Source organism: Lissotriton vulgaris, unplaced genomic scaffold, assembly GCF_964263255.1.
Source record: "Lissotriton vulgaris unplaced genomic scaffold, aLisVul1.2 SCAFFOLD_749, whole genome shotgun sequence".
Lineage (NCBI taxonomy): Eukaryota > Metazoa > Chordata > Amphibia > Caudata > Salamandridae > Lissotriton > Lissotriton vulgaris.
The window spans coordinates 212,654-354,411 of NW_028245947.1; the positions used below are offsets into that span (position 1 = coordinate 212,654).

The following is a 141,758-nucleotide window of genomic DNA, read 5'->3' on the forward strand; positions in this document are numbered from 1 at the left end:
AATAGCTTACACTTTCCTAATGCGAGTCCTATTGGCTATGGGAATGCTTGTTGTTAGCCAGCAAGGACAGTGCTGTTGTGGTGCTGAGTGATGCTGTTATGGTGCTCAGTGATGTGGTGGTGTATTAAAGTGATGTGGTGGTGTCCGTGAGTGATGAGGTGGTGTCCGTGAGTGATGAGGTGGTGTCCGTGAGTGATGAGGTGGTGTCCCAAAGTGGTGTGGTGGTGTCCCTGAGTGGTGTGGTGGTATCCCTGATTGATTTTGTGGTGTACATCAGTGATGTGGTGGTGTCCCAGAGTGATGTGGTGGTGTCCCAGAGTGATGTGGTGGTGTCCCAGAGTGATGTGGTGGTGTCCCCGAGTGGTGTGGTGGTGTCCCCGAGTGGTGTGGTGGTGTCCCCGAGTGGTGTGGTGGTGTCCCCGAGTGGTGTGGTGGTGTCCCTGAGTGGTGTGGTGGTGTCCCTGAGTGGTGCGGTGGTGTCCCTGAGTAGTGTGGTGGTGTCCCTGAGACACACAGGTGGGGGAAGGGCAGCCGATCCGGGCTGACTCACCGGCGGACTAAATTTACACTAAATATTAGTGTATTGGGAAGAAAACTGTTTTTATTAATGATTTGTCAAATAAGATAGCATCGTTATTAGGAGCACCGCCAGTGCGGGAGGAACATTCTATTTACAATGAATCGGCTCTACGGCAGGTGTAGTATTGGCAATGAAACGTAGTGTTCCTTGATGCGCGGAGGGGGGTTTTAAGATACTGCAGGAGTCTGCAGGGGGGGCGCCGTGAGCTGGAGGTCTTGCGGGGGTGAGCGAGGGCTGAGGGGAAGGGTTATGACTGAGTCTGGGTAGTTAGAGGGGGAGCTGGGTAGTTTCCTCGGGTTATAGTGCGATGGCATCTGGTGTTTTGAAGGGCCCATGAAGAAACAGCGGAGTTCTGTGGTGGTCGGGATGAGGGGATGTGGCGGACAGTAAGGGGTTCTGCAAGGACCGAAGGAGAGGGCGAGCAGCCCGGGACGAGAGAGCTGCAACGCGAGGATGTGGATGCCGGGGGGGGGGGTTGGTGGGAGTCTGCGATGATCAGGAGCGGGGGAGGGGGTCCTGGGGGCTTTGATGTGAGAGATAAATTAGGGGCGGGGTGGACTCTGGCAGGGGAGGGAACATGGCCTGGAGAGAGGCCGAAGGGAAGCCGGATGGGGGCGGGAGTGCAATTAACATGGTGTAAACGGTCCGAATTCAACGTAATGTGGGGGCTCTGTGGTCTCTGTTCCTCACAGAGTCTGGGTAGTTAGAGGGGGAGCTGGGTAGTTTCCTAGGGTTATAGTGCGATGGCATCTGGTGTTTTGAAGGGTCCATGAAGAAACGGCGGAGTTCTGTGGTGGGCGGGATGAGGGGATGTGGCGGACAGTAAGGGGGTCTGCAAGGACCGAAGGAGAGGGCGAGCAGCCCGGGACGAGAGAGCTGCAACCCGAGGATGTGGATGACGGGGGGGGGGGGGTTGGTGGGAGTCTGCGATGATCAGGAGCGGGGGAGGGGGTGAGGCTGTGGGGAAAAAGCCATAATTGAATGTTCTGTGAACGTGCATGGGTGAGAAAGTGAGATCTGCCCTCTGTGACTGAAGCCTGCTGTTTGGAGGTAGGGAGGGAGGGCGCGCGGGGAGGCTGAGAGATACCGGAAGAACAAATACATGATTGGAGAAAAGGAGGGAGGAGAGCACGACGAAGAAAACAACAGACATCACGAGAGAAGAAAAAGTGGGGAAGACTGAGGAAAAATTGAACCAGGGACGGACCGCCACAAGCTGCGAGGTCTCCGGCTCTGTCACTGCCCTTCTGCTACGACGAATGTTGCCATACCATGCTCTCAGGGCGGAACTGAAGTGCATGGCTGTGGTTTTAAGATACTGCAGGAGTCTGCAGGGGGGGCGCCGTGAGCTGGAGGTCTTGCGGGGGTGAGCGAGGGCTGAGGGGAAGGGTTATGACTGAGTCTGGGTAGTTAGAGGGGGAGCTGGGTAGTTTCCTAGGGTTATAGTGCGATGGCATCTGGTGTTTTGAAGGGTCCATGAAGAAACGGCGGAGTTCTGTGGTGGTCGGGATGAGGGGATGTGGCGGACAGTAAGGGGGTCTGCAAGGACCGAAGGAGAGGGCGAGCAGCCCGGGACGAGAGAGCTGCAACGCGAGGATGTGGATGCGGGGGGGGGGGGGTTGGTGGGAGTCTGCGATGATCAGGAGCGGGGGAGGGGGTCCTGGGGGCTTTGATGTGAGAGATAAATTAGGGGCGGGGTGGACTCTGGCAGGGGAGGGAACATGGCCTGGAGAGAGGCCGAAGGGAAGCCGGATGGGGGCGGGAGTGCAATTAACATGGTGTAAACGGTCCGAATTCAACGTAATGTGGGGGCTCTGTGGTCTCTGTTCCTCACAGAGTCTGGGTAGTTAGAGGGGGAGCTGGGTAGTTTCCTAGGGTTATAGTGCGATGGCATCTGGTGTTTTGAAGGGTCCATGAAGAAACGGCGGAGTTCTGTGGTGGGCGGGATGAGGGGATGTGGCGGACAGTAAGGGGGTCTGCAAGGACCGAAGGAGAGGGCGAGCAGCCCGGGACGAGAGAGCTGCAACGCGAGGATGTGGATGACGGGGGGGGGGGGGGGGTTGGTGGGAGTCTGCGATGATCAGGAGCGGGGGAGGGGGTGAGGCTGTGGGGAAAAAGCCATAATTGAATGTTCTGTGAACGTGCATGGGTGAGAAAGTGAGATCTGCCCTCTGTGACTGAAGCCTGCTGTTTGGAGGTAGGGAGGGAGGGCGCGCGGGGAGGCTGAGAGATACCGGAAGAACAAATACATGATTGGAGAAAAGGAGGGAGGAGAGCACGACGAAGAAAACAACAGACATCACGAGAGAAGAAAAAGTGGGGAAGACTGAGGAAAAATTGAACCAGGGACGGACCGCCACAAGCTGCGAGGTCTCCGGCTCTGTCACTGCCCTTCTGCTACGACGAATGTTGCCATACCATGCTCTCAGGGCGGAACTGAAGTGCATGGCTGTGATTGCGTGGAGAGAGAGGAGAGGTGCTGGTGTGGGAGGGGGAGGCGGAACTGAAGTGCATGCCTGTGATTGCGTGGAGAGAGAGGGGAGGTGTGGGAGGGGCTTGCATGCGGATTGGGAGAGAAGCCTGATGGGGGCGGGAGAGCCTGGTGGGTGGGCGTGAATGAGGGGAGGACTGGGCTGGGCTTGCATGCGGATTGGGAGAGGAGAGAAGCCTGATGGGGGCGGGAGAGCCTGGTGGGTGGGCGTGAATGAGGGGAGGACTGGGCTGGGCTTGCATGCGGATTGGGAGAGAAGCCTGATGGGGGCGGGAGAGCCTGGTGGGTGGGCGTGAATGAGGGGAGGACTGGGCTGGGCTTGCATGCGATGCGCGTGCATGTTGACGGGCACTGCATGAAAACCGCGGGCTGAAAGCCCTTTGGTTTGAAGAGAAAATAGCCGACTTGAATTCTCCCCATTTCCCATTCCTGCGGAATGGTAAAGGCTCGACCTAAAAAGGTTGAGAGATTTTTTTAAAAGGCTTTTTGAAAAGTGAAAAAAACTCTCCCCTCCCATCTTCCCTCTCTCCTCAACCTCCCCTCCCCCCTCTCTTCTCACTCCCCCCTCATTCTCTCCCCTTTCTGCCCTCGCCTCTCCCCTCTCACCACTCTCCCCTCCCTCTCTCAAATCCCACTCTCTCCTCACTCAATCCTCTCTCCCCTCTCCTCACTCACCCCTCTCCTCACCCACCCCTCTCCCCATCTCCCCTCTCACCACTCACCACTACACTCCCTCTCCAATCCCTCTCTCTCTCCTCACTCACCCCTCTCTCGCCTCTCTCCCCTCTCCTCACTCACCCCTCTCCTCACTCTCTCCAGGCCTGACTCTCTCCTCCCCTCTCACCACTCTCCCCCTTCACCACCACTCTCCCCTCTCAACACCACTCCCCTCACCACTCTCCCCACCACTCTCCCCTCTCACCACCACTCTCCCCTCTCACCACCACTCGCCCCTCTCCTCATCACTCTCCCCTCTCCTCACCACTCTCCCCTCTCCTCACCACTCTGCCCTCTCACCACTCTACCCTCTCACCACTCTGCCCTCTCTCCCGTCTGCCCTCTCTCCCCTCTCACCACTCTACCCTCTCACCACTCTCTCCTCTCACCACTCTCCCCTCACCACTCTCCCCTATAACAACTATCTTCTCTCATCCCACCTCACCAGTATGCACTCTCACCACTCTCCCCTCTCACCATCACTCTCCCCTCCCTTCTCGTTTTCCCCTCACTCCTCACTCTCCCATCACTTTCCCCTCCTCCTCTATCCCCACTCTACCCTCCCTCTCACCACTCTCCTCCCTCTCACCACTCTCCACCCTCTCACCACTCTCCCCTCTCACAACTCTCCTCTCTCCTGTCTCCTCTCTCTTCTCTCTCTCTCCCCCCTCTCCTCACTCTCCCCTCCCCTCTACCATCTCCCATCTCTCTCCACACTCTTCCTTCTCTCTTCTCTACCCTCTCTCCTCTCTCTCCACACTCTCCTCCCTTTCTCCCCTCTTTCCTCACTCTCCCTTCTCTCCCCTCCCCTCTCCCATCTCTCCTCAAGGTACACACGATTGTCAATGAGCACTAATGAATGAATGAATGAATGTTGGATTTATAGAGCGCGTGGTTACCCTGCAGCGTCCCAGCGCTGTACCACTGGGGAACCCGTCCTGGCTTTCCCTGTGAGATGGTCCCTTTACTGGGCATCCCCAAGGTGCAGCCAGGCATGGGGCCGGAGTGTAGACTAAGCAAGCTATTGCCCAGAGTTGCAGCGTGGGACCCCATGGTTAGAGTGGCACCGAGGTGAGATTTATCGGGCCCGCTGACATTGGTCCTGCCCCCGGCCGCATTGGGAATTGAACCCTGGTACCGGGCCGACCTCTGCCTCTGGGTCTGCCGCCTCTAACCGTTGAGTCACACTTCTCTAACACAGCATCATTTATACCATTTCGGCATTAGTCAACACCACTAGTTTTTCCCTGTTGTTCTCATCTTCATCTCCCCCATGGTTACTCCTTTCCCAGGTCTAACTCCATTGCTCTGCCTTCCACCTCTCATGCCTCTCTCCCAAACTCATCTTCTCCCTTTCTATACTCAACTCTCTCCCTTTCTATAATCTCAGACTCCCTCTCCTGCTTCTCTCTGCTGCTTCGCTCTTTGGCTACCTGTCCGTACTTCTCGCCCCTGATACACTCTGTCTCCCTCTCCATGCTTCTGTCCCCTGCTGCACTCTCAGGCTCCCTGTCCGTGCATCTCACCCTTGCTTCACTCTTGGGCTCCCTCTCCGTGCTTCTCTTCCTTGCTGCACTCTCTGCTCCCTCTCTGTGCTTCTCTCCCCTGCTGCACTCTCGTGCTCTCTAGAGATGTGGCCTAACGACCAGAGCTGCCATCTAAGTCACGTAAATACAAAACATGTTGCATTCCAAATGCTATAGGTGTCACATTAGCGAAAGTTATAACTATCGGCATTGTAAATGACAAAGCTATCCATTTAGCTATTTTAAAAACCAACACATAAATAAAATATTTGTCATTTACAAGACCAATAGCTCCAACTTTTCTAATGCGAGACCTATTGCATTTCCAATGCTTGTTTTTTATTTGCATTGGCAGCGCGTTCTGTGGTAAAACATGGAGTTAGTTTGCGCCCACTTCACTTAATCTCCCCGTGCGGAGCCGTCCCCACACCACCACCTCCTACCCGTCGCTTTTGTTTGCTTGTTTACATAGCTCTTATTCTCGACTGGATCGCTATTACTTAACGAGTTTGAATCATTGAACATGCCCGTCTTGCACCTTGACATCTTTCTATTATTTGCATCACTCTCCGTAGCAATGATTGGGACTTAGTTTTATTAAGTTTAATTATTGTGAACATAATTTTAGAATATTTCATTGACTTCAAACATAGCGAGGATGATGGTTGGTTTGCATATAAAAGAGAGTGGTTTTTACTCTTTCAAAATGGCTGGCACTTTTGACCTAATGGAGAACGTGCAGTTTGATGTAATGTTGGTTTGTTTTCTGTTTCATTTCTGTGAAACTTGAGGTTGTGTGATGTGAATTCCTCATGATAGGTGGCACAATGCAATGTTATGAGGTGAAACAAGGGGCGGCTCAGAATAGCAGGGTTTTTATGCTGAAAATAGGTTGGTAAAAATTTGCGAACTTAATTTCTGCTCATAGGTTTGTATACACTTGAACGTTCGGTTTTTCACTTGTGTACCCCAACACATTTTAACTTGTGAGCCACAGATGCCAAGTTCTGAGATTGCTTATATGCAACATTTCCATGTTTAATGGTGCTTAGGTGTGACGTTTAGATTCCTGTTCAGTACTCTAGTGTAAATAAGTGTTTCTTGAGGCATGCATGGACTCCTGGATCAAACTGCATGACCAGAGCTTCACAGCAGCCACTTTTATTTTTATTTGCATCAACAGCACGTTCATTTTTGTGGTGCAAAGATGAGTTTGTTTGTATCTGTTCGTAGAAGAGGCATCCACATCTTGTTTTTTACTGGACTTACTGAGTGCTTTCACCGGATTGACCTTGTCCACGTCCACCTCGTCCTCCACCACTACCACCACCACCACGTCCTCCACCACGTCCATCACCACCATGTCCACAACCACCATGTCCACCACCACCATGTCCACCACCACCATGTCTGCCACCACCATGTCCACCACCACCACCACCACCATGTCCTCCACCACGTCCACAACTACCATGTCCACCACCACCACATCCACCACCACGTCCACCACCATGTCCACTACCACCACATCCACCACCACCACGTCCACCACCACATCCACCACCACGTCCACCACCACCACATCCACCACCACCACGTCAACCACCACCACGTCCACCAAAACCACGTCCACCACTACCACGTCCACCACTACCACGCCCGCCACCACCACATCCACCACCACCACGTCCACCACCAACACCACGTCCACCACCAACACCACGTCCACCACCACCATGTCCTCCACCAAGTCCACAACTAGCATGTCCACCACCACCACATCCACCACCACCCCCACCACCACATCCACGTCCACCACCACATCCACGTCCACCACCACATCCACCACCACGTCCACCACCACCACCACGTCCACCACCACTACCTCCACCACCACCACGTCCACCACTACCACGTCCACCACTACCACGCCCACCACCACCATGTCCACCACCACCACCAGGTCCACCACCATGTCCACCACCACCACCACGTCCACCACCACCACCATGTCCACCACCACCACGTCCACCACCACCACCACGTCCACCACAATCATGTCCACCACCACCATGTCGACCAGCATGTCCACCACCAACACCACCACATCCACCACCACGTCCACTAAGCATGGGCGGAAAATCCGTTACGCTCGCGGATTTTGCGGATTTTCGGTAAATTCGCAATCCGCGAGATTCGCGAATTTCCCGCAAAATCCGCAAATCCGCGAGCAGCGGATTTTATGGCTTGCTCGCACTGTTCGCGTGAGTTCGCGGCTTCCCAGTTCAACTTCGCGCCCCGCGAATAAGCGCTAAATTGCAGAAATACGATCTTAGCAAAACTGAAACTACTTACCAGGTTCAAAAGTTCAAGCTCATCATTAGTAGCCATTTCCTGTAGTGCTTCCTGAGGGGCCCCTCCAGAGTTCAGTTGCCTACTTGCAACTATTATGTGACCCTGCTCTAACCCTCTGAATAGTTACACAAAGGTCCTGAATTACAGCTAAGGCAGACAAGCAGGAGCCAGGCTGGAAGTTCAAATCCAGTGACACATTAATCAGCCCCTAATTCATTATTGTCAGTTGGGGCAGGGCAGGTGTTGTAACTAATTTTGCAACAATGAAAGCACTTAGCAAGTGCAAAAGATCACTAATCAGGAAGCACTAAGGAAGCAGGTGCCAGCTAAAAAAATATTCTGTGACACATTAATCAGCCCCAAATTAATTCAGGTCACTTGAGGCAGGGAAGGTGTGCTTTGCTTTGCCACAATAATGTACACCAGAGGGTGCTGTGATGAAACAGAGGGTGGCATGGGTGGGCCAGAGGGTGGCATGAGTAGTCAGAGAGTGGCAGTGGTGACAGAGAGTGGCAGTGATGAAGAAGAGTGTCCCAAACAGGCTGGACACGTAGAAACAACAAGTTCGCAAAACTTGCGACCCGACAGGTAAGTTCGCGTTTGCGACATTGTACAAAACCCTCGCGAACTGACAGAAACCCGCGCGAACACAAAAAAAAATCCGCAAATTCACGAGAATTCGCGGATTTTGCGGATTGCGAGTTCGCAAATCCGCAAAATTCGCGAACGCGAGATTCGCAAAATTCGCCCATGCTTAACGTCCACCACCACCACGTCCACCACCATCATGTCCACCACCAGCACATCCACCACCACATCCACCACGTCCACCACCACCACGTCCACTACCACCACATTCACCACCAGCATGTCCACCACCAGTACGTCAACCTCCACTATGTACACCAAGTCCACCACCACCACATCCACCAACACCATGTCCACCTCCACCACCACACCCACCTCCACCACCACCACCATGTCCACCACATCCACCACCACGTCCACCACCACCATGTCCACCACCACCACCATGAGGCCACTACCACGTCCACCATCACATCTACCTCCACCACCACCACATCCACCACCAAGTCCACCACCACATCCACCACCACCATGTCCACCACCACCACCACGTCCACCACCACCACCACGTCCACCACTAACACGTCCACCACCACCACGTCCACCACCACCACGTCCACCTTCACGTCTACCACCACCACATCCACCACCACGTCCACCAACACCACGTCCACCAACACCATGTCCACCACCACCACCAAGTCCACCACCACCACATTCACCACCAGTATGTCCACCACCAGTACGTCCACCACCACTATGTTCCCCAACACCATTTCCACCACCATCACATCCACCAACACCATGTCCACCACCACGAGGTCACTACCACCACATCCACCACCACATCTACCTCCACTACCACCACCACGTCCACCACCATGTCCACCACCAAGACCAACACCACATCCACCACCACCATGTCCACCACCACGTCCACCACCACCACCACATCCACCACTACCACGTCCACCACCACCACCACGTCCACCTTCACGTCCACCACCACGTCCACCTTCACAACCACCACCACCACTTCCACCACCACCACGTCCACTACCACCACGTCCACCACCATGTCCACCACCACCACATCCACCACCATCACGTCCACCACCACCATGTCCACCTTCACGTCCATCACCACCACCACGTCCACCACCACCACGTCCACCACCATGTCCACCACCACCACATCCACCGCCACATCCACCATGTCCACCACTTCCACCACCACCACGTCCACCACCAACCCATTCACCACCACCACCCTCTATCTATCTATCGCCCTCACTCTATCTATCGCCCTCACTCTATCTATCTGTCTGTCTATCTATCTATCACCCTCACTCATTTTATCTGTCTATCTATCGCCCTCAGTCTATATGTCTATCTTTCGCCCTCACTCTATCTATCGCCATCACACTCTCTATCTATCTATCTATCACCCTCACTCTATCTGTCTATCTATCTATCTATCGCCCTCACTCTATCTATCTATCACCCTCATTCTATCTATCTATCTATCTATCTATCTATCTATCTATCTATCTATCTATCTATCTATCTATCTATCTATCTATCTATCTATCTATCTATCTATCTATCTATCTATCTATCGCCCTCCCTCACTCTATCTATCTATCTATCTATCTATCGCCCTCCCTCTATCTATCACCCTCCCTCTATCTATCGCCCTCCCTCTATCTATCGCCATCCCTCTATCTATCGCCCTCCCTCTATCTATCGCCTTCACTCTATCTATCGCCCTCACTCTATCTATAGCACCCACTCTATCTAACGCACTCACTCTATCTGTCTATCTATCTATCGCCCTCACTCTATCTATCAATCTATCGCACATCTATCTATCTATCTATCTATCTATCTATCTATCTATCTATCTATCTATCTATCTATCTATCTATCTCCCTCAATCTATCTGTCTATCTATCGCCTTCCCTCTATCTATCTATCACCCTCCCTCTATCTATCTATCACCCTCCCTCTATCTATGGCCCTCCCTTTATCTATCGCCCTCACTCTATCTATCGCCCTCACTCTATCTATCGCACTCACTCTATCTATCGCACTCACTCTATCTGGCTATCTATCTATCACCCTCACTCTATCTATCTATCTATCTATCTATCTATCTATCTATCTATCTATCTATCTATCTATCTATCTATCTATCTATCTATCTATCTATCTATCGTCCTCACTCTATCTATCTATCTACCTATCTATCTATCTATCTATCTATCTATCTATCTATCTATCTTCCCTCCCTCACTCTATCTATCTATCGCCCTCCCTCTATTTATCGCCCTCCCTCTATCTATCTATCACCCTCCCTCTATCTTTCTATCACCCTCCCTCACTCTATTTGTCTATCTATCTATCGCCCTCACTCTATCTATCTATCTATCTATCTATCTATCTATCTATCTATCTATCTATCTATCTATCTATCTATCTATCTATCTATCTATCTATCTATCTATCTATCTATCTATCTATCTATCTATCTATCTATCTCCCTCCCTCACTCTATCTGCCTATCTATCGCCCTCCCTCTATCTATCTATCACCCTCCCTCTATCTATCTATCACCCTCCCTCTATCAATGGCCCTCCCTCTATCTATCGCACTCACTCTATCTATCGCACTCACTCTATCTGGCTATCTATCTATCGCCCTCTATCTATCTATCTATCTATCTATCTATCTATCTATCTATCTATCTATCTATCTATCTATCTATCTATCTATCTATCTATCTATCTATCTATCTATCTATCTATCTATCTATCTATCTATCTATCTATCTATCTATCTATCTATCTATCTATCTATCTATCTATCTATCTATCTATCGCCCTCACTCTATCTATCTATCGCCCTCCCTCTATCTATCTATCACCCTCCCTCTATCTATCACCCTCCCTCTATCTATCGCCCTCCCTCTATCTATCGCCCTCACTCTATCGCCCCCACTCTATCTATTGCACACACTCTATCTATCGCACTCACTCTATCTATCGCACACACTCTATCTATCGCACACACTCTATCTATCTATCGCACTCACTCTATCTATCACACTCTATCTATCTATCGCATCACCACAGCATCACTCAGCACCACCACAGCATCACTCAAGGGCACCACAACATCACTATGCGCTACCACAGCATCACTGAACGCCACAGCATTACTCATCGCCACCAAAACATCACTCAGCGCCACCACAGCATCAATCTGTGCAACCATTCAACAACAACTTGTTCAAATACGTTCTCTCAATGTTTCAAGCTTTATTACAAATGTCACAAAAAGATGTTAATATTTCACTTCTGTTCTTGGATTTTCGTCACAATAAAATACACTGAACATAATCTTCACAAAAGTTATTTACAAAAGTTTAAACTATTGCCATTATAAATTACAATAACTTTTATTTAAGTATTAATTATTAAAAAAGCCATTGTTATTTGTAATATCAATACATCTAAGTCACGTAAGTACAACACATATTACATTACAAATGCTATAGGTGTCACATTTGCAAAAGTTATAACGATTGGCATTGTAATGACAAAGCTATTAATTTTGCTATTTTCAAAACCAACACATAAATAAAAAAAATGGTCATTTACAATACCAATAGCTCAAACTTTCCTAATGCAAGACCTATTGCATTGCAAATGCTTGTTGCATTTGTCACCCCGAGTGGGACAGTTATGCTCAGACGTGAGTCCCGTGTTCTCCATGCCACTAAAATCAAGCTATCCTGGCTGAAGAGGGGTGAAACCCCGAAACCGGTCCTAGGATGCTTGTTTCCAGTCCAGGGAGGACCTGGTCTGCCAGTTCGGGCTGGACTGTCCCTATTGGGCGCAGGGTCAGGACTGATTCGCATATGGCTGGGCCCAAACTGGAATGGCATGGTGAGAAAAAAAACGATGGATTTAGGCCCAGATCTCTGTACTGGGGTGAATGTATGACATTGTTCTGCATTCTGTCCGTCATTAGTTGTTTTTGCATTTGTCACCCTGAGTGGGACGGGTATGTTCAGATGTGAGTCCCGTGTTCTCCATGCCACTGAAATCAAGCTATCCTGGCTGAAGAGGGGTGAAACCCCGAAACCGGTCCTAGGATGCTTGTTTCCAGTCCAGGGAGGACCTGGCTTGCCAGTTCCGGCAGGACTGTTCCCATTGGGCGCAGGGTCAGGACCGATTCACATATGGCTGGGTCCAAACTAGAATGGCATGGTGAGCAAAAAAACAATGGATTTAGGCCCAGATCTCTGTACTGGGGTGAATGTGTGACATTGGTCTGCATTCTGTCCATCAATAGTTCTTTTTAGGTCGAGCTGGTGTTGGAGCGCGAAGCGCTCCCGCCAGCGCAAGTTCTATAGTCACTGTGCTAACTGGCAAGGGAGATAGAGCTGTGAACGAGCGGCTACTGGCCTGTGCACGAGCCGATTATGCTCTGTGAACTCGCACGTCTCCAGAAGACGACGTGCTGCGCCAGAGCCGCCTCCAGCTTGTTTTAGATGCACTGAGTCATTAAAGAAGTGTTGCCGTTTTGGAAACATGTCATCTAAGGTTTCTTTTTTATTATACTTTATTTACAGAAGTAAATCGTTTGTGCTTTTATTTTATGATTACTGGGACTGTCTTAATTATACAGCTTGCTTTAATCCTTGTTACTACTGAGTTCTGAAGTGGGGAAGTCTTCGATGAGCCGAGGCCTCTGGGTCATGGGCGGTAGAATCGTAAAGGTGATAGTGTGGCTTACTCGAACCAAAAAAAGTGTCTGAAAAGAAGTTGTGGATAATAAGATCGGCAAGGTACCAGGGCCTATCGTCTATGGGTCTTTGAATAAACTGAGCCCATGTTTTTTGGATTCTTTGCAGTGCTTCCACTGTTATAATTATTTGTTCAAGGGCGGTGTGCTTGTCTTTGTACCACGTGCAGCTTTGTGTTGGTGCAGGTCGAGGTTTTGTGAGACTGCAGTAAGATGTTTACACAGTGACTCTCGCCTCTTACATTATACCAGGAGATACCGGAAAAATGAAACTTTTTATTGCGAGAACATTATTGTTAGAGTTTTGTAACCTCTATTCTTCATTAATGGTGTCGACCTACTTGTGTACAAATACCGTGTCTGTTTCTACCGTTACTTTATAATACTTGCATTGTTAGGCAGTTGTTTCGTCGTCTTCCTCCTACCGCCATGCCTTTGAATATCGAGTCGGGAATAGTTACTCTGCCGACGGAACACCTGCTCATGGCTTGGAGATGCTGTCCACCTTTTAGGAGCAATCGACGTTAGTGGCTGCATTGTTATCTTATTGGTTGTATCCTGTTTGAGTCCTCGGACTGTTCTCCTGTAATGGGACCGAAAAGGCTGTACTGTACAGTAATTAGCCTTTTAGATAGTGCTGCATCCCAATCGGATGTTTCTTTTCTGCATATCTCGGTAATTTGTGCCATATTCTTTCCAGCCCCCGACCTAAGTTTACTTGAGTTCCCAGTTTGTTTTGTCGTTTTCTTTACCTGTCTGCTGGTAAAATGTCTTGTAAGCTGCTTGACAATTCTCTCTCTCTTTCTCTCTCATATATCTAATATATATCTCTCCTCGCCGGCTTGACCCCACCACCATCCTTCTTGACATTAGGCCAGAAGGTCACCACCCACTTTGACTCCTATATCTGGTGTGTGTGTGCATGATTTCGGCAGGCTTATATGGGAGTGAAACCCCTGTGACATGTGCCAATCTCTGTTCTTTTCTGGTTCTCATGCCTCGTATATGGCAACGCTGTTGCCACTTTTCCAAACTAATTGTACAGAACATTAGGGCCTGCGGTGAGCTAACCAGCTTCGAGAGACTGCTAAAGAAATGGTTGTTTTAGATGTGCACGCCCACATAATTACACAGCACTCTAATGCAACATACACTCCAAATACCACTCAGTGCCACATAAGTTATATGCAACATAATTACACTGCACTCAATGCAACATACACTCCAAATACCACTCAGTGCCACATAATTACACTCTACGCAGTGCAACACACACTCCACACAATACCACTCAGTGCCACATAATTATATGCTACATATTTACACTGCGCTCAACGCAACATACACTCCAAATACCACTCAGTGCCACATAATTACACACCACATAATTACACTGCACTCAATGCAAAATACACTCCAAATACCACTCAGTGCCACATAATTACACTGCACTCAATGCAACATAAACTCCAAATACCACTTAGTGCCACATAATTACACTCCACATAATTACACTGCACTCAATGCACCATACACTCCAAATACCACTCAGTGTCACATAATTACTACACTCCAAATCCCACTCAGTGCCACATAATTACACGCCACATAATTACACTGCACTCAATGCAACATACACTCCAAATCCCACTCAGTGCCACATAATTACACAGCACTCAATGCAACATACACTCAATATACCACTCAGTGCCACATAATTACACACCACATAATTACACTGCACTCAATGTCACATACACTACAAATACCACTCAATGCCACATAATTACACACCACATCACTGCACTCAATGCAACAATCACTCCAAATACCACTCAATGCCACATAATTACACAGCACTCAATGCAACATACACTCCATATACCACTCAGTGCCACATAATTACACACCACATAATTTACCTGCACTCAATGTCACATACACTCCAAATACCACTCAATGCCACATAATTACACACCACATCACTGCACTCAATGCAACATACACTCCAAAAACCACTCAGTGCCACATAGTTATATGCAACATAATTACACTGCACACAATGCAACATACACGCCAAATAACTCAGTACCACATAATTACACACCACATAATTACACTCTACTGAATGCAACACACTCCACACAATACCACATAATCATATGCTACATAATTACACTGCGCTCAACGCAACATACACTCCAAATACCACTCAGTGCCACATAATTACACACCACATAATTACACTGCACGCAATGCAACATACACTCCAAATCCCACTCAGTGCCACATAATTACACGCCACATAAGTACACACACTGCAATCAATGCAACATACATTCCAAATACCACTCAGTGCCACATAATTACATGCCACATAATTATACTGCGCTCAATGCAACATACATTCCAAATACCACTCAGTGCCACATAATTACACGCTACATAATTACACTGCACTCAATGCAACATACATTCCAAATACCACTCCGTGCCACATAATTACACTCCACATAATTACACACACTGCAATCAATGCAACATACATTCCAAATACCACTCCGTGCCACATAATTACACGCCACATAATTACACTACACTCAATGCAACATACACTCCAAATATCACTCAGTGCCACATAATTACACGCCACATAATTACACTGTACTCAGTGCAACATACACTCCAAATCCCACTTAGTTCCACATAATTGCACGCCACATAATTACACAGCACTGAATGCAACATACATTCCAAATATCACTCAGTGCCACATAGTTATATACAACATAATTACACTGCACTCAATGCAACATACACTCCAAATACCACTCAGTGCCACATAATTAAACACCACATAATTACACTCTACTGAATACAACACACACTCCACACAATAACACTCAGTGCCACATAATTATATGCTACATAATTTCACAGCACTCAATGCAACATACACTCCATATACCACTCAGTGCCACATAATTACACACCACATAATTACACTGCACTCAATGCCACATACACTCCAAATACCACTCCATGCCACATAATTACACACCACATCACTGCACTCAATGCAACAATCACTCCAAATACCACTCAGTGCCACATAATTACTCGCCACATAATTACACTGCACTCAATGCAACATACACTCCAAATACCACTCAGTGCCACATAATTACACACCACATAATTACACTGCACGCAATGCAACATACACTCCAAATACCACTCAGTGCCACATAGTTACACGCCACATAATTACACTGCACTCAATGCAACATACACTCCAAATCCCACTCAGTGCCACATAATTACACGCCACATAAGTACACACACTGCAATCAATGCAACATACACTCCAAATATCACTCAGTACCACATAGTTATATACAACATAATTACACTGCACTCAATGCAACATACACTCCAAATACCACTCAGTGCCACATAATTAAACACCACATAATTACACTCTACTGAATGCAACACACACTCCACACAATAACACTCAGTGCCACATAATTATATGCTACATAATTTCACTGCACTGAATGCAACATACACTCCAAACAATACCACTCAGTGCCACATAATTACATGCCATACAATTACACTCTACTGAATACAACATAACCTCCCCATAATGCCACTCAGTGCCACATAATTATATGCAACATATTACACTGCACTCAACAGACACTCCAAATACTACTCAGTGCAAGATAATTACACACCACATAATTACACTCTGCTGAATGCAACACACACTTTACACAATACCACTCAGTGCCACATAATTATATGCTACATAATTACACTGCACTCAATGCAACATACACTCCAAACAATACCACTCAGTGCCACATAATTATATGCTACATAATTACACTGCACTCAATGCAACATACACTCCAAATACCACTCAGTGCCACATAATTACACGCCACAAAATTACACTCTACTGAATACAACATACACTTTCCATATTACCACTCAGTGCCACATAATTACAAGCCTCATAATTGCACTCTTCTCAATGCAACATAAATACACTCCACATAATACCACTCAGTGCCATATAATTATACACCTCATATTTACTCTACTCAATGCAACATAAATACACTTTATCTATCTGTCTATCTATCGCCCTCAATCTATCGATCGCCCTCACTCTATCTATCACACTCACTCTATCTTTCGCACCACCACTGCATCACTGACACCACTACAGCATCACTCAGGGGCACCACAACATCACTATGCAATACCACAGCATCACTGAACTCCACAGCATCACTCATCGCCACCATAACATCACTCAGAGCCACCACAGCATCAATCTGTGCAACCATTCAACAACAACTAGTTCAAATATGTTCTCTCAATGTTTCAAGCTTTATTACAAATGTCACAAAAATATGTTAATAGTTCACTTCTGTTCTTGGATTTTCGTCACAAAATACAATGAACATAATCTTCACAAAAGTTATTTACAAAAGCTATTGCCATTATAAATTACAATAACTTTTATTTAAGTATTAAAAAAAACATTTTTATTTGTAATATCAATACATCTAAGTCATGTAAATACAACACATATTGCATTACAAATGCTATGGGTGTCACATTTGCGAAAGTTAAAACTATTGCCATTGTAAATGACAAAGCTATTAATTTCACTATTTTCCAAACCAACACATAAATAAAAAATGTGTCATTTACAGTACCAATAGCTCAAACTTTCCTAATGCGAGACCTTTTGCATTGCAAATGCTTGTTGCATTTGTCACCCCGAGTGGGACGGCTATGCTCAGACGTTCGAGCTGGACTGTTCCCATTGGGCGCAGTGTCAGGACTGATTTGCATATGGCTGGGTCCAAACTGGAATGGTATGGTGAGCAAAAAAACGATAGACTTAGGCCCAGATCTTTACAGTGGTAAATGTATGACATTGTTCTGCATTCTGTCCATCAATAGTTCTTTTTGCATTCTCCACTGTAGCTTCGGCAGATGTGGGGAGTGCGTGCAAGGGCGTGGGAGGCGGAGCTCAGGTGTCTGGAGGGTTCGTCAAAGTACAGGTGTACTAATGCACTAAAGACTAATGCAGGCCATTGGCATGGAGGGCCTTGTAAGCGTGTATCAGTATCTTAAATTGCCATCTTTTCTGGATAAGGAGCCAGTGGAGGTTCCTGAGGTGGGTCCATTTGGGGAAGTCAAGGATGAGTCTGGCAGCAGAGTTCGATATCGTCCGGAATCTCTTCAAGAGTTGGGTTGTGATTTCTGCGTAGAGTGCTTTGCTGTAGTCCAACCGGCTAGTGACTAGGGCTTGAGTGAAGGTTTTCCTGGTGTTGACGGGAGACATCTTAAGACCTTTCAGAGCATGTGGAGAGTATGGAAGCTGGCGGGGGAGACCACGTTGATCTGGTGTTTCATGGTGAGTTTGCTATCAAGGATGATGGCAAGATTGCGCTGCATGGTCCATGCAACCAATAAATCCATCAGGATTTATAAAGCGTTGCAAATCACCTGTGATGGTCTCAAGGCACTGGAGCCTCTAGCTCATTTGTGGTGCTCTGTTCATTTGTATAGCCAGGTCTTGAGTCCTTTCTTGTATTCCTGAAGCGAAATGGCGGTTCTGAGGTATAGGGGAAGCCCGTTTCACGCTTTATCCATTAGGCGAGAGAAGGAGCGTCCTCCGCTGTTATTTTGGTGGATCTGGGGGGATGTTTGCGAGGAAGAGGGAGGAGGATCATAGGTGTTTGGTAGGTTGGTGAAAGGTCATGCATTTTTTTATGTATGCTGGTCCTTCGTTGTGCAGGGCTTTGTAAGCGCGGCTCAGTATCTTGAACTGGCATCTTTTCTAGATTGGTAGCCAGTGTTGCTTCTCGAGCTGCGGTGTGATGTGAGTCCATTTGGGGAGGTCGTGGATGAGTCTTGCTGCAGAGTTTTGTATTGTCTGTAGTCTCTTCAGAAGGTATGCGGTGATTCCTATGTAGAGTATGTTTCCGTAGTCCAGCCTACTAGTGACAAGGGCCTGCATGACGGTTTTTCTGGTGTTGACTGGGAGCCACCTGAAGATCTTGCAGAGCATACATAGGGCATGGAACCAGGCAGATGAGACTGGGTTTACCTGTTTCTTCATGGATAGCTTGCTGTCAAAGATTATGCTGAGGTTGAAGGCGTGGGGGGATGGGTTGAGTTCAGCTGGCCACCATGCGTCGTTACATTTTGACGTGTCGTTCCCAAAGATGAGGACTTCCACCTTTTCTGAGTTGAGCTTGAGACAGCTGTCCGTCAAAAAGTCCTTCATCCAGTCAGTGACGTTCATTATACATCTGTGGAAGTTGGTTCTTGTGGTAGAGGGGTGGTCTAAAAGCAAGTGGATGAGCTGGGTGCAGTCGGCATAGGTGATGATGTTGAGTCCGTGTGACCTAACGGTGTTTGCTAAGGCCGTCATGTACACGTTAAAGAGTGTGGGGCTGAGGGAGGAACCTTGAGGGACACCACATATGATCTTCTAGGGTTCTGAGGCGAATGGTGGGAAATGGATTCTTTGGGTTCTTGGTGAGGTATGAGGCAATCCATTTCAGGGCATCTGCCTGAATTCGGAGGTGGTGGAGTCTGTTTATCAGGATGTGATGGGAGACAGTGTTGAAGGCAACTGACAGGTCCAGGAAGATGAGGGCTGTCATTTTGCCAGGATCCAGGAGGGCACGGATGTATTCAGTGGCTGCAATCAGGGCAGTATTGGTGCTGTTGTTTGCTCAGAATCTGTATTGAGATGGGTCCATGAGGTTGCTGTTTTTCAGGTGTTCAGTAAGTTGCTAGTGGATGGCCTACTTAAGAAAATTCACTGGAAAGGGGAGCAGGGAGATGGGCCAGTAGTTCTTAGGTGGATGGTTTCTTCACAAGAGGCCACGCTTTGCATGTTTTTCAGTCCTCAGAGAAGGAGGCCGAGGTGATAGAGGTAGACTTCAAAATTTGCAAACATTCGTGACAAGAATTTTCAATTCTATTAAGGACTAGGAGGCGAGGATTATGCTTTCTCATTTCTTTAATGAAATGCTCAGCAGCCAATAAAAAACAACCAAAAAACTACATTTCCCATGAACACCAGGGAATAACCATAGAGGGTAGTGTATAAAAGGTCCCAACATTAGTCTGTCTTCCTCTTTCTTTGTGGAAACATGTCCAAGTTAAAGTAAAATCCCAAATACAACAGGAACAACAATTCCAAACAAGCCGCCGTCATCCACAGAATCCTGAAGTAGGCAGCCGATGAGCCATGGGTCCAGAAGCCAGGAGGAGAACCAGATCCCGATAAGGAAGAAACAACATCACTTCTGGTCTGAACCTGAAAAAAAGATACAGAGCCATAATATCTAAAGTAATAATACTGTCAAGAGTCATCCAGGGAGGGAACAAGGAGAGAAATATTTGCAAATGCATGTATACAGTCATAATACATTAGCATACAAATATGAAACCTGGGTGGGATAATCCTCGCCTCCTAGTCCTTAATAGAACTGAAAATTCTTGTCACGAATGTTTGCAAATTTTGAATTCTATGTCAGGACAGGAGGCTCCGATTATGCTTTTTTAAAGCTGATCCACCACTACAGAAGCAACACAATCAATCGGTTTGTAATAAAACGTTTTAAAGACAGAATCAGATGACCAATCTGCAGCTTTCATTATATCAAACAAAGTAACACCCATGGAATAGGCTTTGGATGCCATAGCCCCACGTGCAGAATGTGCGCCAAACACAGAAACATCAATACCTGCTTCAAACATAAGCCACCGCACCCAGCGCGCCAAAGTAGCTGGAGTGACGGGGCGAAAAGGCTTTTGTAAAGCAATCAGCAGTTGACCCTGCATGTCAGATCGCAAAGAAGCGGTACTCACCTCGTAATCCTTTAGACATTGCACAACGCAAAGGTTGGGACGAGAAGGAAAAGAAGGGTAAGATATAGAAGGCGTATTAGATTTTGTACGCCTGGAAAGACGAAAAGAAACCCCCTCAGGAGTAAAACTGCGACCCGCAAGATCCAAAGCGTGGACATCTGACACGCGCTTACACGAAACTAAACAGAGCAACATCGTTAATTTCGCAGACAACTGCTTGCGGGAAAGCAAGGAATTCGAAGGCCAAGCCTCCAAGAATCGGAGAACAACCGAAACGTCCCATAATGTAACATACTTTGGATTGGGAGGTTTCGCAAAACGAATCCCCTTAAGGACCCTGGAAACAAAAGGATGTTCACCCGCAGGTTTTCCATCTATGTGGGCATGACCTGCTGAAATAGCCGAGCGGAAGCCATTGATAGTCGAGTAAGCTAGCCCAGAGGTGGCTAAAGAGGCCAAGAAGTTAACAATTAAACTGACATCTGCTGAAACGGGATGAACTTGTTGTTGATCACACCAATCGCACCATCGCTTCCAAGACCCCTTATATCGTTTGTGAGTATTGGGAGCCCATGCCTCACGAAGGAATTTGGAAGCGTCGCTCGAAATGCCTGGGATCGCCCAACGATCCCCGAGATCTTCCACGCGAGCAGATGCAGGGAGCCTGAGAGGATCAGGGGATGAGGATCTCCGAGAGGATCCAACAAGAGATTCCACAATGGGGGAAGGAGAAACGGCGGAGCGGAACACATTTCCAGAAGCACCGGAAACCATGCTTGAGCCCTCCAGAGAGGGGCAATCAGAATCAGATCCGTCTGAAACCGTTTGGAGTAAGCCAATACCCTGGGAATCATTAGAAACGGAGGAAAAGCATAACAAAGGGTCGATGGCCACTGCTGGAGAAAAGCATCCGTGGCCAGAGCCTGAGGGTCCGGCCTCCAACTGTAAAAGCACGGAAGTTGCGCATTGAGGCGAGAGGCAAACAGATCTAGCTGACAAGGACCCCAACGCCGTTGGAGAGCACGGAAGACTCGAGGGTGAAGCCTCCAATCGCTGTAATCCCGGAGATGCCTGGAGTGCCAGTCCGCTACCTGATTGTGGCATCCCGGAAGATACTCCGCAATAACAGTGATCTTCCTCTGCAGACAAAAGTGCCAGAAATCTTTGGCGATCTCCGCCAACACTTTGGACCTGGTCCCGCCCAGTTTGTTCACATAGCGGACTGCTGAAACATTGTCCATCCGGAGAAGGACACAACAACTCGGTTGTAGGGGGGAGAAACACTTGATCGCAAAGGAACCCGCCAGGAGTTCCAGACAGTTGATATGCAGAGTCAACTCCTGAGGAGACCAACGACCCCCGGTCGAGACAGACCCGCAACGGGCTCCCCAACCCCACCGGCTGGCATCGGATTCTATCACTAGATCCGGGGACGCCCCGAAGAGGGCTCGACCATTCCAGGCCTCCATGTGGTCCAACCACCACTGCATTTCCCAACGGACCTCCTCCGTAAGAGGGATCTGGTCGGAGTATCCGAGGCCTTTCCGGAGATGCAGAATTGTCAGGCGTTGCATTGCCCTGTAATGCAGAGGACCTGGAAATATCGCTTGAATGGATGACGCCAGTAGACCCACTACACGCGCCAACGACCTCAACGACACAGTCGGTCTGGAAATAACAGACGTCAACTCTCTTTTGATGTAACGCATCTTTTGCTTGGGCAAGAGAAGTTGACAAGCCACCGAATCTATCTGGAAACCCAGGAAGTCTATAGACTGGGAAGGAACCAAAACCGACTTCTGAACATTGATCAGAAAGCCTAGAGACTGTAACAGATCGATGGACCATTCCAGATGGCGCAGAAGTTGAAGAGGACAATCCGCCATAAGGAGAATATCGTCCAGATAAATAATCAACCGTACACCCCGAGAACGAAGATGTTCCACAACTGGTCTCAACAGTTTCGTGAAGCACCATAGTGCCGACGATAGACCGAATGGGAGAACTTGATACTCGTACCAAACTCCCTGCCAGAGAAACTGGAGAAAACGGCGATGAGGTTTGAAAATTGGAATCGAGAGGTACGCATCCTTGAGATCCAGACGGACCATCCAGTCCCCCTCTCGTAAGAGATCCCTCAACAGATGGATGCCCTCCATCTTGAAATGACGATAGACTACCACCCCGATGAAGTCTTTCAGATTGAGAACAAGGCGAGAGCCGCCTCCTTTCTTCTCGACCAGAAAGACTGAACTGGCAAACCCCAAGGGATGACGAGTCGTGGGAACAATCGCCCCTTTCTTAAGGAGGGTGGCTATTTCCTCGGAGAGACAAGCCTGGTCTTTTAGAGGAAAATGCAAACAAGGGGGAGGACGGGTTTGATGCACTGGATGATAAAACTCTATTCTGAACCCTTGAACAGTTTGCAGAACCCATGCATCGCTTGAGATCATGCGCCAATTGTGCAGGAAAAATTGAATGCGACCCCCCAACATTACATCGCATGCATGAATTAGGCTCACCTGTAGAGGAGGCATCATGGTACTGTCCTTGCTGGCCACCAGATCGGCCCTTTCCGTACTAGCCTTTTCCCTTCCTCGAAGGGTAGAAGTTGGCTCGGGTGGAATAGCCGGAATCATAGGAACCTCTCTGCTGAGAGGAATTGCCCCTCTGGGACTGGTTCGCAGAGCCTCGGCCGAACGAGCGTCCCCTACCTCGTCCGGCCTTAGCAAAAACCGGGCACATGGCCCGTCTCAAGGAGGCCTGCGCCTTGTCAATCCCGCTGAACGTAGAGACAAAGCGAGTGAGTTCCTTCAGGAACGGCTGACCGAATAATAGTCCTTGAGCCTCAGGGCCAGATTCAGAAGTTGCTAACTCCGAAAGCTTCGGATCCAATTTTAAGAGGATGGACCTGCGACGTTCAGTCGACATCGCGCAATTAGCATTGCCCAGATAACAAATCGCCCGTTGGGCCCATTCGATCAATTCCTTCGGATTCACTAGAGCAGAAGCCTCGTCAGCCTTGTAACCAAGGTCCAAGAGTTTGGTGAGAGGAGCCAGTAAGTCGAGCATCTTGTCTTGACAGGACCGCCAAGATCTGTCTAGGCCTTTTTTAGGGTCTTTTGCGTACTTTTTTAAGTACGTGACCATCATGGGGTCAACCTCCGGAGTGTCGGCTAATTGGTCCGCCAAGTCCGGTCTCGGGCACTCGGAGCGCAACCGTGCCCGAACTGAGGCCTCAAAAGGTTGTCGAATATGAGACTCTATATATGCCGCCACTGCAGGAGAAGGCGTCCACGATGAAGAGTTCGGGTGGACAATATCCGCCGGCTCGAAATTAAGTACTGTAGGACGCTCAGGGGCGTCTACAAAATGTTCTTTACAGACCCTCTTCCGAGGAGGCGGTGAAGCATGATCTGAAGACGCGGAAGAGTGGGCATTATCCGACTCCGACTCATGAGGAGCTGAAGAAGCGGAAGGAGCTGCCGCCAAACTCTTTGCCAGGCGTTGAAAGTCTGCCTTATGAGGATTAACCGGCGACTTAGCCGATTTCTTGGCAGCAGGTAGCCAACCCTGCTGTTGGGCGTAAAGATTCAGGTGACGCTTCAAGGGGTTAATAGCACGCACCAGTGCCTTGTTAACCGATTGTTGGACCCCTCTATCCAACTGCTCCACCAAATTCTGTTCCAAGGAGTCCTCCTCCTCGACATCATAGCAGTAGTCGTCATCAGCGTCATAATATTCAGCCATTCTACCAGGTAGAAAAGTAAATGCCCACAAGACGACTAGAATTCAGAGTGTCAAAACACCAGTCAAGGGGGAGTGTGTAGACCCCAAAGCAGGCTTTGAATGAAGTAGGACCGGGTCCGGACTTCAATAAAAGTATTCAAGCGTGGAGGGAGCTAAAGCCTGCACAGCACCAAACACTCTAGGCAGAGCCTATGCCACAATGTTGCAACCGAAGTCCTCAAGAAACCTCGGTGTCTGACGGGGTTAAAGTTTGGAGACAGGTCGTGGGCAGAACGCCAAGAATGTCGTCACTCAACCAGTTCTGAGGAGAAACCCTGAGACCGGAAATAGGACAGTGCGCATGCGCGACTGTCACCTGTCACCAAACACCGTCTCGAGAGCGCTCGCGCTCCCCTAAGGAAAATGGAAACCCCTGCTCCCACTCCACAAGAGTACACGAGCGCGAGATAGCGCACGGAACAAACGGAGGTGGCCACACGCTCCAAACAGAAGGAAAAAGCCGAACAACAGCTGAGAAAAAACACGTAAGTAGTACGGAGACAAAGCCCCAAACACGTGAACCTCAAATGCGCAAAGCACAACAGGTAAGAAAAGCAACAAAGTCAACAGAGTAACAATATGCTTAGAAGAGAAAATATATGCACTTAACTGGCTGCGGAGCAGCAAAGAAAGAGGAAGACAGACTAATGTTGGGACCTTTTATACACTACCCTCTATGGTTATTCCCTGGTGTTCATGGGAAATGTAGTTTTTTGGTTGTTTTTTATTGGCTGCTGAGCATTTCATTAAAGAAATGAGAAAGCATAATCGGAGCCTCCTGTCCTGACATAGAATTTCTTGAGCTCCTCGCCATTCTTCTTGCTTTTGAGCTTGAAGATGTGGTGGGGACAGGTGTTCATGGGTGCTCCAAAGTGCACAGAGTTCATGATGGAGATTGTGGCTTTAGTTGTGAGAGGGTCCTGATGGGTGAGAAGGTGTTCGGGGGTGTGAGCAGGCTGATGCTGTCGGCGGTGGAGGGTTGGGGTTTGAAGTTTTTGAAGATGACTGAGATCTTGTCATGGAAGAAGTCTGCCAGGGTGTCACACAGTCCTTGGGAGGGGGTGATGTTGTTCTTGGGGGCTGCGGAGTTAGAGAACTCCTTCAAAATGACAAAAAGCTCCTTGCTGTAGTTTGTGCTGGCTTCTATGTGGTCTGCTAGGGCGTTCTTCTTTGTTTCTTTCATTAGGCGGTGGTACATGTTGAGTGCGGTCTTGAAGTTGGTATGGTCTTCTGTTTCTTTCCTGGGATGCCACTTCCTTTCAAATTGCCAGCAGTTGCATTTGGTGGATCTCAGCTCCATGGTGAACCAAGTGGCTCTTCTGGCAAGTCCTTTGATTTAGAGGACATGGCAGGGGCAATAGTGTTGGTACATTCTGTGATCAACCAGGAGAAGTTTTTCGCAGCCTGTTCTAGGTTGGTCATTGTTTCTGGGCAGTAGGAGCTGAGAGCATTGTTCCACTGGTCTTCTGATATCTTTTAGTAGTTTCAGCACGTGGAGCTGGGGGGCGTGGTTCCAGGGTTGGTAGGTCCTGAGATGGTGAAGTAGATGCTGTGTGGGCAGGCCAGCTGAGCTGTGAGATGTGGTTGTACTTGTCGCTGGATGTGAAAATGGGGTCACGGGTGTGTCCTGCAATGTGGGTAGGGTCGGTGACAAGTTGCTTGAGGCCGATGTTCCTAAAGTTTTCCAGGAGGTCGGTTGTGTTGGTGTTGCTGGGGTCATCAAGTTGGAAGTTGAGATACATCTTGGAAGATGTAGTGCTTGAAGTGGATGGCGATCGGGCGATGAGGTTCGGGATGGTTGCCGAAGCTGGGAAGCGGGCCTGGCGGTCTGTAGGCAAGGGTGCCTTTGATGGTGCTCCTTCCGTCTAGGGGTGGGTCCGAGTTTGGCCGGCCACCAGGTGTTAATCCATGGTCTGATGGGGACAAGGTTGTGGGTGGTTCAATACCCTCGCCCTTCCCCTCTGCCCACACATCATGAGACGTGTTTTTCTTTTCTTTGCAGGCTACCTGGAACACCTGTCCCTTTAATATTGCGGTGACTACATAACAGCCCTACGACAAGAAGTGGCAAACTCGATAACGGCAGCAAAGGATGGATATACAGATGGATGCAAGGTGGTCTTTTCCAGCAAAATTCCTGCAAGCAGAAAGTCTGCAAAGTAGACCGGAGAATGTAGGAGGCCACCACTACTGCGAGCAGCCCCACCACGTTCCTCGAGGGCATGGCTAGCCGAGATACGTGGGTGTATTCTGGTGAAAGGTAGGGTTTGGGAAATGGCGCAGGGCAAGAGTTTTAGGGCTGTAGATATAGAGTAGTCAACTGTATAAAACCCTTTGTGCTTTCATTTGAAAGAGTAACAATTACCACAGAAAGCTAGGAGTTATAAAAGTGATTGCATGTACATGATTTCAATTTGAGCTTCTTTTCCCCGCTTCAGTTATCTAACTTTACTGAGATATTGTGTGTTTTGTCTGAACCTAGTGGGCATAACTAGGTTAAGTAAACGGTATTACAAGAAGATTAAAACACACATGGTGGTGGGACAGGACCACTAAATATCAGGTGTTATTTTTCCTCACAAGCCCATTCATCTTATACTGAGACCTAAACTAGAAACAAACACTTACCTGTGGCTTTCCTCTTCCATCTGCGGGGCGTGCTTCATCCATGGGAAAAGAAGAAGAGAAAAAGCGATATTTCAGCTTTCATTTTTGTGGACATATCCACAAAAAAAAACACAATACATTAGAAGTTTATGATTTCCAGCCTGTTTATTTAAGCAAACCAGGCGTAAAGAGGAGGAAGGTACCCCTATGATTTACACAGGGACGGGGTATATATGTAGACCAAAAAGATTTTAAACCCTGTAGTGTGGTGTCTAAAGAAAGGGGGAATCCCTTCTTAAACACAACTACTAATGCAGTGTTCTCTCTTGTTGCAATGTCAGCTACCCTGACACTATCCATCTTAAAAACACATATATCTTGCCACCATATCTAGTATCAAGTTTAACTTGACTTGTATAGTTTTTATATCCATATGATTAGATTGTAACCCAATAGGGAGGATTATGAATAAGGATATGCATATAAATACATATTGTGGTTTTAGTAAATACATGTATCTTTTTTACATACCTGCAACTGTAGAGGAGAATTTTTGAGAAACTGTATGCTGTACTGTGATACTAGATATGGTGGCAAGATAGATGTGTTTTTAAGATAGATAGTGTCAGGGTAGCTGACATTGCAACAAGAGAGAATACTGCATTAGTAGTTGTGTTTAAGAAGCGATCCCCCTTTCTTTAGACACCACACTACACACACTACAGGGTTTTAAGTATTTTTGGTTTATTTAAGCAAACCTACAGTCACACATGGTGAGATGTTGTTCCTGAAAACCAGTACTTTCGTCTTGTTCGTGGTGAGTTTCAGACAGTTAGTCTTCATCCAGTCGGTGACACTGATCATGAAGTTATAGAAGTTTCTCTTAGTGGTGGTGAGGTTTTCTGAAAGTGAGAGGCTGAGCTGGGTGTTGTTTGCATACAATATGATGTTGAGACCTTGGGTTCTGACGAAGCTGGGCAGGAGCGTCATGTAAGTATTGAACAGGGTGGGGCTGAGGGATGAACCTTGAGGGACGCCGCAGATGATGCTCTTCTGCTCTGAGGTGAAGGGTGGTAGGTGGATTCTCTGGGTACGTCCTCTGAGGAAGGAAGCGATCCATCTGAGGGCATCTCCCTGGATCCCGATGTGGTGGAGTATATTGATGAGGGTGTTTTGAGATACGGTATTGAACGCTGTTAAGAACGCTAAGAGATCGAAGAGGATCAGGGCTGCTGTGTCTACCCAGTCGAGGAGAGTTCTGATGTCGTCGGTGGCAGCAATCAGGATTGTCTCAATGCTGTGGTTGGTGTGGAAGCCAGATTGAGAGGGGTCCATCCGGTTGTTCCTGTCCCGCTGTTCAGAGAGTTGGGTGTTGCCCTTCTCAATAACTTTGGCGGGGAAGGGGAGCAGAGAGATGGGCAGTAGTTTTTGAGTTTGCTGGGTTCAGTGGAGGGTTTCTTTGGGAGGTGGTCTGACCTCTCTGCATGTTTCCATGCGTCGGGGAAGGCAGCTGTGTTCATGAACATTTTGAGAATGGAGGAGAGTATGCTGCTGATTTCCTTGCTCCTGATGTTGAAGAAATGGTGGGGGCAGGGGTCCGTGGGTACTCCAAAGTGGATGCTCATGATGGCTGTAGTGCTCTGTGGTGAGCTGTTCTCATGTGGTAGGCTGGTGGTTGTGGGTGGCGTCTGTTGGTGAGAGGGGGTTGAGGAGGTCGGTGGGTTGGAGTTTGAAGTTTCTATAGATTATGAATATCTTGCTGTGGAAATGGTCCACCAGGGTTGCAGAGTCCCTGGGAAGGGGAGAACATGCTCTTGGTGTCTGACGAGCAGGGGAACTCTCTGACGATGCTGAAGAGTTCCTTACTGTGGTTGGAGTTGGCATTGATGCAGTCTGCCAGGGTTCCTCTTTTTGTGTCCTTAAGGTGTTGGTGGTATTTGTTAAGGTTAGCCTGGAAGGTGGCTCGGTCTATGGGATCATGTGCCATCTTCTCTTTAGCTATTTGAAGTTACGCCCTATTGTACTGAGTGCTGGTGTATACCAATGGGCTTGTTTGGTGGATCTGCTGGGCTTGGTGGGCTCGATAGGGGCGACTGTGTTGGCACAGTTGGTGATCCAGGTGTAGACATTTTTTATGGACTGTTCAAGGTTGGTTGCCGGGTTGAGATGGGGGCTTTTGAGGGCTTCCACCCATTGAGTCTCTGTCACTTTGTTCCAGGTACAGTGGGAGGAGCTAGGAAGCTTGGTTGGTGAGAGAGAGAAACTCTGTTTATTTAGACCGTGGTCTTTAAACAATGAGATCGAAATGCATCACATCAATATCAAAACCATACAAAATTTATAAAATCAGGCTGTTACTCTCCATGCCGCTATACAAAATTTAAAAAGAAAAGGCATTCTATGGGTAGCACAGACATAAAAAATGTTAAGAGGAATTTTAAAACACATGCTATACATAATAAAACTGGAAGATATTACATTAAAAATAGGCAATTTCGATATGTTTCTCATTACAGTACTATCCGATATCTTATAGGCTTGCAATCCCTCGTAACTTAGCTTTTACTTGTGTCTATCGATATAGGTTCCTCAATTTGATTTATTTTGTTGTTCCTGTGCTATGCGATTCACCTTTTTCAGAAAGTTACCAAGTGCAATTGCTATTTCCAGATTTTCCATTCCTATCAATAAGTTTGTCGCTTGTACTCGTTGTCTTATGCCATATTTTATAAATAAAGGTCGTAAGAACCGTTTTCTCACTTCTAGACATGTCAAGCAGTCAAGTAGTATGTGCAGCATTTCACACTTGGCCCCCAGGCCACATTTACATGTACCATCTGGATATAACATTTCTGCCTTAACTCTCCCTTCCATTAGCCAAGGGATGGTGCCAATTCGGATTTTCAATATCTCCCACCTAAATGCATAATTTGGCAGGGTTTCTAAGTATGGGTACCCAGTCTCATTTTCCCATGATTCTATCATATTTACCACTGATTTTTTGTTTCTTAGATATCCTATATCCTGCCTTCTGGAGTACTCCCTTCCTTGTACTCTGAGTGCACTCTTCGTGAACTCTACATCTAGAGAATTTTGGTTTACTCCCACTTTTAGATTCCCGATTATTTCCTTTATTTTTCTTTTTGCGTCTAGTGCCCACCTTAGGTTACTGTGGCGGATTTCTTCACTACACCAATGTGAGACCTTTTCCCCTACCCCCTGGGATTGGCGATTCCAGAATCTTACCATCGCCATTTTGGCCTGAGTAGTCCATCCAATCATATCTGTTTCCAGTCTAATTGCCTGTATCATAGATGACTTAGGTAGTGACAATAATGTTTTCAGGGCCTTACCTTCCTCCCAATCCCAGCCTCCCTTTCCGCTTAGAAGGAGTACTTCTGCACCATACAGTACTTGGGGCGGAATCATGGACTCGTATGCATTTAATAACGGTTTGTGTGACATATCCCCATAGTTTTTATTGAATTTTTTCAGGCCACAAATGGAGGCAGATGCTTTTGCGTTTTGGTGTGCCAAATGTATGTCCCATTTTAAGGAGGGTTCAAACCAAAGACCAAGATATTTATATTCTTTTACCGTTTCTAATTTTATTTTATCTAGGTACCAGCTAAAATTCTTGGTCCCTTTACAGAAGCACATGATCTTTGTTTTTTCCATGTTCACTGTCAGCAATTTATCCTTACAGTAATCATGGAATACATTTAGTTTTCTTTGTAGCCCGAGCTCTGTCTGGTCAGTAATCACAAGATCGTCTGCATACAGCAAGCAAGAGACCTTTCTACTATTCATTCTCGGGCTCACGCTTCTTCCACCTCTAGTGCTGCTGGGAGATCCGCTAGAAATATTGAAAAAAGGAGCGGAGCTAGGGCGCAGCCCTGTCTCAGTCCATTCCCTATTTCAATTTTCTTTGTCAGCGCCCCTTGTATATCTTTAATGACTTGGGCCCAGTTCCCTCTGTGTAATTCTTTCAAGATTTCAAGTAAGCACACAGGGATTTCATATTTAATCAGGCACTCCCATAGTTTCCCCCGGTCCACTGAATCAAAGGCTGCCCGGAAGTCGACGAAACAGCAGAACAGGTTCCCCTTTTGTTCTATCGACTTCCGGGCAAGGGCCCACAGGGCATAACAGTGATCCACGGTGGAGTGCCCTTCTTTAAAGCCTCCCTGTTCCACCGGGATAATTGAGTTCTCTTCCACCCAGTCCTTTAATTTGCCAAGAACTATTTTTGCAAATATTTTCTCCCCGATGTCCAGTAGATTAATTAATCTATAATTTTTCGGGTTGTTCATCTCCCCTTTCTTATGTATTGGCCTTATTATGGCCCCATTCCAGTTATCAGGGAGTTTGCTAGTATCTAAGATGACTTCAAACATATTTGCAAAAAATTCCGCCCACCAATCTACTTGAGTTTTGATTATTTGAGCCGGGAGGTTATCTGGGCCTGCTGCTCTTGTGAGATTCAAACCTTTTATCGTCTTTTTAACCTCTGGGGCGGAAAAACCGGGTTTTATTTCTGCTACCAGACCGCTCCAGTCTGTGTACAGACTTTCTTCCCGGTCTTTCCCTGGGCTGTACAGATCGTGTAAATACTCCTCCCATGCGGACTCTTCTACAATGCAGTTCATTTTCCCTGGTTGGTGATCTGCTGCTGAGTGGACTAACTTCCAGAAGTTTCGTAAGTTCTTAGTTTCAATTGCCTCGAGTAATTTTTGCCAGCATCCCTCTTTAAATTCCCTTTTTGTCCTTCTGATAAGCATGTTATATTCTCTTTTTAGGCCCACTAGGGTGTTTACATTAGCTTGGTCACTCTTTTGCTGAATGCGGCGGGTCATTCTCCTAACTTCCCTTTTTTTCTCCAGGCATTCTCTAGTAAACCAGCCGGTAAGTTTCTCTATCTTCTCACTTTTCGCTTTATTTTTGTTTTTGCCTCTATTTATATTTTTTAGACCTATACTAAGAGTTTGAACCTTGCTTGGTTGGTGGTGCATGGGGATCCTGCAGTGCTGAAGTGGATGATGGTGTGGTCAGACCAGGTGAGTTCGGTGACATGGCTGTACTTGATTCTGTCGCTGGCAGTGAAGATCAGGTCGAACGTGTGTCCTGCGGTGTGTGTGGTTGGTGATCAGTTGGGTGAGGCCAATGTTGCTCATGCTTTCTATGTTGGCAGTGTTTGTGTCTTTGGGGTTGTGGAAGTTGAGATCACCAAGGAATACGTAGTGCTTGGATTTAATGACGAGTTGTGCTATGAAATCAAGGATGGCATTGCACAATCTGGGGCGTGGTCCAGGGGGTCTGTAGGCGAGGGTGTTGTTGAGGGGTCTGTAGGTGAGGGTGAAGGTTGTTCTTCCGTCTGTTTGAGCTAGTAGTTGAGGTTGTTGCTCGAATACAAGTTTACTTTCAATACATAAATAAATGAAAAGACAAGAGACCTATGCAGGAGTGTGGGGGCTACGAAAGATGGGCATAACTAGCTGGATGGCAGTTACCGGCAAAGACCACTTGCGGTTTATGGACCCTTTATTTATATAATCGGGCCGTGGCCGGCCGGAAAGTGCACTAAATCCGGGTAGACAGGGTATTTGCAGCCGGGTGTCTCACTACGGACCCCAAAAACAATTTTAGGTAGGTTGAAGTGTTTTCTGTACATTAATATTTACTAAAAGTAAAAATGTTGAGTTCATTTTTTTCTCATTTTGAAACTTTTTTCAGACCGAAGGCTTGTAGTAGTCTGTTTTACTGCTACAGTGACCTACAATGTATGCTTGCAGCTTTAAATGTACTAATATTCCTTAGATTGAAAAAGAGTGACGTTCAAAACGAAATCCAACATTAACGTCAAAGCATGGAATAAAACTAATATCAAGTCATATTGACTGTCAGTCCTGTGCGCACACAATCAGCCAATCCTATACCCTCCTTTCCACGAGTTATTTGCTGTAATCAACCAACAGATGAAAACCTGCAACCTTTGGTGCAGGGAAACAAGGGAACAAGCAAACAAGGAAGGACCAGCCGCCACGTACGAATCGCGTCCATCTTGAAATGCATCGAAATATAGCAAGGAAACTGTTGCAGGGGACGAGTGAGCAAGAATAAAATCCCCCAAAATATGATTTTAATACATTGCGGCTTATTTAGTAGTGAAACTTTAACGACGTTTATGTTTACCTTATTATTAGCAGTTGTCCTGGGTGAACATTTTACCTCTGAACGTACTATTAATTAGTTGGTAATCTACACTTCTAATGAACTGAAATAGCTTTGCTTCAGATGAATACAGCCAGCACATTTTAGAAACAAATGACTACAAACAAGATGCGCTTTGTGGTTAGCCTCGTTGTTTATTGCGTCGGATATTTTAGTCTTTCTTCGCTATCTCTTCTCACCGCTCTCGGCTCCGTGACAGGGTTTGCGGCTGGGGAACAAGATGGCGGCCTCCATGGGTAGCAGGGGTTGCTGGTTACCCCTTGCCCTGCGACTTTCCAGAGGAATCGAGCAGGTGCGATTTTGGAGCGGTCTGGGCAATTATGAACTGCTATAAGGATGTAGAGTAAAGGAGAGAAGATAGGGGTTTCCGGGGAGAGGAGACATGTGAATGTGGAAAGAGAGTGTGTAGGTTTGTGGCAAACGAGGAGACTGATGGAAAAGATCTAGGATATACAGAGAATTAACTTGTCTGCAAAACAAAATTGTCTGAGGATAGAGCGGGCGTCATGTGGGGTGAGGGTCTGTTACTCCGCCTTAATATTTGGGAAGATGATGAAAGTGTGAGGGACGGTGGTCCTTCATAACTTACCGGATATGGCTCATACAAGAGGGAAATAAGACACGGTAGTTTTCGCCGATCATAGCTGGCACGTTTTCAGATTGCTCATGTGTGACAACTCTATTTGATACTTTATCATAGGTACACATAGGCAGTTATGTCCAGGTTATGAAACATATTTCAGTGTTTAACCCCTTTTGTGCAGTGTGATGCCCCTGAAATGGCTGCAAGCATATATAGAGCTTGTGTGTGTTGCAAAACATGCAGCTTATTTACAACACGCAGCTTATTTACATCCTGCACTGCATTGTAAGGACAAAATGCATATACCCAATTTGAAGTGTGATACTTCATTCTCATATACTCTCTGCAAAAGCAAAATAGGAGGTCGCTCTTCCTCCTACAACGCACCCAAGGTATGGCACTACCTGCCTCAACACTTCAGACCCTCCTCCTCACTGAAGACCTGGCTCTTTGTATAAGCACATTGGGACTACAAACCTACATACCTTGCCCAAGCGTCTGGCAATCTGCTCAGGTGATTAGTGTTTTATACAAATCAACATAACATACTTTCAGCCATTACTGGCTATTGTAAGTTGTATCAATTGCATAGTGGTATTTGTTGTTGCCATTTGTATGGGATGTTGGTTACAAAGCCAGAACTACTAGAAAGGTGTTGCAGGCCAGTAGCCTCTTTACATCGGTTGCTCAATCAGGATGAGGCGAGGGTAGAGCATACAACATCTTTTTGAGTTTTTGGAGAATTAGAGCGATTTTAAAGTAAAACACCTGCTTTCTAATGTGGGAATACCAAGGTTACTGGTTTGGCAATAGATTTTGCAGCTGTTACTGTAGACAGTTCTGTGTGGCCTGTATCGGAGGCTTTTAAAACACAGACTTTTCTATATAGGCACACATAACGATCTGCCCTAATCCAAACTGTTATCTTTTTTCACATACTTAAGCAGCTGGCACAAACACTTTACGTTGTTGGTTTTGCCTCCCATGTAGTACAGATTCATTTCTTCCAGTATATGTTTCAAAATAAACATCTCTAGTTTGTTCCCGCTGTTAAAAAGTGATACACATTTTTCATCAATATTAACTCTGAATTAAAGATTTTATAGTTAAAATGTGGTTCTGTGGCAAGCTTTTTTTTAATAATCTGCATTTTTGGGAAGGTGTTCTGTAGGCTTGCTTCCTCTGCTTGGCATATTTAGTTTGAGGTAACTCATTCTTAAGAACAGTTACTGCATCCTTCAGTATAGCAAGTTCAACTTCCTGAAATGTGTGCCAGTGCACTGCTGCAGCTACGATCTGCTGACCTGGAGGAGCTAGACAATAGACAAAATTCTCTAGCTCTCTTCCAAGGGTGCTCCCATGCACATACTTCTCCCTCGACTGATTCAATGGACTGGTTTCAGTCTGGTGGCTGGATCCCACTGGCAAGATGCAACGTGTACATGTGGGCACAGCCTCTCATTTACCCAAGAGGAAAACAGGAAACTGAGGGGGAAGGTGCAATGCTTAATTTGAGCCAGTGGTTTCCGGTACTTGGCACCAGCACTTATTTGGCAGTACCAGCACTTATGACAGTCTGTCACATGGGCGCTGGTTGTCTGATTTAGCGTGAGCACGACAACAGTTGTTTACTGAATCAATTTAGGTTAAAAAATTACAATTAGCTGTCCCCCATGATAATCTTATAGCTTTGGGGGCTTGGAATAATTCGAATTGTCACACTTGTAGGAGTGTGATGGTTAGTAGCTGGTTTGGTACTGTCATTGGCAGCGCTGGCAGCGGTGATGGGTGGTGTAGGCTGCAGTGGCCTCATGATGAGGGCCATTGGCACTTAATGTTTTACAAATTAAGCACTGGCAAGTAGAATTCTGGTATTTGGGCCACTCAGTGTCGACCTCTGATAACCTAAATAACACGCTAAAAAGAAACATTTAACTCTGGAAAGGTCTAGTTTGGAAAAGCACTCGTTCTGCACAGCCCAATACACTGCGAGATTAAGCACGCTGTTAGCTCTATTGCGTGAAAATCTGAGTCCCTTGCACTAATTATTATTGTTTTTGATTTTTTTTTTAAACAGACTTTGAGTTTTAAACAGACATTCAATTAGGCATCTCAATATTATATATTTTGTACATTCAGGTGTACTCTCCATGAACTTCAGTTACATATCAAGGTGGTCTAGAGTGCACTGCCAGTGGACTAGGGCCTCTACCCCCGCTACCCATTTAATAAAGATATTACAGTTAACATCACATTTAGTCCATCAGGGTCCCTGCTGTTAGTTCTTAGTGTCACTGTTCAACATTGTAAGCCACACCCAACGGTACCCTCCCTCCCTGCCTACCCCCCAGGCGTGTCAAATGCAACCATTCACTTATCGGTCTGATCTGGGGTTGTCCTGCTCTTTGCTCTGCTAGCTGCCTTTATGGGTCTGTACCACAAACCTAACGGTGGAGGAGCAACTGCCACTGCATATCTGCTCTGGTGTTCAGCGTACAACAAGGTCTAAAGTTTAGGGTTCAACCTTCGTCGCCAGGGACCCCTCCTGCTGGGTCCTTGTCCCTCTCATCTTTCAGGTTTTTTAGCGATTCCACTAACGCTGCCCATGCCCTAGCTGTTTTCAATGACTTTTCGCTCCCTGTTTTTTTAGCTATTTGCAACCTGACTGCCCCCTTGCATTCTGCCCAATTTACAAATTATTTTTCCCATCTGTGTATGTTAGGGCCTCCCCTCAATTTCCAATGGCTGGTGATGTCCCTTTCAGCTAAGACCAGTCCCAAATCCAGGAACTTACTTGTCACCTTATTTTTTTGCCGTGTGGGGGAACCAGTGTAGCAGGCAATACCCAGGCGTTACTGCTATCTCCCTTTCGGTCACATCCTCCAATATTGTGGTTACCTCCTCCCAGAAATCCCCCAGGCTCGGGCAGCTCCAGAACATGTACAGGAATTCTTCTTCCTTCCATGTTGCAGCATGGGCAAGTGGCTGTTTGCGTGTCAAAATATTTGTTAATCTTGCCCGGAGTGACGTAAACTCTCTGCAATACATAGAAATGTACCAATTGGAAACTAGCATTCGAGTGCTCTTCCATGCCCTTTCCCCCAGCTCCCCCATACTTTCTCAGCTATAGGTTCTCCTAGATCAACTTCCCATTTGTGATGCAACTCACTCAGGGGGCGGGGGAGTATCTCCTATGTAAGATGCCTGTAGAGGCATGTGGCCGCTGTTACCACATATTGGCATCCTTATAATGTCTGCTGTTCTGTGAGTCCCTCCCTCCAGTGGTTCCTTATTGCTGCCACGAGGGCTCTGTGCAACAAGAAATCTCTCCCCCTCCCCTCGCCACCCCCCAGGTATGTCATATCTCTCCCAAAGGTTGTTGAATGCGATCCGGGTACCCTCTTCATATAGGCCCCCTATTGCGGATATTCCCAGGTCTCCAGTCTGTGCCAGTGTCCCCCCCTTAAGGCAGCGCCTCACATATAACCAATGGGATCTATGGAGTATAGGTGCATTTAATCTTAGATCGCTGTAAGCTCCTATTCCAGCATTTGCGTGCTGTTTTCAGTTCAGTGGGGATGTTACGGTCCTGAATAGGAAGCCTCCGTATAACTCGCGATAGCAGTCGCAGGCTTGGGGCTGTATCTCCCTGGTCCTCTGTCCCTCTTAGTCTACCTGCCACCCACTTCGTTAGCCACTGCAACTGCGCCGCGAGGTAATAGCACTAGGTCTCATAAGGGTGGCGAGTGCTACTCCCCGTCTGCAGGTTTCCCAAATGAACGCTGACACCCATTTAAATTTTTAATTGGGTAAACAGTTGCGCTGGTATCTAAACTGGCAGTGTTCTGAAGTAATATAAAAGCCTTCGTAATGTCACCATCTTCAGGAGGGCAACCTGACCAGCCACCGAGAGTGGAAGGGTCCCCCAGAAGTCAAAACTACTTTTGGTTCCCCTCAAGACTCTCCCTACATTACCGTCCAATAGATCCCCTTGAAAGTGGTATATCTCGGTGCCCAGTTATGTCGAGCAACGACATACCTGGGCATGTGGGAGAATATTTTAACCTGTGATGCGTGGCTCTTGACATGGATGGTTGCTCTACTGACTCTTCTAAGCACCTTGATCTGGTTTCTGTTTCAGTGATTTATGCATTACTAGGTGCATTTGAACATTGGACTAGTGATGTCTTTCTAGTTATCCTCTCTGCGATGAACATTTAACTGCTTTAGTAAAAGAAAATATAGTCTTTTAGTAATGCGCACCCATCAACATAAAAAAAATGACAGACATCTTTGTATAGGTCAATTTTATTTTCACTTTAGACAACACAATCAAACAACTGTACATAGTTGATTAACAGTAATCCAAGAACTATACGACACAGATGCCTGTATCAAGAATGCGCCATGGTGCCCATGCTAATGGTAGACGACACAACTTGAGTAAACTATGTTTTGTGAGTGTATGGTTTTGGGATATGTCTTGTTGTGTGGAACCGAATAAGCAAGCCTTTATTAACACCATGTACTGTTCACTTTCTCAAAGACATAAGAAAAATGTCAGTACCCACTCATATAATTTCCATTTTGATATAAAGGGTGCTGAACCTATTCAAGCCTATAAACAAAGGTTAAACTTTTAGACAGTCCGCATCATTATTGACATGTTTGTAAAATAAAACTGCATTTTGTTCTAGACCTGTCACATGTCTAAGAATTAAAATATCTTTCTGTTTGAGTTATTTCATTAATTTTTTTCCCAGATGATCTGTCTTCAAAATGTTCTACTTAGCTAGCAAATTTTAGTTACGTTTACAACATCCTTACTCATTGACGATCTTGTGATAACAGAGTATGTCAGGTAGTCACCTGTTAGAGCACAGTTCATTAAAGGGAATATCCGAAAAATGTCAGCCTGTGTGCTCTCTTCCCGATTGAGGTTGGAAGAGTTTCTACATTTGGGAGTGTCCGACTCGTGAGGCGCTCGGTTTCTTAATGTTCTGATTCTGCTAGAAAAGATACGTTTTTTTAAAATAAATATTCAGGTTTGTACGCGTGGAGCACCCTATAAGTGAGTCTTGCAGACTTTTATACCAAGCAACGGTCCATGGAAAGCCAACCCTCTATAGAAAAAGAAGGGTGTGATGCGATGAAATCATTCTGTATTAAGGTCAGACTGCCTACCAAATACAGTACTGCTTTGAGTAGAGTTGGGTGGAATATGGACCGACCAGTCAGTAACAGATTTCTTATCAGAGCTTGGACAGCCAGCTCTGGGAAGATAGAATTGGGGCCACAGGTAGATTTTATTTGGAATCTGGCAGTCTTGGCCATCTTTTCGACGTGGAGATCAAAGTGTTGAATTTTCGAGTTTGAAGACAAGATTTAATGTAGTGATTGGTTTTAGCATGAGTCCAATGTCCTTCAGTTTATATGACCACTCAATGAGAAACTTCTGTGATTTATATTGTGAGAGAAGAAGTGTAGCCATCTAAGGGTTCTACTTTAGTTTCCTGTTTGTAATCCGCTCCTTAAGGGAGGTGTTAAGGGCCCTGATAAGGTTGCAGCAATTAATATTAACATATAGCATTTTACAATGTAGGCCACACTGTTTTCTTAAACACTTTCCACAGTGATACGCTTTTAGAGCACCTCATTAAATTATAGGGGTTTCACTCCTGCAATTTCTTTACCAATAAATCTAATGTGAGGAGTTCTATAGGGCGTAACATTAGCAGTTCTTGGATTTTATTTTCTCTAAACACAAATGTCTTCAGCCCCTGTAAACACGAGAACCCATAAAGATTGTTTCCAAAAAAGTGTACAAGAAAGCCGAACAGAAGCAGCTGGAAGTAAAAGTAGCTGTATCTGCTTCATGTGGGAATATAAGCTGCATTGTGCGTTTCACCATAGTGTATGGTGTTTAAAAACTAAGAAAATTATAATTATAGGTCCAATACACTGCAAATAATATCAAATATTACTATTGTATTCACTTTCCAACTGTTTTTGAAGAATGGAAAACTGAGCTGGTCACGTTAGGATTCAAATGTGATCTTCAGACTAGACACATATCTTAGCTGCAGGTAATCAACTCTACTGAGTTATCCTACCATCTAGCCCATGTTTTTAATAATATTAATGCACAGCAATCTTGTGCTGCATACCGACCACATAAACCCACCAAGGAAGCATATGTTTTTAGGAGTTTTCTACTGGCACTTGCCCTTTTAAGCAGAGACTGAATGAATCAATGTAAGATTACCCCTGAGCACTCCACAGAGCTTGATTCCAAGGTTAGAAGAGAAGTTTTCTTAGTATTATAGTCCTAAATAGTTGGGCATCTTGAACTTGTTGATATTTATTTCTTCACATAAATCAAACATTTAGTCCTTGATGTACAGGACATTTAGTCCTGTATGTACAGGTTATTTCACATTACTAGCCAACACGTATTCATTCCGTCACTAAACAAATCTTTTCCAACCGATTTCCTCAGGGCAAGAAGAGGTAACATTGTATTTAGAATATCCAGATATAATACAATCATGGACCATCGCCCAAAAGTGCTATAAACTAGAAAATACAAATGTATTTAAACGAGGAACTGTAAACAATTTTATTCTTGTGAAGTAGAGTATCTATCTGTTATAATATCATATATAGTCACCGAATTCTCTAATCTCCTATGTGACACACCAGAGCGAATGACACCCTTAAACTGTGACAGAACAAATGTGTAAAGGCCCAGATAAAGAACAAAGTGCACCATGTGTCTAACCTTTTCGATAAAGGGAAAACCAAGTTGCTACTCTTAAAAAATTATTATGACAAATTCTTTTATGCTGGAAGACAATATCACAAGCAGGTAAAGTAAACAGCAAATATAAATGTCCAGGCAAATACCCTGCACATCAGCCCTCCAAACAGAACCAAATTTCCAAATCCTAAAGTCGCTCTGTGTTACAAAGTTAACAAGCATTTGCAATGAAATCGGTCTCGCATTTACGCGCGTTTGAGCTATTGGAATAGTAAATGACGATGCCTTTTATTTATGTTTTAGTTTTTAAAGCATAAATAAAAGGCATTGTTATTTACAATGCCAATAGCTTAAAGTCGCATAAATGAGAGACCTACTGAATTGCAAACGCTTTTCCTATTGCATTTATTGGCGACGTGACGATAAAATACCGATTTAAATTTAGACACCTCAGATATTTCAAAAGATGCAGTTTGCCACATTTTGCATGACACACAGATACAGGCACACGCTTACTTCCTTAAAGTGCAAAGAATTTCAAGTAACTGAAATAGAAGGCTGTGTTAACTAAGTTAAGGGGTCTGGTGAAAATTAAACGTGTCTCCTTAAAACAAAAAAAACCCCATAACAATTTGTAGTTTCTAAGAAGATGTCGCTGGAGTTCTTGCGAAAGCAGGGCAAGTGCTTGCAGCTTTCAAACGAAATATTCTGTGCCCCACTCAGTAAGGAAGAGCACATTTCTATCTTTGGCTGAAAGGCCTTTTATCCATCATAAGTCGAAATTAAAATGAATATTAAAAAAAATGAATCTGTTACTTCTGTGCAAAAACACTTTTTTGTGGCATGCAGCGTATAAATAATAGCTGGTTATAGTGCAGCTTGAAGTTAACTTTTGAAGTTAGCTGACAATTGAATATGTGATCAGACATTTTTATTTAATTCATAAAATGTATGATGTAAATCTAAGGCACACTTGCAGTGAAGTCATTTGAAAGCTACCATTGCTTTATTGTGCCGATTTTTTTTTTAGTTGTCATTGTTTTTCCGGTTCTAGATTTCGAGTATTTCACGAATAAACAGCATCCGCAGGGCCAGGTGGCGGCCTGGGAACGAGTAAGACAATCGGGCATAGAGGAAAGGGGTTTTTTATCAAAGGACCCAGGATCATAAAAGGAATGGAGGGAGGTGTTGAGCTGGGAACAGGATGGGGCAGGCAGGCAGGCAGGCAGGCAGGCAGGCAGGCAGGCAGGCAGGCAGGCAGGCATATTTTAAAATGGCTGCCGCTTACGCGCATGAATGGGCTCAAAAGGGAAACAAGATGGTGCCGATAATGTTGACACTGCAGTGTAGGTTTTAACAGTCCTCCCTTTTCAACATATCTAGCCAGCTTGTCTACTCAATGTCTATCTGCATTAGATTCCTAACCTCGACATCATACAGTGCTCCCATGCGTTCCTTTCCAAAGTCCACAGTCTTAGGGCAGATACAATTCGCACATAATGAACACAGAGGCGGCAGGCATTGAATTCCTAAGCAGAACCCACATATTACAACCACAGGAATCTGGATAATGGTAAACAGTCTCCAGCCCCAGTTCTTAACAGTACTCCAAAACCATCCACCAAGCGACCATTCTTCCTGCTCCTGGTGAACTTCTGAGGAGAGTCTGTGGAGGTGTTCGATGGCCTTGTACACTGAGGGTGAATTGTCCGGAATATATGTACAGCAGCTGGACCCAATAATGCGGCATGCTCCACCACGATCCGCTAGAACCACATCTAGAACAAGGCGGTTCTGGAGAGCCACCAGGCGGACCGCTTGAAGCTCGGCTGTGTTGTTTGCAAGGATACCAGCTGTGATGTTCATTGTTGTCTCGACTGCCTGAGTCAAATGTCGGATGGCACGGCTGTTTGCCGTCGGGCCCCAGAGTGGAACAAGTCCCTTCATTGCATCGAGGAACTGTGCTCCTGTAGAGTCGGCTTGTTCAATGTCCTTGGCTCGTTTTTGTCTATGGTGGTTCGCCGGAGCCACATAGGTCGGAGGAAGGATGAAGGAGATAAAACAAGTGCCCCCCCAGCCTTTGGGGAGCCAGGTGTAAGCTTTTGTGCCGCAAACAAAGTACATGTTTGGAGAGGATACAAAGGAAGGTGGATCGGTGGAATCCAAAGTTCTGGTGATGCGGCAAGCACTGCGGCCCACCAGCTGTGTCCCAAGCCCTTCTATGCACATAAGGCCTGTGACGTTGATGACAGATAGGGCCACAGTCAGGGTGGCGGCTGTTCGGTTCCGAAGGTAGGAGAAGGTGGGTCTGGTCGGATTGTTGAACACCTGCATTTCAATTCGTTCTTTGGCAGGGACGTCCATGTGGATAGAGTCGTTGGAGGTCTGCGGGCAGAAATGTGTCTTCGTTTTATTTCGCCAGACCTCATGAAAGAAATGCGTCATGGTTTTGCTGGAGGTGGCATTGTCTCTATAGCTCTCTTGCAGGAGCATCAGCCAAGCAAGGCAGGAGCCGTGAATTGAGAAGGGTGAAGGGATGAAGGGTATCGAATGTCCAGTGGCGTGGGGTAGCAACCCATAGATCCAGCAGTTGGTGGCATTGGTGGCAAGATTGTGCTGGTGCAGCAGTTGCACAAAGGAGTTGTTCCAAAACTCCTTTCGCCTTTCTCTGAGTTGGGGAGAGAGAGAAATCAAATAATGTTCCTTCATGGTGGTAGGCTGTGCAGTGGTCAGGAATGTCTCATGAACGGGTGCGTTTTCTTCCACAATCCAGAGTGTGGTCATGAGGAGAAGGCAGAAGAGGATCGTGATAAAAAGTGCAATTGTCTTTGAACTGTGGATTCTGTCTGTCTTTGGGTTTCTGTAGCGAATTTTCGGATGTCCGGTTGCTTCCATCATCTTCTTATCGGGCGCTTCCATCACCTTTTTATCGGGCGCTTCTATCATTTTCAAGGGAGCTCGGTAGCGGGCAGAACCAAAAACCTTGTCTGGCTTTCTCTCCTGACAGCCTTTGTAGTGTTAGGCCACCGATCTGAGAATTATGACTTCGTCAATGGTCTGCTTAGCCGAAACTCCCTCCTTTCGTCGCAGGTTATACCCTTCTTTGGATGGCACGGTGGGGTCAGGAATCTTTGCTAGTTCGAGTGTCTCTGTGTCTGGATAGCAGTTCAGTGATGGTCGGTCTTTGTTCAGGAGCTCTTCCTGGACGGTCACGTCTTCTGTCGTCGTCAGAGTCGGGGGGATCCGTTTGCAGTGGTGCGCATGCACCCAGGTCCGCTTTCCTACCACTCGAAGAGCTGTTCGGGTGGTGAGTAGGACTTGCCAGGGGCCCGTCCACCGGGGTTCCAGACTCTTGGCGCGCTGGAAATTCTTTATCAATACGAAATCCCCGGGTTGCAGGTTGTGTCCGGGACCCCTGGAAGCGTCAGGGATGGCATGCAGCACCTGTTGGTGAATGACAGACAGAGTTTCAGTCAATTTATACAAGTAATCAGACATTAGGACGTCCGGGATGTCATGAATAGAAGTCGGTTTTGGTGCAGACCAGACGCTCATGGGTCGGCCGAAAACTACCTCGTAAGGTGTCAAGTGGTGTTTGGTGGGGGTGGAACGCATCGATAGCAATGCCAGTGGGAGAGCGTCTGGCCATTTCAGTCCTGTGGTAGCCACTATCTTGGCTAGTTTTAGTTTTAGTGTGGCATTGTGTCGCTCAACAAGTCCAGCAGACTGGGGGTGGAAGACTGCGTGGAACTTCTGTTTTACACCCAGCCCTTTTAAGATGAGCTGGATAACTTCGGCTACGAAGTGGGGGCCATTGTCGCTCCATAAAATTCGACAAAGGCCGTAGCGAGGGAAAAATTCTTTTAATAGTACCTTTGCAGTGGCAATAGCAGTGTTATCACGGGTTGGGTATGCTTCCACCCATTTGCTGAATGCGCACACCACAACAAGTACGCATTTCAGGCCTTGGCATCTGTCTAGTTGGATGTAGTCCATCTGCAGGACTTCAAACGGGTGATTGGGAACCCCAAACCCTCCCCGGGGTACCACAGTTCCTTTCCCGGGGTTATGTTGCAAGCATATCAAGCATTGTTGGACCAGACGTTTGGCGGAGTCTGTGATTTTGTTGTTGTGCCAAACTCTGGAGACAAGTTCAATCATGGGGGCTGATCCTATGTGAGCAGGGGAGTGTGCCATAGTCAGTATGGGAATCAGGTATGAGTCAGGTAGCAACCATTTGTTTGTGTCTTTTGTCCGCCAGCAGCCTTCATCGTCTTTCAGTCCCACCCGTGCCCATTCAGTCAATTCGTGTTGTGTGCTAGCCATTTGAATGTCCCTAATAGTGTCCCTAGCGTTGGTCCATTTCTCTGCTTGGGACCTGGTTATGTACATGCGTGTCGTCGTCCTATTTTCAGCTGTGGTTCGAGCAGTGATATCGGCTAGTGCATTTCCCTGTCCAATAATGTCTGTCACTTTCTTGTGTGCCTGGCATTTGATGACCGCAAGTCTTTTGGGGAGAAGGACAGCTTCGATCAGGGCGGAGACTAGATCTCCATGTAAGATGGGGGTGCCGTGCGAGGTCAAGAATCCCCTTTCCTTCCAAAGGAGCCCAAAATGGTGAACCACCCCGAAGGCATACTGGCTGTCGGTGTAAATGTTCGCTGTGGTTCCTGCTGCTAGGATGCATACTCGTGTCAGGGCAATCAGTTCTGCTGCCTGTGCAGATCGTTGTGTGATGCGGGCTGTCTCTACTACAGTTCGGGTCGTGGTGACTGCATAGGCAGCTGAAGTGGTGCCATCGGGGAGTTTGATGCAGGAGCCGTCCACCCACAGCTCTCCGTCAGGGTCAGGAAAAGCCGTGTCTCTGAGGTCAACCCTACTTCTAGTCTGTTCGTCTGTGAGGGTCACACAGTCATGTACAGGGGACACATTTGGATCGTTCTCCGGTAGGGGCAACAAAGTTGCCGGGTTCAGTGTGGTGCATCTTTTCAGAGTGATGTGGGGTACGAGCAGAGTCAGTTCGTATCCAGTCAGTCGTGCACTCGTCAGGTGTTGCGTCTTAGTTTGGTTCAGGAGGGTGTCAACTGCATGGGGTACTAATACCGTGAGGGAATTCGAGAGCACGATCCCCTCACTCTGTCGGATAGAGATAGCAGCGGCAGCTACAGCTCGAAGGCAGGCAGGCAAGGCTCTGGCTACGGGGTCAAGAGTGGCAGAGAAGTAAGCGCATGGTCGTTGCTTTGGGCCAATGGACTGGGTCAAGACAGATAAAGCACACCCCTCTCTTTCGTGAGTATAGAGGGAGAAGGGCTTCGTGTAGTCGGGGGTTCCTAGGACCGGGGCTGAACAAAGGGCATCTCGTAGCTCTATGAAGGAGGATTGGCATTCAGGGGTCCAAGGGAGTGGGAAGGGGACATCCTTAGCCAGCAGAGAAAGCAGCGGTTTCACAATGAGGCTGAAGTTTGGCAACCACTGCCGACAGGAGGAGGTGAGGCCTAGTAGGGAGCGGACCTGTTTCTGAGTCTTAGGGACAGGGGTTTCAAGAATGGTTTGGAGCCGGTCGGGAGTAAGTTTCCTTCCGTCTTTGGACAAAAGGTGACCTAAGTAAGTGACCTGGGGTTGGCAGAATTGCAACTTCTTCTTGGAGACCTTGTGGCCATTTTCCGCAAGGAAGTGCTGGAGTTGAATGGTGGCGGTGACTGCTAGTGGAGTGGTGTCGGCCGCCAAAAGGATGTCATCGACGTATTGTATCAACACCACTCCATCGGGTAACTGGACCTCATCCAGTTGTCTCTTGAGGGCCTGACTGTAGATGCTGGGGCTTTCTGTGTAGCCTTCGGGTGCTCGACAGAATCTATATGAGCGGGCTTTTAGGGTGAAGCCGAAGAGATATCGGCTGTCTGGGTGGATGGGTATAGAGAAAAATGCGTTTTTGAGGTCAATGACAGTGAAGGTGGGGGAAGTAGAAAGAATCAAAGTCAGGATAGTGGTGATGTCTGAGACCACGGGGTACTGGGGTACAACTACTTTGTTGATCTCTCGAAGGTCGATGATGAAGCGGTATGCTTTCTCATCTCCCTCTCCTTGTTTCTTGATGATGGGCAAGATAGGGCTGTTGCAAACGTTGCTAACCACTTCCTCTACCACTCCTGCGTCTATCAGTGACTGAATAATCTTTACCAATGCCTTCTCGCCCTCGGGCGATATCCGATATTGTGGAAGTTTTGGGAGTATTGCGTCCGGTCGAACAGTGATGTGCACTGGGTCAATCATCATGCGTCCTACGTCCGAATCTGTCTTGGCCCACAGATACGGAGGCAGAGTGTCAAGTAGGGACGAGTCAGTGTCAGTGATAGTAAACATGCGTCGGGAAGGGCAATGTCTGAGCAGAATGGGGTTGTCGTACAGGAAAACTCGAACTCCGTCTTGGGAACATCTAGTAGTCGCTCGGAAATGTTTCAGCAAGTCAAGTCCCATAATGGCGTCAGGAGTATTGGCGGAAAACAAAAACGTCGTGTCAATTGTGTTGTTCTCTAAGTCAAAGGGGATCGGAGTGGACAAAGGGTTAGTGGAGGGCGTTCCATCAAAACCTATCGATGTTACAAGTGAGCCAGAGAAGGGTGCCCTTGGAGTCGTTTAGATAACGCACTACGTGTCGCACCAGTGTCTACCAGAAATGGAGACTTTGTACCCAGGACCTTAGCGGTGACATAAGGACCTTGCTGGTCAACATAGAGCTCGACTGGATCCCTCCCTTGCCCTTGGCAGACCTATGTGAAGTCGTGGGCATCGTCGCAGTCAGACTGCTGGTACTGGTTCTGTCGGGGTCGGTCAAATGTATTTGGTCTGTTTGATTTATCGTTAGTCGTGTCATTTGCGGACCCCCGTTGCTGTCCTCTATTTCTCGGTCCACCCACTACGTCCTTGGGGTCCCTATTTCTGTTCATCTCCAACAGAACCGGGCACTGGGATTTCCAATGGCCGAATCCTTTGCAGAAGGCACACTGGTCCTCGCTAATGTCTCTACGTCCAATGTGGGGTGTTGAGGTGCGGTCTTTAGGAGGTGCGTTCCTAGGGACATTTGTCTGGTAGTTTCCTTTGTATTGCTCTCGTCCTATAGTCACCCCTTGCAACTGCGCAATCATTACCCTCTCTTTTAAGTCTTTCTTCTTTTTCTCTGTTGCTCTATCGTTTTCATTTTTCTGGTGCTCGTAATATTGGTCCATCTGAAGGATAGCCGCAGGTTTGGAGGCCGCCCAACTACTCTCACTGGCCTGCAGTTTCTGAGAGACCTCCGGCGACAAACCCTTAACATAATTCTGGACAAACAGATGGTGTCCGGTTGCAGTGGTCATGTCCTGGCCGCTGTAATCGGAGAACACCGTTTCAAACCGGGAGAAGTAGTCCGATACATCTTCCTGGGGTTTCTGACGACAAGCCGTTACTATCGACCAGCCCACTTTCTTTTCTGGGATCAGGGTTTTCAATTTCTGTACAATTTTGTCTGGGAGGTCTAAAATGGATTTCAAAGGCTTCTGTCCAGGTTCTCGTTGCCTATCTATGCCATCGAGTTGTGACCAGGTATGTCCGAACAGCTCAAGGTGGTCGACTTTCCGGATTTGCTTCCACACATCAGCTGGCAGACATAGCCCGAAAAACAAGTCGATGTCTGCCAGGGTCATAATCGTTGAACCTAGGGCTGTACCTAATTCAGTGTAGAAAGCAGTGGGGTTTTTACGTAAATCGGGCAGAGATTTCCGGAACGTCAGAATATCTTGCCGATCCCATGGCTGGTAGACCCAGTTGTACACTACCCTCCCTCTTGCATCTTGGTGGTTGACGTCATCGTGTGTTCCTAGGCCTCGTGGAGGAACCCAGTAGGGGGCAGCCTCTCTTATAGGCATCATGGTGCTAGCTCGCTCAGTTCGTGGTTCGGTTGCTACGGGTGTCGTGGGTTTAGCTTCCGATTCCTGTTCAGTGAGGTGGCGGAAAACCTCAAGCGTACGCGTAAGGAGGTCTGTCACGTCACACTCGCCCTCATCCCCGATATCGACCTTTCTATACAGAGTCGTTAGGCTCTCGGGACCTTTGTCTCGATATCGGTCCTCATACGCATTCAGGGCATGATAACACAGTCGTACGGCAAAATGCCATCTGTGGCTCCCTGCATATGAGTTGAACATATCCGTGATGTGCTCCTCACTTTCCTTTCTTTCTACCAGTGTCCTCACTATCTTGTCAATCCCTGCTCGCTCACCCTTGCTTAATCTGTTCGTTCTTGTGGAATCTGCCTTTCGGGTCTCTGGGTCATCTAACACTGTCGCTTGTGCTGTATCTAGTACAAGGGGTTCGGCCGGCGTGGAGGCCATGGGGACCGAAGCTCTGGTACTACTCTCGTCTGTGCTTGGGGGTAGCGAGTGCTGTGCTAAGGGTTGGGAAGGGGCATATGGAGGGGGCATGTAGATGATCGGGGGACCTAACAAAAGATCATCGTTGGCTCGCTGTTTCGAGGGCAATTCAGGATAGAGCGTAGAGGGTGTTCTAACCGGACACTGGCTTGATGTCTCTACCTCTAGTTTCTGTTTGGCTTCTTCTCTTTCCTTAATCTCTTCTTCTAATTTTTTAGCAGCTAGGTGGGCTGCCTTTCGCAGCTCTTTTCCCTACCTACTTTCATTTCTCTTTTTACGCTGTTCGGTTTCTTTGCGCCACATGCCGAGACTATCAAGCATAGTGGGCGTTGTCTTGTGTTTCCCAAGGGCTGTTTCTAGCGCGCTTATTTTATCTTCGTTGAAGGATCCTATCAGTGGCCACTGACTTTTCTGGTTCTTCTTCGTATATTTATGCCACAGCTTGCTATAAGCTATAGCGATCAATCCATGCTTCATGAACATGTCCTTATTAGGGGTGCCCTCCAGTGGAGCTGGATGGTTCATCTCTAATAAGCGGTCCGGGCTAAACAGGCTACCAATAAGTGGGGAGAAGATAGGCATGACGGATTACAACGGGGACAAAAGTCTGCACTACCTATCTTATCACTGCGTGCAAAGACTAGACAGAATATTTCTATTCTTCATTGTTTGCAGGCGGTGAATACCTCAAAAGAACCAATATCGAACAGTCAATGTTCGGTCAATCAAACAATCAATGGGGAGAAAAAGTAGGCACGACGGGTTACAACGGGGACAAAAGTCTGCGTTACCTACCCTTTCACTACCTGCAAAGAGAGAACCTGTTCTTCCCTGTTTGCAGACAGAGAATCTCCAGAAAACAATCCGCGAACAACAGTTCGGGCCAAACAATCAATCAGTGGGGGAGGAAGATAGGCACGACGGATTACAACGGGGACAAAAGTCTGCGTTACCTATCCTTCACTGCTTGCAAAGAGAGAGCCTGTTGTTTCTCCGTTTGCAGACAGTGAATCTCCAAAAGAACCAACAATTCAATACTAGTATTATCCAAGTCAAACAATCATTTCGCAATTTGTTGCGTTACACGACCTTACCCGGACCGCATGGACAGTTTCTTGTCTTCCGAATCCAGCGCCCGATCGTCCTCTATTCTTCGTGATCTTCGTGGCACTCCTGATGGTTCCCAGTCAGGACCGTAGATCACTCGAGAGAGGTCTGTTCGGAACCAGTGAAGTTCGGATGATCGGCTGCCAGACGAGGGTCTATCGGGCAGGTGCACTCCCGATCGTTGCAGTCGTTCACTCTGTCGTCAGGACCTCTCCCACTGGATCCACTAGTCACTGATGGGCCCCACGTTTGGGACGCCAATTGTGGAAAAAGGTAAGGGCGACGACCTTTTTCAAAGTTGCCCGGCGCTAACCGCCTCTATTACCACTCAAGTTACCAAACAAAGAGGCAGGCGCTGGAGACTGGAAGGCAGGAAACAGAAGTTTTATTCCGACGGAGCAGAACACATCAAATCAGACAACAGGGTATCTTCTCGAGGTGCTCTAACCGGATGTCTCAGGCCTGGCCTCTTATACACAGGTTTATGATCTTTATTACAGTTTATTGCATGTGGTACATTCTTGCAAATGCTTTGAAGTATGAAAGGACATCCTCGGAATCCCCGCTTCAGGTCCGTTCCCACACACATTTACAGTTGAAGTCCCCACCCTGGTCACACCAGGTGACGATTGTTTGCGCAGCTGGGCATTCCGCCGATTCACGGAATGTATGTGGTTGATCGGATCTCATGGGGTGGGGGCTTTGATCAACTCGGGGATCCTTTGATGGGAGAAGCTTCCTACTGTATGGGGGGGGGGCAATAAACAGCATCCGCAGGGCCAGGTGGCGGCCTGGGAACGAGCAAGACAATTGGGCATAGAGGAAAGGGGGGTTTATCAAAGGACCCAGGATCATGAAAGGAATGGAGGGAGGTGTTGAGCTGGGAACAGGATGGGGTTCCGAGGCAGAGTTGCGCTGAAGAGGGGTTTATGGCCCAAGGCATGTGAGAGTGGGGGCTGACAGTGCGCGGGGGATACCTGCGAGTTCGAGAGAGAGAGAGGCGCGCTGGCTATGGGCGATGGGCAGAGAGGCCATGGTATTTTAAAATGGCTGCCGCTTACGCGCATGAATGGGCTCAAAAGGGAAACAAGATGGCGCCGATAATGTTGACACTGCAGTCTAGGTTTTAACACGGAGGGCTGGGGGAAGCAACAAGGGTGAGCAGGTAAGCAGCACAGAGGGTGAAGGTGGGGATAGTGAACATGGAGAGAGGAACGTGGTTACATGGGGGCAGCAAACAGACAAGAGAGAGCGCAAAGTGGGGCTGGGGTGCATAAGAACACGGATTCACAACAACTTGGTGGTATAAGCGCACAAGCAGGGCATCACATGAAAGGGTGTGAGAAGCACAGGGGCAGCGAAAGGCCAACACGAGCAAGTGAAGCGGGTGGGAAGAGTACACAATTAATCAATCAGTGGGTGGGTACACCAAACACAACACGACCGCGGCCCCTCGGTAATGCTCTTTCCTAGATGCACTTATTGGGGACCAGTTGAGTGGGAACAGAAGTGAGTGGCCAGGCCGTGGGAGGGACTCAGTCTCAGTGCACTGCCGGCTGCTGCACACCTTTATTAACTTTCAGATTGATTAGGGTTTACTTAGGCCCTGTCTCACCTGGTGCAGCTGAAGGCTCACAATGTCGTGCGGCCGCCGGCCGGGTCACTCACTCAGTAGTAGTGAGTGCAGTAGTCAACGGCCGTTGAACGAACCTGCAGGATGGAGACCATCGCTGGACCAATGCTTGCGCACAACCCCAACCCCCAAGGATGCAAATCAAGCCCTGCCTAACAGTGTCCCGCCCACTGGGCCGGCGTAGACACTGCATCAACATTCGAACCACGCCTGCAAGCCGTCTCAGCCGAGCAAGCAGTCAGTGAGATCAGAAAGAAAGTAAAGAATCTGATCGGAGAACTTGAAGAAGAAGTGAGTGACAATACTGCAGACAGGGTCTCCGGAATCGGACGACGGGGACGAGAAGTAGAACACGAACACTTGAGTTTATTTTGCCTGCCAAGTCCCGTAGCGATAGCGCAGCAACTAAGCAAGTAAATTACGAGTAGTATGAATTAACTACATGCACTAGCGTGTGAACTTAAAATCGTCACATTTTTGGGCTACAATCGTAACAAGCATTACGGGCAGAGCTCACTCTCCTGCGGGATACAGAGCAGGGGCTGAAATCACTCTCCACCGGGCGCCATCTTCAAAGAAATGCCGAAAACAAACGTATTAAAAATAAATAAATAAACCACCGCCGGAATGACGTGCTAAAAGGGGCTGGATGAGAAAAAATTGCCGGAAGGCCCACGAGTCGCCTCGCAGAATGACGGACGGCTCTCTCTTCCAATGGCTAGCCTCCATTTATGGAGCTAGCCAATGGAAGACTGAGGCGGGACAAAGCCCACATACTTGTAAACAAAAGATTTCGCCTGGCGAAACCTAAAAACAAGCATCACCCCCCCACCTCCGCCGAGGGGTTGGGGGGGCGATAACGCAAATGCCACACTCTTCACCACTCATACAAACGTTGAGCGCTTAAACCAGACCACTACCATAGCCTACCCGTAATACGAGAATGAGGCGCTAGTTGTCCTTTGTTAAGCACTGCATGTACGTACCCTTACTACAGTCCCTTAATTCATCATGAGGCATTAAAATCATGAGGCATTTAAAACAAGCACAGCAATGCACAAACAGGGGAACTAGAGTAATACAATTTTCGTATAGATCATGATGTGTGTGTACTTATTATTCCAGTTTGTTTACTCTGAGCACTAAGGTACATAATGCTGTGAACCACTGAATGTTTACGCATCATATACTGCAAGAATAAGACTGCCTCTTGCATAGTGTTGTTTTTTGGTCTTTTTTACTCTCCAGGTACAGGTACAAATCACCTATAACAGATCATAGGCTATTTAGCACACACAAGAAGAAGGGTAAATTAATTACTTACCTAACGACACTACAAAGAAGTAAGTGTGCAACCACACAGTCCTGAAGAAAGCCCAACGACCCGACAGGGCACAAGAAGGCTCAAACATGTCAACCAATTGCACTTTTTAATAGGTGCAATGGAACCGTGACCCTTCTTTTTATGCACCACCTCACCCTTTTTAACCTTACCCCATCATTGACCCAATAAAAGTTATTCTGATAGATGGAGTAATTTTAGACACCCTTTACTCTCTCAATCACTACTGTGAACACCAGTTGGTCTCTCTCCGGCCGGAGGATAGCATAACAAAAGACCCGTTGATGCTTTTCACGTCATAATGCTTACGGAAAATCAAGATATACTGCATTTTTATTGTTGTATGGTGTATTTTATGAATTTTTTTTAAGCCTCGAGAAATTATAAAAATATTTCTAGACCTGCAGGTCTAGTAACTTGAATAATCTCCTCGAAGGAAGAGGTGTAGCTATCTTTGTAGCGCTGGGACCGCGATTCGATCACTGGTCTCAGCTCAGCATCATGTGACTCTGGGCAATAGTTCACTTAGGAAATTTTTGTTTTGCGATTCTCAAATTGCGATTTTTAAGGAATCGCAATTCGAGAATCGCAAAATGAAATGTAGGTAGGATTAGCAATTTTTTTTCCGAATCCCAATTATTCCTTATTTGTGAATCGCAAATTTAGATTCGCAAATAAGGAATACCTTCTCATTCATTCCTATGGGCTAGAAGGCCCATAGGAATGAATGGGAAGACATTCTAAATTTGCGATTCTTAATTAGAGAATCGCAAATTGAGAATGCAATTTCAGGGTTGCAAGGGTGTCAATAGGAAACCCTGTTGCACCCCTCAAATTAGCATGTGGCCCACATACATACCCTACGGGCATGTATGTATGTGACCCACATGGCACTTTGAAAAATGCCAAAAAGTGAATTTTTCAAAGAAATCACAATTTACCACCAACTTGAAGTTGGTGGTATTTTGCGATTCCTAAAGCCACAATTCACACAACTTGGGGGCTTTCTACATTCCATTTAAGGAATCGCAATTTGCAATTCCTTAAATGCAATTGCAAAATAAGGAATCGGAAATTTTGCGATTCCTTATTTTGCATGTCTTTTTGTGTGCTAAATAGCACACTGCCCAAATTGCAATCGCAATTGGGCTACCTACATATGCCCCTTAATCTCCCCGACGACCATCAGCACCTTGAAACCATTGAGGGGTGATGTGTTTGCGCTTTACAAAAATACAAATAAAACAATAATGCACTTGATCTGTAATCTGGTTTCAAAATGTGATCCTAGCAAATATTTCTTAATCCAAAGTGCATTAGGACAACAGGTTCAATATCTAATATTTATTCGGCTCCTTAGGTCTCACTGGATCTTGTCTTCTTAAAGTCGGTGTAAAATATAATTTGTAGGCACAGGTGTCTATAATTTGATGAAATATTGCATTAAGCCAGGTATGTGGCTCTGGACTACCTCCGAGAAATGTGTTTGACTCCATGGGCGCAAGTTCAGTGAACCTTTAGTCTTTTCGAGGTTAATAATATGAACACCATTCTGGTGAGTAACAATAAACATCCTTTTTCCAAGGCATATCTTCTATTCCGTATGCACTCTTATTTACTTACTGTTCATTACATGATGCATTAGTGCTAGGGTGGTGTGGTATATGAACGTTTAATTGATTTGACCGTCTCTGGCCCAGTTCTATTGCCCTTTCTGATGGAAGACGGATAAGACTGATTCTCCCCTGCGTAGGCAGCCTGTCAGTAGTGATCTTCACTTGTCAACGACTATACCGAGCTTTAATAATTTTTCTGCGACAGGCAACTGAAATCCACCATTTCTATCAGACATTCTCAAACAAATGTATCACATGACTGACCCTGTCCCTAATGCTGACCTGTGATCAGCTGTTGCTCAGTCCTGTTAGTGGTTTTGGACTAATGATAAGCATTTCACCAAATCTACTCACCTTTACGAAATGACCCTGAGGGGTGACTTCAAATGCTGTGAATGGGACGGACTGCTCCCAATCCGTACCAATATTTCAGACGTGGGTTAGGACAAAGCAGTCTTATAAGTGATAAAATAGAAAGTATTTTATAGCAAGACAAGTATTGCCTCAGTAAAAGCAACGATTAATAAAATGAGACCTGAGCAGCAGCTCTGTGCATGGCATTTCCATGCCTAGATCTATGGAGTATATTGATTCTGTCTCAGCACGTCAAAAATAAACATACAGTGAAGGGTTGAAAGTTAATTTGCAGAAAATGGTTCTAAACGTTCTAAAAAGTACTAAGCCGACAGAATGTCTACAAAAGTAAAGGAACACTGTAATTGGCAAATCAATTTGTTCACCACTTGGGTAAAGAGTTCAAAACACTCAAACTTAATACATCCTTGTCACCAGTGAGACTTGTAGACCAAATATTGTGAGGCCTGTTAACCTTGCAGAATGTGCTCTGAAGCTACCAGTTAGGGACAGGTTAAGTTACAGTGCAGCTTTCTCTTGCCCTCAATAATTAACAGAGCAACTGGGTTTCGCCTTTTGGATCTATTGAATTTGGCAATGATGATTGAGGGCTGCAGATGTTTGCAGGGAAACACACATGGGAGAGAGCAACATGGAGCATGGAGGTGCAGGAAGCACATGAGAGAGAGAGCATCACCGAGCGCAGAGATGGGGGAGTTTGTAAGGGGAAAGTCACGAGGAGGAGAGCAACACAGCACTGTGGGAGGAGATTTGTAGTGGAGAGAAGCACACAACAGATGTTTAGATTCTGTTTTCTGATTAAATACGTTGAAGAGGAATTTTATGTAAATAGTGTTTTTATTCTCACATAATAAGCAGCACATGAGGCAACAATGGAGTACAGGAAGGAGAATGCAACAGAACGCTGGGGTATTTTGCAAGTGGGGAAAGCATACAGGGTGAGTAGTTTTCATGGTAGAAGCACATGGCGAAGAGAACACCATGGAGCCTGGGGTAGAATTGTAGGAGGAAAGCACATGAGGGAAAGAGAAACACGGAGAGCAGTGGTATTGTGCTGGGTGCGATGAACACGAGGGCCAGAGCTGGGAAACACAAGCACTCTCATGGAGTGCTTAACCAAAAAGATAAAGATGTTTCCTAAAAGTGGAAGGCTATAATTCAGCCAAGCAAAAGGATGGTAAAGAATCAAATAAAGAAGCAAACAAATAAGAGTAACAATAAACTAAACAATGGTAAGTGACAGGTGGGCTGTAAGCCCACTGCAAATTCTTCAGAAGCCCTCAATAGGTCTTTCGCAACCAGACAGCTTGGTAGAAGGGGTCTAAAAACAAGTTATGCCGCTCATTGCAATATGAATCAGTAGAAAACAGGCTGGATGGATGGGACCAGGAAACCTGGAATGCTGTTCAACTTCTCTAGAGACAGCATACCTGAAAATAGTATATTAGACCTAATCATTCCAATGTGAGGATTTTATTTCAGCTTTTCTCTTTTCTTCTTCATAGGGCGGAGAAACATTGCTCAGTTCTTCCAAACTGGTGCAGCCATTTTTTGTGGTCCAAGTGCGAACAAAGAAGAGATATTTTATCCCTCCAGCGGTGGGAGTTAAGAACAAAACTATGGACGAACTTCAATCCAAAGCGCGACAAGCTGGCATGGTGATACCACAAGAGATAATAGAGCGTCCAATCAACGTGTCTTGCACAGGTTAGAAAACACTCGATTTTCCCCTCCTCCTTCTTATACTCCCCCCAAACACCTACCTAATTCCCCCAACCCTGTGTGTTGTTCTTTCTCCCTCTGCCAAGCACCCCTGCGCACCTTGTTGCTCTCTAATGTGCTTGCCCTGCAAACCCCTGCTCTGTGTTGCTCTTGTGCTGGGCCCTGCAAACCCTCATCGCTCTCTCACTCTCCCCACCCTCCATGTTTTCCTTCCTGTTGTTTCCTTCTCTCTCACCCTGCCAAACATCCCGTGTGTTACATGGGGCGCGCTAGTGGGCAGGTTGTACGGCGCATTTCCCTACCTATAAAAACCATCAGACATTTAAAGCCGTGCTACGCTGAGGCTTGCCTGAATCGTTTCTCAGAGTGTGAACTTTCCTGTGGGTGCTGTACTCCTCCGGATGGTGCTGTTTTCATGTCTCGCTGAGCCAGCGCGCATGCCCTGCTAGCAAGACATTTAGTAAGAGGTAAAACAAGCATTTACAATGCAATGGTCTCGGCATTCTTAAAGGTAGAGCTATTGGCATTGCTCATGACATTATTTTTATTTGTTTTTTTTTTAACATAAATAAATGGCATTGTCATTTACAATAAACAAAATGGAATCCACTCTGGTAGTCGTAGTGATCCCTACAATGGTGGGGAGCACACAGTGTTGTTTTAAATACCCCTCACACACCAACAGGCCCCTTGGTGTCATGCTTCATCATTGGGGTCTTCGCACCCCTCTACGGGATGCGGCGTGCTGCGACTCACGACTACGTAGGAGCACGAGGATATGCACAACTATCCTCACCTTACTCACATGAAATGTAGATGTGAAAGTGAACGCTACGAAAAATTTAAATAGGTGAAATGTACCTAATAGTGTTTCTAGAAACAAAGTCTGTTGCGCCCAATTGGCGTTTATATAACAGAACTTATGGACAAAGGCTAGCTGGCCTCATGAGCCTGTGCGTGGTATTGGGGGTTCTTTCTTCCTGCTCAGTACGGCAACAGATTCTGCAAGACCTGATGGGCTACCTTCCCCTCAACGCGGTTCCACGCACAGGCTCATGAGACCAGCTAGCCTTTGTCCATAAGTTCTGTTCTATAAACGCCAATTGGGCGCAACAGACTTTGTTTCTAGAAACACTATTAGGTACATTTATTATTATTATTATTATTATTATGTTTCTTATATAGCGCCAGAATCGACCCCCGAAGGGGTATCTCCGCGCTTGCCTTGGGAACCCGTCCTGGCTTTTCCCTGTGAGATAGCCCCTACAGGGCATCCCCAAGGTGAAAGCGAGGCATCCCGCCGCGGGGGGCCGTTGTGGAGATTAAGCAAGCTTAATGCCCAGAGTTGCAGAGTGTGAACCCATGATTAGGTCAGGCACCGAAGTGAGAATTATCGAGTCCGTGGACATTTGAGCTCAAGACCCTTCTCCACACTTTCACCTATTTAAATTTTTTGTAAAGTTCACTTTCATATCTACATTTCATGTGAGTAAGGTGAGGATAGTTGTGCATATCCTCGTCCTGAAGAAGGAGTTCTTACACTCCTAAACACGTCGACGCACTTTCTGCGGTTGATGTACCCTAATATGCAGTAAATAACCTCACCCTGCACCCTTTTAACGATACCAGCCGAGGGCTTAATACGTTTTTTAAAAATTATTTTTTCACCTACGAGCCAGGTATCTTTTACCCACCACATTTCACCACCTCACCACTCACACTTATTTACCTCACACACACCAACACATAGTTCACTTTCAGTGCTCCTACGTAATCGTGAGTCTCAGCACGCCGCATCCCGTAGAGGGGTGCGAAGACCCCAATGATGAAGCATGACACCAAGGGGCCTGTTGGTGTGTGAGGGGTATTTAAAACAACACTGTGTGCTCCCCACCATTGTAGGGATCACTACCACTACCAGAGTGGATTCCATTTTGTTTATTTAATTGCCTGGGGAGACCGAATCCGCTTTCCCTCTCCCTCCCTCCTCTTGTTATACTATTGTCATTTACAATGCCAATAGCAGGGCAGGAGAGCAAGCACAACGAACGAGAGGGCAGGACAGCAAGCACAAGCAATGATGGGGGCAGGACAGCAAGCACAAGCAACGCGAGGGGGGGCAGGACAGCAAGCGTAAGCAACGCGAGGGGGGGCAGGACAGCAAGCACAAGCAACGAGGGGGGGCAGGACAGCAAGCACAAGCAACGAGGGGGGTAGGAGAGCAAGCACGAGCAACGAGGGGGCAGGACAGCAAGCACAAGCAAGGAGGGGGCGAGACAGCAACGAGGTGGCAGGACGGGGGGGGCAGGAGAGCAAGCACGAGCAACGAGGGGGCAGGACAGCAAGCACAAGCAACGAGGGGGGGGCAGGACAGCAAGCACGAGCAACGAGGGGGGGGCAGGACAGCAAGCACGAGCAACGGAGGGGCAGGGGAGCAAGCACAAGTAATGAGGGGGAGGACAGCAAGCACGAGCAACGAGGGGGGGCAGGACAGCAAGCCAAGCAATGAGGGGGGGCAGGACAGCAAGACCAAGCAACTATGGGGGGCAGGAGAGCAAGCACGAGCAACGAGGGGGCAGGACAGCAAGCACGAGCAACGAGGGGGCAGGACAGCATGCACAAGCAACGAGGGGGTCAGGACAGCAAGCACGAGCAACGAGGGAGGGGCAGGACAGCAAGCACAAGCAACAAGGGAGGGGCAGGACCGCAAGCACAGTCAACGAGGGGGCAGGACAGCAAGCACAAGCAACGAGGGGGGCAGGACAGCAAGCACAAGCAATGAGGGGGGCAGGAGAGCTAGCACGAGCAATGAGGGGGCAAGACAGCAAACACAAGCAACGAGGGGGAAGGACAGCAGGCACAAGCAACGAGGGGGCAGGACAGCAAGCACAAGCACGAGCAACGATGGGGGGCAGGACAGCAAGCACGAGCAACGAGGGGGGCAGGACAGCAAGCACGAGCAATGAGGGGGAGCAGGACAGAAAGCACTCACTGGAGGACTCGGCAGCTTCTCGACTTCTTGCGGCGGTCGGGCAGAAATGGCTTCCGAAAAGCGCCGACATTTTTCGCATTCGGGGCGTGGTTTTTGCTGTTGAGTGACGGATGACGTCACGGCGAGAAAACTGTAAAAAACACGTCCCCGAATCCGAAAAAGACAGGGCTTGAACGGAGTGATGCCCCTCTCCTCCAATGGCTGGCCTCCGTTTAGGAAGCCAGCCAATGGAGAAGAGGGGCGGGTTCAAGCCCCCATACTAAAAAAGATTATATCTCGGAGCGAGACTGCGCAAGCGCAGCCTTCGGTCCGAGACCTAAAAAGTGCTACCCGATGCTGGCATGGCCAGCCTAAAGCTTGAGTGCATATGCTCGGGCGCGCGCTTTGCTTGCCTCTCTCCGACACACACCAACATCACACACACAACCACACACACAGCCGCACACTCAACCACACACACACAACCACACATACAACCACACACACAACCTCACATACAACCACACACACACACAACCACAACCACACACACACAACCACACACACACAACCACAATAACCATAATACTAAACTGCATTTGTGCCTGTGGCGGGGTAGGAAAAAGGGACCGGAGACTGGATCGTTGTATATACGGCTTTATTTTTATAAACAACTTCTTTTTCGTAACAGACAGTCTTTCCCTTGAAAATCTAGCTGGGTCCATTGTTGCAGCTAATCTCGGGGACCTTCTCCTGCTGTTCGCTTCCTTCGTGGGACGCCCTTGGGTCGGCTTGGTTTGAGCCTCTCACCATACGACATGCAGAAGAGAAAAGGATGTAGGTGGCCGTCAGGCAATAGTTTTCTTTATACAATGACCAAGGGTAAACCAGGGAGTGAGGGACCACCGCTGTTTGTGTATATACAGAATACTATATACAAAAGGGAACAATGGTGAACGACAGTGCAGGAGGTGAAGTATGGAAAACATGGGGGGGAAAGAAGAAACCAGCGGAAGTGTGGCGACGTATAAACAGCCCTTTTTACAAGGACTCTCACTTCCCGAAGTCTCCCCGCCTCCCCACCCAGCTTGACACTCGCTGCCGTACCTGGCTTATCCACACTCCTCCAGAAGTGCATCTGGGTGATTCGTGGGGAAGGTGGCCTCCTGGCTTCCCTGCGTCGTTGGTTCTTCATTCGTCTTCTCCTGATACTCGTTCCGCTCTTCTCCTCACTCGATTCTCAAACTTCACTCGCTCGACTTCCAGCGGTACAAAAGGGGGTGGTGATGGACGGAGCATCTGAATCAATCAAATTCTCACACCCAGTCAAAAGATCTGGGTTTAATTTATCACCGAACTGGGGTGTCTGAACTGGGGTGGCAGAGTGGGCTAAAGAACGGTGATGTATTAAACCCAGATCTTTTGACTGGGTGTGAGTGTTTGATTGATTCATATGCTCCGTCCATCACCACCCCCTTTTGTACCGCTTTTGGCCGCCATAAGTGTGGCAGGGTATGCTCAGACGTGAATCCCTTGCTCACTTTGCCACTGGATTCAAGCAAGCCGGGGTGAAGACGGCTGGAATGCCAGAAACCGGTCCTCGGAAGCTTGTTTCTGGTCCAGGGAAGACATGGCTTGGCAGTTCGGGCTGGACCGTTCCCATGAGGCACAGGGTCAGACTGATTTGCATATAGCCATGTCTGAACTGGGGTGGCAGAGTGGGCTAAAGAACGGTGATGGATTAAACCCAGATCTTTTGACTGGGTGTGAGTGTTTGATTGATTCAGATGCTCCGTCCATCACCACCCCCTTTTGTACCACTCGCTCAGCTTCCTCCTCAGTGACTTCACACGCCGGGTCTTGGCTTCCCCCTTTTTTACGAATCTAGTTGTATCTGCTTCCTCCATGGGCGGGGCTTCGAACGTTGAATAGGCACAATTAAAGGTGCCGTCCGCATCCACATCGCTTTGATTATTCCAAAGTTGTTCCGTGTCCGTTGTCCACTCGCTTTGCGGTAAGTGGAGAGAGGGGAGAGTTGCAGAATCAGGACCCAACATTTTGTTGTTAAGGGGGTATTTTCTAGGGACGGGGTCCCCTTTCCACAGTGCCCCAATTAGTTTTAAACAATTATTCTAAACGGTTTGTTTCACAGAGGTTGTGTCTTAGGAAAAGGGCAGTGGCACTCGCATCACACTATACACAGATAATACTTCAGTTTGTCCACAGCCCATCGTATGGCCAAACATTCTCTTTCGATAGTAGGGTACCGAGTTTCGCGAGGGTGCATTTTCCTACTTGTGAAGAGAATAGGGTGTTCTAGTTCATCTGGCCTATTTGAGACAATACGGCCCCTATGCCAGTATTGGAGGACTAGTGGTAATGGCCTGTTTTAGGTTTTCAAATGCTTGTCTGGCAGACTCATTGGGCTGTTTGAGCTCTGTATTGCGTATGTTCTTTTTTAGGAGATCAGTGAGGGGACTAGCTATTTCAGCAAAGTTAGGAAGGAATCTTATATAGTATTCTATTAACCCCAAAAAGGCTTTTAATTCCTTTTTGGAGGACGGGAAAGGGGTATTTACTATTGCCTTGACCTTTTCCTTTTGTGGCGCAATGACTCCTTCTCCCAACATGTATCCAAGGTATTTCACTTTGGAGAAGGCTGCCCTGGACATTTTGGCATTTATATGCAGACCGGCTGCGTTCAGGGCTGTTAGATTGGCTTGAATATGTTGCAAATGTTCGGTCCATGATGCGCTAAAAATTACGATGTCATCCAGATATACCGAGCAAAACGTCTTATAAAGCTCTAGTATGTCATTCATCAGTCTCTGGAAGGTTGCCGCTGCGCCATGGAGCCCGAATGGTAGTACATTAAATTCAAAAAGTCCCTCGTCGGTGGAAACTGCGGTTTTACACTTGTCTTCTTCCCTGAGGGGCACTTGCCAGTAACCCTTCGTTAGGTCCAGCGTTATGATGAAATGAGCTTCTCCGATCTTCTCTATCAGTTCATCAACCCTAGGTATTGGGTATGTGTCACATGAGGATATTGCATTAAGGGAGCGGAAGTCCATGCAGAACCTTGTGGAGTCGTCTGGTTTCGGTATCATGACAACCGGCGACGACCAACTACTTCCAGAAGGCCGTATCACTCCCAACCTTAACATTTCCTTTACTTCTCTCCTGATGTCCTGCCTTCTGGTCGCAGGTATTCTGTATGGTCTTATCTTGACATGTTTACATTCCTCCGTTTCAATTCGATGCTCAATGAGATGAGTACGTCCCGGTGTGTCGGAGAACATTGGAGCAAAAGGCTGGAGGGCTAATTGTAGCTCTTCTTTCATTTCCTGTGGTAATGTCTCATTCACTGGTAACTGTCCTGGTGTTGTTGTCTACTTAAGACGGGCAATCCGAACTGGGAGGATTTTGGAATCGGGCCCAACCATTTTTTTTTTTCAGAACAACATTTTATTGTTTTTCTTGTTGTTGAAGGATTACAATTATTAGGGGAATTTGTAAAGCGCCTGGTTTACGCCTACAGGCGTGTCCCCGCGCTATGAAAAGTGGGGTGAGCAGTCCAAGCAGCCAGCACAACCGTCTACCGTCTGAATAAGTGAGTCTTAAGTTTTCTTATAAACATGGATTCTGAGGACTCTAAGCGTAACTCTGACGGAAGGTCATTCCACTGCTTCGCTGCCAGATATCTGAAAAACCTTCCCCCTCCCATACACGCTTTCTTAATTTTTGGAATTTTCAGGAGACCTGTGCAGGAGGAGTGCAGAGTCCTTGTGGGCTCATACCTGGTGACCAGACTCTTTAACGGGGCAGGGGCTTTGCCACCCAGAATGCGGTGACCGAGGGCACCGCTCTCCATGAGCCAGAGGAGCAGTGTGCAGATAACTAACCATCACATACAAGCAATTCAATCAACATTTTGATATAAATGACCTTCCCCGAACTCCTTGCCCCCCAACTCCCTCCCCTTTGTCCCTCCGCCCGGAACCCACCCCCATCCCCGCACAGTGTCTACGTGGTCCAAAAGTAAAAGCATAGTGAAAACACAGTCAGTGTGTGTACCGTTTCACCCAGGGTCAACAAGCAATTGTCCTGCATCAGCATCCCGTTGCGCTGGTGGTTCCAGCCACAGTCCTCTATAGTCCGCCCATCTCTTCCATATTTTAAAGTGTTTGCGGGGGGAACCCCTGGCCTCAAAAACCGGGCGCTCCAGCCCCATATAAAAATCCAAGCCTCTCTTCCACACCTCCACCAAGGGAGCCCCGGGGTCCTTCCAGGCCCGAGCTATATCTCTTTTTGCCGCCGTAAGGCCCAGGAGCAGCAGATGACGTTTATAGATATTCCCTCCCACCTGTTCCATAACATGAAGGAGGCCCAGCTTCGGCGAGCGGGGAAGGTCCCAGCCCAACACCTCAGACAGGCAATCCCATACACCGGTCCAGAACCTCATCAATTTATCACACGCCCACACCGTGTGAATGAAGGTGCCCACCGCACGGCCACACCGCAGGCAATCAGGGGAGGCAATCAGACCAGCTCTCCACAATTGGTCCCTAGTATAGTAGGCTCTATGTAAGTACTTGAATTGAATAAAGCGCAGGCGCACTGCAACAACCGGCCCTTTCAGGGCCTCCAGGGCTTCTCTCCAGTCCTCCTCCTCCAAGTCACCTATGTCTCCCTCCCACACGGACCGTAACCTGTCTAGGGGAGAGGAACAGTGCGTAACTAGTGTCTGATATATATTAGATATTTTCTTATTTTCTAATTCCCCCATGAACACCTTAGCTTCCAGGGGGCTAAATTCGGGCAAGGATTCCAGTCCGACCAAGGCGGGGGATAAGGCGTGTCGGAACTGTAGGTATTTGAAGAACTGAGTTCGGGGCATATCCTATTCCTCTCTCAATGCTTGGAATGATTTAAGGGTCGTGCCTTTCATGACGTGGCCCAACGCCGATATTCCATTCGCGTCCCAGCCGCGGAATCCCTGTAAGGACGCCAGTGTTGGAAGCCTCTCATTTTGCCACAATGGGGTTTCCCTCCTCAATTTGTTCCACCACCCCATACGGCGTAGAGCTCCACGCCACACCCGGAAAACCACCTGGGTAACCACTGGGAGCCGCTTTCTTATGGCCTCCGAGTACAGAATGGTGTGCAGCGTGTCTGGGTCCATCATGTATCTCTCAAGGGCATAGGCCGGGTCGCCCCGGTCCCCATACCACCACTCGTTTAGTACTAAGAGATGAGACGCTTGACAATAGGACAAAGCATCCGATGTGGCTAAGCCCCCACAATAAGTGGAGAGGAAGCAAGTGCGGAGTGCCACTCTCGCCACCCCACCAGCCCAAAGGAATTGGCTCAACGCAGAGTTCACCTGTCTAAACCACTGAGGTGGAATAGGATAGGGATGATTTTGCAGTTGGTAGAGGAGACTCAGGAGAGCTACCATCTTGAATATGGCCGATCGGCCATATATATTCAGGGGCATTCTGGACCAAGTTTTCATATCCGACCGCACGCGGTCCCAGACAGGCAGCACATTGCGTGCCCAATAGACTCCAGGGACATCTGTCAGGAAGACGCCCTGGTACTTAATGCATCCAGCCGCCTCTTGCAATGCTGACGCCCAGGATCCCAGGCCCCCACGCTCTCCCAGCACCCACAGCGTAGATTTCCGTAAGTTTAAATGAAGGCCAGAAATCTCACCGAATATCCCCATTATTTCGAGGACCCTGGGCACCGATCTATTTAGGTCTATGAGGAAGAAAAGGACATAATCGGCGTAGAGCGCGATTCTGTCAGATGGTCCCACTTCCCATTCAACGCCACTCATCTGCGCGTCTATTCGCACCCACGTCGCCAGCGGCTCCATGGCCAGGGCGAATAAATAGGGTGAAAGGGGGCAGCCCTGCCGGGTGCCCCGGCCTATAGGGAAGTGCCTGGATACCGCTCCCGCCACTCTCACAGATGCCGTCAGATCCGTGTACAACAGCTGCAGGTACAAAAGGAAACGGGGTCCAAGGTTCAGGCAAGACAGGAGCGCACGGAGATAGACCTAGCTCAACGAGTCGAATGCTCTTTCAATATCGGCCAGGAGGAGTGCCGCCAGAAGCTTGGCAGCCCGAGCCGCCTCCACCACTACCTGCGCGCGTCTGATAGTGTGTCTCGTTGCCCTGTGGGGCATAAATCCGGCCTAATCTGGGTGAACTAAGTCAGTAATGTATGGGAGGAGACGATTGGCCAGGGCTTTCGCCAGTATTTTCGCTTCAAAATTTAGGAGCGATATCGGCCTATATGATTCATGTTGTTCAGGGGGCCTCCCAGGTTTGCAAAAGACCACGATTTCAGCGTGTCGCCAGTCCGCCGGAAGGCGACTACTCTCTCTGGCCACCTCCAGTGCCCGTCTGTAACGCATCCCCAACTGGAGATGAAATGTCTTCATGAATTCACACGGGAATCCATTGGGCCGGGGGCCTTACCAGGGTTTAGTTCTCCGAGTGCCGCGCCCAGCTCCTCAGCAGACAGCGGGAGTTGAAGCCGAGCACGCCCTTCATCTGAGAGCGCCCGTGGCGGGAGTTCCACAAGGAATTTATCAACATCTGCCGCTGGAATAGATTCCCGGGGGGTATATTGGGCCGCATAATATTGTGCAAAGCTGGCAGCCAGATCTGCTGGGGCCGTCACTGGATCCCCCACCTCATCCCGAAGTGCCGGTAGGGATTGCGCCCGGAAGGTACCCTGACAAAGCCTATAAAGCATTGTGCTGGATTTATCTCCCCATTGGAATATTCTACTTTGTGTAGCCAACCACAACTGACGAGCCTCATCTAGCAGCAGAGAAGTATATGACTGTTGCATCAGCAGCAGTTGCCCTACGGCATCCGCATCCCCCCCTGTGCTGCACTCCTCCTCCAGGTCCCGGACCTGATTCGCTGCCTCCTCTATATCCCCCCTACGGCACACCAGGCAATATCCACACCACGAAGCACGGGTTTTAGGGCTTCCCATAAGGTTATGTCATCAGTTTCGGGCCTATCATTATTGTCCCAATACTGAGCTATGGCCTCTCTCATATGTGACTGATAACTGTCGTGTTGCAAATGCCATGTGGATAGGCGCCACCTAAAGGGCTGCTGCCTCCTATCTAGATGCAAGTCCATCGTTATTGGGGAATGATCCGACAGGCCGCGCGGGAGTATGGATGTGGAGTCCACCCTCCCTATCCAGGTTTGGGGAATAAACAGATAGTTAATTCTGGGAAAGGACTTATGGACCGCAGAGACATAGGTGTATTCACGGCTATGAGTGTGTTGGTATCGCCATGCATCTACCCAGCCCATTCCCTGCACCATGCTGCTCAATTTAGTGGGAGTATCCGCTATTGGACCCTCTCCGGGTCTACAACGATCCATTCGCCCATTCATTACATCATTCCAGTCACCGCCCACTATCTCCAACACATTCGGGATTTCAGCCCAAACATCGAACAGCTTTTCTATGAGGGCCTCTTGCAGCGGGGGCGGCGCATACACACTACCAAAGACCATGGGTTCATCCCCCACCATTCCTTTAATGAAAACAAATCTGCAGTGGGTATCTACCCATTGTGTCTCATGTATTTAGGTCAATCTGCGATGTATCAGGACTGCGACCCCCGTGACCCCTTCACAAAGCCAGCATGAAATACCTGCTGGTAACCATACCGGTGCAAGCTAAGTTTTGGTTCCTAGGAGGTGCGTCTCTTGTAAGAGTAGCACATCTGCCTTTTCTCTCTTCCCCAGCCGCAAGACTGCGCCTCTCTTTATTTTATCAAGCATCCCCCGCACATTCCAACTTACAACAAGCAGTGACGCCTGTGGAAGGCCTGTCACGTGGATGTCAACCGCCATCGATGGGCAGATAGTTCAAGGCCCTAGGCGCCTGGGGCCACACACAAACATAACATTTCTACCGGACTCGAATGGACACTGTGCCGATACAAACTACCCCAGCCCCACCAACTCCCCCTCCCCCTCTCTCGCCCCAAACCATGCCCACAACTCCCCCCCCCACCCCCCTCTCCCCATACCTCAGCAACATTGAAGTACCTGTCGCGGTATAGATTATCTCCAACCCCCAACGGGAGGCTAGAGACCCACTATTCCAATGGATCCCCACCAACTACTCACCCAATCCTAACCTACCCCTTACCCAACTAACTTTGCTAACCTCGGGGGTTATGTCCGCCATCCCTCAGGCATCCCCCGACCCATGGTCCACCTCTATACATTTACTGTTAAGCAAAGGTTCTGGTGGCGAGTCTCAAGAAGTATCTCCGTCCCCGGTACAATCATGGTCCGTCAGCAGCCATCTGGGGCCTTGCGCCAAAGAGTCACAGAGTAGCACAGGGCCTCAGTGCCAGCAGCATTGGTGTCCCCCGTCGCCTCATCTCAGGGAGGTGGGCACTTCCGAGAACGTGATCTCCACTTGCTCCTGCTTCGCGACCTTCGGGGAGTCCTCGGGGGTCCCGCCGTGGAGGACGAGTCAGAATCACGGCCCGGAGGGGTATGTACTCTGATTCGGACTGTCTCATCTGTCCAAGCAAAGACCTCCTCTGGGGAGTTAAAGAACTGGGTCCGGGACTGGAATACCACTCGTAGGCGGGCCGGATAGAGCAGGGCGTATTTCATTTTAAGGTCTCGCAGTCGCGCCTTAGCTGCAGTAAAGGATTGTCGTTGTTGCTGCACCAGCTTAGTATAGTCCAGGAATATCAGAATTTTGTGGTTCTCGTACATCAGGGGCTCCTTTGCGCGAGCTTGTCTCAGGATAGTGTCTCGGTCGTGATAGTTGAGTAGTTTGGCTATCACTGGTCGAGGGCGAGCACCAACCGGCGGCTTTGGGAGACGTGCTCGATGTGCTCGCTTAATTACAAAGCAGCGCGAGAGGGACTCCGGGGGGAGCCACCCCTCCAGCCACTGGGTCAGAAATGCCTCCATGTTGCCTTTCTCACTGTTCTCTGGAATCCCACGAATCGCAGGTTGTTCCTCCGGGCCCACCCTTCCCCATCCTCAGCCCGGAGCGCAAGTCCCTTCTGAATCCCTTCCATGGTGGCCACTTTCTTCTTGAGAATCGCCACATCATCCTCCACCCCCGTGATTCTGGTTTCAGTGATACGGGCAACAGCATTTCGCAAATCCTGTCGGAGTAAGGTGACATCAGCCCCAACAGCCCCAATTTTTGCGTCCAGCATGTCTCCAGTTTGCATTATAGCTGTCATAAGGGCCGCATTATCCGGTCCCGGTCCCTGTTGACCTCCGGAGGCCCCCGCTCCACCACTCGGCCCTGTGAATTTGTCAATAGGGCCTTGTTTCGTTGTGCCGCCACTGTTGCCGCCCCTCGTCATGATGAGCCTCGGGCGCTAGTATAGAGTTTAATCAGGCCGCAGGGGCACCAGGCAATCGCTCTCTCTACCCCGGGTGGGGACCACCGATAGGATCTCTTCCGCTCACTCGAGTTCTGTGGGGTGTCGTGTCCCACCTCCAGCTATTAGCGCCATTGTCAACATTATGTCCCCCAGCGCCGGACACACACCCGGCCTCCGGCCGAGATCTAATGGCCGTTCTAGAGAGTTTTGCGCCCCCTGTTGAGGGCTTTCACCACTATGTCGTGGAGGTACGCGCGCCCGGCCAGTCCCAGGGCCAGCAGGAGACGACCCGTCCAAACATCGTCGTCCAGACCACGGTCTGAGCCCAGATGCCGGCTACACACTCTGTCCCGATGGAGAGGGGGTCCCACTCCGCGGCTCGACTCAGCCGCCGAGCGAGGGGCACCCGCAGGAGCACTGCAGCGGCCCACATCTCACCACGCCGCCACCTCCAGCAGCAACACACCTCGTTTTCGGCGTCCAGGCCCCCGCCGGGGTGGGGGAGAAGACTGGAGCCTCCCAATATTCCCGGGCTACCGGGTTCCTGCGGTCCAACTCGACCTCCGAATGGAATTGGCTCGTTTCTGAGGGAGTTTCCCCTCCCCCTCGAAGCCGCTCGCCTCGCAGTGGCAGCTTACCCCGCATCCGCCGGTGCCCCAACTCCAGGGCGACGCTGAGACCCCTCCACAGTCCCCTGCTGTGTGTCGTTCCCCGGCTGGGGTCCACGGCTCCAAATCGTCTGTGGCCGAAAAAGTGGGCACACCTCTCTCCGCCGACCCCAGCGCCGCCGCACTTCCGGCCTGACCACACCAAACTCGAGGTCCCGGCTTCGGCGTGTGGCGCAGGCCTCGCCGTCACAGGACCCAGACCGTTAGAATTAGCGCTCTGAGGTCGCCCAAATCGCCACCGGGGCTCCCCCTCCGCCTCCGACAGACAGTCACCCAGCCTGGACGTCCCTGTGTCGGGGCGACGCAGGATAATTACCAGGATATTGCGCCGGCGGGACGGAGCTCGTTTAGACCACGTCCGCTAAGTTTACCGCCTTAGCCATGCCCCCGGACCCAACCATTTTTTAAGGAGATTTATGTGAAAACATTGGGTTCTCGAAGGAGAAATCTGCAATCTGTAGGTGGTATTGCCCAATGTTTTTATGACTGGGTACGGTCCCATCCATTCGCTCTGGAACTTTTTGTTGGAAGACGGCAAAAGTACCAAAGCCCAGTCACCTACTATCCTGCTTCTCCATTTTTTTCCACGGTTGTAAGGTAGTGTTTGTCGCTGTTGCTTTTTTCGAGGTTTGAATATGCCAGGTCTTTTAACTTTCTCAACTTGCTTTTTAATTGTTGCATATATTCCAATATCGATCTTTTTCCTCTCTTTCTTACTTTTCCCATGATTCTTGCGTTATTTCCAATAACGTTCTGGGCTGTCGGCCATACAATAACTCAAAAGCGGAATACCCTGTACTGCTTTGAGTCTGCGCCCTGAGGACATAAAGGGCCAAAGGCAAGAGTAGATCCCAATCTTTGTTTTCTAGTAATAGCATTTTACGTAAGGTGGTCTTTAGGGAGCGGTTATACCTTTCCATCAGACCATCGGTCTGGGGATGGTAGGCTGAGGTTCGTATCTGTTTAAGATTTAGCAGTCAGTTAAAATTTCTTTGGGGAACCCCACCCTTGAAAATAGTTCCAAGAACTTCTCAGCTATATTCCTAGTGGCAGGGGCTCGTAGGGCAAATGCCTCAGGGAAGCGAGTGGTGTAGCATCGCGTAAGTGTGTCCCTTAGCTGTCTTTGGATGGGGCCCAATGATGTCCATACCCACACTTTCAAATGGAATCCCTATGATAGGAAGTGGTTGCAATGGTACAGCTGGAGGTTTACATAAATTCCTTTTTTGACACACCTCGCATGTTTTGCAATAGTCAGAGTCTTCCTTATAAATGCCTGGCCAATAAAAACTTTTAAATATATTCTGTAGTGTTTTCTCCCCACCAGAATGTCCAGCCGTTAAGTGGGTATGAGCATAGAAAAGGATTTGCTCCCTAAAGGCTTTTGGTACCAATAGCTGTCTTGATTCACCTGCTTTTCCCTCTCTATACAATAAATCATTTTCTATTACGAACCTAGGGTAGGGGCATTTGCTATCGGTCTGGGTGACATGAGCCAGTTCCCATGCATTGAACAGGGTGACCTCATTAGCTTGCGCAAATCTAAAATTTCGGTCTAATACCCAGGTTTCCGAAGCAATTAGGGCCGGTGCTTGGTGCTCCTTTCCTTTCGTTACCTCCCTCATCTCAGATTGAAACATGGATAGGAAATCAGGATTATCCACCCCTAAGAGTAGGTCCTCCGGTAAAGAGTCTATTACTCCTATTTTTACCTTACAGGGAGAGCTTCCCCTGGGACAGAGGGGTACTATGGCCAATGAGTAGGGTTTTACATCACCATGGACATATCTGATGTGTACTATCTGGTCTGGGAGAACCTGTTCGGGAAGAACTAACGCTTTTTGTATTACCGATTGCCTGCACCCTGAGTCTAACAGAGCCCTTATCTCCTTGCTGTTAATGGTGACACGCACATAAAAGGAAGCCCCCATCTCGGCGGTGTACGTCCTCCATCGGCTCTCCCGGGGCTTTTCTCCGGGGACATAAGCGTGCAATATGTCCCCATTCCCCACAATCAAAACATTGTGGACCCTTCATCATGGGAACTTCCATCTTGGGGGTGGGGGGGCGGGGTTGGAGTTGTGGAGGGGGGGGGGGTGGACGGGATCTTAATGGTTCCAGTCCTGGTTTGCTTTTTTTCTGGTTTTGGGTGCTGTGTTGTTTTCGGCGTCTTTTCACTTTCCCTGGGAAGACTCCGGGGTTGCGCCCTGGAATAATTAGCTGCCATTTATATGGCTTGTGCTGGGGTTAATGCGGAATTTTGCCTCAGCCATCTTTGGGTACCATAAGGAAGGGCTTCAATAAATTGTTCAAGATATATACTGTCCATAATTTCTTCCTTGCTTCTTCTGTCTGGGCATAGTCATTTGTCAGCAGCTGCTTTTAACCTAACGAATAGCGTTTTGGGGTTTTCTCCCTGCACCTCCTTCTCTTTCTTGAATCTGACCCTATAAAATTCCTCGTCTAGCCCAAGGTGGTCCAGGATAAGAGTTTTGATATCTTTTATATGGAGTGTCCCCTGTAGGATTCGCTACTTGGTATGCCTCCTGAGCTGGCCCCGACAACAGAGGGGCTAAGAAAAAGGGCCACTTATCTTCGGGCCATCCACAGGCTCTCGCGGCCCTTTCAAAGTTGGTGAGGAAGGCGTCTGGGTCATCTCCTACCACATACTTCTAGAGTGCTACTCCTGATGGGTGGGGCATGGGAGGACGACGCTCTGTTACTAGAGGTGTTCCAGGCTCTTGAATTGCTTTCTGTAATCCTTCTATCTGGGCAGCCATGGCATTTTAAAAAACTTCTCTGTCTGCCTGCGCCGACGTCATTTGGAGCTCTATGGCCCACTCCAGCTTCTCCTGTCCCTTGATTAGGTGTTGAATGAGTTGGTCCATCTCAGGTGACTGGATGGTAGGGGGAGATCCCACTTTTGACACCAGTTGTGGTGGGGTAGGAGAAACGGACCGGAGACTGGATCCAGGTATATACAGCTTTATTTTTATAAACAACTTCTTTTTCATAACAGACTTTCCCTTGAAAATCTAGCTGCGTCCATTGTTGCAGCTAATATCGGGGACCTTCTCCTGCTCTTTGCTTCCTTCGCCCTTGGGTCGGCTTGGTTTGAGCCTCTTCACCATATGACATGCAGAAGAGAAAAGGATTTAGGTGGCTGTCCGGCAATAGTTCTCTTTATACAATGCCCAAGGGTAAACCAGGGAGTGAGGGACCACCGCTGTTTGTGTATATACAGAATACTATATACAAAAGTGAACGATGGTGAACGACAGTGCAGGAGGTGAAGTATGCAATACAGGGGGGGGAAGGAAGAAACCTGCGGAAGTGTGGTGACGTATATACAATCAGTGCTCCCAGGCACCAGCCCTTTTTACAAGCACTCTCACTTCCCGAAGTCTCCCCGCCTCCCCACCCAGCTTGACACTCTCTGCCGTACCTGGCTTAGCCACACTCCTCCAGGAGTGCGGCTGGGCGAATCGTGGGGACGGTGGCCTCCTGGCTTCTCTGCGTCATTGGTTCTTCCTTCGTCTTCTCCCGATACTCGTTCCGCTCTTCTCCTCACTCGATTCTCAAACTTCATTCGCTCGGCTTCCTCCTCGGTGACGTCACACGCCGTGTCTTGTGCTTCCCCCGTTTTGACGAATAAGGTTGTACCTGCTTCCTCCATGGGCGGGGCTTCGAACGTTGAATAGGCACAATTAAAGGCGCCGTCCTCATCCACATCGCTTTGAATATTCCAAAGTTGTTCCGTGTCCGTTGTCCACTCGCTTTGCGGTAAGTGGAGAGAGGGGAGAGTTGCAGAATCAGGACCCAACATTTTGTTGTTGAGGGGGTATTTTCTAGGGACGGGGTCCCCTTGCTACAGTGCCCCACTTAGTTTTAAACAGTTATTCTAAACGGTTTGTTTCACAGAGGTTGTGTCTTAGGAAAAGGGCAGTGGCACTCGCATCGCACTATACGCTAGTGTGTTCAAAAGAGTTTTTAAAAAAAATTTCTTATGAAAAATTGACTCTTTAAAAAATTCTGATTTGACCAGAATCCGAGTCCTCCACAACACCGAGTTTTTTTGGCTGCCTGCTGTGAAAAGGAGACCAATATTGCCCCCCATTTGTATCATTCAGTATCCTCGGTTCAATTCTGGGGTGCCTTTTCAACTTGTTGCTAGTTCATTGCCAATCTTACCATTACTAATTCAAATTGTGTTACCTTTGGCTTATTTGCAATGCAAACTTTATCTCAATAAGTTGCTGTAACAAGCTGCAAGTCCACTACATAAGTCCATTAATTTGCTCATTATTTTTCACATAAGGTAGCAAGATCATAAAGTGGAGTTTTCAGGATTTTGAATAGTTTCTTGTTTGAAGATGTTACTCTCTCCTGCGCACCCCACTCCTGTACTAAGGTTACACCCGCCTTTCAGAGGTTCTTGCATCCACCCAAGTCTGGCCTGACACTGGTGCGTCCCAGCCTGGCACACACCAGGTGATGATCTCCGCACCTCCTTCTAGACCCCAGCTCAATACTGTTTGCAGCCTGTCACTCACCCCTCACCCCCGGGCACTCAGCCTTCACCCCTCAGGCCTGGCAGTCACTCCTTGCACCTGGCACTCACCCTTCTCGCTCTCTGGCACCCAGCATTGACTCTCCGTGACACTCAACTCTCACCTCCCTGACACTCACCCTCGACCCTCCTGGTACTCATACGTCCCCTCCGTGGCACATATCCGTCACCTCCCTGACACTCACCCATGTCCCTCCTGGTATTCACTACTCGCCCCCTTGGCACTCACCCTTCCCCTCCATGGCACTAGCCCTTCATCCCCCTGGCCTTTCAGCTACCCTTCACCCCTTGCACTCACCCTTCCCCTCCCTGGCACGCACCTTTGACCCTCCTGACTCTAACATCTCACCTCCATGGCACTCACCCTTCATCCCCCTGACCTGGCACTCAACCTTCATCCCCCTGACCTGGCACTCAACCTTCACCTCCGTGGCACTAGCCCTTCACCCCCCTGGCCTGGCAGCTACCCCTCATACCTGGCACTCATACATCCCTTTCCTGGCACTCACCCTTGACCCTCCTGACTCTTACGTCTCATCTCCCTGGCACTCACTACTCACCTCTCTGGCACTCACCCTTCACCCCCATGGCCTGACAGTCACCCTTATCCCTCCTTGCATTCACTCCTCACCTCGCTGCCACTCACCCTTGACCCTCCTAGTTTCTGTCTCACTCCTGTCTCTCTCTTTCTGTCTTCCTCTACGCTCGATTGATTGCCTTTCTTCTCTCTACTCCTTGCATCTCTCCCATTCTTTTTCTGACTCTGAACCTTTCCTTTGCCTTCCTTATTCTGGGCGTCCCTCTCTGTACATCCTTCTGTATCGCTTTCTACCCTTCTTTTAATTATATCACTCCCTGTTGACCTATGTATTCAGCCTCCCCGGTGCCTGTCTCCAGTGTCTACCCAGGTTCTTCCATTAATGCCCTCTCCTGAACCTGTGAATCTCACCCTCTGCTGCTTCTCTTACTCACACTGCTGTTTCTCTTTCCTACCCAGATGTTTGAATTATTCTTTAATTTTCCCTACTCAAAGGTGATCTTATCCCTCCTGTTTCTCTTACTCATCCCGATGTGTCATTTACTTTCTTATTTCCTATGCTCTTTAAAGGGGATCTTCCACCCGCCCGTTTCTCGTGCTCTCTCGCTCGCCCCATGTTTCTCTTAGCTCTTTTGCAACCAGATGGTTTGCTTATTCTCTCATTTTCTTTACTCAAAAGTGATTGTACCCCTATCCCTTTGTTTTCCTTATTATCCTTTAGTACTTTGCAGCCTCTCGCTGACCCCTCTACCAGCATGTTTCTAGTGCCTATTTCTGCCTTTTCGTTATTTTCGTCTCTGTCTCAGTTGGTATTGTTAATAATAATGAAACACTATAACCTGACTGCCTCAAACTAACTACACAACATAAAACAGACCACAGTTCTTCAAACCAGCCACAATACCTGAATAACTGCAGTACGATATCTGACTCTGACCACAACCCTTGAAACAAGCATATGTGGTACTGAGTGGTATTATGCTGAGTATAGTTATGTTGTATTGAGTAGAGTGTAAATATGTGTTGTAAATATTTATTGTGTAATTATGTGGTATTGAGTGTTATGATGTGGAGAGTATTTATTTTGCATTAATTAGTGTGTAAATATGTGGTTTGTAATTGTATGGTACTGAGTGGTTTGAGGGGTGTATTTATGTTGCATTCAGTAGAGTGCATAACTATACTCAACATAATACCACTCAGTACCACATAATTACACTGTATTCAATACAACATAAATGCTCTCCACATACCACTCAGTACTACATAATTGCACGTCACATAATTACTCTACTTAATGCTAGATAAATACACTCCACAGAATACCACTCTGTGCCACATAACACAACATATAATTACACTGTGCTCAATGCAACATAAATACACACCTTTCACTGAAGTTCGTGCTATATAAAAAAAATTGCAATACAATAGGTCTCACATTACTGAGTCTTTGAGCTGCTAGTGTTGCATTATTATTAGCAATGCCAACAGCTCAAACTTTTATAATGCAAATGCTTTTTTGGCTGGCTGCTTATCCTCTTTCTTCAAAGCTGGGCCTCAGGCATGCCTGCCACCCTAACCAGTATAACAGGATTATAGGTTCACATTCAGGAGCCACAGGTCTTCTTTAATACCTAGCAACTACCGTCTCATGAGTCGGCTGTTTTTACTTTGTTCAAAATGAATTTGCCATGCCTTGTTTCACCTTCAACACACGCTTAAATGGCGTGGCCATTGTTTCACCACATGTGCATTGGGCGTCTCAACTGTGCACTCAGAATCACTGTTGTCACACAAGTTATTTCCCCCCCACCCCTTCCCTGCGCTCCGTGCTTTTCTTTCCCTCTTGTGCTTTTCCCCAGCTTCTTGTGCTGCTGCTTCCCTTGTGGACTGAGCAGTCTCTCGAGTGCTTCTCCTCCACACCATGTGTTTGTCTCTCACTCTGTCCCCAACTTCTTTGTGTGCTTCTCCCTCTGTTGTTTCTCTCTCCCTCGTGTGCAGCTTTTCCCCTCTTCCTCACCCTCTTATGCACACCTCTTTTACCCAAACTCCCAGAGTCCTTTTTTTAATTTAATATTTTGCGCCAAAATAAAATCGTAATTTTCAGTTTTCTAATCCAAGTAGTGTCCACAATCTTCAATTGGCAAATCGAAAACAAAAAAAAGGAAGCCTGCATCATTCTGCGGGTGCGCACGTGTAGTGATGCATGAGTTCGCTAGAGGAATGGTGCAACCTGGTGTGTCCTCCCGCCTGTTTTCTTTCTTTTTTTTTTTAACATCAATGTTGTACTGCATCATGAAAAAGCAGTTTGCTTTTCCCCGGACACTGCACAGCAATGCTAAAAATCCTTGGCTAAGTGGATGGGTTCCCAAAGGGAGACCTGTTGGCTGATTTTTCATGAGCTTAGGGTGGTCCCATTTATTATACACATTTAAATAGTGGAAATTTAAATCTGGCCCGACAGACTGGGTCAATCTTAAGTGTAATTTAATTGTCTATTTGGACTACTACATATTTAAAGTTCATTCCTGCTTATTAAAGTTTTTTTCACAAATCTCCATTTGACCCCATTTTACAGGGGAACATTTATGACAAATAATTACAGCGTATCATATAGATTCAAAATGTACCCATTACGCCTACGCTCAGATCTCTGATTAACTGAGATAGCAGACATATTTTCTACACCTTGAACAACAAACTGGCAGAATCTTTTTAAAGCCTTACAGTAGTTTGGTTCGTAAGTTCCCAAAAGCAGAATTTTCCTTAATGGGAGTTTTGAAAATATTCCTTGCAACAGTTTTCCTTTTTTTAATCTCATGATTATTCCCCTTTCCATTTGGCTAAGCATAAAAATCCCTGTAATGACATGTTTTGCTTTGCTTTTGGGATTATCAATTCACTTTATCCTGGTTCCTTGATCTATTTCTAAATGTAGTAATGGTGTAGAACATGTTATTTAGAGGCCATATTTAAGAATAGGCGTACTTAAAAAATAGAAAAAGCACGCTTTCCAAAACCGCGGGCAGTAACCACTGAATTATCAGAGTTTGAAATAGAACACCTAGGAAAATCTGCTGGACAATCTTCCTTTCAGGCTCCTTTTGAAAGGCGTAAGATGGAACATTTCTTAAAACACCAGTAGCTTTAGGTCTCCGTTTGAGTTTGTTTTGATAACTGAAACACATTTGTTCCCCCAGATTTCATCAATCTCTGCTTCCCTTTCTCTTTAAAGATGGGTAGAACCCTATATTGCATTGAATGCCACTATCTAGGTTGAAGTAAGTGCCAGAAGGTAAATACATATTAAATAACACCAATTACACAAGCATTTGTTCAAGCGTAAGTCCAGTGTGATTACTTCCTTTATGAACCAATATGCGGTAAAACCAGATATTATGATTGCAGGCTGCCCCAAGTTCCATCTTATCACTTTTTGGGGAAATTCTCAAAACTATGTAAGCCCACTTGCTAAGTAATTTTTGGATTTTGAACACACACACACAATGTGAAACTGTTCAAGAAATTAAATATGTTCATTTTTCTGCGTATGCCTGTGTCTATTGACAAGACAGCTTGTTGAATCCCACTCCAGACTACTTGAAAATCAATAACCGCATTCTCACACTCTTCCCTATTTGATAAACGTTTGACCCATTGTTTTCTGTAAAGAATGAAAAAAAAGTTTGGAAACAGATTATAGCAGAAGTGGCATATAATTCATACAGTTAATTGATGGACCTTGTTCTCATGCTTTCCCTAACTAGGCTAATTAGCTCTATCTTTGCCATTGAAAATTCTAAGATGCAAGAGCTCATCGCTCAGAACAAAATAAGCTTCCTTTTTCAGAGATAGCACAGCTTTCTCCTTAAATACACAGAGAAAGATATAATAAAGATATAACATTAGCATATGTGAGGCAAATGGGTTTATATCTGGTTTTACGGGCTGGTACAAGTGAATTGGAGGGCCAATCCACAACATCAGCTGTTTTCTGGGCTGTTCTGAATTTGAATTTAAAAGCATTTGTACAGCGCTCGTTTACCCAGCGGTTTCATGGCGCTAGTGGTGAACAGTGGACAGCAGCAACTAGAGGGATCTAAGTCAAGTAGGCTTGCGTAAAAAGGAAGGTTTTAAGGTTCTTCCGAAACAGGAGGTAAGAAAGTGAGGTGCGCAGAGTAGCCGGGAGGGAGTTCCAAAAGGTTGGAGCCAGGACAGCGAATCTCGCTCCGCCCGCCTTCTGTTTTTTAAAGCGAGGGATGGTGAGGAGGGCTAACTGAGCGGAGCGAAGTTCTCTGCCTGGGCAGTAGGGCTTAATAGCAGAGCAGATGAATTCGGGAGCAGTACCCGATCTGGCCTGGTAAGTGAGGCAGCCGAGTTTGAAAAGGGCGCGCTCTTTCACAGGGAGCCAATGTAATGTTTTGAGCAGTGGGGTGGCCCGATGGTATTTGGGTAGGCCATGGATCAGGCGGGCCGCCTGATTCTGCACCAGTTGCAAGCGATGGATCGCGTAGGCAGGGGCCCCATTATAGACTATGTTGCCATAGTCTATGCGAGACAGTACCATGGCCATCACAATTACTTTTAATGCAGAGGAAGAAAAGAAACGGGAAACTTTCTGAAGGGTTTAGTCTTCCAAACTTGTGTATTTATACCTTTGCCGCTTTTTGGGGAATTCAGCTATTGTTTCTTAAGTTCAGCATTGGGAAAACATTAACTTGTTCCTGTTTTTTTTTTTAAAGTGCATTGGTCGATGAGTCCTTCTCTTTGCAGTTGTATTTGCTTGAGCATTGTTAATAACACACTCTATATTTATGATTATCCCTCTGATTATAGGAGCCTCCAGGAAATCTAAATTACCTGGGTTAATATAATGTCTTCATATCATTACAATCAGTTGCAAAATCAGGCAGATCGCAAGAGTGGCTATTTGCTCAATGATTTTATTTTTGTTGGGCAGATCATCAATGCAGCTAGAATTCTAAAGCGCCCATCAGGTGAACATACTCATACAGTTGTTTTATTTTTTTTACTATTTACCTTTAACCTTTTTTAGGTCTCGACCTGCCAATGCGCTTGCGCATTGCAGCTCGAGACATATAGAGGTGGATCAGGAAAGCTGAGTAAGGGGCTTTGGCAGGCGGATTACTCAGATTGCATGTACCCGTGCACGCGCTTGCCATTTGCTTCCCCTAGCCGCCGGCATCATCGCATCAGACCCGCCACAGCAATGCCGAGAGCTTCACACTTCAAAGGAATGCTCTTCCCCGCCCTCCTCTGCGCAATGCCTTGCGGGCTTGTTTTCACTTACAGCGTGCGCTCACCACACGCACGACACTGGTCTTCAGAAGGCACTACATTAACTTGCTGAACACATAAAAACACGAATAAAAAATGGAACCAAATAGCAAAATTCGGGGATCACAGTTCTAAACATTCCTCCCTCGTGTTTCTTGTTTTCACTTACAGCGTGCACTCACCACACGTGCGACGCTGGTCTTCAGAAGGCACTACATTAACTTCTGAACAGAGCGAAACAAGAATAAAGCGCTCCCATTTCGCGGGATGCTGGACTTCAGAAGGCACTACATTAACTTGCTTTTTTTCCACTTACAGCGCGCGCGGCACCACTCGCAGGACGCTGGTTTTCTGAAGGCACAACATTAACTTGCTGAACACATAGAAACGCGAATAAAAAATGGAACCAAATAGCAAAACTCTGGGATCACAGTTCTAAACATTCCTCCCTCGTGTTTCTTGTTTTCACTTACAGCGTGTGCTCACCACACGTGCGACGCTGGTCTTCAGAAGGCACTACATTAACTTCTGAACAGAGCGAAACAAGAATAAAGCGCTCACCACTCGCGGGATGCTGGACTTCAGAAGGCACTACATTAACTTGCTTATTTTCACTTACAGCGTGCGCTCACCACACGCGCGACACTGGTCTTCAGAAGGCACTACATTAACTTGCTTTTATTTCACTTACAGCGCGCGTGGCACCACTCGCAGGACGCTGGTCTTCAGAAGGCACAATATTAACTTGCTGAACACATAGAAACGTGAATAAAAAATGGAACCAAATAGCAAAAACCGGGGATCACAGTTCTAAATATGCCCAAAACTTTAGTAGAACCGTTTAAAATCAAGTTGAGCACCTCGAAGCCTGCATAGACATTCACTGTGTGAAAACATAAAACTATAATCACAAGAGTTCTGGACACTCTCAGCCCCTTCCCCACCTGCGCCGTGCACATTGTTGTACATTTAGGAAGTACACTGTTTCACTTCTGTCAAGATGCTGAAGTCAGTCCCTTCCCACCGTCTTTTATAACTTATTTAGTGAATGAGGGCTAATCAGCTTGTTTATTTAGTCTACCTATGTGCTGCCAGTGATCTGATCCCCCGGAGATGAAAGGAAGTCTCATCAGTCATCAAAGCTTGTTCTGCGCCAAGGCGGTGACAGGTGTCACTTAATGAGGTTACTTGCAGTGTATCCTGTACCTCGAGGTTATGCCTTGACATTTACATCACTTAGTAATAGAATTCAGCCAAGTGTGAAATAATGTAACATGGGATTTGTAACTGCAACTTGCCATCTTGATTTCTTCACCATAACAGATGTGCTAAAAGATTTTGATTATATAGTGACGTGATTCTCCCCCTCCCCCCCCAACCCCTCTGCATAGGTATGAGCATAATTGTGTTTAATCACCAGCACCATGGGACCAATGGTGTACGCAGCATTATCGAAATGATTAAAAGGAACGGGCAACTGAATCTCGGGTAGTGCAATTGCTGTTTCGGGTTTGTATCACTTCAGATTAATTTGATTCGGTTATTCTTATTCCCTTTTTAATTGGCACAGGATTTTATGAAAACGTAACCATCCCGTGGCTGACATTTAAAGCAGCAACTGATTTATCTAGAGTATGATGCCATTTGTGGATAATGTTGACAGACTGGGAAAAAACAGTCAACTTGTATGTTTTCCAAAATAAATAAATACAAATATATTGATGTTTCTAGATTTATGCAGCACACACCTGTATCTGTAGTCATGTTAGAAGTCCAGGATATCCCTAACTGCAACTATGTCACACATCTGAATTTCAGATGAATCTTAATATTGGTTTAGCGTTGGGTTGCATGCACGACTTATACAAGATACTTTGTGAAGTTCCGCTCAGCTGTTCTACATGTGATCAATTCTAGTGCCACCAGCGATTTACCTGATGCGTAAGTATGCAAGCACCATGTTTGCTAAAATGGTAATCATATCTCTGTATAAACACAGAGCACAATCAGATAGTTGGCTGCTCTTTTCAGCAAATGTAATTCATAAGTGGGCTGTAACTTACTTTTAACTGCTTGCAGGACTTTTTTCCCTTACCTTTCTAGTGTCCCACCATCTTTGAAACCCCAGTTCACCAACTTGCTCCGTTTCTCCTCACATTTAAAAAGAAATTAATTTAAAATGCCTACCCCTCTAAAAACCGAAGGGCACTGAAGAAGTCTGTAAATGTAATGCTTTGCTGCGATTAAGTAAAATATAAGTGATTAAATGTGAGAAAATACAAATGTGCAACTTCAGCCATTTTTTGACACTAGAAATGCTCATGCCTTATTCACTCTTCTGCTCTGAAAAGCTAGTTAGTTTACTTGTATGAATGGTCACTTCAGGGCAGGCTGTTCTCGTCAACCTGAATAGTGTCATGGAAGCCATTCGGTGTTCCAGCCTCATCTGGTTCTGTACCAATCCCTCCTGTTGTCGTGTTAAATTTCTTCCTGCACCCTTCCTGTTGTCCATGCTGTCTATAAGCGCGACCCCCTATCGTTGCCTCCTGCCCCCCTTTGTCCATGCCGTCTTTACTCCCCCCCCACCTCCCGTGTACTGATGTCTGTACAAGATACTCTAAAGGATGACAGCCCCTGTACATTGTTTAAAATCTACTTGTTTTGATGTGTTGAGATCCGAACCCATTCATTGCACATTTTGTGCTGGAGGCTTATGTAGGGCAAAAACACAAGCTGTAAATCCACAACACATTTTGCACATCTGCATATGCTTTATGTGGGCCTGTCCATGTAAAAAATGCAATTTTGTCATTATAAAGTCTATCCTTGCTGTTGTTTGCGAGTTCGGATTTAGTTTTTTTTTTATTCCGCCTTTTTGCCGAACTTTTGCATATTACTTTTTTTTTTGCACAAAACCTTTGACCTTTTGCATACTACAGCTTTTTCAACTTCACATTTCCATTTGGCACTGTAACATGCTATAGGTCTAGTGGTAGGCACCAATCATTATCTTGTGTTGCTGCTTTCAGCTCATATGACTGGACAAGTCTGACTACCCATCCATATTGGAAGTAAGTATGCCTTTATCTCCTGCTTGGTTTGTTAGCTGGATGATTGTGCTTGTTGTCAATCACAACTTACATGTTTCAGTCTTGACTTTTTGATTCACCGATTTAAAAACAAACACAAAAAAACAAGCATTTGCAATGCAATAGGTTTCGCATTATTAAAGTTGGAGCTGTTGGTGTTACATTATTTAGCAATGCCAATAGCTCAAACTTTAATAATGCGAGACCTATTGCATTGCAAATGCTTGTTTACTACTGCAGTCTTCATCTTTCATCTTTAAGAGACCTTAACTACCTTTTCTATTTTTCTTCCTTCTCATGAAGGTTTTCTGACTATTCAAAGTCATATCCTCACTCTCTACTCTGATGGTAACTCATGCCCTGCCAGGTTTTGGTCTTTGTAGACTCGTTATTTAAGTCTCGCGTGGCGTCTGGTGCGCACTCGAGCTCGCGAGATTTAATGACTCTGAGTAGCGAGGGTTAACCCCGCCCCTCTTCTCCATTGGCTGGCCTCCTAAACGGCGCCCAGCCATTGGAGAAGAGGTCTCAGTTATGTCATTCTTTCCATCTAAGCCCCGTCCTTTTCGGATTGGGGGGCGTGTTTTTTAGTTTTGTTCTACTAGTGACGTTTTCAGTCAAAGTCACGCCCCCCCATTCGCAAAAGGACTGGGTTTAGAGAGAATGTTTTGGCGTCGGTGCGCTTGTTCCTTCCTCGCATTAAGGCTCTTGACACGTCATGGTTGAAATGGGAATCTCAGCGCTGGCGATGGGGTTTGGATCGGATTTCAGGGGGAGCAGTGGGAGAGCTATGTGTTGCCCGGATGTAGACATGACAAAAGATGCTGGCAAAGACAATTTGGGCTTTGGGTCCCTCCAGGGCTGGAATTCGAGGGGACGCCACACTTGTGAAGTCATGATTAATTAGTAAACCTGCGCGTGGGTCTCAGTAACGGAAAGGCCTGTCTGGACTTAGGTGTACTGGAGGAGCTACGGCAATACCGCAGGGTCACGGGCGGCGGGGCATGCGCGAAGCGGAACACAAAGAGCTGGGACATAAACTTAGCTGGCTGCGTCCAGAACTCAGCAGTTGGTCTGTAAATCATTCACCCAGCTCTGTGCGTCGTGGCTCTCTGGATAACCCCAATCTCTCCCAGAGAGTATTGTGGTATCGCGAGTCGGTTTCGCAACGTAAACAGCTGATGCGCTGATTTCCCTGATTAAAATCAAATAAGGAAACCGAGTGATGATGCAAGAGTGGGATCTGAGCCAACCACCTATTGCACCTCCCCCTGACCCCCCAGGCTTCCCCGCGGCCTCCTCGGTGATGGTGGGGGAAAGGGGTGGGGAGTCTGCTTCCATTTACCTGGAATGCTAATAAAATGCACCCCTCCCCCAAACCTCGCCAGTCCAGGAATAGATTCTGAAATGTGCTTGGAGTCCGGTCCCACCTTCTGAGACAAGCCTATGTTTGAATGGGCTTACAGGCTGAGTCTGTCCTACCAGCGCTCCAGGGTCTGAACACAAATGTAAACAGGTGCCTCAAATATTCAGGAGAAGCTGATGTGGCGAACACCAAGGGGTGCCAGAGCTGCATTTCACTAAACATTCACCATTCTAAGGAAACTAAAAGTCAAGCATAATCAAAATACAGCTTTATAAGAGAGAAGTGCCTATCAATTCGCATCCCATGCCAGCAGTGGCAGTAGGCCAAGGTAGTGGTGGAAATTGACGGGGTGCCTCCTAAGAAAACTTTTGGCCAGCTGCACTTGTATTTTTTTCACAAATTAAGCTCCACTCCTGTGCAACTCTACATTGCCATGTTGCTAGCTTTGCACTATTTGTCGGTGCGCTTGTTCCTTCCTCGCATTAAGGCTCTTGACACGTCATGGTTGAAGTGGAAATCTCAGCGCTGGCGATGGGGCTTGGATCGGATTTAAGGGGGTGCTGCACATAAATCCCGGGGAGTTGTGGAAGAGCTGTGTGTTGCCCGGATGTAGACATGACAAAAGATGCTGGCAGAGACAATTTGGGCTTTTGGTCCCGCCAGGGCTGGAATTCCAGGGGATGCCGCACTTGTGAAGTCATGATTAATTTGGAAACCTGCGCGTGGGTCTCAGTAACGGAAAGGCCTCTCTGGACTGAGGTGTACTGGAGGAGGTACGGCAATACCGCAGGGTCACGGGCGGCTGGGCATGCGCGAAGCGGAACACAAAGAGCTATTACATAAAGTTAGCTGGCTGCGTCCAGAACTCAAACCTCTCCTCACCGGTGCTCCTTACAACTACCCCCGGTGCCCTCAACCACTCCGGGTGCCCTCCTCCACCACCCCTGGTGCGCTGCTCCTCCCGCCCCCCACGAGCCCTCTCGCCTCTTTTCAGCGGGGAGTCCCGGGAGCCTGCCTCTGCTGCTGTGGGTCCGAGAGCTGGGACAGAGCCACGGAACCGGTCTCCCAAGCTTGGTGGGTGAGGCAGTTGTGTATGTGTGTGTGGCTCTGTGTGTGTGTGTGGCTCTGTGTGTGTGTGTGTGGCTCTGTGTGTTGTGTGTGTGTGTGTGGATCTGTGTGTGTGTGGCTCTGTGTGTGTGTGGCTCTGTGTGTGTGGCTCTGTGTGTGTGTCTCTGTGTGTGTGTGTGGCTCTGTGTGTGTGTGTGGCTCTATGTGTGTGTGTGGCTCTATGTGTGTGTGTGGCTCTATGTGTGTGTGTGGCTCTGTGTGTGTGTGGCTCTGTGTGTGTGTGGCTCTGTGTGTGTGTGGCTCTGTGTGTGTGTGGCTCTGCGTGTGTGCAAATGCAATAGGTCGCACATTTGCGAGAGCTAAAGCTATTGGCATTGTAAATGACAATGCCATTTATATATCTGTTTTCAAAACCAACACATAAATAAAAAGTTTGTCTACAATACCAATAGCTCAAACTTTTGCAAAAGCGAGACCGTTGCATTGTAAATGCTTGTTAAAATATAAATACAGTTGGCTAAGGGATATTTTAAGCATGGCGTGAACTTGAGTTATGTTGTGTATTGCACGCCATAGCAGGTGAATTTCATGGCTTTTTTGGTTTTATTTTTATTGAACCATAACTGAGCTTCAATTGTTTTTTTTCTTCAATTTTTTCTGATGTCCTTCAGTCACCTGCCCTCAACCCATTTTGTAATGGGCATGGCCTTTGATCAGGCCCTTCACCCAACCACATTCTCTTGTGTGTAGAAGCATTTATTTGCAGGGCCTGCCTGGCCTTACACAATGGTCAATTTGCTGATCCCAAATTCTGTGTAGATTTAGTGAACGGCACCAAAGTTACTAGTACATGAACTTTTATTAACCTAATTTATCTTTGTCCACAAACGATCTGCTCAAAACTTGACATAACCAATAGAAATCTAAACCTGCGGATTCATCAAATGGTTTCACATTTATTAGCAGAAGAAAACCTGTTTAACCCGTTTCAAATCTGCCCCTCTTCACTCTTGATGAACCTGCAAGAAATTAAGAACAGCCAGAGTAGGCTAAGGATAAGTTTCTGACAGATTTGGTGCATATCCATCAAACAGTGTGAAAAGTATTAGTAAAACAAATAAGTCCCCCCCCCCCCCCCCCACCCCCCACCCCCCGCCCCAACCAATTGGATCGGGACGAAACCTAAAATGCCTGCACTGGGTGTAAGTTGCTATTTGCATGCCACATTTGATGGAGTTTCATCAAACACTGCTGAAGTTATAAGGTTGAACATTTTATTGCCCTTGCTTTATTTACTTTGTTACACCACCTCACGATGGAATTTCACAAACCTTGACAAACCAAAAGAAAAACAGTGTTTTCGTTCTTATGCCACATTTTCTGCACATTCGTCACACAGTGCCAATGCTATTCGCAAATGAATATTTTTTTGCCCTGCCTTAGCTTCCATTTTTGTTATCTTTCCCTTCGCCTTTTGGAGGATATGCACAAACTTAAAAATACTGAAGGAAGGTTAAACATCCCAATTTCCAGACAGATGCAGTGCAGGTCCATCAAACTATGCAAAAGTTAGTAGTATTTCAAAAATCATTTTGACCATCTCCTTTAAACTTGCCCCTCCGCCCTATTGATCTTGACGATACATAATGTACTTGCACTTAGTGTCACTTACTAATACCTAATAACATTTTATCCTCTCCATGTTTAACTTTTCCCATCTGTAACTGATGATGGCTCGCAACTTGCTAGGGCTCCCATTGACCGTGGTTTGATCTCTTCCTGTCACGGGCACAAAACCCAGCCACACAAGTGTGCACACCATGGGCCCCGCTGCGTGCATCCCCTCGCACAGAGGCAACAGGAGGCTACTTTAGTTTTCTCTTCACCACACTTTTCATGGTGGGCTCACCACCAGCATATTGCTACCTCAGACCGCGGTGCCATCGCCGAGGGATTGTGGATCCCCATTGGTGGCAGTGGTCCAGTGACAGTCAACCGCTTTAGTCAGAATATGGTGTGTGGACCGCCACCACGACTACAGCAGTCAAATGGTGATTAGCTCAGAATCACAGAATGTTGAGTGTCCCTGCCGAGACTCGAACTCTGTTCCCCAGCTTTGAGGTTGACCGCTATAGCCCTTAGCCCCAATTCACCTTTTTTGGCTGTTTCCTGTCGTGGGCACTAGGCCTACCCAGGGACCATTTTTAGGTCTCGCCTGTCGCTGCGCATGCTCATCGAGCAAGCGAGACTATGGTGGCTTATCCACTCTTTATCCAACTTACAAGGAATCGTGGCGATTCCTTGCAGTGCACGAGAAATTTAAGCTCAATGCGCATGCGCATTGAGCTTAAAAGCACGTGCACATGCCCCCAGCCGCCTGCCTTGCCTACTCTCCCAGCTGGTGCCGCTCCACCCCCTGCCGCATCAAAGGCTTTCACGGTCGGCCGGCCATGCTTTCAGTTTCACGACCGGCCGGCCGTGTGAATTACATTTCAAAGCCCGCTCTCCTTGCTCCGCCCCCTGCTCCGGCCGAGACGCATTTCTCCTCCCTCCTCCCCCCACCTGGGTCAGGTTACCCTGCTTTCTCTTTCGCTTTTTTTTCACCCGGTGACATTGTTGCCTTTAGCCCTTCCCTCACCTCCTCAAGCCGCCATGGAAAACTCCTCCACGACAGGAAAATAGCAGACTCTGTGGATAACCACGAGGTTTCCAGAAGCAAGTATGAGAATGTTTGTGAATTAAAAAAAAAAGTTACTTTCAGGCAAATATATAAATCACCACCTGTAGTTTTAGTTGTAAGTTTCCGACTCCGCCTGTGGTTTTCAGATCCATTAACTTCCGTTTCCCACACGCACAAAAGGTGGTGTGTCTGCTTTATAAGAGAGATGCTATCTTGAGAAGCCCAACAGGGCAACACTCAGTATTTCCTACGAATCGTGTCAAAATTGCAATGCCAGCCACGTTGTTTGAATGTAAAATGTCAGTGCAGTTCCATCAGCCGCCACCGGAAGCGTCTGCTAACGTACGCAGCGTGCAAGAAATTCCTGCACGCGAAGTACCATCAAAACTCTGCTACCAGGCTCCTGCCTCCGTGCACAGTCACGACGACTTTAATGTCCTTTAAATCCCAGTTAACATTTATATCTGCTGAACGGGGCCGTGGCTGATTTTAACGTAGGATGCAGTTCACGGGGCGGCCGCGGTGCGGGCTCACCAAGGGCACCTGACCTTGCAAGCAAACGCTTAAACTCTCTCTGCTCTTCTCGGCGCACTGGCATTTCAATTACTCTTTTGAGAGCATGTATTTTTCTCGAGTTTGGAGTTAATTTGAGAACTTTGAGTATTTTGTGTGTAATATCTCTCTGCGCACTCGACTGGTACGTTTGATGCACAGTCTGCATGCAACTGCACACTCAGCAAAGAAAACATGCCTGCTGTGCCAGTTTCACCTGAAGCGAACAATGACGTCAAATACATGAAAACAGCTCGATCTCGTACACAAATAGATCTGTATGTGTTAAAATTAATTTTCAAGAGGAAAACTCAACTCTGGTTTGAGGGTACGGTACTCCTCAGGGGGGGCGCACCCCCACCAGGACTGTGCTCAGCTCTGGGATTGCGGAAAAGCTCCCTCCCTGCAGCTGCAGAATCTGGTTGCTTAGCAATGTTGGTGAAATAGAAATGGGCCTCACTCAGCCTCAACTACTCTCACTCACCCTCAACCCCTCACCCTAACTCACCCTCACCCTCACTCACCCTCAACACCTCACTCACCCTCACCCTCAACACCTCACCCTCAACCTCAACCCCTCACCCTCACTCACCCTCACCCTCACTCACCCTCACTCTCACTCACCCTCAACCCCTCACCCTCACTCACCCTCACTCACCCTCACTCACCCACCCTCAACCCCTCACCCTCCCTCAACCCCACTCACCCTCACCCACCCTCACCCTCACCCTCACTCACCCTCAACCCCTCACCCTCACACAATGCAATAGGTCTCAGACCATTTCAGTTAGAGCTTTAAGAAATGTTTATGGCTTTTTTTTGTTGTAATTCTTTAGCATTGGCTACAGGAAACAAAAATGCTAAACATTTACAAAAAAACCCATAAACAATTCTAAAAGCACTAACTCTAATGGTGCGAGACCTATTGCATTTCCAATGCTTGTTATTAGGAGACTTGGGGGAGTGCTAGGTGGAAGGAAGTTTGAAGCTTCCTGCAGATCGCTGAACTTTCCATCAAAGAAATGTGAGGCAAATATGTTTTTTTTAGTTTTGTTTTTTTAGTCGAGGTTTGCATGCAATTCTAGGTTAAAAAAAACTGGTGAGAGCCACGCAAGTCGCCCCATCCTGGAATCACCCATGTGTCTAGTTTTCAAAAATTTGCAAGTTTGATAGGTTTTCCTAGGTATTGACTGAGACAGGGCCCAAAATCCACAGCTACTCACTATGCAAAAAAAGGGTCAGTTTTGAGTGAAAAAATGGGATGTATCTGTAGGAAGCTGGCTCTTTATATAGTGGAACAAAAAGAGGTACACTGTGCAAAGACTCCATGCAACCCGAAAAGGAATTACAGGGGCACAACTTACACCCCAAATGCTCTCTTTTATGGTAGTGTGAGCAAATAAATGAATGTGTCCTTCTGTAATGAAACTGGTGCTATGTAAAGCGCTCTGATACCTGATGTCTCGGGTCTAGTTCACCCTACATAAAACTCTTTTAAAAAAAAAGAAAAAAAATAGGCATATCAGAGGGTTGTGCTAAGCATTTATTGCACACATAAAGGCAGGAAATGAGACACACATTCAATAAAGCAATCGGATGCTAAGTTATAAAAAAATAACACATACTTTTATATCAATTTATATACCAAGAACAACAGAACCAAGTAAGTACTTTTCGAGTTATGAATTATTAACATTTTCAAAAGTTGACAGTGCAATTTTTGGGTGCGGTAATGTTATCCAATAGGGGAAAATGTATTATTTATTTATTTTATTTGTTAAGCTTATAATGCGCGCAGCTACCCAACAAGGGTTTCCCGGCGCCATGACGTAGCACAGTGGTAAGGCATGGGACCTGGCAGGAGCTGTTATTGATCAAACAACCAGGTTTTGATGTTTTTACGGAACCTCGAGTAGTTTACCTCCTTGCGTATATGGGGGGGTAGCTCATTCCAGAGAGATGGACCTAAGTGTGAGAATGATCTGCCTCCCATTCTTGATAGTTTGAACCTAGGCACGCAAAAATTGGCTGCGGATTGTGACCGTAGGATACGCTTAGGTGTGTAAGGTTGGACTAAAGCTTGAAGATATTTAGGCGCTGTGCCCGCTTTTATCCTGAACATATAGCTCAGGGCTTTGAACTTGATACGGTTCTCCACCCTGAGCCAATGTAGGTCTCGCAGATGAGCCGAGATGCTGGCGGTTTTTGGGATTTTACACAGCAGCCTAGCAGCTGAGTTCTGGACTAGTTGCAGTCTCCGCACTACGGCTTTATTTGAACCCAGGTACAGGATGTTACCGTAGTCAAGCCGGGATGTGATAAGGGCATTGACTACGGTTTTTTGGGTGGAAATGGGCAGCATCCAGAGAATTTTTCTCAGCCATTTCAAGATGGTAAAACATAAGGCTCCCACCTTGCCGGATTACTGTTTCATGGAGAGAGTGCTGTCCATGATGACCCCTGACACTCAACTGATCCTATCACTCACCAATGACCCCAGCACCGCCAAAACTAACCTTCACGAAGGAATGAAAGAAGTAGCCGAATGGATGAAACACAGCCGTCTGAAACTGAACTCAGATAAAACAGAAGTCCTCATCTTAGGTACCTCCCCCTCAGCATGGGACGACTCTTGGTGGCCAGAAGCCCTTGGAAAAGCACCCATCCCGACAGACCACGCACGGAACCTGGGCGTCATCCTGGATTCCTCACTTTCGATGAACAGACAAGTCAACGCCGTCTCTTCATCCTGCTTCAACATTCTTCGCATGCTCAAAAAAACATTTCGTTGGATCCCCACCGAAACTAGGAAAACTGTCACCCACGCTCTGGTCACGAGCCGACTGGACTATGGAAACACCCTCTACGCCGGTACTACCGCTAAACTCCAGAAAAAACTCCAACGAATCCAAAACGCCTCAGCCAGGATCATACTAGACATCCCGCGTAAAGAACATATCTCTGGCCACCTGAAAAACCTCCACTGGCTTCCCGTCAATAAGAGGATCACTTTCCGGCTCCTAACCCACGCACACAAAGCACTCTACGAAATCGGACCAGAATGCCTCAACACACGACTGTCCTTCTACACCCCCTCCCGCCAGCTACGATCATCCAACCAAGCCCTTGCCACTGTACCTCGCATCAACAAAACCACCATGGGAGGTAGATCCTTCTCCTACCTAGCAGCTAAAACCTGGAACTCACTTCCCACTTACCTTCGCCTTACCCAGAACCACCTAGAATTCAGAAAGCAACTTAAAACGTGGATATTTGACAAGTAATTCCCCTCCCCTCCTCAAGCGCCTTGAGACCCTCTGGGTATGTAGCGCGCTATATAAATTCTCTGACTTGACTTGACTTGACTAGGTTGCAATCCTGGGTGGTGGGTACCGGGAGATTTCCCATTTGGGTAGGCCAGTGGAAAGAATTCCACAGGTCTTTCTGTTTTCCCAATATGAGGACCTCCGTCTTGTCTCCATTTAGTTTCAACTGGTTACTTGCATGTACTGCATTTGGGCACTTAAAACTATTTATGGGACTGTTCTTTGGGACTTAAGTTGAGAATGGATGAGATCCTAGACCACACCAACAGGTCACCTCGGAAGGCTCAGAGGCATCTGGGTGCAGAAGTGGGTTAAGGTGTCGGGTGTCCCAATCACTTCAATGGGTAAGGGTCCAGTCAGAAAAAGGCTGCAAGCTGGGACAGTGTGACCAGTTCGGAGGAACCCACAGAGGGGTCCGATATTCGCGATTCTCTGGCACGTAGGGACACCATTTGCCCACTTCTCCACGGGCTGTGGAGCTCGGGTGCAGTGGTGTATTTTGGCATCAGGTTAAGTGTGGGAGTTACTAGCGGTAGGAGGTGGCCTCCTGAAAGAAGCTGCAGGCGACGACTAGAAGTCAAGTCTGGCCAAACCCAAAGATGGGATTGGCTGTTGTGGGTCTCTGGACCCCGTCGGCAACAACACCCTCCTTGGACTCTAGCTTTGGAGCGCTGATGCAGGGGTGCTTTGAGGTGTCGGGTGGCGGCAATCGAGGACTCACTCTTTGTCTTAGGTTTGTTCAGAAGGGGGTAAACAGGGCAGCTGGGCCACTCTCGTTGTGTCTCTCACTGTCCCTGAAGCCCCTTGACATGCAGGTAGGTTTTCCATGATATTGGTGTCCAGTCTGCTCACAACAAGCCTTGGTTGCTGCAAGGAGTCCAGTACCCCAAGTGTTGGTGTTGTGCGGCTCTGGTTTGCCCAGTTGTCCTCACACTTAGGGGAGGATAGATCCGACCTTTAGGATCATGGCTACCTCTTCCTGGGTGGCTGCTATGTCGGTAGTCCCCATAGGCAGCAGGCCAGTGTACCCAGCATTGCTTCTTTGCCTGCAGCTGCAAGGGAGTAGCTCCTCTACTCCGAGGGAGTTTCTTTGGCGATTGGCAAAGCACTGACAGTCACCCGGGTTTCTTGGAGTCTGCACAGCGGCAGGACGAGTCAGTTGCTTCACGAGGTTCGGGTGCAGCAGCAGGCAGGCTGTCAGGGTTGGCGTCAAGTCAGTTGTGCTCCTCTGATCTCGGGTCAGCAGTCTTATTGGTCCACTTTTTAAAAAAAATTGTTTTTATGTTCGTTGAAATTTCAAGTCCTGGTAACAGGGGGTCCCCTAAATACTCAAATTAGGGACTTTTAGGAGAGTGATGGGTAGTAGCCAATGGGCTACCTATCACTTGATTCACTAAACCCCCTAGATGACCACTTCCTTTGGGGGGTGGGCATCACCATGTCCCAGAACTTTAATTCCACTACACATAGTGGATGTTCCATCTGTCCCCAGTTCTAGGGTAAATTCTGATTCCGAGTCTGTGAATTTGTGTAGATTAATCACTACCTATAGTAGGCAGTCTCATTCTATCAAGCGAATTGTAAATAAGCAGTGGCCGATAGTGTTGACCGATGCTGTTCTAAATGGAGTTTTACCGGGTAAACCCAATTTTACTTATTGCAAGGCACACTCCATGCGGAGGGATCTTGTCAAAACTAGCCCCGAACTATACAACAAAAGTAATTGGCTGTCTCCGAAGAAGTTTTTTTTTAAATGCAGTACATGCAGGGCTTGTAAGTATGGAATTAATACAAAATCCTATGTAAATGCTTTCTCAGATGTTCCCATTCCGATAAGAGGACATTATACTTGTAGAACCGAGTATGCCGTTTATGTTTCAAAATGCATTTGCGGTTTGCAGTACATAGGAAGTACGAAACTTCAGGTCCATGCTCGTATTTTACAACACTTGAGAGCAACAGTCCATGCAGATCCCACATACCCTGTTGCCCGACACGTCAGAACAGAACACAACAACAATCTGAATGTTCTGCAATATTTCGCAATTGACAGTGTCCCACAGAACAAGAGGGGAGGCAACAGGGAAAAGTCCCTCAGACAGTTATAAACAAAATACATCATTGAAATGGACTCTAAGAGTCCGAGGGGTCTTAACATCTGTGAGGATCTACATCATTACTTATAGGGCAACTAGAGAATAGTGATTTGGTTCCTTTAGATTTTGAAGTTTTCAAATTTTAACCATGATTGTTAATATGTATCATAATTGGTTTTAGGTCATTTTTAATTGATGGTTTTTATATCGGTCTTGTGGTCAGTTTGTATGCATTTTAACATGAATTTATGAGATTAGTTTTATGAATGAATGGTTTTATGATATTTATTGGCTCCTTGTTACCGATGGAATACTGTCTTGGAAATGACTGAAACTCAATTCAACTTCAAAAAGACTATGCTTGGCCATTTTTTTACTTTAAATTGTTGTTTCCATCTAAATTGTTGGTTCTGTATACCCAAAGTTTATTTCAATTTTTTGCAGTACCCAGTTCTTATTAATTTTTACCTAATTTGGGATTATTATGTTATTTTTCAATTGTTCCTCTTTTAGTCCTGAGCTCGCCCCAACCTTTCAACCAATTTGATTTTGTACCCGGCTGGGTCAAATTAACAAACGATTTCGATTGAAATGGTATTGGTGTGGGGTTGAAGACTCTTTGATCTTTTATTATATAGATCACTAGTATCACTATCTGATTTTGCACTTTAGCACTAGCACTTTTGGAGAACTTGGTTCGGATAAGGGTAATGGACTTTGGTAGAATTTAAATACAGTGATTTTTTGAGCTTAGTGAAATGTATGCCATTATGCAACGAATGTAGCATCTTATATATATACTAGCAGCCCGCCCCAGCGTTGCCTGGGGCAGAAAGGTGCTGGGGGCAGCATTTGAGGCTTGCGTGCACTTCTGCCCCCGGCCCCCTCCCGCCCCGGCCCCCTCCCGCCCGTGTTCCGGAGAGCCTGAGCCTTACCTCAGCCGCCGGCCCCGCTCCAGGCGCCCCGCCCGCACAGGCCGCCACTCTCCAGGCGCCCCGCCCGCACAGGCCGCCACTCTCCAGGCGCCCCGCCCACACAGGCCGCCACTCTCCAGGCACCCGCCCGCACAGGCCGCCACTCTCCATGCGCCCCGCCCGCACAGGCCGCCACTTCGCCCAGCAGCAAGCAGGGCCGCGGCAGTCCTCCCAGCAGGTCGCGATCTTCGGGCCATTTCCGGAAGTGTTGCCAGGGAGCGCAAACGCAAATGATGTCATCACGCAGACGTCGCGGCCGGCGCTACTTGCAAGGGACTACTTTATTTTTATTTCGACATTTTTTAAACAACGTATATTTTTTATTTTTAATAGCCTATGTCCTTCTGCTTGCCCTGAGGTTTTCAAAGATGTCTTGGGTGTTTTGATTGGTGGTGTACTTTTCGAGTTTACCTGGCTCAAAGGTTTGTGTTCTCTCTTTATAATAGTAGTATAGATTTTCTTCTTGAACATACATATATTTTAAACATGTATTATGCAGTTATCAATATATGTAATCATCAATGAGTTTTGTTCTTAGAAGTATTTTTCACTATTATCTAATATTACTGTGATTTTTACAGATTAGCTCATTTATTGCCATCGAGAGAATTTTTGAATGATGACTATCAATCCGTATTTGTACAGATATATATCTTATGTAATTTCAAATAATGGCATAATTGTTTATCCAGTTTTAAATTTCTGGTTACAAACTTGCTTTTGCAAAATTGCATGGGGTCCTTACCAGCGTCCCTGTTGGATATAGCGTGGAATTCATAAACCTGTTTTCAATGGCTATGGAGTATAAACCATGTGACCTCCATGCACAGGATTGGTTGAAGGTGTTTTAAAATATGTTGGGTCACTATTCACTCTTTTCCAGTGAGCAAGGCGACTGTGTTCGCCGAAACACGTCTGGGTTTCAGCACTTTGCGGTTCACTTGTAAAATGTGAAAATAAAAACCTGCTTCGTGAAGTAGAAAACAACCTCCCATTTCTCTGTGGTTTGCAGCATGCACATTTGGAGGTTTTGACTATATATATATATATATATATATATATCCGCCGAAACGCGTCTGATCGTTTTTCTTGTTAATAAAGACCCTTGATTTGGAATCCCACGGAGTCGGTGCCTGTTTTTCAAAGGAGTGTGAACACAGGATTAAGTTTATATATATATATATTTATGTTATGGAACAATATTTGCCGTGAAAGAGGATTTAGACTTAGGAGGGGAGATAATAGCTTGTTTTGCACATATTGAGAGTTTACAGTTTGCTTAAATTGCCATATTTTGCGATATTTGCACATAATTAAAGCACTGTTAGCATTATTTGCACATCTCTTAGCTAAAACCTGCATTTGCACTTTATTACTGGCCTCTTTCTCTTAACCAAAAATCCAGGCGATCTATCTATTCAAGTAATATTTTAAAATGTCAGATAATCACAATCTTTTAACACGTTGTATTAAATGTAAATACCGGGAACTTGGTATACCAGATAAAAACAGGTATTTTACTGTGATTTCTGTTTCTAGCAAACCCTGTATATATATATATATGAATATATATATATATATATATTTTTTTTATAGAATTTGTATGATATTACATTAAATACGGATATTTAGGTATTTCACTGTTATCCTATCAAAGTAACCTATATCTTGTTGCTGTAGACCTACTACTGAGTAATTGTAGTATGTTTTCTATGTCCATTCCAATGAATGCACAGGTGATGTTTATTATTTCCGACACTTTCACTTCAAAAGGGCTGTCCTTTCACTAAAACATTGTCATGTGAACAAGGCTCCGTTGAGCCGAAACGTCTTTGACAACTCTCTGCTAATAAAGAAAATTCAGCGCCTAATTGGTCCGTGTATCCTTGCCGGCTGGCGAGATTCCAGAAAGTGTTTGGAAGCGGATTGCCTGATATATATATATATATATATATCACACATTTCTTCCTCCACGAAGAAAATACGCAGGCTACTTCTGGATGCTTCAGTGTTCTTTTATTAAAGGCACAAAATCAGGTAGCTGCCTACCGACGCATTTCGCCACTAAGGCTTGGTCACGGTGAAATTGATTAGTGCTGGGTGCTATTTACATATCAAATAGTTTGCAGTGAAAGAGGACTGCTGCTGGTCACTCCCCATAGAGTTGTGTCAGCCATCTTGGAGTGGTAAACAATCATGATTTGCAAACATTGTCACGACATTCAGCTCAAATTGTGTATTATATACAATAGATATTTTCTCGCCCCAGTGGGCTAACTCATAATTATTATCATACGTTTTACATTATTATTTGTGATATCACGCCAAAAATTGTCTCGCCCAAGTGGGCATGAATAAACTGACACAGAATAAGCATTAATCGTGAACAACACTCAATCATTGTACTGTTACTCAATTCCATGATGTCCCTGGATCTTTCACTCGGTCCTACATTCCTGTGCAAAAGAAAGAAAAATAGCAAATGTGTACTTAAAAAACATATTTCATCACTATTTACAAGATAAAAAACATTTATAGAGGCATTCAGACGTGTTCTTGTATTCTGTATAGCTGCTGTCATAGATGGACTGCTATTTCTTCACTACAATTCATCCCTATAGGATGTAGTGTTTCGAAATCAATAATGAATTTGGATTCTAAAATTCTCAATTGGTGCAGTCTATCTCCCCCTCTTACAGTTTGCTTAACCGCATCCAACACAACATACTTCAGTAAATTGTCATTTTGATTATGATATGTCTTAAAGTGACGAGCAACAGGATATTGTTCGTTGTTATTTCTAATTGCTTGTTTATGCTCCAATATCCTGATCTTTGCCCTGTGTTTGGTACTACCAATATAAAATTTGCCACAGGGACAAATTAGACAATAAACGCAGAATTCAGTATTGCAATCAAAGGGCCCTTTGATTGTAAACATTTTGGAGCTGTTTGGTACTTTAACTTTCGCACAGTTGTTACTGCCTTTGCAGGCCTTGCATTTCATACAACATTCAAAACCTCCTGGGCTCGAATTTTTAGGTTCTTTTCTGGATATCACTGTGTTTTTACTCAAATCATCCTTCAGTGATTTCCCTTTTCTAAAAGTTATCTGAGGGAATTCTTTCACATGTTTACTCAGGAAAGTGTCAGTAGTTAGGATTGGCCAGTTTTTAGTCAATATTTGGCGGACCCTATAAGCTTGACCTGAGTATGTAGTGATGAACCTCACTGTCTCATCTTCCTCCTTCAATGATCTCTGTTTAGGTACTAACAGGTCAGTTCTTGCTACCTTGCTGACTCTTTCAACTGCTTGATTAATTATTTTGTCAGTATACCCTCTTTCTCTGCATCGATCAATCATCACTGATTTCTCCACTTCAAATTCTATCAAACTGCTGCTGTTTCTTTTAGCTCTTAACAATTCCCCATAAGGGATACTCTGAATAAGGCTGTAGGGGTGCGCACTGGAAGCATAAACGAGGCTGTTGCCCGCAGTTTCCTTTCTGTGGAGTTTTGTAGCTATCTTGTTGTTCTTTACTTCCACTAGTGTATCTAGGAATATTACCTTTTCTTTACTAATGTGAGATGTTAATTTAATGTTCCAATCATTAACATTAAGGTCTGAGATGTATTTCCTAGCACTGGCTTCGTCTCCTTTCCATATACAGAATATATCATCTATAAAGCGGGTTCAGAATATGACCCGCTCTCCCTGGTCACCTTGGCTACTGGACACCTGCTCCTCCCACCAGCCCATGAACAAGTTTGCGTAGCTGGGAGCGAAGCAGGTGCCCATCGCCATCCCTTGTGTGTGTCTGTACAGTTGGTCATTGAAATAGAAAAAGTAGTTGGTGAGACAGTAGTACGTCATATCAACCAACATTTCAGTATGCATTAAAGTATTGATTGATCTAGCTCTCAGAAAGTGTCTTATTGCTAGGATACCTGCTTCGTGTTTAATGGATGTATATAAACTAGTCACATCCAAGGTGATCAACAAGTAGTCAGGTTCCCAGGCTAAGTCATTGATCACATTCAGGAAGTGCATGGTGTCCCTCAGATATGCTGGCAAAGAAATTACAAATGGTCTCAGGAAGAAGTCTATATATTTGGATGTTGTTTCCAATTGTGACCCCATAGAGGACACAATGGGCCTGCCTGGTGACAATAGTGGGTCTTTATGCAGTTTGGGTAAGAGGTATAAAATAGGCGTTTTGGGGTAGCTACATCCAAGTCCCAAATATTCACCCTTCTCCAAAATGCCGCTTTCATACCAGTACAAAAGCATCTCATCGTACTTATCATAGGAGAGTTTTAACTCTTCCAAAGTCGCCTGTTGATAACATTGTTCATCTTCCAACTGTCTTAGACCTTCTGATATGTATTCAGTTTTTCCCCAAACCACACATTCCCTTCCTTGTCCGACTGGCGGATTACTACGGAGTCATCATTTTTTAGGGAATCAAGTGCCTCACTCTGTTCACACGTTAAGTTTTGCTTAGCTAAGCCTTTGGTGCAATGGCGTATTTTTTTCAAGTCTCTTGTAACACTTCTTTCAAAAACATCTATTGCATCGCTGTGGATTACAGGTACAAATGTCGATTTGGGTTTAAAACCACTCTTACAAGGTTTATCAATTGTCAATTCCTAATTGTCTAGATTAAGCATAGTATTGTCATGATAGTCGATTGCCTCATCTAACTCAGTCACAGTTTGTAAGGTTTCAATATCAGATAAATTCAAAGTTCTTACAGGATCTCCTCTTGATTCTGTTTCTATGTTAGGTGCATGGAATTGAAACCATTTTTATAATTTCAATTTGCGAATAAAACAAAATGTGTCTATGCGAGTTTGTACATAGTCCATTTTGCGTATAGGGCAAAAGGACAGTCCTAAAGCTAGTAAATCAATTTCAATATTGTTTAACTCACGTTTAGAGAGGTTGACCACAGTCATTTTATTCCTCTTCTTGCTCTTGTCTGCATGGGTGCGGGTGTATTGAAATCGTCTCTTCTTTCTTCTCCTTGCTTTTTGGTTCCTCTGAATCCTCCGGCTTTGCCTCGAAAGTTTCGTCCTCGGCCCCTGCGAAAATCCTGGTCCTCTTGCCCTCCTTGTTGGTTTTGCTTAGCTTTGTTCAGCATTTGAAATTGCGCGAGGAAATTGATCTGTCCTCTGCCACCTCCACGCGCTGGTGTTCCCATTGTGCTGCCTGGCGCATCTGATAGATTACCATCTGACGCATCACTCTCTTCCGGGGCAGTACTATCACCTTCCACTGTGATATTAGCTTTAGTACTCTCATTTGGAATAGCATTAGCTTTCTGGAATAGATAGTCATATTTTTTATGGAATGTCAAAGTTCTGCCCGTTTGATAATCTTTAAAGTCTCTAATAAATTTACGTTGTTTTTGGCAGTGATGTCATCTTCAAGTTTCTTTAAGCGCCCTTCTAGTTTAGTCATGAATTCTAGATTTTTCTCCTACGTTGTTAATTTTGCCAAATCTACTAGCAATGCATCAATCTGTTACAGTAACTTCGCTCTGTCTTTGATTGCGTATTTGATAAGAATTCGCATCGTTGTAGCCAAACAGTCCTTTGAATTACATGACCACTCTTCCAACATCTCCGGGTCAGGGTTTTTCGAAGGTGGGGATAGTATAGATTCTTAAGCCTCTCGGCACTCGTTGCACATCGAGGTATTTCTGTAGAGATTCGGCTTCCCACCATTTAGCCTCCTCTTTGTGGTGCAGTTTATCCAATTCATCAAACAGCTGCTGTATTTTTACCTCGTTACTTAATAATGAATGATCGCTCTGCGGTTGCCCTTCGGTGTTGGTTCCAGTTGTAGTATCAGTAAAAAAGAGACGATCTGATATCGCTTTCCTCTTGGCTTCAAAGCGAGCCGCCATCTTTTGCGTCTTGTTTTCAGTTATAGCGCTGAGCCCAGCGCGTTCAGCATCCAGACTTAGACAAACGGTACTGTTCCCGTTTTAATCCACTCCGCTACCACGAACGAATGGAGGTTTAAACGCGCGCCCGCTTTCCTGACGGAGCAACCCTTGCGTTCCTTCTTGCCGCGTAGCTGCTTCCACCTGGAGTTAGATTCCGGGTCTTACCGCTACCGATCTGTACGTTTGCACATCAACGTTCAGTCATAAAGCTCCTCCTCCGCCACTTGATACACAATAACTCTGTGTTTTACTGCCGATTGGTATCGCGGAGTTCGTTCACGGGAAACCTGGAGCATTTGCTAACATAAACAAACCACCATTCCCGGCTGCTCCTGGTCTCAAAGTTGCGGCGAGCCTGCGTGGGTGCTGGACACCCTTTGACATTCAAAACACATTTCTTCCTCCACGAAGAAAATACGCAGGCTACTTCTGGATGCTTCAGCTTTTATTAAAGGCACAAAATCAGGTAGCTGCCTACCGACGCGTTTCGCCACTAAGGCTTGGTCACAGTGAAATTGATTAGTGCTGGGTGCTATTTTCATATCAAATAGTTTGCAGTGAAAGAGGACTGCTGCTGGTCACTCCCCATAGAGTTGTGTCAGCCATCTTGGAGTGGTAAACAATCGTGATTTGCAAACATTGTCACGACATTCAGCTCAAATTGTGTATTATATACAATAGATATTTTCTCGCCCCAGTGGGCTAACTCATAATTATTATCATACGTTTTACATTACTATTTGTGATATCACGCCAAAATTGTATATATAATATTGACTCACTAATCCACTCACCCCGGCCCGGCACTCATGGGGGGGGCACACAGAGGGATTCACTCAGTGAAGCTTGCACGTGCCATGCAGATATAACACTTGGTCAGTAGTACTGTAGTGTAGAAAAATATATAAATAAAATAATTATTAGACTTATGGGTTGGGTGTCTGCAGGGGTTGGGCACAGGCCCTGGCAAAAGGCTATGACTGCATCACAACCCTTCCCTGCACACGGCCAAAGAAAGGGGTTAGGCACATGCCCTGGCTGGAGACCAGGCTCTGCACTGCATTGCCAAAGACTTCCCACTGGAGATTGGGTACCGTGCCTGGCCTCTGTCACCCTTTGTACATCAGCCATCCATCCATTCTTAATATAACTTAGGTAGGTTTCTGCATCTTTGTCAACCTAACACTAAGGGCCTGATTACGATGTCGGACGGACCAGAGTCCATCCGACATCGTTCTGGAAGTGGGACCGACCAACCACCTGTTGGCGGTCCTAAACCAGCAATTAGGATAGGATCGAACACTGTTCTGTGGCAATTCGATTCTTTACTACAGGAGCATGCATTCCGAACGGAATGCATGCTCTCATTGCAAAGAGCAGAGGTGTAGTTCATCCCTGCACCCGCGGTTGTATGTACCTCAAGGTGCCTGCCACCGGGTGCATGGATCATCAGGGAAGCGCCATAGGTGCCCCCTAGGCCACCATCCAGAGGCCTTTACCCATTGGAGCCCTGCTGGGGGCCCCCAAAGTGGGATTCCTAAGCCTTACTGTGTTACAAAGGATGGCTTAAAAAGGTTGTGGGCATCAGCTATCGCAATCCCTCAGGCGGAAAGAGCTGCCCTTGGATTACAGAATGCATTCCTACAGGCGCACGGGCTCTCCAAGCCCATCGGAGCCCAGTCAGAATGTTGGGTTTTATTCCTTTCCAACTGACTCCATCCTAATGGGTCGGTTGGAAAGGAATCCAACGGCCTGATTAGGATGCAGTCGTAACGGTTTCCGTCCGGATCCTAATCAGGCCCTAAGTTTTTACTTAGAGTTGATCAGCCCACCATGCCGATGCAGGATATTTCATGACCTGGTCAGGTACTGAATGTATATTCCTTGGTTACCTGCAGAGCAATTAGCAAAATTAACATCAGCACTTCCCAAGATAGCAAAGTTAATGGTGCCTTCACACATTTTAGGTTTGACATTAATGATATTTTTGTGAACTTTTACAAGTTGAATTTTTATGTATTTACCTCTCCGCATTTTTATCCCTTTTCTATTTCCACCCCTCCCCTCCCCTCCCACTTTCTGTCTTTAAAATGCAGCTGGAATCTTCGACCCCTACATCCCTCCGGAGGGTGATGCCCGTATGTCGTCACTTACTAAAGAAGGTCTAAAGCAGCGGACTGAACAGCTGAAACAGAGTGCAGCTTCCCAGCTCGCGTATGTACTGCACTGCCTTATTAGCCTTTCTTTCACACAGTCATTGTAACTAGTGTTTAGTATCACTGTTAAAAAATCAGTTTGACATACTAAGCGTTCAATTGTCAGTTACCTCGCATAGTCAAAATCATCCTATCCAGTGACCTTACACCATATTTATGTTAATCCTGGGTAGCGTGCGACCAAGATGGCCACCTGAGCGTTCTTTCTGGCCAATCGAGAGCGATTCTGCTTCTTCTGTATTGTATTGTATTGTATTGATTATTTGTAAAGTGCAACTGTCACTCCCAGGGAGTATCATGATGCTATGCGGGATAATACGTATTGATCAGAAGGTACAGCAGCCTAATGCAGAAGATCAGATAAGTGAGAGGCACATGGGGTCAGGGGCTCCAAAAATCCAGGTTTTTAAGGATTTCCTGAAGCAAAGTTCTGAATGCACAAGTCGGAGATGGCCTAGGAGTAGATTCCAGGCTTTGGCCCAGATGGTGGCAACTGATTTACCAACATTTATTTTGCACCTGAAAGTTCGAGATTTTAGAAGATTCGCTGATGCGGATCTAAGGAGGTGCGTATTAAAATAAGGCATAAACATGGCTGTTAAATATTTAGGTCCTGATTCTCTAATAGCTCTAAAGGTGATTACCAGGATCTTTAATAGCACTCTTTTCTGAATGGATAACCAGTGCAAAGACTATAGGGCTGCTGAGGCTGAAGAACGGCGAGGTAGTTTGAGCACTAGGCGTGCTGCCGCGTGTTGAACAGTGTGAAGCTTTTTTAAGATTGACTAGTTCGTGCCTGCATAAGGCTATTAAGATAATCCAGGCTAGATGTAATTAGAGCAACAGCCACTTTTTTACAGTATACGGGAGCAAGTCAAAGAACCTTTTTAGAGCGTTCTAGAACTTTTGGGTGAAGAGATAATGCAGTATCAAATTTCACTCCTAGATTCTTGACTACATCTACCGTGTCAGGTGGGGACGACTATCTTTAGGCCACCATAAGCCAGGTGTGAAAGTGTTGGACTTTCTTACTAAATTATCTCAGTTTTTTGGGTATTACATTTCAGGTGATTGCATTCCATCCAGCGAATTACTTCTGTAAGACATAGTCGGAAATTCTCTTCCGCCTTTGTAGAGTTCTTGTCTTGCACTAGAATTAATTGAGGATCATCCGCATAAGAGGTTGGTTCAATATTTAAAGAAGATATCAATTCTATAAGAGGTCCGGATGGCGGTGTGAGTGACTGCTCTTGACGTTGCTCACTTGGTATAACATCATAGCCGTTATGGAGACCTCTGGCCCCCATCTAATGTGCTCCAGAAACACCTGAACTTCGATTCAGACACGCTGAAGTTCAGGCATCAAAATGCACGCCAGAATGCATTTTTTGCTATATCAGCTGTATAGAGGTGATTACCACAATTTTTGGACAGTGGGTTTTCCCACTTGCACCTATACCTTTTTATATGACTATACCAGGGAAGATTGCTTTATTAACACTTCATTGGCTGCACCTTTTGATCTGAGGGTCAGGCATCATCTCTTGAACGCCTGTGTATTATTCTGTCAACATCTCTGGGCGATTCTGATCTTTTAAAACGTGTGTCTGCCTGCATAATCATCTTGCTTGTGATTTGTGCAAACTTTGTCCATACTTTCCAGGTGTGCACACAAACGAGCAGAATTATTAGTAACAGGAATATGGGCCTCAAGCGTTTCATCAAGTTGAGCACATACAGGAAAACTCCCCCAACCCCGTTCACCCTTCTAAAGAAAGTCTCCTTTTAGTCAGTTCGATTTCCTTGGAAAGCACCCCTGCTGCCCGCACCAACAAAGGAGTCAATAGTAGCAAACTTGTTATCATCAGCAGAATTATTCAAGATTTTCTTTTTGCCCTTGATGAAGGGAAGCAAAAGTTCAAATGGTACAAATTAATAGGACTAAGAGAGGTGTCCCGGCCTCCTCTGGACACTGATGGGCACAGACTGGCCTGCTGTTGGCCTGGGTGCATGCCCGGATACGTCCCACACCGTGGGGTATCAAGCGCGCTTTAGTAGCGCTGACGTGGCATGCCAGGCAGTTTCGGTGACGTGTGTCCTGGGGGACAAGCCCCATCCCAGCACTGGCCCAGAAGCAATGTTTCTTGCTTCTGTAGGCTTTTTCTCTCACTTCCTCTCTCAACTCTCCATTATATCTGTCATGAAGAGATGACCTTACCGTATCTCGAGGATTCCATTAAGCTGGTCCCCCTGTTGTTTCTATGAATTTGGAATAACCTGCAAGCTTCTTTTACTCATATCATCATAAACGCCTGTGTGCCCTGTTCACGGGGCCTAGATATCCCTTGGCTTTCTTATGTTAAACTAAATTTTATTATTTTGGGTTAACCCATTCTGTTTCATAACCCTTTATCCGTATACAAGGCTGAAAAGAACATTATGAAACGTTTGTTTATGGAAAAATACTGTGCTGAAAGGCATTGTCTAGAATAGGCAAATCACTTGTTCGGAATGACTCCGTTTTGAGAACCCTAAATGAACCCTATTTAATGTACGTGACTCATAAATGAGAAAGAACATTAATGTTAAAATTCAGAGCTGGTTCTATACGTCATATGCTGTGTTTTCCACTGCGTTACTATGAGGATTTAGCAAATAAGAAATGTGCTTGTGATAATGTTTCCTCCCAATCTTTGATGCACTTTGATGTTTTGCACATTATATAAATCGTTATTTATTACCTCTTTTTTAAATTCATAATTTTAAACAGTGCAGGGTTGCCCTCAGATTTTTACAATTGTTACCAAGTACTGATGTATGTTTTAGAGTGACTAGTTTTCGCATCGCAGCTGTGTTTTCGTAAAAATATTGATTTCAAGTTGTAATATCTCGTTATTGCCATTATTAATTGTTATGTATGATTTGTTTATCTTTTATGATGTTATTGACATTCGAATAAAGAGATTGCTTGGTTTGGTTGTGGAAGCTATGAAACTCCACGTGGTTACTCGTCTTTTGTGCATGAATGTGGAGATCCTCATGCACATCGTCCTTTTACTTCCTCTGAATCCTTATTTATTTAACATTTATACAGCATAGTAGACACTTTTTTCTATTCTCTACTTTACACTGCATTCTTTTAGTGGTATCGAAATGGAGGTGCACGTTTGTTTCTCCACATACAAACATGGCTGAAGGTAGAGACAAAGAAATGATATACTCTAAGGAACTCAAAACAGGGCAGAAGAGACCTAAATCCAGACCACCACTACCTGACTCAACGTTAACACCCTAGTCAGACCAATCTACAAACATGGAACTCATTCTTCAACAACTCACTACCCTGCATGATCTAGCGCAAAGTACGAAAATAAAAACAGATCTGATGCAGACAGACTTCCAGGGCTAAAATAATTATTTCAAAGATTTTGCCAACAGGATCATGAAGCTGTCTGGAAGATGATAGAAAGAGCTCTTTCCGTCCTCCAAATTAGCATCCCTCTCACTGGAAGTTGCTGACTTAGAAAATTGCAGTCGTAGAGGGAACCTACGTTTCTTTGGCTTGCTAGAATGGTGTTGACAATGCTGCAAAATCCTGCATGGAATTTCATGTGACATGGATCCCCGGTACTTTGAAAATCACCTTCTCTAAAGACCTGGAGATCGAAAGAGCTCATAGACTCTTACATGACAGACAATCTGCAGACTCTTCCAGGAGTTAAAGTCAACCGAGGACCCCTAACATACCAGCACAATGAGGAGATTTCAAAACATATGAAAACAAGCATTTACAATGCAATAGGGCTCGCAGCATTTAAGTTTGAGTTATTGGCATTGTGTATGACAATGCGTTGCATAAATTTTCCGAAAACTCTGAATTGGTGTATAAAGATGATTTGCAAACTGTCATATGTTGCTCAATAATAAGGAGAGTTGGGAATAATTATGCTATGCTATCTTTTGCTATCCTGTGCTTTTTTATTATGCTGTGCTGTGTTTTGTTATGCTATGCTGTGTGTTGTTATGCTATGTTTTGTTATGCTATGCTGGTGAGGGTGTGTGAGGGTGAGTGAGGGAGGGTGAGGGGGTGTGAGGGGGGGAGGGTGTGGGGGGTGTGGGGGGTGTGAGGGTGTGGGAGGGTGTGAAGGTGTGGGGGGGGTGTGAGGGTGTGGGGGGTTGTGAGGGTGTAGGGGGTGCGAAGGTGAGAGAGTGTAAGGGTGAGGGGGTGTGTGAGGGGGGTGAGGGTGAGGGCGTTTGAGGGTGTAAGGTTGAGTGAGGGTGTGTAAGTTTGAGAGGGTGTGAGGGGGTGTGAGGGTGAGGGGGTTTGAGGGTGAGGGTGTTTGAGGGTGAGGAGGTGTGAGGGTGAAGAGTGAAGCATTGTGCAGCGTGCACATAGTAAGTGTGTGTGCAGGCAGTGTATGTGTTTGGAAATAGCACTGCACTTTTAGTAAATTTTGAACAATTTACGCTAGAAAATTCTTTTATTTTGTTAAAATTGCAGATTATTCAGCAGATGGTCAATTATGTGGCAAATGCAGCAAGTCTATGATTATGCGAAAATTGCAGCAGACACACAATCTTATCTTTTCATTGGGCCTGGCTATTACTAATGCGCTCCATTTACAAAAAAAGGTTTTTTCTCAAGCCCAAGCCCTCTTCTCAATTGATATTTTGAGTGAACATAAAGGTCAAATGGCGTGTGCTGTCACTTCCTCTACCCCTCACATTTTGGTGAATTAACGTCTCTGCTACGCACCCCCTTCTCCAAGTATTATTTGCTTTGAAGTGTCTGCAGCGAGTGCTCAAGTCGCAGTGGCGGAGGTCGCTGGGGTAGTTGAGGTGTGCAGTTGCTGGAGGGTGGTGCCTGTTTTTTGTCTGTTGCACTGTCCCTGGGTGAGATTGGGGCGGAGTATGTCAAGTTGTTTTGGTGAATGGGAGGAGGAAGAACCTGTAGTGATCAGCACAAATTGTTGGATAGGGTAATGAGGAGAGGGTGTGGCCTAATGGCCAGAGCTGCCGACTTTGGAACTGGGGAGCTACGTTCCTTGAATCCTGTGATTCTGGGCCAATCACTTAAATCCTTGATCATACGAACAATGAATGTGTCTTTGTATAACATAACTGGTGCGTATGCAAAAAAATCCAATACCCTCGGGTCGAATTCGCGCTAAATAAATCTGCAATAAGAAAACAAAATGGGGACTCTGCTGTTTGGAGCTGTGCTGTTAGTGTTTTGGGGCGGCAGCTGCCTTTCTGGTTCTATATAAACAGGGACATTACTGATGATTGCAGCGCAGCTCGAGACACCAGACAAGCGGGCGAAGAGTCACCTTTTGCTGTTTGCTATTTATGTGGCGTTTGCGGCTCAAATGATAACTGGGAAATGTGGAGATAAATGGATTGTTGGTCGGATTACCGGAGCAGGAAGGGGCGCTGCATGCAGACATCTCTGTATATATTATCCGCCGCCAGCAGACACCGGCCTGGGTTTAATCGATAAAAATTGTAAATTGATACTTGTATAGCGCACTACCACCCGCAAGGGTCTCAAGGCGCTTGTACGAATACCGCTGTGGAACCCATCCTGGCTTTCCCTGTGAGGCGTCCACTCCTGGGCACCCCCAAGGTGGAGGCCAGGCATCCTTAGCGTTGTGGGGGCCGTTGTGGAGATTAAGCAAGCTATAGGATTTGAATATTACGGGGGTGTCAACCAAATAAGGCTTAGGCGAGGTCTGAATTGTTTTCTCTTATTCTGGGGGAGAAGAGTCCAAGAAAGTTGGCATTTAAAAAAAATTATTTTGTTTGTTAATGATTTTGTCTTGCACGGAAGTTAAGACGTAAGCAAAAACGAAACCGTGGGCAAAAACGAAACTTGCCGTGGGGCGGGACTTCCATCTTTGGAAGCCCGCGCCCACGGAGTGGCTGGCCAGAAAAGCAGTGCTGGTGACGCGGGGCTCCCATGCCCTAGGGAGAGCCCCGCGGAGGATGCATTAGTCCCGAGTGGCGGTAAGTGGGGCTTGGAGGGAGGGGGTGCACTTGTGTGTATGGTGCGCTGGTGTGTGTGTGCGGGTATGTGTGCGACAGCGGGGGTGTCTGTATGGGTTGGTGCGTGTGCTTGTGTGTAGATGCGCTCGTGTGTGTGCGCATGCGTGCAGGGGGAGGTGTGGCTGTGTGGTACAGCTTTCTAGGATAAGAGACAGGAGCTGGGCACAGCGAGCGCGTTCACGTGCGCATGGCCCGCTCAATTCCGACTCTGGAAGAAGCGCGCGGCCAGCTCCTGTCCCCTTTCCTGGAAAGCAGACTCGCTGACAATAGGGTCTCTGGCGAGACCGCGCTTCGAGCGGTTAACGCTACGAGCCCTAAAAACATCAGTATATATCTTGGGAAGGAGCAAAAATTGGTATTGCTTAAGACTATGTGAAAGACACCATCAAGTGCAGGAAAGGTTCCTTAGCCCTTTCACACCAACTCGGGTCTCTTTCTATCCAACACTTTGTGTTCAATGATAAGACTAGATTCTTTGGATGCTGATCAGGGCCATTTCATAGTTTAGCTTCATGAACCATATTGCTTTATTAGAATGTTTTGCTATTGTGTTTTCTCCTATGTTATCTAAGGTAGCTTGATGTAACCGCATATTATCGGCAGAAGATCAACACTGTCTGGCTTTTGCTTTTTTGCTTTGTCATGCAAGTTCTGCTTTACTATTAGGATGAAAATCCTAATTTTCCTATAGCTGCTTTTAGAGGTTTATACGTACAAATGTCCTCTATTTCCCCAAACTGATATTGTTGTCCTGTTAGGAGGCCGTCTTGTGGTTCTTCTGTTTGTCCCAATTTTTCCAGTAATGTTGGGTGGGTTATTGAGCTCTTGTGCTCTTGTAGGACAGGGTGGGTGGGCTTTTATATTTTCTTGATTGTGATTTTTTTCTGTTATTCCTTTGTGCTCTCTTCTCACCTATCCCCATTCACCTGATACCGGGTTATCTATCTTGACAGCCCATTTATATGTGAAATCCTCCGCTGGTTATTGCTGGATTACATTTCCTGACACTTCAATGCATGGGTATCATTTTAAAACCATATTAGTCAGTTCCACAAAGGTCTTAATCACCCTGTGAAATGAAGAAAGATAGCTAATTGTTGCAGCAAACTTAAGGGCAACATCATACTCATGCAGGCGTCAAAATGAGGTCCTACTGAATCCTTGAAACTTAAGTATCATTGAATAAATTGGTTTGATTCACCTGCACATCATAAGAAAAATGGAGTTGTAACCCTTACCTCGAAAAACTCCAATATTTCAGCCACCGTCTATAAATATGACAAAGAGGGCAAATGGGTAAATATTTCAGCCAAAAAGGGGATTCTGAAGTTTACACCATCAAATTGTATGCCCACAATATGGATGATCCTGAGTTTCTGGTCTTCTCTCAATAAATGTATAATGGAACTCAGACAATGGAATGGTGTAATGTTAGGCAGTGACTTCAGCCTTACTCTAGATGGTACACTCAACTGTTTATCTCAAGTAATATTTAGACCCAATGGATCACATGCTCAACTCATGAATCTATGTACTATTCATAATTTTACTGATGTGTAGAGGATTCACAACCCTAACAACCCTTTTGGCAGTGAATATACTTTTTACCCACACCCCCTGACTCCCTTCTTCCATAGGATTGATTATCTTCTGTTAGAGGACCAACTCCTCCAACAGTCAGCCTCCCCCACAGATAGTCAATTGTGGTCTCAGATCATGCATGTATCTCTTTTGAACTTCAAATTAATGCCCCTGTCTCTAAACAAAGGTCATGATCAAAAAGAATAAGGCTGGCCAGTTCCTCACGAACCACTTACAATTGGACAAAATAAATCTACAGTTCCTGCCATCAAATTGCCAGTGGCATAAATGTCACATCACTGACTGACATTTTAGACTCTTTTCGAGATTCAATGAATCCTTAAACACCCCTAATAATACAGTCTCCCTGATGAAGTTTTAAATAAGTTATCACTGCCTGCTCTAGATCCAGCCTCGATAGAAAATGCGAATAAACCAATAGAACAAGACAAAATCCTCAAGTGTCATATCAAGTTTAAAATTCAGTAAAGCTCCTGGTCCAAAGGGTTTCAAAAGTAATTTTTTACAAGAGAAATGCACAACTACTACTGACACCCCTCAATAATGTGTTTCTTTATTTCACAGACACTGAAAAAATCCCAGGCCCTTCTGCTTTGGCAACAATTGGCATCATACCCAAGGATGGGGAAGATCCAGTGGAAATGAAAAACTAGCGACCGATATAGTTAATAAATATTGACTGTAAGATCTAGGCCCAAGTATTAGTTATGAGATAAGAAAAAGTGCTGGGTAAGCGTATTCTTCGGAGTCAAACAGGGTTCCTTAAAGGTAGATTGGCAAGTGATAATATTAGAACATTTTGCCATGCCCTAGAAAAGGCGAAGTCCTTAAACACCTCCTCAGCCGCAATAGCCTTGGACGCAGAAAAGACCTTTGGTAAAGTTTCATTGACCTTTCTGAATGCCACTCTACAGAAATTTTGCCTTGGTAAGAATTTAATTTGCCCTTTATTACAATACACAAATGACCGTTTACATCAATGGCTGTTCTACAAATAAATTCCCCTTAAAACAAGGCACATGTCTGGTTTGTCCTCTCTCCCCACTTCTTTTTATACTGTCTGTCGAACCTCTCCTTGAACTGATCAGGACTGGAAACGGTTTCGGGGGTATTCCTTTTCCTTCTGGCCCACAGAAACTGGCAACTTATTCTGATGTCCTCCTCTTCAGAGGGAAAGCTGACAGTGCTACCCTCTGTATCCTAGAAGGAATTTAGAAATATTCAGAGATATCCAGATATACCCTCAATAGGGAGAAACCTATCGCCTTCCCAATCAAGATTCATTGTTTTTCCTCACACATTAAAAATTCTGGCCTCAAATGGCAAAGTAGCTCACTAAAATAATTAGGAATGTGGTTTTGGAAAGACTCTCGAACTCTGTCAATTAACAAAGAGAAAACTATTTCTAAAATAAAATAAACTTATCACACAATGGTCTCAAGTTCATTACTTGGTGGGGGAGATTCGAAACAATTAAAATGATCCTCACACCTATAATCAACTTTCCGATCATTATGCTTCCCTTTAAATTCACACACAACTTATAAAAATCATTAGGCAATACATTAACGGACTTTTTGTGGAAAAGCAAAAAAGCAAGAATTTACCTCAGAAAGCTGAGAATAAACAAGGAAGAAGGTGGATATCGCCAGGCCTTCCTGGGCAGACAGGGTGCATGGTGGTTCTCTACAGTTTCTCATAATGTTGCTAGATGGCATACTATAGAAAGGATGTAACTGCTCCTCTCCCGCTATGTGTTCTTTTGATGATATCCAATATCAGCCGTCTCCATTTATTCCACTCTCTACCCCATTATTCATGATACAGTTGATTCCTAACGCTCTATGAATGAAAAACTCTTCCAAAAACTCCCTAAAGACTTTGCCTCACTGTGGTTTAATTAGCAGATCAAATTAGAGTGGCTGGGTGACTTTTGGTATGAGTGGCCGTGAGGAGGCATCACTCTGCTTTAAAATCCTGGTACTGAAAAGGACCCTGTTTCTTTTGTGGACTTACAATTCAAACACAAACTATCTAACTTAAACTGTTATACCTTTTTAAAGTTGAAATCTGCTATCAGGAATTTAGGACACACTCATCACTCCACTTTTCCACACACCTTACGGCAATTTTACTCAGCTGGGACATGCAGCCTCAAACATTTACAATCTTCTTCAGACCCCCAATTCCAGGGGCACAAAATCCAACTCCAACGCCTGGAAATCTAAACTCAGCTCAGCCCCTGAGGCTCATATCCCTTCCCCAGCATGGATGAAAATCTGGAGTTCCCACCTTCTTAGGAAAGATCACTCCAGCAGTTTCACAAATGGGGCTCTGAATTATTCATAATGTCTACGGGACGCTTTTAAACTCCGCCCAATTGGGATATCGGACTCCAACCTCTATAGGAATTGTAGACTGGCTCCTGGTGACACCACTCGCATGTTTTAATAATGCAAGTGCTTATGAGCCAAACCAGTTGCTTTAGAAGGCTCACGTCGGATATAAATACCAGTACGCATTTTTTAAAAGAATTAAAGTTTTCAAGTGAAGAGGGCATTCAAATAAAGTGGATTGGTACCACTTAGCGATATATGTACCAGGCAATCTCAGGCAGTGGGGAAACTGCACAATATCTCAGTTAGTGCATGAACTTAACAGTGTTATTTTCTAGTATCTCCAGTGAAACATGAACGTTTGAGCATGGATTTAACAGCCTTCTATTTGCTGTAAACTCTGCTGTGCATTCAGGTCAGCAAGCGTGCAAAACAGAATCGCTGTTAACCAGTGCAGTCAATCACGTCCTTTTTATCCGTTTGGGCAGTGGCCCAGTGAATCTATGTACCACGCTGGAATGGGAATCTGGGTTATAGCTTGGCTGATAGGGCGGGGCATGAAATCTGGATTTAAGGAATGTAATTGGGTTCCTAGAGGAATCTAGACAAGAGGCTCTTGTGGTGGGATGGAGCTTAGATTATAGTTTGGTCCACAGGGTGGGATGGTAATCGGAATTAAAGTTTGAATTTGGATTCTAATTTGGCGCAAAGTGTGAGATGGGAATCTGATTTATAGCCTGCTAACTATGATGACCAAGACATTTATAAAATCCTTTCCTACAACTGTTTCAACATATCGAGGCTGTCCAGACATCTCACAATCATCTGTCTCAGTATACCATCTTCAACAAAGATATGCAGAGGCTAAACCTTTGCCATACATATTAACAAAACACATATATTTGAATTCAGGCAGTCGCTCTAATTCTTGTGATTGTCACCATCTATGCTCTGACATGTGCAATCTTCAGGTCTTGAAGTCATTTGGGTGTATCTCAGTTTGATTGGAAGAAAGGGAAAACGGTAGTATTAAGAACTGCATAATAGCTATTTAGTTTTATTAAAACAGCAGGGAGGGTTTTTAATCTGCTCAGGTGTGTGTATGTACAAACTGCAGGTGGGAGGTTCAAATAATGGTACAAAGATCTCGGATTTAAATCTATTTCAGGAAGGTAAAGTTAGATTATTAGTTAAGATTTTAAAAGACAACTGAACATGTGTAGTTCTCCTCATTTGTTGTGACTACTAATACAGCTACTGATAATCTGGTGTTTTAACTGTGCCAAGCTTTAGTGCCCGAAGTAAAAATAGCAAATCTCTACTCTTTACACCCTAAAGTAAGGGACCTAGACCAGGTCACATTAGACTTTCCCACAGCTAAACCTTTGGGATGTTTGAAGACTGTAGTTAAGAGGACTGAAGTGACAGTCACTGGCTGAGTGCAGCTTTTCACGTGGTCCGCCATTTCTGCTGTGGCAGGATGCATGGTCATTGGTCACCTGAGTTTCATCTGACGTGCTTTTTTGTAATCTTGCATGACTACAGTGTTGATTGCAAGTGCAATTATACTTGAACAAGTCTGTTGTGAATGCTTACACCCATTGTTCCCAAAAGGAAACGTCTACTGGGATGGTGAGTTTCAGATACCTTTAGTTGGTCCTCCTAATATGTGTAATGCTGAGGTGACCCTTGATTCAAGTTCTTGGTCTTGAGCACTAGATCACACTGTTGTTACCAAAATAAAGCGTGTATTTCCTCCTTAATGAAGGCATTTCCATTTTGTTTTGCAGAATCCGTAAAGTGAAGGATTTCGATGAGAATTTTAGCAGTAAGAGTTTCCCGGTGAAGGCACATGAAATATATGTGGAGGCACATAACCTCCTTACCAGGTGAGGGGCTGGCGAGGAGGGCTGAGTGTAACTGTCTGAGTTTTTATCGTAGACTCCCTTCAAATTTTGGCAATCTGATACGCTGTATTAGGCCAGGTTTCCTCTGGTACACATTACTGGTGTTATGCCTCAGCCCAGATCTCTTATCACATTCTCCAGCCGCTCTGAGATGCTTCCTGTAAAGAGGGCCCTGGTTGGGCGTATGTCATCACAGTGGTACTCTGTGGGGAGCTGAGAAGAGGAATAGTCCTACCAAGTGGTGCATGAGCCTGTAGTAACATCATGGTGCTATCCATGGGGCTTGAGTTTAGAATATGAGGCACACACATAATAAATAGCTAGCTCTTGATACTTATAAAGTATATAGAGCGTGCCACATTTGTTTCCGATTTCATGGGTGTTTCTTTGTGCATAACCATACAACTAGAATAAGAGTGGCATTCCTTGCTGTAAGAGGCTATGCGGACATTCCGAGCTGGCAGTGAGTTTTGAATGCAGCTCCAGCCAGGGTATCCTTCTTTGGCATGGTACATGAGCCATGGAGAAATTGAATCTGCAATGGGACAAAGTGGGGAAAATGGATGGGTGTCCCTAGCCATGTTGTGAGTCTGGGAAATACTTCCATCTCCACAATGATTATTTTAGCCAGGATACGACCAAGGCCTAAGGGTTCGGTACGATAGTCAGAGGGACGATCCCCTGTTTCAGATGAAAACCTTGTTGTATACTAGTGATGCTTAGTAGCATGTTTAATGTTTTAGGTTAGTAACTTTTTTATTGAAATATATCATCTGCAGAGCCATCTCAGATTCATATTTTTGCATAGCAAAATTCTTTGTACAGCATGAATTGATATTGTTTTTCTCATTACAGTTTTAACCGCCACAGGTTGCATGCCTTGGTGACTGAGCGATGCTATCCGGTTAGTGTTCTTTCTCTGCACACTTTGTATCATGGTTGACATAATATGGGTTGCTCGTACCTGCGTTCTACTCTAAAAGCCCAGACACACTTGGCTCAGAAAGCTAAATGCTTGCTCCTTAACTTGTGTACAGGCAGCAGTAATATGCAATAAGCAGCATTCTATGTTAGGGAGAGGAAAATGCTTCATTTTCTTCTCACCTTTGTTTTTTAAATACTTCGGAGGTTCTGCAGTTAAATTATTGTCTAATCACTAGTGTGGAACGTTTTTCATAGAATGAGCATGTCAACACCGACGAGGAATAGCTATGCTCTCTGTGGCCTTCTTCCTCTGATGAATGATTGTACTTTATTTACCTTCATGTTCCAGTGCTGATCAGGAGCATTTTGGTGCAGTTTCAGAAAGTGGGTCTGAACAAGGAGTGTTATTGTCTAAACCATGTAAAAGCTTCATCACTCTTCAAGTTTAGGAAAGGAGCTGATAGGTGAGGTCTCCTGTGGCATATGGCATTGATAAACATGGCGTAGGGCTCACTGCTATCTGTATACGATGCATAGACTTTGTGCAGAGGACATGGTACAGTCTGAACTGGAGCAAGGTAAATAATTGATGTAGCTGCAATTCTGCTCTCCTGTTGCAGTGCATTTGTAATGTCAGAACTCACTATGTTGATACGGACCTTTTTTAAAGCATTAAAAGTTAAGAAATACTGCACACTGTTTACAGAACCCCTCAGACGTGGGCATCTGGGGCGTGTCTCTTTCTGAGGCTTCATCAGTCTCCGGACTTTTGCATTCACTTAAAACTTATTAGGCAGATATCACATGTACCATTGTACTCAATAAGGCTGCGTTAGGCCATGTGCAATATGCTAAGGGAGCTCGTTAGTTAATCCTGTGCCAGAGGCGATCCTGTTAACTCATAGTTCTTTTGGAGATCTTCCAGCTAGCAGAGTACCCAGGATGATCCTACCAGCCAAACAGTCCCAGAGAGATTATTTAGTAGATTTACTGATTGTGGAGATCCTTTTCGCTGCTACAGGTAGGTCCTGTAAGTCCAGAGGTCCTGCTAGTTGCTGCATTCCTGATGCCCTTTCTGTCAGGTTTTCAATGCATAGGGAGGATATGCGCACTGGGCAATGCCTTAAATCTTCTCAGCTGGCACAAATCCTGGGAAGAACCTGTTGTGTGCGCAGGTTTCTGTGAATATGCTTGCACATAGGTTTACTGGTGTAGTGTCTCCGTAATCATGTCAGTTGGCATTATGCATGTGGATACTTTAATCCTAGTATCGTTGCACGCCAGAGCCTGTGTGCTTGAGTGCTGCCTCGGAATTCTGTAAGATGGTGTTTTGTTTGCATAGATTTTGTGTGGAGACTCCCTGGCCTACTCATGTGAATGTACAGTTTCCTCAATGGATGCTGCATCATTTGATATTGTCATTCGTTTTAATTTTCATTGCTTGCTGCATTATTTAATTACTTTTTTACAATAACTGGCTTTTCTGGTCGGAACAGGTCATCCTACCTGTATTCCACAAATGTTTCAAATATATATTTTTTTTTATTCATAGGTGTTTTTAACATTCCCAGTAGAACATTGTTTATTCCTATTAGCTATTTGTCCTGATTTCTCGTAGATGTGGCTATTGTGAAATATTTGTCTCATCTTCCTTTCACTCCAGGAAATGGTTCGTGGAAATCGATACCGGACGATCCGCTGGAAGTTTGTGGAGTCGCTTGAGCCTTCCCGAGTGGTGCAAGTTCGCTGTCCTGAGATGGTGAACAAGGGTAACCTGTACGGTCAGGTGACTGTGCGCATGCACACACGACAGGTATGCTAAGCTCTTGGTGGTGCCTGCATTCTCATTCTTTAGAGGCAGCTATGTCTCAGTCTGCATTCTGGTATGTATTTACTTTGGTGTAGCCTCTCGCTTTGCAATCTGCTGTGCTTCCTATCTGGAGACAGCTGGGATTCACGTTTGCCTTCCTCTGTTCCTTATATGTGTTCTGTGGAGGTTGCCTGCCCCCAAATGTTGTACAGGTGAAAGTATATGCACACACACTGTACATGTGCTGGTTTTGTTGGTGTTATCATTCTAGGGAGGCAGCTGTGTCTTGTAATGTGTTTGCTTGCGTGCTAGTTCTTTAAAAGTAGTGTGGTCTCAAACTTCGCGTCCTGGTTTTTGTTTTCTGGAGATGACTAAGTATCACATTTGCCCTCCTGCGTCAAGGTACATGTTTTTGGAGGTAGATAGCTTCAACACTTTGCATCTGGTTACACCCTATCTGGTGGTCACTGAGTCTCTCTTTGGCTTCACTGTGTGTAAGCATGCATGCAAGTTATGGTATTAATAAAGTGCACTATCACCCGGGAGATTATCCTGTTATGTGTACCTAGCCCTGCCTGTGGTAGGTTGGCTAACTGAAAAGCCAGGTCTTCAGCTTCCTGCAGAATTCAAGAAGGGGGAGAAGGCACTGATGTGGAGTGGTAGGGCATTTCTCTCTTTAGGAGCGATGTAAGAGAATGGCAGTCCTCCTAATGTGGTCTGTGCATGATTGGGATGTGTGCGAGTTGCAGTTGAGCAGAGGTGCCTGGGAGGTTGGTGGAAGGAGATGCGACTGTTCAGGGAGGTGTGGCATGAATTGTCTAGTGGCTTTGTGTGTTTTCTCGAGTTGGCGGGTCTTACTCTCTGGATCTGTGTGCACATACTTGGGTAATAAGTTTGTTTCATTTTTTTGTATCAGAGTCCTAAAGAATTCGTGGTTGTAGAGGGTTGGTACTCTAATATCAGAATATCAGTGTGCGCATTCCATTTAAGTTGCAGATGTCACTTCAGTCCCTGTTTCTTTCCACAGTCGTTGGCCATCTACGATCGCTTTGGGCGCCTGATGTATGGCTCAGAAAATGTGCCGAAAGACGTCCTGGAGTATGTGGTGTTTGAACGTCACATGGCCAACCCATATGGAGCCTGGAGAATGCATGGCAAGATTGTACCAGCGTGGGCCCCCCCTAAGCAGCCCATAATCAAGGTAACTGTCAAGGCTCTGTCTTTGATAGTGAAGCAAACTTGGCTGTGTACCACTAGAGGCATAACAGGAGATATCAAGCTTTGCTGGGATTAGAGACATTCATAATGAGTGTTTAAAGAAAATGGGATTGATTCCCTCAGAGGAGGTGTTTGTGTGCGAGGAGGACCCAATTTGTCACCACAGTGGTATGCAGGCAAAAGGCTCACCACCTATGAGATCTTCCCAAATTGCTCTACAGAAGAAGTGTTCTGTTTGTTTTCTTATACTGGCTTGTTAGTGGTCTTATCTTGGGATTTATATGAACATGCATTTGATCAGATCCAAAGGTCCTATGCTGCACTTTTTCATGCATGTATGATTGTATTTCCTTTGCTCCCAGTATGTTAATATAAATAATTCCTACCTACTGATCCTCATTCCTCACCACTTAGAGAACTGAAGTCTTAAAGTATAAAAATGTAATGAAATAAGAGGAGACAATTTTTCATGCTGTGCAGTCCTAACTTCCTGTGTTTTTTCAGACCCTGCTTCTCCCTGGTCCTAACCTGAAACCTTGGGAAGAACTGGAGGATGTGATGGTCCAAGATTCCCTGTCCCAGCAAACCCAATGGTACAAATGATCCTCATCATGGCCAAACATGTAGTCAACTGCTACAGAACCGTAATGTGATGTCAGCTGGCACTGAACAGATTGTGTCCATTTGTTCAGTGGATCCTGCTTGCACAGTAATGGAGTGCATGCAGGGGGTGATATTTTGGTCCTGTACTGTGCACAGATACTGCTCCAGTTATGAACAGACAGTGACCAGTTTGCGCTTTGTTTGTGGCACACCCCGTCATTGCCACAATAATCCACACTGTAACTATTACTGGCCAGAATGCAATCTTGTGAGAAAGCCAGTGTGTTCACTCTCTCTCCCCAGGAGTTCAGCAGAAGCCCTAGGTTTCCTCTGCAGTATAACATGGACAGTCTTTATTGCACAATAAAACCTGTTATGCTCTCATTGGTGTGTGTTTTGCTCCTATAACTAACAGCTTGTGAGATGTCCTGTGATAATGTACCTTCCTTTCCTTGAATTACTTACTATACACGGACTCATGACCGTCTTTAAATGCGGTCCAACCATCTCGGGTGCAGTAAAAATGTACGTATAAAGTGAAACTGTTTTGTTAGTGGGGCGTGGGGGCTCTGTGTGATGAGGGCTATGTTGATTTTGTGCCCAAGATGAACATTCCTGCTGTAAGGATAAAATAAATGTATTATTCTTACTTTTGCTTTCTTCTCACCAATATCTTTGTTTTGTGACTGCTGCTCCGAATTGTTCTCTGCTACTAACTTTCAGGCTCTCCTAAATTATTCCTTGCCCCCAAATTCCTTGCATCTTGGGACACTGAAGGTAGAGATATTCTAAGCCTGGGCGGCTTTCCAATTTTAACATTTAGATTACCTCTCAAAATACTCCCATCTTCCAACATTTATAATATCTTCTCTGCTCATCACCTCTCTTAGCCTCCTCGCCACGGTGGTCCTCTTCTCAATATCAACTTCATGAGGAATGTTACCCTTGATCTTGTGAACACTGTATCTATCCCATGGGCTTACTCACTACTACAGGCTCATCTTCACAATTCAGGTCACACCCATGGACATGTTTTCCAACCTTCCAAAATCAGTTTAGAGACTCAAAACTAAGCAGTTCTCTCAGTTCTATCTAACTTAAAGACTACCCTCGTTCCTTCTCTGTAGTGCCTCATTGTCCTATCTCCCCCACCCCATTACCCTCCCTAATAAATCTGGTGATTTCTCTTCCATGCCCACCCCTACGCCTCTAGCTGCCGGTTGGTGCAAATAAAACTAATGGCACCTAGAAAGCCATTTGAGGCATTAGGACTATTTTCACCATCTGTTGAATGTGTTTCCAGACTAATCTGTTTCTTCCTAGACTATGTTCAAAATATTTAGTGGGACATTGCCATTCAACAACCCTGCCCTGGCCGCTTTCCTTTTCCATTAATGCTTATTTCCAGGCCAACGCAACTTTTTATTTTTATACTCTGCGCTGATCTCTGACGGTGACCCTAATTCAGAGCATGAGCCCTTTCCAAGTTTGAAAACATGTAGTTCTTCTCTGACCAAGATTTTTTATTTACATTTCAATCAAACCTCTTCATCACAAAGCTGACTCTTCTACTTCTTTGCTTGTACTCTCATCTCGTAAAATATTGTTTTATTCCCCCTCTTGAAAATACATAACCACAATATTTCTTTGTCCACTTATTACTAGTTAATGCTGCTCCACTGTTTTTATTCAAGATTCCATAGATACTGATGGTCTCCCAATCTCCAAATTTCAGCAATTTGAATAATTACAGTCCATGCCAATTGGCTTTATGTCTTGCCCATGGCTTCAAAAATATCAAGAAACTGACATGCATCATAATAATAATAATAATCCACATTTGTAAAGCGCGAGCAATCACCTGTAAGGGTCTCTAGGCGCTGGGGGCCGACGGTAAGATTAAGCAAGCTATTGCCCAGAGTCACATGATGCTGGGCTAACCTGCCGCAGGAGCCGGGGATCGAACCGTGATCCCCAGATTCCGGAGTCAGTCGCCCTGGCCGCTGCGCCACACCTCATCAATGCATAACATTCTGGTAGTGATTACAAGTTGGGTGCATTCGCCCATTTCTTGAGTGGATCCAATCCTCTTTGCTAGAGTTTGTTTGTGTGGGATTTCTCAGAGCAAATTCTTCACTGACTCTTGTGACTTTTCGTGGTGTTCATGTCTCGTCACCTTATTTCTGTTCTCTCCATAATGGATTAGCAGAGAAATTATGGTCTTGACTTCTGCTGTTATGCAACCTTACATAGCTGTAGTAATGTGTTAGTGACCCCATGAATAATTTAACAGACTCCAAGAGCCTTATAGGAGTGTGTTGTTGCTAAATGGCTTTAAAGCTTAAGTCAGTATTCAACTCCTGTCCTCTTTTCATGTTGGCACACCATGAAGGGACCAGGCCAATAGAAAAGGTTCCAAAGATGGCTCCATAATGGTGTTGTTCCTGGTCAGGATTTCGAAGTCCAGACTCTGTTGGTAAATCACTCATATACACAGAGGCCCAGGGTTTCTGACTATCTGAAAGAAACACATAGTGATAGATTCCTTACCTTAGAATTACCGCCAGGCGTCAGACTTGATCCGGAAAGTTTTTGTCAGCAGTACCCCTGCGCGTCGGTAGGCGTTGTCATGCAGCTCCGCGTGCATCATTGGCACTGAGATGACGTCGCTAGAGCTACTTAGACGCACCCACGCGCGCTGACGTCAGTTATTTTTTTTTGCGCCAACAAGCGCAGATCCAGGAATAGCAAGTAACCCCAGTCACTTTTTGACTGAGTTTTTTCGAGGCCTTTTTGTCTCCATTCTTTCGAGTCGATTGACTCCTGGTGTCGTAGGGATGCCTGGCTTCAAGAACTGCGGTGACTGTCACTGCATGATGTTGGTAACGTACCCGCACCCTGTGTGTCTCTACTGCCTGGGACGCGACCACGACTCCAAGTCGTGTCCCGACTGCCGTGCTACGGCGCTGAAGACTTTGCGGGATTGATCCCGAAAGTTGCTAGAAGTCCAGCAGTCGGCTCCGCGCCACTCAAGGGCCCGGTCCTGAGGGAGGTCGAGGTACTGGTCACGGAGCCATCACCATCGTTCGTCTGGATCGAAGTCTTTGCACTCGGGGTCGGGTAAGTCTAAGCATTCCAAAACGAGGTCGAAGAAGTGTTGTCGCTCCTCGACTTCCCCTCGCGCGACGCGGCTGAGGTTGCGGGTGGTGCCACCCCTGTGTTACCAACGGAGCCTGCGATGTTGCTGCTGGTCTACCCGCCCTTCCCGGGTCTGTCGGCGACGCCTGCTCTGGTGCAAGAGTTTCTTGCTGCCGTGGCCTGACTCTTTAAGCCGTCTGGCACTGCCGGTGCGCCTTCGGGCCCCGCGGGCCCAAGTGGGGGTCCTGTCCTTCCATCACCGCCGGCTTCAGCCCCGGTGACGCAGGACCCACTGGTATCCAGGCTCGGACCCCGGTCGACACCGGTTGACCTCATGATACCTCCACCGTTGTCAACCCCTCCGGCACCACCACAGCATTTCCCGGTGCTACCGCTGACGTTGACCCCAGTTTCAGCCCCGACCAGGACACAGCGCCGGAACGGCGTCGCTCATCCCGACACCTTTTAACCCCTTTGTCCGTCCTTCTTATTTTCAGCCTGTTTTGCTGACCTCAAAGAAAGGGGAGGACTGGGAGGGGTCTGAGGACCCTCTCGCACAACAATTTGGTTATGATCCGGACTGGGCAGAGGATTTGGGGGATGCCAGTGGTCTTGACACCTCACCTGACCATGGCATGTTGTCTCCTCCTTCCATGGCTACGGAGGAGAGAGCAAGCTAAGCATTGATGTTACGTAGGGCAGCTGAGGCCCTTCACCTCGAACTCCCTACAGTGGCCGTCAGGACTAACCTCCTGACAGAAGTGCTTCAGCTGGCGGCTACATCTGCGGAGCCACTGCTGCCTTTCAATTAGGCACTTTCTGACGTTCTTTTGGGCATCTGGTCCAGGCCCAACACAGGGGCTCCTGTGGACAAGAACGTGGCCCGATGCCATCGCCCGGCTCCATGCGACCCCCCCCTCTTTCTCTCTCAACACCCCACTCCTGAGAGCTCGATTGTCCAACCCTCTGCTTCCCAGAGCGCGTTCCCTTCCGACCCTCTGGATAGGGAATCTGTTATAATCTAGCTAGTGATTAATGCATCCTCTCTATTGTTGCCCTTTGCCTTGCTGCTCAGTCTATGTGATGCCATCAGAATGTTGAGTGTGTTTGAGTGGAAGAAGGAATCAGTTGGTGTGGAAGGGGCTGAGCAGCAAGGAGGCTGCTCCTGGTGGGGCCTAATATGGATCTAACTTGTTTCCTGCAACCAACTAACAAGAAAGTAATCTTATGAATAAATCTACTATCCTGTTCTACATAACTCGGCCTATGTATCATTCTTCCTTACAACACTGGCGACGATCTGAAAGAACCCTACGCGTGGAGTAAGCAAGACAAAAGGAACTTAAGACTCTAAGGTAAAAGAATTTCTTTTATGAGTGAAAGCTACGTATCTCAAGCAAACTGGCACCCCCAGCCAAGCCCAACCAGTGACCCGGTCATCGGTCGCCCACAACTCAAGGTGCCAGTTCCTGCTGCATTGTCCCTGTATTGGCCAGAGTAACTTAATATAACCTGCATTGGTAGAGCACCATCTGTGACCTGGATATCCATTTCATACAACTTCTTGATGGTGTCCCTCATCACCTGTGAACGGTCAGCCCTAACATGGGCCTGCTAGTTCTTACCTGCCTGCCGCTGTCCAGTGCCTGCCTGTCTTGGAGGAAGTCCGTCCTGGGACAGTCCCAGAATAGCGACCTGCTCCTGCCTACTTGTATCCTGTCTCCCTCTTGATTGCTAGTTCTTGCCTGCTTGACTGACCATGTTTCCTCTGCTTCATCACTTCCCCAGTAATCTACTTTACCCAGCTATGGATAATGCGCTGAGGTATGAAGATTGAACTGAGGGGAGTTGCTGTGTTACCGCCTGCATACTGGTGACTGACTTTACCAAGGTACCGTCGTTGGGAGAGTGCCTGCTGTTCATGCTTCTGGCTACACCCAATGCCAGATCTAACCCTGGTGCCTGCCCTCTACCTTCAATTGTTTGTTGTGGAGAAGACCCGCTCCCAAGTTTAAATCCAGTCTTGTGCACGCTTGAGGAATCTGCTGCAGTGTTTTTGTTGTGCTGTGGGACTCCTTACACTGTTTTCAGCAATCTACTGTCGAGGTACATTTTATTGATTGTACATTTTATTGCTGCACCATTTAAAAAAAAAGTCATCTCTTAGCTGCATTTGTAGGTGCCAGCGCAAGCCTTACTGATTTGAAAGTTGATTTGTCGTGGTGTGCGCAGTATCAGAGGAATTTCTCATGACGTCCTCACTTTGACATTTCTCACTGCAACCAAGAAATGCCTGCATGCAGCGACATGCCGAGACCCACCCGGCACGCAGTCACCTACGTGCCGCCATCTTGTGGTTGCTTGAAGCTGTTCATCTTAATATGTTCTTCCAGTTCTTTGCTAACAACGATGTCCTTTGTAAATGAAGTTTAACTTTCACGAAAAAGCCTTCCGCCTGGGTTTCCTGATCTTGCACTGGACTAGGAATGTTGCTGTGTCCTTGCCGCCTGCTGTTGTGGTTGTATACCGCAGTTTGAGTTTGCTTCAGGGTAAGGTTGAACGCTCTGCTCTGGTCGCTCAGTCATAGTGACATCTACTGCATTGCAGTAATGGAGCCTCTTTACCTCTGGGGACTTTGTTAAAAAAAAGAAAGGATTTTCTACACGCAGAATTTATTGTGCCACAAATATGCATAATAGTATACATGTGCTTTACTGTTTTCACCTAGTCTTTGTTTGCTCTGCGTGCGTGGTGCCTGTTTTGTCTACGATGACTTTCGGAGATGTTGGAGAAAGGACTTTACTTATCAGGCAACAATATTTTTGTTGTTTATATAACATGGAAGTTTCCATTTTTGAGTGAGTACCCAGTAGGGAGAATGTGCTCGATATTTTGCGTGTTCTTGTTTTTTTTTCACATGTTCTGCTTTCCTACTATGTTTTTTTCCAAAGAGAGGGGTGAGTGAGTGTAGTGTCCTTGTTTTGCATTTGTATGAATAGAGGGAGACAGAGTATTGTGTCCCTGGTCATGTTAGTGTACACCTTTGAGTACGTTTTTCCTCGTGTGAGGTGCTTGGACTGTGCGTTACGGGTGCGCACATGAGAAGACTTCTTCGTATGAGGCTTCTCTGACTTACCTGTTTCGATGATACCCTCTAATTGGTTGTTACGTTGGACTGTGCGTTACAGGTGCGCACATGAGAAGACTCCTTTTTATAAAGCTTCTCTGACTTACCTCTTTTTGGTGATACCCTATGTTTGGTTGTTACCTCGTGTGAGGTGTTGGACTGTGCGTTATGGGTGCGCACATGATAAGACTACCTTTGTGTAGCTTCTCTGAATTTACCCTTGTTTTGGGAAGATGAGAATGCTCTTTAGCTTCTCTGGATTACCCTTGTTTTTGGTTGACATATTTGTATCACCCTGTGTTTATGGGTTGCAAAATTACTCTTAGAGTGTTACGTCTTTAAGCTTTTTGTTATTCTTGAAGCTCTTTGACATTTTTGTATGTGTGTATGTCCACCTCCGCACATTTTATTTATAGCTAGTCACATTGCATGTTTGTACAATGATCTTGCATGCTTGTACTTTTATAATGTTTCCGGACAGTAAAGCACCCAGTGTTGTGTTCTAGCCCCTCAGGCCATTTACCCGAGTCATTTCAGCAACCTAATCGCTGGCTCTATCCCCCAGTTTAGGGCAGTTCCATAAGAGGTGGATAAGTCCTGCATCCAACTCATCGCATCTGGGGCAGGACGCGTCTGAGTGGTGGAAGTACCTATTGATTAGCTTGGTGTAAGGTAGGCTCTATGGACGATGAAGAGTTGTATCTGGCGGAAGCGCATGTTGCGGGGTATGCGCACCGGGCTTTTAAGGACTCTCTCCCACTCCTTATGAACCAGTACCTTCCGAGTTAGGAACATGGCTCTACGAAAACATTTGTATGCCACTGCCAGCATTAGCGGAGCGGGATTCTCAGGCGCCGTCAGCGGTGAAAGAGCTTAGTGACACGGCACAAAGAGTACGGCGGCTCAATCGTAGCAGTGTCCTCCCTACCCCTATCCGCCAACCAGTGGCCAATCCATTGTAGCTGCGCAGCCAGGTAGTAGTGCTCCAAACAAGGCTAGTCCTCCTTTGTCCGTTGGCAGAAACAGTTTTGTCAGTGCTAGCCGATGCCGAGACACGCCCCAGATGAAGTTCCGCAGGACCACGTTGAGCTTTCAGAAGAAGGGGGCCGGGATAAATAGTGGCAAAGTAGTAGAGGAGCCTGGGAAGCATGACCATTTTGGCAAGGGCTACTCTGCCTGTGATTGTCAACGGAAGCGCGTACCAAAAGTTTATCTGAGATCTGAGCGCTGTCACCGCCCGCCCCAGACTTCCGTCGAACAGGTCCGCTGGTTGGCGGTAGTTCTGGATCCCTATGCCTTAAAAGTATCAGCCTGCCATTGGACTCTCGTGCCCCCCAGGGAGTACTCCGGGTCCTCCACCCCATTATCAAATGCGTATAAACAGGGTTTGGCCACGTTTACCCGTCGTCCCGATAATTCTGCGAACTGACCCAGCAGTTGGGCCAGCTGTGTCTGTATGCAGTGCATGCCACGTACAAATACCAGCAGGTTGTCAGCATAGAGCGAAACCTTGGTGTATTGCGTCTCCCAGGCGGATACCCGCATCCAAGGTCTGCCGCACCGCCACCGCCAGAGACTCTATCACCAGCGCAAACAGTAGGGGCAACAGGGGACCACCTTGCCTAGTGCCCCTGCCCACCGCCACAGCATCAGAGATGTAGGGGCCCAATCTCACATGTACTACAGGATTTTGTAGAGGAGGTCGACCATTTGTAAAAAGTCTGCATCAAACTCAAAGCTCATCAACACCTCGGCCAAATATCCCCGTTCCAGGCAGTCAAAAGCCTTTTCCAGGTCGAGTACCAGGCATCCCGCCCTGGGCCATTTCTTTGTTGCCTCAGCCGCTATACGAAAGAACCACCGAAGATTCAAAGATGTGAACCGCGCCGGCACAAACCCGTTTTGATCAGTATGTATAAGGTGCGGAGCCACCAGCCCTAGCCTTTCAACCAGCAGTTTTGCTAGGATTTTGTAGTTGACATTGAGCATTGCCAATGGCCTGTATGAGCCCAGTGCCGTTGGATCTCTATCCGGCTTAGGCAATGAGAACAGGAAGGCCTCCCGCATGGACGGGTGGGAGTGAGCCCTCATCAATTGCTTCGTTATACATGTGAAGGAGTAAGGGCGCCAATGTGTCGCTGTAGGCCTTATAGTATTCGGCAGGTAGGCCATCAGGCCCTGGTGTCTTCCCGGTCGCCAGAGCCTGGATCGCATCTCCCACCTCCTCCAGCCTGAGGGGTGCATTAAGGGCGCCCTGATGTTCCTCCGAGACCGCAGGCAAGGTGACTGTGTCTAGGAAACTTTCTAGCGCGTGTCTGGGACCCGTTCCGCGAGCCCTGTACAATTGCGTGTCGTGTCTAGCCAGAGCGCGGTGTATCTCACGCTGCGTGTATACCACCTCCCCCTCCGCTGTGTGAAGAGCGCCTATTGGGATAACCAGGCCTTCCCTTTGAATCAGCCAGGCTAGTAGTCGGCCAGCCCTATCCGCTCAAGCGGGTGTTCGAGGTGTGTGCGCCGCGTAGTTATGACACCGCAGCTGTTCCATAAGAGTTGCATGTTTAGCGCGCAGGTCGCTCAGCGTGCATGCGTGTTCCCCGGTCCCCTCACCCTCCCTCTCGTACTGTAAGAGCTCATTTTCCAAACGCCTGAGTGAGGTGGACAATGTTTTACGTATGTTCCATGAGGCCCCCATGCAATGCCCCCGGATGGCTACTTTGTCCGCTTCCCATTCCATCGCAGCACTGTTTGCAGACCCCTCGTTAATCTCGAAATAGTCTAGAACAGCAGTGCCCAGCGAGGATCTGAACTTGGGATCCTCAAGCGCAGCAGACTGCAACCTCCACCTTGTACTTTTATTATGTTGATGAGGGGGGATGTGTTATAATCTAGCAAGTGATTAATGCATACTCTCTATTGTTGCCCTTTGCCTTGCTGCTCAGTCTATGTGATGTCATCAGAATGTTGAGTTTGTTTAAGTGGAAGAAGGAATCAGTTGGTGTGGAAGGGCTGAGCAGCAAGGAGGCTGCTCCTGGTGGGGCCTAATATGGATCTAACCAGCTTCCTGTAACCAACTAACAAGGAAATAATCTTATGAATAAATCTACTATCCTGTTCTACATAACTCAGCCTACGTATCATTCTTCCTTACAACAGAATCCAGGAAGCTGGAGCAGCTTGGCAAGAAGCTGTTTTCACCTGCCAGCTTAGGGTTGCGGTTTGTGAACACCGCATGCCTCTTGGGGCGTTATTCCCACTCTGTGTGGGACACGGTTCTGCAGGTGCTACCTAACTGTCCGGAGGAGGCCCAGACGGTACTCTCCCAAGCTATTGCTGCTGGGAGAGATGCAGCTAAGTTTACCATCCGTTGTGGGCTTGATACCGCCGACTCGCTGGGCAGGGCGATTTCTACGACAGTGGCACTTCAGCGCCACGCCTGGCTGAGGACAACTGGCTTCTCAGGGGATGTCCAGAACACTCTTATGGACATGCCTTTTGATGGCATTTGCCTCTTTGGCAATAAGGCAGATAGTGCGTTGGAGCGCTTTAACAACTCCCGGGCTACGACCAAGTCCTTGGGCCTGTCGGCCACTCGGCCTCTTCCACCTTCTGCCTTTCGCTCCTTTCGTGGCCACAGAAGGGGTGCCCCAACACGTTCGTTCCAGAGCCACAGGCCTGTGCAGCAACAACATCAGCGCGGACGTAGGAACCCTTGAGGCGGTTCTGGGGGCCAGCGGGCGGATAAGTCCACCTCCACCCCTCCAGCATCCTCTGCAAAGCCTTCCTAGTCCGACATTTCAAGCCCATCAAACGACAGTGAGCGGCAGAATTCGCCATCATCTCGCCCACTGGCGCAACATCACCTCGGACAAGTGGTTGCTGCAAATTGTCCGAAGGGGCTACTCTCTCCCCTTTGAGACTACCCCTCCAGCCATGCCACCCCAGTACCATCGCACGTCGGGGGACCATCTTGCGCTTCTTCAGCAGGAAGTCACGGCCCTCTTGGCCAAGGGGGCCATTGAGAGCGTTCCTGGGCCAGAAGGAGGTTGTGGTTGTTATTCCCACTACTTTCTGGTCCCCAAGAAGGACAAGGGCCTGCGTCCTATCTTGGACCTCAGGAATGTCAGCCGCTTCCTCCGGAAGGAGAAGTTCAAGATGTTGACGCTAGCTCAGGTCTCGCCTGCCCCTGACCCTGGAGACTGGATGGTAGCGTTGGACTTGCAGGACGCATATTTCCACATCCCCGTCCTGCCGGCCCACTGGCGTTATCTGCGGTTCACAGTAGGCCACAAGCATTTTCAGTTTACCGTGCTCCCCTTCGGCTTTACCAGCGCCCCTCGGGTGTTCACGAAAGAGATGGCAGTGGTCGCAGCTCATCTGCACAGATCAGGGGTTCCAGTCTTTCCACCTCCAGACTACATCCGACCTCTTGCATTTGCTGAGGATTTCCATCAACGTGCCAAAGTCGCACCTGATTCTCTCTCAGAAGCTCCTCTTTATCTGCAATGCTTTGGACTCAGCGCAGTTTCGGGTGATCCTCCCGAGCAGTGAGTCCAGGGTATCCAGGCAATGATTCCGATCTTTCAGCCTCTATCCTGGGTTTCAGTGAGGATGACCCTTCGGCTACTGGGCCTGATGGCCTCCTGCATCCTGCTAGTGAATCATGCCAGATGGCATATGCGGGCTCTGCAGTGGGACCTGAAATTCCAGTGGGCACAGCATCAGGGCAACCTGTCCGATCACGTTCAGATCTCGGAGGGCACTGCACGACAATTGCAGTGGTGGCTCACAAATAGAGATTGGGTCAATGGTAGATCCCTCTTCCTTCCCCAACCGGAACACACAGTTGTGACGGACGCGTCCCTTCTGGGATGGGCGGCCACATGGGAGAGGTGGAGATCAGAGACCTCTGGTCTCTGGCGGAGTCCCGCTCCATATCAACCTTCTGGAGCTTCGGGCGATCCGACTTAAGCTCAACGCATTCCTTCCCTCTGTTGTGGGGAGAGTAGTGCAGGTGTTCACAGACAACACCGCCGGTGCATGATGGATCACGAATGGCGTCTGAACTCGGATGTGGCGCAAGGTCTCTCTCAGCAGTGAGGAGAGCCTTGGTTAGATCTATTCATCACCGAAGAGAACGCGCAATGTCATCAGTTCTGCGCGTTGGAATTTCCAAGGCGCACTCGCTCTGCAACGCTTTTCGTTGCTAGTGGAGTTGCAGTATACTATACGCCTTTCCGCCTATACCACTACTATGCAGAGTGCTGAAGAAGATCAAGCGCGACTGGGCCCAAGTCATTCTTGTGGCTCTGGACTGGGCTCGAAGAGTATGGTATGCCGAGCTACTCAGCATGGCGATCGATTCTCCGCTATGACTGCCTCTTCGGGAGGATCTCCTGTCGCAGATGCAGGGGAGGGTCCTCCACCCGAACCTGTCCAGCCTCTACCTCCTTGCGTGGGGATTGAGTGGCCACAGTTGTCTTTTGACCTGCCTCCCGAAGTTTGTGATGTTATCTTGGCAGCTAGGTGTCCCTCCACCAAAACGGTATACGCCTGCAGGTGGAATACATTTGTGGTATGGTGCAAAGCAAAGGCTGTGGATCCCCTTTCTGACCCTCTTTCAGAGGTCCTTCTATTTCTCCTTTCTTGGGCCCAGCAGGGCTCTGCTCTGGGCACTGTCAAGGGCTATCTCTCGGCCATTACAGCCTTTTTACGGCTTCCAGATCAACCTTCCCTTTTCAAGTCCCCTGTTGTAAATAGATTTTTTAAAAGACATAACTGAACTTTTCCCTCCTGTTCCTTTCATAATGCCTCAGTGGGACTTGAATCTGCTTCTGACCTATCTGATGTGGGCTCCCTTTGAGCCACTTCACAACCGTCCTATTTGTCTTCTTACTTTAAAGACTGCTTTCCTAGTTGCCATCACCTCTGCCAGAAGTGAGTGAGCTCCAGGCTCTTTATTCTAAACCTCCTTTTCTCTCTGTCCAGTTGTTCAGAGGACTGGTCCATCTTTTCTGCCAAAGGTTGTCACTGCCTTTCACATCGGGCAGACCATAACTTTGCCCACCTTCTTTCCACCTCCACATCCCTCAAAAGAGGAAGAGAGGCTCCACCGTCTGGACCCAAAACGTGCGCTCTCATTCTACCTCAACCGCACACAACAGTTCTGGGTGGATTACCAGCCCTTTGTTGGCTATGTGAGCGCCAAGAAAGGTCGGCCGTGCACAAGCCAACGATCTCTTGAGGGTCATTTTGTGCATTAAGGCTTGTTATTCTTTGGCTAAAAAGGAGTCTCCGGTGGGGCTGTGTTTGCTCATTCTACCAGGGCGACGGCAGCCACTACTGCTTTGGGACGGGGAGTTCCCTTGCATGGCATTTGCCCGGCAGCAATGTGGGTCTTGCCGCACACGTTTACTAAGTATTACTGCCTGGGCGAGACTGCTTCTTTGGTCGTTCTGTTCTCCAGGACTTCCTGGAGTGATCTTGGTTCGCAGACCCACCACTTGGGTTGGTATTGCTGGGGTATCTATTCTAAGGTAAGGAATCTTATCACTATGTGTTTCTTTCAGATACACAAGTTACTTACTTTCGGTAACAATGTATCATAATAATACATTAGTAGTGATAGATTCCTTACCATCCTACCCGTTCTGCAAACTGATTTCTAGGGTTAAGGTTATCCCTTTTAGGGCCCTAGTTTCATGGCACCAGTGGTCAGTTTCTTGCATGGCTCTGCGTTCCTGGCGCAGAAAGTCGTGTACAGAACTGACGTCAGTGCGCGTGGGTGCGTCGAAGTAGCTCCAGCAACGGCATCTCCGCACCAACGACGCATGCGATGCCGCACCACGACGCCTACCAACGCGCAGGAGTACTGCTGATGAAAACCAGGTTGATGGTATATTTCTGCACCTTTACTGTAAATGGGAAGGATATTTGTTTCTTTTCTACTCTGTACCTTCACTCTTTGTGAAGTTTACTTCTTGTGGCAGTAAGAACGAGTCCAATAATCTGTAGTGTCTGCATCCCTTCATCACATTCTTTCAAAGATTGTAATTATTTGTCATGATGTCAAAACAGATGTTGAATGATCACAAAGAAATGTGTTGCAGAGACAAACTATAGGATCTGTGCAACAAGAATGGTAGAAAAAAAGCATGATGAACAGCCAGGAAGGAGCACCTTTCACTGTATCTTAATCTCTACCATCAAAGGCTGTTGAAGAGGAAAAGTGTCAAGTGGTACTTTGACATGGAAGCACACACTGTTGTCCATTAACTTGACATCGAACTGTTAGGAGTATTACCATTTGGCATCTCATCATTCAACATTTCACCACTCAGTGCTGACAACATTGAAATCAAAACCAAAATCTTTGATGTAAAGAAAGTTTTGTCTTACTCTCCTTCACCTACGGCGTCCGAACACAGAGTTCGAGGCATGTGAGCTGTAGATCATATGCTTTGCATAGCCTACCATCTAGTGTTGGGTCCGGATGTAAGCAATTTGTTTTTCTTCGAAGAAGTCTTTTCCAGTCACGAGGTAGGTGACTCCTCCTTTCGGTGACAGTGCGTATGGGCATCAACTCCATTGTTAGATAGTTTTTTTCCGCCATCGGGTTCGGACGTGAATTGCGGCACTCGGGTTCACCTCGATGCGCAATCCACTACCCTAGACGGTATTGTTTCTCGATCACGTTTCCCATTATCCACGTATCGTTTCGACTCAAGGTCTTCAATCGGAAGATTCGTGGAGGGCCATTGGGCCTACCTGCGTCCGGCTCGCTAGCAGTCGATGGAACACACTCCATTTAAATAATTTCCTGGGTGTCGAGGTAAGTTTCCGCGCACCGACTTGTACCTCTGTCTATCCCCGGAACACGACGAACAAGACCGTGACGTGTGCTGATAGTTTTGATCCAAGAAGACGCTCAGTGACCGTTGGGCTCGACGTCACAAAATGCATCCAAAAAGCGGCTCCGCACCAGACATCTTCGGAGAGGATTCCGACTAGGAAGAATTCCATGCACAAGAAGCCGAAAAAGAGGGAGAACACATCTCCATGTCCGAAGCCGACCGTGACACGGAAGAGCATGAGCAAGTAACATTGGGTCAACGTACCGTGAGTACTAACTTTCTACTGCATTTACCAGGACGCAAAGGGGCGAACTGTGCTGGGATGTGAGGCAGTGTGCTCCCAACCGCCCTTTCTGTTCAAAAGGCTCCCTTGAGCCAGCAAGCTGACGAGCTTTGGAGATGCACCTGTGTGCCTGTGTGTGGGACTGTTACCTGAGAGGTATTTGGCAGCATTTCCAGCAACCCCAGATGACTTTTCCTTTGCTTTCTACAACTGCTGCTCTCTACTGAAGAAGGGCTGAACCCAGAAACACGTGTCTAGAGATATACAGCAATGTCTGCACCAACTTTAGTGAAAAACTACAGCTTCATTTTAAGCAAGTACTAACTTTGTACTGCATTTACCAGGATGCAAAGGGGCGAACTATGGTGGGATGTGAGGCAGTGTGATCCCAACCCCCCTTTCTGTTCAAAAAGCTCCCTTGAGCCAGCAAGCTGACTAGCTTTGGAGATGCACCTGTGAGTGGTACTGTGACCTGAGGGGAATGTGGCAACATTTCCAGCAACCCCAGAGGACTTTTCTTTCTTTTGCTTTCTACTACTGCTGCTCTCTACTGAAGATGGGCTGAACCCAGAAACACGTGTCTAGAGATATACAGCAATGTCTGCACCAACTTTTGTGAAAAACTACAACTAAATTTTAAGCAAGTTCTAACTTTGTATTGGTGAAAAACTACAGCTAAATTTTAAGCAAGCACTTACTTTGTACTGCATTTACCAGGATGCAAAGGGGCGAACTGGGGTGGGATGTGAAGCAGTGTGCTACCAAGTACTAACACCCCCCCTGCCCCAACACTCGACTAAGAAAAAGGCTCCCGTTCTTCCTCTGCCCTCGGGCCAAGGTTGGCACCAAGGAAAAGTTTTGAACGCCCCGCCTTCCGACCAGCATCGAAATGCAAATTAAAGCCTTCCGGCTCAAGATGGAGTCGGCCCCATTCCGGTACCGAACCGAAACCTTCGGCATCGAAATCAAAGCACATTGTAGTGGTCATCCTTTCACTACCGAAAAGTAAATCTTCGGAGCCGAAACCTTTGATGCCGAAAAGTACGGCGCCCAAAGGGAAAACACCTCTTCCATCAAAAGACCCATGTTTCGACATTCCGCCTGCTAACCCGGATCCAAACCGAAAAGAACTGATAATTCATCCAGATACTGGGCATATTCATGTAAACTTTCCAGGGAAATGGGCTTACAAGAGGACTACCACATTCCTTTGAAATGAAAGAATGTGGGTACTTACCCTTCTCCTCCCATTACACCTCCTTCACTCATTGACCCAAATTTACTCATTACACCCACAAATTCCCCACAACCACAATCATCGAATCTACAAAATGAAGGGAATGGGGATGAAGATAGACCACAGGACATTATTAATGACCCCTGAGAGGACTATAATACAGATCCCAACACCGATCAGGATCTGGATCTATACCCTTCCAAACCCTCACCGCCTGATAACATAGGGTATGTAGAGCTACTCGATAGGGCTGCTCAATACCATAGGCTACAATTACATAAAGAGGCTATTGAAGAGGGTTTTCTATTTGAGACCTTGAGTTCCTCTCAGAGATCAACACATACACTGCCTTTGCTAAAGGGAATGCATAAGCATGCTGAAGACCTTTTTAAAGACCCTGTGCGGGCAAGGATTGTCACACCCAGAATAGAAAGAAAATCCAAACCAGCGCCTACTGACCCCTCTTACATCAAGAGTCAAGTTCCATTAGACTTTCTTGTTGTATCTAACGCTCGCAAAAGAGCAAACTCACAAACTACAGACGATGCCCCTCCCTGATAAGGAGTCTAAATTTATAGATGCCTTGGGCAAAAGAATAGCAGCGCAAGCAGCCAATCTCTGGCGAATTGCAAATACACAAGCTCTTCTAGCTTGCTGTGACCGCTCATTATGATGAGCTAGAAAATGCATTTCAGTTTTTACCCGACAAGCACCAAACTAAAGCCAATGACTTAATTCAAGAAGGGAAATTAATTTCCAACACATCTATTAGGTGTGCTTTAGAAGTAGCAGACACCGCAGCTTGCGTAATCAACACCAGTGTATTGCTAGGCAGACATGCTTGGCTCAGAATTTCGGGGTTTAAACCTGAGGTCCAAGCCTCTATTCTGAATCAACCTTTTGATTAGGAGCATCTCTTCGGTCCTACAGTGGACACTTCTTTAGAGAACATGAAAAAAGATACAGATGTTGTTAAATCCATGAGGGCTTTGCAATTTCCTTCCAATCAGGGCTCCTTTTGTCGCTCCTTTTAAAGTGGTGGCTCCAAAAACACCTCCTCAGAAAAACCCTCCTTGTCTTACTAGGGCAATAAGCAACCACCCTTGTCAAGAGGTTACTTTAGAGGAGGATTTAGAGGGAACAACAGCAAGGGAAGAGGCATTCTCAGAACTCTCCCTTCCGTGGCACATAAACATATTAATGCAATTTATTTTGTGATTTACCTCCGTGCCGAAGTTTCTAGGTGTGAGGACCCAATTTACAGGGTCGGATTGGCATAGAGGGCAGTCAGGCCTTGGGCCAGTGTCTCAGTGGCCTCTGTGGGCCGTGTTTTTACGTTCCCAGCCCACAGACAGCACTGAACAGGGAGTGTAGAACAGCCTCACTGGGGGGCCAGGTATTTCTTTAATTTGTTATAGTAATTTATAATGCACAGAAATCACCCCGACAGGGGTATCTCAGCCCAACAGAAGGTTACTTGCAAGGGGAAACAGCTAATTAAAACAGTATTGTTTTGCAGTCTTTTCCTGAAAAGAGAACAGTCTGAACATGTTCGAATGCACAGCGGTAATTAGTTCCAATAGGGCTTTTCCTGTCAGAGCTTTGAGTGAGGCAGCAGATTTTAAAAATAATTATCTTCCGGACAGGAAGCCAGTGCAAGGAGCAAAGAAGGGGAGCCGAAGGAGTCTCTGATGGAAGATAAGACGGGCTGCCGTATTCTGACCGACCTGTAGTTTTGTTAGCAACGCCTCGTTAGCCGAGGCCAGTAAAGCATTACCATAGTCTATACGGCTAATAACATGAGCCTGCACTAGATTTTTCCTTGCTGTGAGAGTAAGAAGTCGAAAGTTTTTCTTTAAGAGTTGCATCATTTGAAAACAGGAGCCTGTAAATGAATGTACCTGTGCTCACTCATAGTAAGAGATTGATCAAGACAGATTCCCAAGTTCCTAAAAACCTGTTTGGGCGTAGGGGCTGTGCTGGGCACGGTGGGCCACGGAATTCCAAAATTGATGGGCATGACCAAACAGCATAATCTCAGTTTTTCTGGCGTTCAGCTGGAGATAGTTCTCCGTCATCCAGACAGTAATTGCTGACATCCCAGCTGAAAAGTTATCTTTCGCTTTGGTCAAATTATTGTCCAGGGAGATTATAAACTGCATGTGGTCAGCATACAAGATTATTTAAAACCCAAAGGCTTTAACCACCTTGCTGAGTAGTGCAAAATATATGTTGAAGAGTGAAGGCCTCAAACAGGAGCCATGGGGCACCCCCTTGTCCAGTATTGGAGTGCGAGATATACAAGTTCTGTGGTTTCCAATATCTTGCAGCCTGCGAATAAACCTAGGATGGGACACTGTATCAAACGCTGAAGACAAGTTCAGCAGCACATGTATGGATGGTACATTAGCATACAAAGAGCATCTGATATGGTCAGTAACCAGAGCTGTCTCTATGCTATATGATGGTCTAAGGCCCTATTGGGACGGGGCAAGAATCCCATTCATCTCTAGATATTTTGTGAGTTGTCTGTTTATTAGGCTTTCCTGTAGTTTGCCTAATAAAGGGAGCCACGAGTTGTGGCCTCTCCTTCACCTCCTCCCCTGCCAGGTTATCACCCTGAGGCAATGGTGGGCTGGGGAGAAGGTGACTGAGTGAGAGATTCAGAATCCCTTGGGGCCAGGTGTTGCTCTGGCCACTGAGCTATTCTCCCTTCGGCCTCACCCCCCAGGGCCAATGCAGTCCAGGAACAGTGTTTTTCCATAACACCTTCCCTGCGGGCCATCACACTAAAGTCATGCTGGGTGGGAGAGGGTGGGTTTATGCTGGGGCCTCGCTGGGACGACCAAGTGGTGTTGTGGACGGTGGGCCATCTTCTCCTTAGCCCCTGCTAATGGCCCAGCAGAGGTGTCTTCTTCTTAATGTTACCCCACCTCGCCAGGCTATTGCCCTGAGGTAATGGAGACCTGGGGACGCCGTGGGTAATAGAAGGGGCATCAATGGGGGCCAGGTGTTGCTTGGGCTGTAGGCCATTGTCCCCTTGGACCCAGTGTCTTTCCCAGGAGCGATCCCCCACCTCTTTCAATCCTTGATGGAGGGTGCGTTTGCATAGGCCACATAGAAAGTGGCCGGAAGGTCAGAGTTGCCAAGATGGAGTATCAGATTGATTTCTGGTGTCTGCTCACCATCCTGTGATTCTGGGCAAATCATTTCTTGTGTAATGTAACTGGTGCTCATGAATAGTGCTGCAATAGCCTGCACCTTGGGCGGAGTATACATTATGTAAAACTGTAAAAAGGAAGAACAACAATAAGAAATAACCATCTGTTCATGCTTTATGATTCTGCAAAGGGAGCATGATAATTACAGAGCACACTACATTTTTAACATTGTTTTTTTGCCTTTGTTTAGTTTAACAGTCATAGACCATTTGGGCAACTTCAGAACACATTTTAAGTGCTTTTCCTTATGTTTACTGTTCATAGCACGTACTGAAAAAATACTAGATTGAGGTGATTATGTTCATTTTGTCCTGGCCAGGACATGAAATAGCGGCCATGTCAGTAACAAATTGTCCAGGTGGCTAGCCAGATCAGGTGTTGTGGCCATTTTACCTCACTCGCCTGGCCAAAATATAATGAATCCCCCATTTTTAAGAGCGGGACAAATTAAGTTTTCCAGTGAACACTGATGCACAAACACTGATGCACATTTCCATTTAATTTTCTTCAGTGCCTCACTGTCTGGGTTTTCTATCTTCTGGAAGATGCGGTCTGACATTGAAGTAATTCTATGCAGGGTGAACCTAGGTTTGCACTAGGATAACAACATAACATTTTGTTGTATTCATACTTTCCAGTGACTCCCTCCTGCAATGGGGGATCTTGTTGGGTGATGTTTGTGGCTTTCCTTTCACTCACCTGTGTAGGAGGGTGGATACCTGACTATGGTTGCCCCCAACTTTTTGCCTAGTGTTTTGCTGGTTTTCCGACTTAGTTGACCTGGGACCCTGCTATTCAGGGCCCCAGGCCTACTGCTCTCTCTGTAAAATGGATTCCATGTACCTTAGGTACATACCTAATTGGATACTGATACTGAGTCACCTTATCAGTCCCTGTACAGTGTACCTTAGGTACCCAGGGCATAGGTGTACCCAGGGCCTACCAGGGGCTGCTGCATGTATTATGCCACCCCTGGCTGGCCATCTAAATCTGACACAACTGGCTGCACGACAGCTGGGGCAAGGTGGTGTAATCACCCTTTGCTTTAGATATAGTATACCTATATCTAACCCTAAAATGGACACATGCATTCCTATCAGTCACTCCTATGGCAGGCCTTAACGATCCTGAAGGCAGAGTGCTTGGAATCATGTGAGATGGTGCTCTAGCATGAGCTGAGCCCGTTTGCAGCTTGCGGAACCAAGTCCTAATAGCTGTTCCATGATAACGCATACCATATACTCTCAAGTGCATTATAATCCTCGCGGTTATATGCCAACTCTGGTATCACTTTATCAAAACATGTCGAGTAAGGTGTCATACGAATTGGAATACTAACCCCTCGCCAATTCTGGCGACGGGGTTAGCATTCCACCCTTCTAGAGGGACACGACATGTATGTAACTGTGAACCCCGGTTAAAGTTAACTCGAGCCTCAGCATCACAAAATGGATGCTGCCACCACAGACACAAGTCTGACCTCCTGCTGCTGGGAGTCCTTCCAGCGAGGAGAGCTTGGACAAAGGGTTTCCTGTCAGGGGCGGTGCTAGCACCATCCCAGACAGGGTTTTGTGTATCCTGGGTAGGCAGGGCTGAATAGGAAGGTGACTGCAAGTGGCACCCCGGTGCTCACTATGCATCTGCCGGCTTGAACCAGTTCCAGGGGCACACCAGCCCCTGAGCTGGGGAAAGTCCAGCATGGGAGAGGGGTGTAACCATCCCCCTTCCTGGTCCCACCCATGGGCAGGACCTAGTCGCGTACCAGCCCCTTTCTTTAGAATAAAGGTAGGGGCGGGGACCCTTCCAGATTAGATCATCTTTGAATCCTGAAACTACTTTCTACGAAAGGAACTCAAGACTTCTTCTCATAATTTCTCCCTTGTGACTAAGGAGTAGTCACCCTGCATCAGCGGGCACCAACTAAGTAACCTGCGGTTTGCTGCACGTCCTTCCTCCGGAACCAGACCGACCAGCACGACGAGACCCGGCTTCCCTGGCACCTCTGACCTCTACCTGCATCATCAGCCCAGCTGAGATTCGTGGATGTGACGAGACCTCGAGGGACCGGCCATCTTCAGAACTGCACTACGCTTAGCCAGCACGACCGCCGAGGGATCCTCGAGTGAGTGCTTTGGGGTTTGAGAAGCCCTAACCCTGAGCTGCTCCAGCACCGAAGTCCAGCCCCCCAGCATCCACGAGATCTGCGTGGGGCCCTTCTGGTCTTTGCTGCTCACTGCGTTGTCCGGCCACTTGCCTGCTTCCATCGCTGGTCTGGTTGCTCCAGACTGGCCTTTGCTCCCCTCCAACAGAGGAGCACACCGGACCCTCCTGGTCCACTCCAGACGCCATTTTGAGTCCACCGCGTGGGCTTGCATTTGCCAAGAGTTGTTCCCCCAATCCTGGGTCCAGCATCGCCAACAGCAGATACCTTCGTGGGACAGCTCGCACCTCCATCCTGGTCGCCGACAACGCCTCCTGGTCCGAGAGACTGCAGAGCCCAGCGTCGCCCACTCACCTG

At 46.7% G+C, this 141,758-nt stretch overlaps 1 protein-coding gene across 1 annotated transcript; it reads left to right on the forward strand.

The window, feature by feature from the left end:
• The first annotated feature begins 33,798 nt into the window (after positions 1-33,798).
• On the forward strand, positions 33,799-120,768 carry MRPL45 (mitochondrial ribosomal protein L45). The gene is made up of 8 exons (XM_086949204.1): positions 33,799-33,908; positions 56,946-57,147; positions 103,820-103,937; positions 115,713-115,811; positions 116,685-116,733; positions 118,417-118,566; positions 119,591-119,764; positions 120,286-120,768. The coding sequence occupies exons 1-8, from the start codon at positions 33,837-33,839 to the stop codon at positions 120,382-120,384; spliced, it is 963 nt and encodes a 320-aa protein (XP_086805330.1). The 5' UTR covers positions 33,799-33,836; the 3' UTR covers positions 120,385-120,768.
• The last annotated feature ends 20,990 nt before the right edge of the window (positions 120,769-141,758 follow it).

Excerpts from the sequence above, each read along its gene's own strand:
- MRPL45 (XM_086949204.1), top strand. The coding sequence starts at position 33,837 with ATGGCGGCCTCCATGGGTAGCAGGGGTTGCTGGTTACCCCTTGCCCTG. Across the intron at positions 115,812-116,684 it reads GCACATAACCTCCTTACCAG|TTTTAACCGCCACAGGTTGC; the intron begins GTGAGGGGCTGG and ends TTCTCATTACAG. Across the intron at positions 116,734-118,416 it reads TGACTGAGCGATGCTATCCG|GAAATGGTTCGTGGAAATCG; the intron begins GTTAGTGTTCTT and ends CTTTCACTCCAG.